The sequence below is a fragment of the Camellia sinensis genome, chromosome 3, assembly GCF_055761805.1.
Source record: "Camellia sinensis isolate YWXY chromosome 3, ASM5576180v1, whole genome shotgun sequence".
NCBI lineage: Eukaryota > Viridiplantae > Streptophyta > Magnoliopsida > Ericales > Theaceae > Camellia > Camellia sinensis.
The window spans coordinates 73,959,331-74,103,509 of NC_138963.1; the positions used below are offsets into that span (position 1 = coordinate 73,959,331).

The 144,179-nt window shown below is 35.5% G+C and overlaps 4 protein-coding genes and 1 pseudogene across 5 annotated transcripts in view; 2 read left to right on the forward strand and 3 right to left on the reverse strand.

Moving 5' to 3' along the window:
• The window catches only part of LOC114260671 (Fasciclin-like arabinogalactan family protein), a 12,280-nt gene extending 8,326 nt beyond the window's left edge, over nucleotides 1-3,954 (reverse strand). Inside the window, exon 1 of the mRNA XM_028200842.2 lies at nucleotides 3,816-3,954. The gene's annotated coding sequence lies outside the window, so the exon portion shown is untranslated. The remainder of the gene's footprint in view (nucleotides 1-3,815) is intronic.
• A 46,189-nt stretch (nucleotides 3,955-50,143) lies between these two features.
• Nucleotides 50,144-54,029, forward strand: LOC114260681 (putative glutathione S-transferase parA). The gene is made up of 2 exons (XM_028200851.2): nucleotides 50,144-50,656; nucleotides 53,663-54,029. The coding sequence occupies exons 1-2, from the start codon at nucleotides 50,315-50,317 to the stop codon at nucleotides 54,005-54,007; spliced, it is 687 nt and encodes a 228-aa protein (XP_028056652.2). The 5' UTR covers nucleotides 50,144-50,314; the 3' UTR covers nucleotides 54,008-54,029.
• An 8,256-nt stretch (nucleotides 54,030-62,285) lies between these two features.
• LOC114260672 (protein FAR-RED IMPAIRED RESPONSE 1) lies at nucleotides 62,286-72,013 on the forward strand. The gene is made up of 3 exons (XM_082920076.1): nucleotides 62,286-62,433; nucleotides 63,741-65,913; nucleotides 71,615-72,013. The coding sequence occupies exon 2, from the start codon at nucleotides 63,763-63,765 to the stop codon at nucleotides 65,791-65,793; it is 2,031 nt and encodes a 676-aa protein (XP_082776202.1). The 5' UTR covers nucleotides 62,286-62,433; nucleotides 63,741-63,762; the 3' UTR covers nucleotides 65,794-65,913; nucleotides 71,615-72,013.
• Nucleotides 72,014-85,376: 13,363 nt separating this feature from the next.
• Nucleotides 85,377-93,832, reverse strand: LOC114260674 (trans-cinnamate 4-monooxygenase). Its single transcript, XM_028200844.2, has 3 exons — nucleotides 92,761-93,832; nucleotides 91,102-91,235; nucleotides 85,377-86,108 (listed from the first exon to the last, which is right to left on the reverse strand). Exons 1-3 carry the CDS (start codon nucleotides 93,543-93,545, stop codon nucleotides 85,510-85,512), a joined length of 1,518 nt encoding a protein of 505 aa, XP_028056645.2. The 5' UTR covers nucleotides 93,546-93,832; the 3' UTR covers nucleotides 85,377-85,509.
• Nucleotides 93,833-99,486: 5,654 nt separating this feature from the next.
• LOC114279395 (trans-cinnamate 4-monooxygenase pseudogene) lies at nucleotides 99,487-100,475 on the reverse strand (annotated as a pseudogene). Its single transcript, XR_014364151.1, has one exon. The product of XR_014364151.1 is annotated as a trans-cinnamate 4-monooxygenase pseudogene (transcript).
• Between the last annotated feature and the right edge of the window lie 43,704 nt (nucleotides 100,476-144,179).

Here is a 144,179-nt window from a genome sequence, read left to right on the forward strand (position 1 = left end):
ATTCAAAGAAGAAACGAACATGTTGCTTGATTTCGGTCCAAAACTCTCATAATTTACAGCATTGAAAGGGATACCAGCATCATACATCCACCTTGCAAATCTTTGCACTGCCCGAGCTCTCATTTCTTTTTTGTAAGAATCCTTCTCATCAATTTGTGTTTGCTTCCCTTTTGCTTGGTCTCTTCAATTTTTCACCACTAATTCAGGATGGGGTGTGAAGTAAACATCCATAGGCCTGTTTCTCTTTGGTATTTTTTGATTTGGATTTGGATAAACCTTGGCTACTACTTGTCAACTTACGGCGTTGATTGACATTGATCTCAACATCTTCATTTTCCATGTCCATGTCATTGAAATCAAGCAACATGTTCATTTCTTTTTGTTGCGTCTTCTTTTTTGACATGAACTCTCTAATCTTTTCTTTTACATAAGCTGGACACTTTGGGCAAGCAGTGACATTCCTATAACCATTTGCGAGATGTTGTTTCATCCGATAAACACCTCCATTTGATACTTTACCACAAAAATTACATTCAAACTTATTTAAGTTATTGGGCTCTACCAAATGGGCATATTTCCACGCCGGATCTTTTCTATTATTTTTAGATGTCATTTTCTACACAACAAATTTAATAAATGGAAAATAATTTCAGTGTAATGTAATGTGTGATTAATTAATTATTTGTAATTTTTTTTTCCTAACAGAGAGACTCAAAACAAAGACCAACAGCAGCAAAAAAAAAAAAAAAAAAAAGAATAAAAAAAAAACAGAGAGCAATGAAGAAGAAGGGGAAGAAGGAGGAGAAGAAGAAGAGGGGGGAAAAAAAAACAGAGAGACAACAGCACCCAGCAAAGAAGAAGAGGAGGAGAAGGAGAAGGAGAAGAAGGGAAAAAAAAACACCCAGCAGCAGCAATGAAGCAGCAAAAAAAAACAGAGACAACAGCACCCAGCAAAGAAGAAGAGGAGGAGGAGAAGAAGAAGAAGAAGGGAAAAAAAAACACCCAGCAGCACAGCGAATAAGCAGCAAAAAAAAAAAAAAGTTGAATTGAAGCAACACGGCGACGAAAAAGAAGAAGAAGGCGAACCTGAAGACAAAGTTGCAGTCACCCAGCAAAGATGAAGTCGTGACAAGCCCAGAGGAAAAGAAGAGATGAAGTCGCAACGAAGTTGCAGTCACCCAACAAAGATGAAATCGCAACGAACCTCAAGCTTTCTTCGATCGATTTTAGGGCTTTCAATCGTCGATTGATTTGGGTATTGAGTTGTATGAGTTGTAATCCTATGTGGTTGGACACTTTCAAACTCATATCAGAGCCATTAGATAAGCATTAGGAGAAGAAAGAAAAAGAAAAAGAAAAAGAAAAAAAAAAAAAAAGAAAAGGCACGCTTAAGCGTCACCTCCTTTTTGCGCCTAACCCAAGGCTCAGAGAAGGCGCAAAACTCATCCATATTGCCTTGCCTTGGGTCCCTTCAGTCGCAGCCCCTGCACCTCGCTACGCCTTGCACCTAGGCGCGCCTTTCACAACACTGGTTGGCTTCCAGTTACTAACCCTAGTAGTACGGTTCTTATATAAATGAATATGTATATGTATATCAGGGTATTAAGTAGTCCAATCTATGAAGCATGGACACGCCAAAATGGAAGCCGTGGCGGTGTCGGATACGGGGACACGTACGGGACACGGCATCTGGCGTGTCCCCTTAATTTAATTAATTTTTATGCGAGGGACACGGCAGAGACACGCGTGTCCAAATCTGGACACGCCATGGGACACGGGAGAAGAGTAAATGAAAGAGAAAATGAGTACAAACCTGGTCAGCGACTTCTCAGCCTTCAATCTCGAGCCAATCGACCTCCATCCAATCCATTTCGACGATCCAGTCCACTTCAACTCAGAGCTTTCTCTCTCGCCTTCGGCTTCGCATTTGCAGAGCTCTCTCTCTCTCGCCTTCTCTCTCTCTCCCTCCCTTGCGATCGCGATCGCGATCGCTTCTGTCTCCCTCTCTCTCGCTGATCGCGATCGCGCAATCGCTGGTCTCCTCTCTCTCGCTGATCGCGATCGGTGGTCTCCCTCTCTCTCGCTTTTGCTTCTGTCTCCCTCTGTCTCTTCTGTCTCCCCCGTCTTTATCCATATAGGAGTATAATATATGTAACTATTATTTATTATAATAACTATTATTATATTATAATAACAATAACTATTATAATAACTATTATTATTATTATATATTATAACTAATAGCTATTATAATTATATATTATATAATAGTTATTATATAACATAAATATACTTATAAGATAATATATAATACATATTATAAAATAATATATACTTATTAATAAATAAATAAATAAATACATATGTAAAATAAAATAAAAAAATTAATTAGAACACATTATTTAAAAAATAAAATAAATAAATAAAATAATTAATGTGCATTAAAATAAAAATATTTATAAAAAAATTAAAAAATTTGCCGTGTCCCCTGCCGTGTCCGTGTCCCCATTTTTTAGAAATTGCCGTGTCCCGTGTCCGTGTCCGTGTCCGTGTCCGTGTCCGTGTCCGTGTCCGTATGCGTGTCCGTGTCCATGTCCATGTCCGTGCTTCATAGAGTCCAATTCACATTATACCATATTGGGTCATTATGGCCTCTTATTCAAACAGGGCCGGCATTGAGCAAAGGCGAGCAAAGTGGCCACTTAGGGCCCCTAATTTGTCTCAAAAAATGGGACCCCAGTTGGTTAAAAAACAAAATTAGAAACAAGAGACATGACTTCTAATGAACAAAAATCAATTTCAAGTAAGTGAATAAGGGGTGAAAAAAAATTACAATGAAGTTAAAATTGACGACAAATCTCAATTTCTATAAGCAAATCTAGAAATTTAAAGAACAACACATGGAATCCACTCAAGTCCTAATGAAACTCACAACAAAAAAAGGGGGTCAAATATGAGTTACATATTACAATGAAGTTAGAATACACAATGTATTTCAATTTCTATAAGAATCCCAAATTTTAACAAACGCATGGAATCCACAAAAGTTCAAATCAAATTCACAACAAATTTCGTTACCTAATTTATTTATTTTTTTTCACACACTCTCCTAAACCACTTTGCTCCCCCTTCTCTACACTCTCAGCTCACTTTTCCATCTCTTCAGCGTTAATCTTATTTCCTCCCAAGTATACAAGTACATATTATTAGTACTAATAATACTAACACATTAGCAACCAGGTAATAATACCACAACCTCATAATCAGCATCAACTTAAGAAAGAAGTCTATGCAACAACAGTGAGAACTCCTAGATAATCAGACCACAAAACCTGGTCGCCTTGCATCCAACATTGAACCAAACAAACTTTTATCAAACAGATGGTGCTCATATGTTGTAACTTATCTATCTCTACTGCACCAATTAAAACTTAGCATAATATTCGAGTAATAATTTACCAAATTGACAAATTAACAAAATCTTGATAGGGATCTAAAAAAATTAAAATTGTACAAAATTAATAATAAACCATGGCAACACATTGGTTAGCAGAGAACATCACATACCAAAACAATAGAGTGAAGAAAGGAATCAGAACTCACGGTGAGTGACTAAGCAAGAACTTGCTGACATATTCTTAAAAATGAAATCAAAGATGCAATGAGTTATTGTTTTGATTTGGAAATACAAATAGGCAAAGAGAAAGCGTTGCGTGTACAAGCCCTAACCCTAACCCTAACCCAAAAAAAATTGAAAGATAGGAAGAATAGAGTTAGAAAGAAAGAAAGAAATATGATCTAATGGAATGCTTTACCGCAAAGAATCGATGATGAACCATGCAATGATCGATCAATTGTCCTTCTTTTCATCGAAATTGCATCAAAATCGCCTTTCCAACGGTGCTCACTCTTCTCCAGATGATGGTTGTTGTGGTGGTGGTGGTGATCGGAGATGATGCTTGTGGTTGGATATACGGTTCGGCATTGCAGTCTCGCGAGCTTCAGAGTTCGCTGCCATTAAAAAAGGATGATCACCTTCATTCATTTTTTATTTATTTAAATAAATAAATTAATTACTCTAATTTTTTGATTAATTTGTTATCAAAATATTTTTAAAATTTTTCATCTTACTTTAAATTTATCTTTTCATCAAATTTAGTTAAAAACATATATTTTTAATGTTTTGTCGTTTTAATTTTCATCAAATTTTTAAAAGATTTAATAAATTTTTAATTTGATAAAAAAAATGTCTCTCAATTGATTTGATGAATGAATTAGACAGTTTTGTAAGGAATGTCCAACTGTTTTAAATTGTTTTAAACAAAATTCAACTCATTTTTATAATATCTCATTTTTTTGATAACTATGATAGAAAAATAAAATTATCTCTTTTATTGGCAAATCCAAGATTAAAAAGCCACTTCAATTTTTTATACCACGTTTTCAAACAAATTGACATTTTTTAGAAAAGGTTTGGAATTGATAAAAAATTAATAAAGAGAAGGTGAGGACTAAAGGTAAATAACAACGGATTTGTGTTACGAGAATAAATTATCTTCTACTGATATATTCAATACATTCATTGCTCATCAAAAGAGCATACATATATGGTAGGAAAGCAACACTCTTGTACTACACAACAATATCTCATTTCTCTCTTTATGCTTATCAAAAGAACACACACACACATATATATAGATAGATAACTAATCACCGACTTCACCAAGACCAAACTCCTATTCTCCATTTCTCCATCCTTTTGTTATCTTCTTCTATAAAGTAATACGTATTCAACCCCAATTGTATATCTTTTTATGGTTATCCAAATATTTCACAACACTCCTTAAATAACCATATACTAAAAATATGTCTCGTTAAAACCTTACCTAGGAAAAAAAAAACGTTTGGTGAAGGAAAAAAATACAATATTCTTGTATGTAATTTGTTTAGATTGCCTTATTAAAACCTTGCTAAGAAAAACCTAATGGGAAAAAGTCTTAGACGAAAGAAAAAGAGTACAATCTACAAATCTGCTTAAATAGATGACTCCCCCTCCATGCTGCATAATAGATATTTATGTTGACGCATCCCAATGTTATGCACCGGCTTCTTGAATGTTGCAGTCGGTAGTACTTTAGTAAATAGATCTGCTAGATTATCAATTGAGCGTATCTTTGATCTATGTGATACATGCAGCATTATCTTCATATAATATGGTTGGACTATCTTTTGTTAAAAACAATCCGCATCTTTCTTAAATATTATGGATCATGGATCCAACCCAATTACATTCTCAACTTGCTTCATGAATTGCAAGTATCTCTGAGTGATTTGAAGAAGTAATAGTCAATGTCTATTTTACTGATCGCCAAGATATAGCAATATTTTCATAGATAGAAACATATCTTGTTTGCGATCTGGCTTTATGTGAATCAAAGAGATATCCAACATCTGTATCTCCAATTAGCTGCGGCCTTGATTTGTTTGAATAAAATAAACTCATATCGGTTATTCACGAAATAACGTGATATCTGTTTTACTTCATTCCAATGGCTTCGGGTTGATATAGAAATATATCTTGCTAATAAATTGACTGCAAATGCAATATTCAGCCTGATACAATTTATAAGATACATAATAGCACTAATTGCATTGAGATATAGTACTTTAGGACCAAGAATTTCTTCACCATCTTTTGGAAGGCGAGAAAACCATTGGAGTATTTAATGGATGAACTTTTTTCATATAAAGGTGCTTCAGGACCTTTTAATTAATGAACAAGAATTCTATTTGGCAAATGTTTGATCTGCATGGCAATACAAAATTTCATTGTGCTAAGATTCAAATCTTCAACATATACTATAAGAATTGCAAATCTGGATTCCTCACTTTTGGGTTTTGAATTAAATGTTTATGGCACCGTAAATCCTTTAGGGACTTATATATATCACTATCTAGTGATCTATCAATATGCTGTAACTACATTCATTAAAAGCATATCCAAATTTTCTATGATTTCCAAACTGATGAGAAATCTAAATGCAATTACATTCATTACGGGTGAATAAGTTTTCTCATAGTTAATACTAAGTTCCTACAAGAAACCTTGCACAATAAGTTGCGTATTATATCTAACAATTTCATTTTTCTCATTGCGTTGTACCACAAATACCCACTTATATCCAACAATACCCACTTATATTTGACAGGCTATGTCCCTTTAGGGGGTTAGACTACAGGTCCAAATACTTCACGTTTTTTTAAGCAAGTTTAACTTTGCTTATATTTTTTCTTTCCACATAGGCAATTATTTCTACGTCATCATTCTTCGACGATTTGTGGTTTATTATCGTCATCATTTTTTATAATGTTTTCACCATTGCTTTCGGTAATGTTTTCACTATTACTTCTGGTAATATCGAGAGCAATTTTAAACAAAAATATGTTGTCAACAATAGTTTAATTTATATCCCAAATATTTCTTGTACGTATATAATGTATTGAGATCTCATTATTTTCAGGTACCTTTTCTACCTCAAGGGATAACTATTCAGGAGGTTCCACTTCAGGGGATAACTCTTCAGGAGATTCCTCTTCTGGAGGTTCTACTTCAAGAGGTTTATAAGTAGGAGATTTAGATAGATTTATAACAGTCTGTTTTGTGGGTCTAGCCTCTCCAGGAGCACTAAGAATATTTTGTGGTTTTAGCCTCTTCAAGAGTGCTTGGTATAGTCTCTTCTGGAGCATCTCTTTAAAAGCGCGGATATAACCTCTTCAGGAGCGCTAGATATGCTCTCTTCAGGAGTACCAATTGTTTTTTTCTTTCAAAAAATTTTGTTTTTTGCACCAACAGGTCTACCACGTTTCTGGCGTAACTTAGATACTAGCATATTGTTATTTAGGAACATCAATTCTTGCTGGAGCATAAGATGTTATTATACTTTTAGTGTCGGTGAAGTCATCTGGTAATTGATTTGCTTAATCTTGGCAAATAAATAATCCTTTGAACTTCTACTTCACGAGAATCAATGTAAGATAACATCGAATTATTTCAAGTGATTTCACGTCAAGTTTTAGGCTGCGACTTTTCTCTCCCTGATGATGGGAAGACTGCTTCATCAAAATGACAATCCACAAAGCATGTTCTAAATCCATTGCATGTTAAGGGTTCAAGATATCTAATAATAGATGGAGAATTAAAACAAACATAAACTCCAAGTTTACATTAAGAATCCATTTTGTTGTGCTAAGGGAGTGCAATAGAAACATATACAGCATAAACAAACACTTTAAATGAATAACAATTAATGGTTGACCAAATATAAGCTATAATAGTGAGTACTCATGTATACAGTTGGTCTAGCATGACCCTATGTTGAAACAAGTAATTTATTTTTCATGAGCAAAACTTAAGCCATCAACTGAAGCCATTTAATTAAAATTTAAACTACACCATTTTGAGTATGAATATAGGTAGTAGGGTGCTTAACATTAATACCAATAGGTATGCAATAATCATTAAAAGTTGCGCTACAAATAAGACTATCTAGTTAATGTAGCTATCAAAATCATGAATTAATGAATAGTCCATATTGATATGAATGAGATAGTCTAATAATTAATTTTCTCAAGCAAAGCATAGATAATCACTTGGTAAAAAAATCTTCTGGTTCTTTAATGAATGTCCCATTTGAATTTTCAATAATAAAATCCATCATTTTAGATACCAGATGTTTAGGCTAATCATGTCATAACATGAAAAGTTTTTTGGATTATAACACTTCTGGTGCATTTAGTTGAAGCACTTCTGGTGTATCATAACATTTGATTCAACTGCTTTTGTTGTCGTATAAGACAACCTATATAAATATCAAGGAACTTTCCAAGACCAGCTTCTAGTTGAAAACAATAGAAGTAATGTATAAATATTCTTCTTTACTTTTACTTATGGTTTCAATAACCAATACGACATATATCTTTAAAACTGAACATATGTCTTCTAGATTTGATAGAATATACTTCATCAATATCAAATTTGATTCTATTTGACAATTATAATATTGGCTCTTCCAAAGCTTTTAATCAATTTTGCAGAACTTAAGATTTTACATTAGCTTTTGTCAATATCAAAAAAAATTTCATTACAAAAAATTGTGGGTGTCTTTATACTGTCTACTAAATAAATATTTTACTAAACATTTTAGAATTAGTCAATACATCAATACAATCCATGTCTATAGACCACTAATTATCATTTCCAAAGCATGATCAAACAGGAAAATATAAATTTCTAAAACATAACTAAAACAAATATAATATTCAGCAATTAGTGTGAATATTTTCATCACCAATAATCTTTCTCTTTTCTTTTATCAAGGCTTGTTACCCAAAAGGAAAACACTCCAAGTAAGAAAATTTTCTATAGTAAAATATTGTTGAAGAATAGTATTTTGAGAAAATTGTTAAAAAAAAATGCATAATGATTAATAAGGATGAATAGTGAATTGTCGGGCGAAATCTTTCAAAACATGAATAGTAATTATTTATGCATAGTAATCACTCTATTTTCTAACAGATTTATTTATCATGCAATATACACCATGATAAGCAAGATGAATACATGCATACATACCTACACCATTCTTGGGAGATTTTATTATATAAACCTTTCTTCTTTTTCTTGTGATATCTCAGGATCATTTCACTTCAGGTGGAATTTCATAATATTTTTGCTCGAATGTTTCTGAACATGTACCCTACGGATTCTGTAATTTTACCTCAGTCATGTCCAAAACCATGATTTCTCCCTCGTCCAACCATGAAATGCAACTTCATTCATTTCAAGGAATGGAGCAAAGCCTGTTAGACAGGATTGATGATTTTTCAATAACAATTGCTTAGTTTATTTCGTCACAAGAAGGCATCAAATCAATTCATAGTACTTAGTAAATCGACGCTCTTTATATTGTTACTGCAAGAGTATATTATTAGCGTGAAAATTTCAACACATATTCTATAGATTGTACTCACTAACTAATTCATAATTTTACAACTTCAAGTGCAATTGATTTGGGAGGATTACGGTCTTCTGGTACTTGTATTTCTCCTTCAACAAAATAAGTGAACCTGTTATCGTGAGGTATTCAGTTTTAATTCTTCTTAGAGATGGTGGCGAATGAATATTATTGCCTTTGCGCTATCCTTCAAGGATGCTTCATTTTCATGTTTAATGGTATCTCCAAGATTCATTACCCCAAGGTGGATCTCAACATCAAAGATTCAAGATAAATAAATTTCCCAAAAATATCAAGATCTATGAATTCTAATTTTGAAGGATTTGACATATTTATGCATTCAACACAACAATCGTAATATTTTTAGTATTACGTGAATATATTAAGGAAAATATAGAATTAGCCTTATCATGAACTGCTCTAATAAAATATTTATTCATAATTTATTTATACTTACCTCAACCATTTTGTAGAAAGACCACACTAACCTTATTTGTATGTGGTTCCACTTTTCCTTCTCGTGTGGTCAGAATCTCGTGCTGATAAAACTAATAAAGAGAAAGTGAGGACCAAAGGTAAATAACAAAGAATTTGGGCTAAGAGAATAAATGATCTTCCACTAATATATTCAACACATTTGTTGCTCATCAAAAGAGCATACATATGTGGTAGGAAAGCAACACCCTTGTACCACACAATAATATCTCATTTCTCTCTTTCTGCTTATCAAAAGAACACACACACACATATATATATAGAACCAGTCACCGACTTCACCAAGATCAAACTTCTCTAGAGCTCTTCATTTCTCCATCATTCTATTATCTTTTTCTATAAAGTAATACGTATTCAATCCCAATTGCATATCTTTTTATGGTTATCCAAATATTTCACAACAGGAATAACATAATTATATCATCAAATATCATAAAAATTTATTTTTAGAGTTTTTAATTAGATCATGCTTTTATAAAATTACATGGTTTTAAGTTTTTTTTAGTGTGATGTTTAACTATTCCAAAACTAAGAAAAAAAATATAAGACTAATTTTAATCGTGCTTTATATAAATTGAGATAAAAAAATTAATATTTTTAATCACGTTTTTATATAAATTGAGATTTTTTTATATATATATTTTCAATCACGCTTTTATATAAACTGAGATTGTTTTAAATTTTTAAGTGTGATTTTTTTTCTTCAAGTGTGATCTTTAACCATTATTGTAATTGTAGAGAGAGAGAGAGAGAGAGAGAGAGAGGAAATACCTGGTGGATAAGATCTTTGGAGGTTGGTTGGGCCAAGGAACTCATGTGCATGTGTGGTAGAGAGGAAAGAGGGAGAACCCGGTGCAATTGGCAAAAAGAATCGATTAGAAATTAGGGTCAAAATTAATTTTTGTTGTAATGTCTAATTGATGACGAACTTGTTTCCTCACCAAAAATTTTTAAGTTTACGCAAAACATCATTTGTAGCAAACGTGTTCCCACAATCGAAAATATTGTCGAGTAATTATTTTTGATGATGAAATTTCGTTTTTCTCACTAAAAATAATATATGTGATGATGAAATTTTGTTTTCCTTGCCAGAAGTCATCCTTTTCTTGCCAAAAGTTTTATATTTGGTGATAGAAAGTTTCTTTTCTTCACAAAAAGAGGTATATTAGATGATGAATTTTATTTTCATCACTAGTTCTTGTCACTAAATATACTTTTTGTTGTTGCTTTTGGATGCATTATTGATCAATTTCAATATGTTGTATATTGATTTTTGCTTGTGTGAAGATATGATCATATGATTAGCTCTTGCTTTGGCTACGAATGAGAAAAAAAATGGATACATATTGCTTAGAAAATCCTTTTTTTTTATTAGCTATAGAAAAATGATTAAGTAATTTCATTTCAATTTGAGAGATTTAGAAACTATTTCCTTTTGAGTTGCTGAAGGAAAAATAAACTTATTGTGGAGAAAATAGGGGTTTTGAATGTATTTTACAGTTCTTTAGATAAAGGTAAATATTCTCAGTTATTCCATCTGTTTTCTATTTTATATTCTTCTTCTTTTTTTCCCCAGATTTTACTGGAATAACTTCATTCTTAGGTTAGAATGTTAGTATATAGTTGTTATAATAGTTGTTATAGCATTATAGCTTTAGCATTATATTATAGCTTTATCTTTTATATTTCTTAATGTAAAGTATACAGCTTTTCCTTTATGCTTTGTATACAGCTTTTCCTTTATGCTTTCGGTGCCTACAATTTGGCATTCAATGTATCATCTCCTCTCTATGAAGAGAGTGCATTCTCTTTGTAAATCAATACACAATTACAGATCAATATAGAGTTATTCATTTGCTCTCTCTCTCTCTCTCTCTCTCTCTCTCAAACTATTGTTTCATGGTATCAGAGCCCAGTTATACAACTCTGGCATTTTGATGCTTAGTCCTGTACACAATGGCATTACACCAAACAACTCGGAATCTCCTTACGATTCCAACGGCACTACGCCCGTCATCAAAAACGGCTTCACGCGCTCCCACGCACCGCCCTTGTGCTCGGCGCGTCTCTGTTTCCGTTGCCACTCTCACACACGCCTTCACGTGCCTTCAGGTCTGCTTTTTCGTGTACCGCGTCTACTACCGTGCACCCACGTGCGCCATCCCTCTACCGTGAGCTGCACCTGCGCTGTTTCGCTATTGTGCACCCGCGTACGCCATCCCTCTACCGTGAGCCACACCTACGCCGTTCCGCTGTCGTGTACCCGCATGCGCCATCCTGCTACCGTGAGCCGCGCGTGTGCCAGTTTGCTAACGTGCGCCGCTGACATCATTTTTCATTCTACTGACGTCATCTCTGCACAATACATCTTTTCTAGCTATTTTCGACCTTCCGGACTCACTGGTACACTCTGTTTTACCTAATTTTTGCTTCTACAGGTCTATTCCTATTCATTTAGCCCTATTCAACGATTATTATGGATCGTCATGATGTCTCTTATCCCATTTCTGTTATTTTGAATGGCTCCAACTATGTTCTGTAGGCCCAAGCCATGTCCTCCTTCCTTAAAGGAAAGAAGCTCTGGCGAATTATCACTGGGGATGTGACCCAACCGGTGAAAGACACTGACACTGATGAAGTTACTGCTACTACTAATGCTACATATGAAGACCAACTTAAGGAATGGGACAGTAAGAATTACCAAATCATTACCTGGTTTCGAAATACCTCTGTTACCTCTATCAGTCTTCAATTTGGTCACTTTCAGCTTGACTCTGTAACTACTACTGTAAAAGACATCTGGGATTTTTTGAAAAACGATAACAGACTACTGGTCTTGCCCATCAATATCAAATTCAGAGCCAACTTCACCGCATGCGCCAAGAATCCACTCAGTCCATTAATGACTTCCTTTCTCAAATGTACTCTGTTTGGGACCAGCTTGCTCTTTCAGAACCAACTTGACCTCACCGAGAAGATGCTAGTTTATTTACTATCTATCGTAATCAGCAAAGGTTGGTGCACTTCCTTATGGCTCTTATTTCCTCTTTTGAACCCGTACGTGCCTCTCTGCTTCATCGCCATCCATTGCCCACTCTTGAACAAGCTATTTCTGAGCTGCTATCAGAGGAGACTCGTCTCGGTACTCTCCAAACTCATCATGTGGACTCTGTTCTTGCCACGCCTCCGTACCGGCCATCATTTACCCAACAGACCACTACCTACCTCTATTGTCAAAATCGGGGCCTTCCTTCAACACATCTCCTAGTCAATTGCCCTGTCAGATCCTGCCGATACTGCAACAAACTTGGTCCTGGTCATCTGCAACAGGATTGTTTTCGCAATCCATCTCGATCATCCTCTAATAGCCACTCCTCTCGCGGTGGCTCTTCCCGGGAGAGCTTTCATCGTTCCGGGAATTAGTCTCATCACACTGTTGCTGCTTCCGGGAATCAGTCTCATTACACTGCTGCTGCTTCCGGGAATCAGTCTCATCACACTGCTGCTGCTACCTCTGAGGTTTTCTCTGAGTCGCCTGCTCCGTCTACCCCTCTCTTTTCTCAAATAGATATAGAGGCCATGTTCAAACACTTTCTCTCCCCTTCTGGTACACCTCCTCCTACTGCTTTGTCTATGATCCCAGGTAACGCTTCTTGGTATTTTGACTCTGCCTGTTGTAATCATATGACCTCCAGTTCTACTATATTTTCTTCCATCTCTTCATCTCCTCATATTCCCTCAATTCATATTGTTGATGGTTCCCTCATGTCTGTTCGTCATGTTGGTACTGTTTCCACATCTTCTTTATCTTTACCTCAAGTTTATCATATCCCTGCTCTCACCTTAAACCTTATTTCTATTGGTTAATTATGTGAACTTGGTCTAACTGTCACATTTTCTGCTACTGATTATTTGGGCAGGACCCTCAGACGAGGCAGACTATTGGGATCGGCCATAAGCATGGACGTCTCTATGAACTCATTCACCTTCATGTTCCTGACTCTCCTCAGATTGCTGCTTCTGCATCTGCTTTCTCATTATCTCCTTTTCATCTTTGGCATTGTCGCTTAGGGCATATTTCTGTTAATCGCTTAAAGTCTTTGGTTCCTAGTGGACAATTGGGTCATGTAATTCCAGATAATTTTGATTGTATACCCTGTCAACTTGCCAAACAACCTACTTTATCATTCAATAAAAGTACTTCTGTTTCCCTTGCACTTTTTGATCTTATACATTCAGATATTTGGGGCCCCTCCCCTACTACTACTATGGGGGGATCTCATTATTTTGTTGTTTTTATTAATGATTTTTCCCGATTTACTTGGCTTTTCTCATGAAAACTCGATCTGAACTTAAACACATTTATTATGGATTTGCCCAAATAGTCCACACCCAATTCTCTAAAGCCATCAAACTTTTTCGCTCTGACAATGCTATGGAATATCGGGATTCAGATTTCCTTTTCTTTCTTCAAAGTCATGGTACACTGCCTCATCGTTCCTGTGCTGGCACGTCCCAGCAAAATGGCCGTGCTGAACAGAAACATAGGCATATTCTTGACACTACTCGCGCTCTTTTTCTATCTTCTTCCTGCCCTGAAAACTTTTGGGGGGAAGCTGCCCTCACTGCTATCTACACTATCAATTGTGCTCCTACCCCTATCATCCATAATCAAACTCCCTTTGAACGTCTGCATGGCACTCCCCCTCCATACACCAATCTTCGGGTTTTTGGCTCTGCCTGCTTTGTTCTGCTTCAATCCCATAAACACACCAAACTTGAACTTCGTTCTCGTCTTTGTTGCTTTCTTGGGTATGGCATTGAACATAAAGGCTTTTGCTGTTGGGATCCTCTCTCTAAACGTCTTCGTATCTCCCGTCATGTCGTTTTTTGGGAGCACCAAATGTTTTCCTCACTATCCTCCTTTCACTTACCCGCACTTTCCACTAATGTACTGTTTACTGATCCTTCCATAGATCTCTTCTCTGATGATTTTGATACAGGTTCCTCCTTCATCGAGACACCCTTGCTCACTCCTGATCCCGTCCAGCCTGCTTTCCCTAAAGGTCCACCTCTCATTGCACCACCTCCTTCTTGTAATAACCCTCACCACTGCTTACCGATAAACACTGATTACCGTTAAACTGAACTGATTATGACTGATATAACTGAACTGATAATAATCTGCTTAACGTACTGAACTGACTGACTGAAAACCGGAACTGAATTGACTGAGTATGTATGTTAATTTGCATTCTATCTGTGGATTGATTATTTGATCTGTTTGTGTTTTATGTTTAAACCGTTAATGGAAGGCCTTATCGGCGGCCGAATCCGGAAGTGATTGAGGTTTTATGACCCTCATAATTAATGTGATTTTATGGTATAATTATCTTAAAACTGATTAGGTATGATTAAATTAGATGAAAATGAGTTAATTATATGAATTGGACTTATTTACAACCTTGCCCTTGAGTGGGCCACTACCTATACACCTTTGAGTTCATTAAATCAAATGTTTTCCTCAGCCTTCTTCCTTGCATTGCCGACCTTAGAGAGAGAGAGGAACTAGAGGAGTGAATTTCATCTCATTTGCTTGTAAATTGCTTGGTAATTGAAGGAATTGGAGTATAGGTTGCAAATTAAGCTTTCTCACCTTGTAATTGAAGCTCTAGGTAAGGATTTCAACCCCTCTTTGTTGTGTTTAAGCTTATTCATGCAAGATTCTTGAGCCTCTAGTGAATTAAGTCTAGAATTGGTTCATTGTTGTTGATATAGAGCATAACTCATGCATGCATGTTAGTGTTGTTGGAGTTTGAGTTGAGTTCATGGCAAAATATTGCATGCATGTTCACAATTATGTTCAAGTCCATGATTTCATCATGTTTTGGAAACACTTGGCTCCTTAGAGCATCAATTTGGAACTTCAAAATGATTTGAATTCATGCATGTGTGCATGTTCATATTGTTCTTGAAAAATGGTTTGAAATTGGGTTTCAATTAAACACCCTTGGGCTTTGATTTCTCAAATTGAGTTTTGAACTATGACATTCTATATGTTTACAACTGTTTTCTGAAAATTCAGCCCAAGAGGATCGGTTTTGATACATTTAAACTTGGTTTTTGGCTTGGAGGTGCAATCTGGAATTCCCAGATTTTGCACTTCCGCTCGAGCGGGGAAAAGTGGCGCTCGAGCGTGGAATCCGAGCATCCAGTATCTTTGCACTGTTTTACAGTACGCTCGAGCGGAGGATTGGGCGCTCGAGCGGAGGATTGTGTCTCAAGCTCGAGCGGGCGTCGAGCGGAGATTTCACCCATCCAGTACTTTTACAGTACGCTCGAGCAGGAAAGTTGACGCTCGAGCGTGTACCTTTGTTGCATGACCGCTCGAGCGGGGAAACCTGCGCTCGAGCGGGACTCTGTTTTTCTGCTAAATTCTGAAACTGTTTTTTGAGTACATCTTTGCATCCTCATCCCATTCTAGGCATTCCTAGGCCTAGTTTAAGACATCTTCTTGAGAATATAGATGTAGAACACACCGAGGCAAATTAGGGATTAAGTTGTTATCTTTCCCAACTGTGTGTGTTCAACCTGTTAACTGTGTAGGGCTGGCGACTGGGGAGACACGCTCTAGCATACTGTAGCCCAAACTCTGTGAGTAACGATTGTGTAAAGATATGTTCAAATGATTATCTTCTGAATACTGAACTGAACTGTTTACTGAACTGATATTGTTTACTGAATGAATGTATGTCCTATCTTCTGAACTGTATTGTGGCATCCTTAGCACCTACTGTTTACTGTTACTGTTACAGAGATCTCTGTCGGTTCCCTCGTGGGACCACTACTGTTTACTGATTGATGGCCATCATTACTGTTCGGTCTTTAAGACCTACTGTTTACTGCTATGCTAATGGATGTACCACATATAACTGAATAACTGTTCTGACTGAAAGACTGAAGTATTGTTTAATGAACTGATTTCAATACTGTAAGGACATTTCATTCTTAACCCCTTTACGCATTATGTTATTCACTGGGCTTTAGCTCACTGTTTATATATATATGTAGGTGCTCAGCCACCAGATCGGAGCTAGGAGCGTGGGTTAGACTCCAGTTTTGTCAAGCCAGCCTTTGTGCTTCACTGAGAGGTTTCGAGTTGTCATGCTATGGCTTTGAGGTGTCTTGTTTTTCCCCCGTCCGTCTCCATATTGTTTGGATTACTGTATAGACTGTTAACTGCTAACCGTACTGTTATCAAGGGATTAGGTCCCTGTACTGTGTGGCTGTAAATTTTGTATAGACTGTACTATTTGTGTATGTGAATGCATGAAAAATCTTTTTGGCATACAGACTGACACAGCTCAATGGACATTATTCATTTACCGTATTGGCTTCCGCCAGGCCCTGTACTCTGTTTTACTGTACTACCGTTCTGCAGGCCTTCGGTAATCTCGGATTACTGGCCGGTTACGGTGCTAAACCCATAGGGCCGGGTTTGGGTCGTGACACTTCTCCACCGGTTCTTTCTCCAATCGATCCTCCTACTGGTCGACCATACCGGGTAACTCAACCTCCTATCCATCTTCGTGACTATATTGTTGGATCTACTACCTTTTCTACTTATGAACCTACCTCTTATCGTGAGGCTTGTACTAATCCTCTTTGGTAGCAAGTTATGACTGATGAACTCCAGGCCTTGGACCAAACTCATACTTGGGATCTTGTTAATCTTCCTCCTGGCAAGACTGCGATTGGCTGCAAATGGGTTTACAAAATCAAGACTCATTCTGATGGCTCTATTGAATGCTACAAAGCCCGTCTTGTTGCCAAGGGTTTCAACTAGGAATATGGTATTGATTATGAGGAGACATTCTCCCATGTTGCTCGGCTTACCTCTGTTCGCAGTTTACTTGTTGTTGCTGCTGCTCGCCACTGGGGGCTCTTTCAGATAGATGTCAAAAATGTTTTCCTTAATGGTAATCTTCTTGAGGAGGTCTACATGCAACCTCCACCTGGTTCACTTTTCCACCTCATAAGGTTTGCAAACTACAGCGTGCCCTCTATGGCCTCAAGCAAGCGTGTAGGAACCCACACTTTATGTCCTCATCATGTTCATGAGCATCGGTAAGATTATGACTTGTTTAGCTTGCATGTGTGTGTTGTGACTTGTTTTGCTTTAACAAGTGAGATTCGTGCCTTGATTTGAAGCCTTGTGATTTGTCTAAGTGTAGTGTGCTTGTCTTGTTTCTCCCTTAATGCGAAACGTAGGTTACGCCTTGCTTGAGTTATACTAGCCGATGTTATTCCAATGCCGAGGTCATCCTTAGTCTAGTATTAGTATCTTGAAACCCCTTGTTGACCTCAGTCCTTGCCTTGAACGCACTAGCCGAGATGTTACCTTACACCCAAGCGATCTCGTCCTGGAGTGGTGCGACCTAGGCCGAGGTGTGGTGCATCTAGGCCAAGATGTGGCACAGCTTAGTCAAGTGTTGTCCTTCCTAGCCGAGGTCATTGTCATCTTAGTTGCCGAAGTCTTTTGTTAGCCGATGTCACTCCTTGCCGGAGTGCCACTCCGTGTAGTTTGTTAAGTATGCCTCGTTGTTAGCCGGTGTCAAAGCCTGTCAGAGAGCCCATACTGCTTTGCTTGTTGAACACCCTTCCACCATGCTTTGTCTGGCCTGTCAGCCACCTTTTCAGAATGAACCCAACCAATCGCCGCCACGTGTCTCAGCAGAGGGTTAACCCCAGAACCGGGTATAGAAAACTATCATTTGGTGTCATAACCTTGTCTTGTAGAGAGAGAAGCTCTAGGAGGAAGAAAGAGTTTTAGAGTGAGGAAGTAGATCTTCAAGCTTGATTTCTAGAGATCCAACCGTTAGATCCGCATTCTAAGGTTAGATTCTTGATCTGCTCATGGTGTTCTTTATGTTTATGTTATTGCATTGCATGATTGAAAATGATTTGTAAGCCATGCATCGTTTTGAAGCTCGATTCTAGAAAGAGAAAATGACATTCATGTGTTCTTCAAGAAAGTCTTGTTTTGATCCGAAAGCTTTTCGCCTAGACTCATGTTTTGTGTTTGTTCTTGCATGATTTTCAACTACGGGTACCCAGGTCCATGTTTTCAAACTCATAGCACGAAAATCCCAGATTTGTGATGGCGGATTATGATCAAGCATTCGTATTTTTCATGTTTTCACACTCACGTTCTTCATGCTCATCAACAGAGGGAAACCCAGAGTTTCCCGACCTCTTTCCTTGCATGTGGCCCTCGGGAACACACCTCGGCAAGGAGGTGTGGAACCTCGGCCTAGACCTGGTTGGTGCCCAGCATGTTTTCCGAAAACATTTGTGTATATGAGAGACTTGTTTGAAAGCGCATTCAATAGGCTTTGCCATGTGTTGTAGGACTTGGGCTTGTCTCGACCCCGACGTGTGAAGAAACGATGTGAGTGGTATTTTTAATAAAGCTATGTTACACTTGCTTTCATAAATCTCGTCTTGCCTTGTTTTGAAAAGTACTTGATCTAGCATGAATGACTATCCCTATTTTGTATATCAAATGCTATCTTGTTTTGATGACTCGTCTTGACAGTCCTTAGTGCTAGAGGACTCTAAACTTTCGCAGCACAGCTTGTCTTGACAGTCCTTAGTGCTAGAGGACTCTAAACTTTCGCAGCACAGCTTGTCTTGACAGTCCTTAGTGCTAGAGGACTCTAAACTTTCGCAGCACAGCTTGTCTTGACAGTCCTTAGTGCTAGAGGACTCTAAACTTTCGCAGCACAGCTTGTCTTGACAGTCCTTAGTGCTAGAGGACTCTAAACTTTCGCAGCACAGCTTGTCTTGACAGTCCTTAGTGCTAGAGGACTCTAAACTTTCGCAGCACAGCTTGTCTTGACAGTCCTTAGTGCTAGAGGACTCTAAACTTTCGCAGCACAGCTTGTCTGGAAACTCTTGTCTTGATATGTCATCACCCCTTGAAATAAGTAGATGTTATTAACATCCAAGGAACATGAAAGCCGGCAAATGAACTTGATTTCCCTCTTGATCGAAAAGTATGCTATGTATAGTTTTGAAAGAAATCTTGGATATCAATCATGCAAAACCTTTATTTCTAGTATCATTCACTGAGTATCCAAGCTCACCCTCTCTATATATATGTAGGTGATGAACAAGAAGGCATTGAGGCCTAGACGTGATTGCCGATGTGTATTGGGTGCTTTGCCGACATGTTTTGGATTTGCGTTTTGCATCGTCTTGAAGATTATGCTTCTCGGCTTATGTTTTCTTTGTTTGTTTTGGCATATGTCGGCTTGAGAAGCCTTTTGGTCAGGATGTATTTTGTGTTCCATTTTGTTCTATCTAAAATTGTAAGACTCGTAAAGATGTTTGATGTATGGCATTCCATTGGACTTATGCACGGCTCTCATGGACAACTCGGTTTATATGTATATTTTGCTTCCGCTCTTGTAAGCCCCATATTTCATACTCTGATTGTGTGTGATTTTTGTAAGACGGCCTTCGGTAACCTCGGGTTACTGGCCATCACGGCACCAAACTACTAGGGGCGGTTTGGGGGCGTGACAGATTGGTATCAGAGCACAAGATCCTTGTAGTACGTTAATCACACACCTTGAGTTCTAGAGAGCCTAGGATTTCCCTTAGAAGAAAGTTAAGATTGCATCATATTGCTTGCTACTTGACTATGTGTGCCTCGTTTTGGCTTAGACGCTCGTTACTTGCATATGTGTTATCTGTTTAGTTGTTTTAAAGTCTCATCTTGCATTCCCCCTAGCATCATGAGGAGAGGTAGACCCCCGGTTGGCCGAGATCGATCGGAAGACAGGTTGGAGAGATTGGAAAGGTTAGTCGAAGGCTTGGTTCGTGAGCAGAGGCAATCTAGGCCGCAGGATACTGGTACCACTTCTATGCATGCCGAACAGACGAATGGCCGATATGCAGCTCCACCCCCTCCGGTGCCACAAGTGCCTCCGCAGCAAGCTTTGTATGGGAACGACACGATAACTCTAATCAGAGAGTTCAAGAAGATGAAACCGCCGAGATTTCAGGGAGGCATAGAACCAATGAAAGCCGAGGCATGGGTTTTAGAGATGGAGAAGTTGTTTGAAGTTTTCCCCAGTACAGACGCTCAGAAGGTATCTCTGGCAGCATTCACGTTAGACGACGATGCTCGTAGGTGGTGGATGATGGTCCGAGAAAGCAATCCGGGTTTGACTTGGGCAAAATTTTTGGAGTTGTTCTACAACAAGCATTTCCCCCTCAGCGTCCGAGACCGAAAGACCACGGAATTTCAGAATCTGGTCCAAGGGAACAAGACGGTCGCAGAATACGATCGTGCCTTTACTGAACTGGCGAGATATGCGCCTCATATGGTTGATGACGAGTATCGAAAGGCGAGGAAGTTCGAAAGTGGGTTGCGTGGGCCGATACAAGATCGGGTCAATATGCTCAATATGCCGACGTACGCCGGAGTACTGGACAAGGCCATCCTGGCTGAAGCTAATTTAAACCGATACCAGAGTTCAAGTGAGGGTCAGAGGAAGAGACAGAATTATGATAGTCGCCGAGTTCCGTTCAATGCCAAGAAGAGAATGAGCACAGACAGTTCCAGCAACTCAAATCAGGAAGGTAACGCCAAGCCGATGTGCGCGAGTTGTGGAAAGCAACATTTCGGGGTTTGTCGTTGGGCAACGGGAGCTTGTTATGAGTGTGGCGAGATAGGCCATCGCGTGAAGGACTGCCCGAAAGCAAGGACCGATGATGGGAAGAGGAATGGAAGCACCTCGGGCTCTACACAGAAGAATAACATCGGGGGAATACAGGCGAGGCAGGGCAGAGTTTTTGCATTAGTACCAGGAGACGCCCAGAATGCCGAGGCGGTAGTGTCAGGTACCCTCTCAATTTGTTCTCAAGATGCATACGTACTGATTGATTCGGGTTCTACGCATTCATTTGTGTCCACTATATTCGCCGAGAAGTTGGATAGAGAATTAGAACCCCTTGATTATGTATTATCTGTGTCTACCCCATCTGGGAGAAATATGATTGTTACATCCATTTATAGGGCGTGTATTGCTATGATTGAGAGTGTAGAATTGTTAGTTGATTTAATGCCATTAAACATGACTCACTTCGATGTTATATTGGGAATGGACTGGTTAGCGGCGAATCATGCATCCATTAATTGTGTTACTAAGAACGTCACATTGAAGACCCCAAGTCAAGCCGAGGTCATTTTCCAGGGTAAAGGAGTTGTACCCCCACCTTACTTAATCTCATCCATGAAGGCCTACAAGTTGATCCAAAAAGGATGTAAGGGTTACTTATGCAGTATACTAAGTGATCTGAATGGAAATGTTGAGTTAGCCGACATACCCGTTGTGGAGGAATTCTCCGACGTCTTTCCGACTGAGTTGCCTGGCCACCTTGTCGATAGAGAAATAGAGTTTGCTGTGGACGTCTTGCCAGGAACACAACCTATCTCCAAAACACCCTACAGAATGGCTCCAGCTGAACTTAGAGAACTGAAATCGCAATTACAAGAATTGTTGGATAAGGGATTCGTCAGGCCGAGCACTTCACCGTGGGGAGCACCCGTTTTATTTGTTAAGAAAAAGGACGGCACCCTTCGTCTTTGCATTGACTACAGAGAACTTAATAAGGTGACCATTAAGAACAAATACCCATTGCCAAGAATCGATGATTTGCTTGATCAGCTACGAGGAGCACGAGTCTTTTCCAAGATTGACCTTAGGTCGGGCTACCACCAGTTGAAGGTTAAAGCCGAGGATATCGAGAAGACTGCTTTTCGGACAAGATATGGCCACTACGAATTTTTGGTGATGCCCTTCGGAGTAACCAATGCCCCAGCAGCATTCATGGACCTGATGAACAGAGTCTTTAAGCCGTACCTAGATGAATTTGTCATTATTTTTATCGACGACATATTGATCTATTCTGGGAGTGCGAGCGAGCACGAGAATCATCTGAGACTTGCCCTGCAGACCTTGAGAGATGAGAAGTTGTACGCCAAGTTAAGTAAATGCGAGTTTTGGCTTTCCAGCATTTCGTTTCTAGGGCATGTGATTAATGAAGACGGTATATCAGTTGACCCCAGTAAGATTGAAGCCATTGTGAATTGGCCGACGCCGACCAACGTGTCCGAGATTCGTAGTTTTCTGGGTTTGGCAGGTTATTACAGAAAGTTTGTAAAGGATTTCTCGAGGATTGCAGTGCCATTGACACAACTAACGAAGAAGGGAACAGCTTATGAATGGACCGACGAAAGAGAATCAGCTTTCCAGGAGCTGAAGGCGAGGTTGGTTACAGCACCAGTTTTGGTACTACCATCAGCTAATGAAGAATTTCAGATTTACAGCGATGCTTCACACAAAGGTTTGGGTTGCGTTTTAATGCAAAAAGGTAAAGTCATAGCGTACGCGTCTCGTCAGTTGAAGCCCAATGAAAAGAATTATCCTACCCATGATTTGGAGCTAGCTGCCGTGGTTTTTGCCTTGAAGATATGGCGTCATTACCTGTATGGAACATCTTGCCAAGTTTTCACCGATCACAAGAGTCTGAAATACTTGTTCACCCAGAAAGAATTAAATATGAGGCAGAGAAGATGGCTCGAGCTACTGAAGGATTATGACATGCAGATTCAGTACCACCCAGGTAAGGCAAATTCCGTAGCCGACGCATTGAGCAGGAAGTTAGTTGGAAGTTTGGCGTGCCTGACAGCGGTTTCGGTGGAACCAACCATTATTGAGGAAGTGAAGACCAGACAGAGGGAGGATAAATTCCTCAAGAAGGTAATTGATGAATTCGTCTCGAAGCCGAGGCCAGGTTACACAGTGGAGAATCAGGTGCTTAGGTTCGAAGAAAGATTGTGCGTGGCCGACGTACCAGAGTTAAAAAGGAAGATTTTACAAGCGGCCCATAGTTCCAAGTTTGCCATCCATCCAGGGAGCACCAAGATGTATCAGGACGTAAAGCGGACCTTTTGGTGGCCAAACATGAAAAGAGAGATAGCCGAATTTGTATCTCAGTGTCTGTGTTGTCAGCGAGTGAAGGCAGAACACCAGAGACCAGCAGGACTTCTTCAACCCTTGTCAATTCCTGAGTGGAAATGGGAGCACATCTCCATGGATTTCGTAGTGGGATTGCCGAGGACACAAAGAGGTATGGATTCCATTTGGGCTATAGTCGACAGGTTTACTAAGTCAGCTCACTTTTTGCCGGTCAAGACTACATTCAATGCCAACCGACTTGCCGAATTGTACATGAATGAGATCGTTAGGCTTCATGGTGTGCCGATGTCCATTGTGTCAGACCGAGACCCGAAGTTCGTTTCTAGATTTTGGCAGAGTCTACAAGGAGCCTTGGGAACAGAATTGAGATTTAGCACAGCCTTTCACCCCCAGACCGACGGACAGACAGAAAGGACGATTCAGACACTCGAAGACATGCTCAGACTGTGCGTGTTGGACTTCCAGGGAAGTTGGGAATCGCATTTGCCATTAGTAGAATTCGCATACAACAACAGTTATCAAGCCAGCATAGGCATGGCGCCGTATGAAGCTTTGTATGGAAGGGAGTGTAGATCGCCGATATGTTGGACTGAAATAGGAGATAAAGCCCTAATTGGCCCCGAGTTGGTTCATATGACAACTGAAAAGATCAAACTCATTCAGCAGAGGATTAAAACTGCACAGAGTCGACAGAAGTGTTATGCCGACCAAAGAAGGAGGGAGTTAGAATTTGAAATTGGGGATCATGTATTTTTGAAGGTCTCGCCGATGACAGGAGTTTCGAGATTTGGGAAGAAGGGTAAACTCGCACCCCGATATATTGGGCCGTTTGAGATTCTTGAGAAAGTTAACACCGTTGCTTACAGACTCGCTTTGCCGCCAGATTTGAGCCAAGTCCACAGTGTGTTCCATGTTTCAATGCTGAGAAAATATATCCGAGACCCACTGCATGTAATAGATTACTCCGGGGTTGTAGTTAATGAAGACTTGGGCTACGAAGAGAAACCGATGAGGATTATTGACAGACAAGTGAGACAGTTGAGAAACAAGTCGATATCGATGGTGAAAATCGAATGGGAGAAGCATTATGGCGGGGAGGCCACATGGGAAAAGGAAGAGGAGATGAAAATCCGTTACCCGGAGTTATTCGTAGGACAAGGTAACTTAAGTTTGGGGACCAAACTTCTTTAAGGAGGGTAGACTGTAGGAACCCACACTTTATGTCCTCATCATGTTCATGAGCATCGGTAAGATTATGACTTGTTTAGCTTGCATGTGTGTGTTGTGACTTGTTTTGCTTTAACAAGTGAGATTCGTGCCTTGATTTGAAGCCTTGTGATTTGTCTAAGTGTAGTGTGCTTGTCTTGTTTCTCCCTTAATGCGAAACCTAGGTTACGCCTTGCTTGAGTTATACTAGCCGATGTTATTCCAATGCCGAGGTCATCCTTAGTCTAGTATTAGTATCTTGAAACCCCTTGTTGACCTCAGTCCTTGCCTTGAACGCACTAGCCGAGATGTTACCTTACACCCAAGCGATCTCGTCCTGGAGTGGTGCGACCTAGGCCGAGGTGTGGTGCATCTAGGCCAAGATGTGGCACAGCTTAGTCAAGTGTTGTCCTTCCTAGCCGAGGTCATTGTCATCTTAGTTGCCGAAGTCTTTTGTTAGCCGATGTCACTCCTTGCCGGAGTGCCACTCCGTGTAGCTTGTTAAGTATGCCTCGTTATTAGCCGGTGTCAAAGCCTGTCAGAGAGCCCATACCGCTTTGCTTGTTGAACACCCTTCCACCATGCTTTGTCTGGCCTGTCAGCCACCTTTTCAGAATGAACCCAACCAATCGCCGCCACGTGTCTCAGCAGAGGGTTAACCCCAGAACCGGGTATAGAAAACTATCATTTGGTGTCATAACCTTGTCTTGTAGAGAGAGAAGCTCTAGGAGGAAGAAAGAGTTTTAGAGTGAGGAAGTAGATCTTCAAGCTTGATTTCTAGAGATCCAACCGTTAGATCCGCATTCTAAGGTTAGATTCTTGATCTGCTCATGGTGTTCTTTATGTTTATGTTATTGCATTGCATGATTGAAAATGATTTGTAAGCCATGCATCGTTTTGAAGCTCGATTCTAGAAAGAGAAAATGACATTCATGTGTTCTTCAAGAAAGTCTTGTTTTGATCCGAAAGCTTTTCGCCTAGACTCATGTTTTGTGTTTGTTCTTGCATGATTTTCAACTACGGGTACCCAGGTCCATGTTTTCAAACTCATAGCACGAAAATCCCAGATTTGTGATGGCGGATTATGATCAAGCATTCGTATTTTTCATGTTTTCACACTCACGTTCTTCATGCTCATCAACAGAGGGAAACCCAGAGTTTCCCGACCTCTTTCCTTGCATGTGGCCCTCGGGAACACACCTCGGCAAGGAGGTGTGGAACCTCGGCCTAGACCTGGTTGGTGCCCAGCATGTTTTCCGAAAACATTTGTGTATATGAGAGACTTGTTTGAAAGCGCATTCAATAGGCTTTGCCATGTGTTGTAGGACTTGGGCTTGTCTCGACCCCGACGTGTGAAGAAACGATGTGAGTGGTATTTTTAATAAAGCTATGTTACACTTGCTTTCATAAATCTCGTCTTGCCTTGTTTTGAAAAGTACTTGATCTAGCATGAATGACTATCCCTATTTTGTATATCAAATGCTATCTTGTTTTGATGACTCGTCTTGACAGTCCTTAGTGCTAGAGGACTCTAAACTTTCGCAGCACAGCTTGTCTTGACAGTCCTTAGTGCTAGAGGACTCTAAACTTTCGCAGCACAGCTTGTCTTGACAGTCCTTAGTGCTAGAGGACTCTAAACTTTCGCAGCACAGCTTGTCTTGACAGTCCTTAGTGCTAGAGGACTCTAAACTTTCGCAGCACAGCTTGTCTTGACAGTCCTTAGTGCTAGAGGACTCTAAACTTTCGCAGCACAGCTTGTCTGGAAACTCTTGTCTTGATATGTCATCACCCCTTGAAATAAGTAGATGTTATTAACATCCAAGGAACATGAAAGCCGGCAAATGAACTTGATTTCCCTCTTGATCGAAAAGTATGCTATGTATAGTTTTGAAAGAAATCTTGGATATCAATCATGCAAAACCTTTATTTCTAGTATCATTCACTGAGTATCCAAGCTCACCCTCTCTATATATATGTAGGTGATGAACAAGAAGGCATTGAGGCCTAGACGTGATTGCCGATGTGTATTGGGTGCTTTGCCGACATGTTTTGGATTTGCGTTTTGCATCGTCTTGAAGATTATGCTTCTCGGCTTATGTTTTCTTTGTTTGTTTTGGCATATGTCGGCTTGAGAAGCCTTTTGGTCAGGATGTATTTTGTGTTCCATTTTGTTCTATCTAAAATTGTAAGACTCGTAAAGATGTTTGATGTATGGCATTCCATTGGACTTATGCACGGCTCTCATGGACAACTCGGTTTATATGTATATTTTGCTTCCGCTCTTGTAAGCCCCATATTTCATACTCTGATTGTGTGTGATTTTTGTAAGACGGCCTTCGGTAACCTCGGGTTACTGGCCATCACGGCACCAAACTACTAGGGGCGGTTTGGGGGCGTGACAAAGCGCCTCGTGCCACCTCATAAGGTTTGCAAACTACAGCGTGCCCTCTATGGCCTCAAGCAAGCGCCCCGTGCTTGGTTTGCTAAGTTCAATTCTACCATTCATGACTTCATGTTCACCTCTAGCTCCTATGACTCTGCTCTTTTTATACGGACTACTCCTCATGGTACCACTCTTCTCCTTCTGTATGTGGATGATATGATTATCACTGGTAATGATGAAGCTGGTATTCTCCACCTTAAACGTTTTCTCCACCGTCAGTTTGAGATGAAGGACCTTGGTACTCTTAACTACTTCTTAGGCCTTGAAGTCTCTCATGATTCTACTGGTTCCTATTTGTCCAAGGCCAAATATGCATCTAATCTTCTGGCTCGTGTTGGTCTTACCGATTACAAAACTACCTCTACTCCAATTGATCTTCAGATTCGTCTCACTCCTCTCAATGGAGATCTCCTCTCTGATGCTACTCTTTATCGCCAGCTCATCGAAAGTCTTGTCTATCTCACAGTGACTCGTCTTGACATTGACTATGTTGTTTACATTGTCAGTCAGTACATGTCGGCTCCTCGCACTTCCCACTATACTGCTCTACTCCGCATCCTTCGCTACCTCAAAGGCACTCTGTTCTATGGCCTTCACTACTCTGCTTCCTTCTCTCTTGAACTACATGCCTTTTCCGATATTGATTGGACTGGGGATCCTACGGATCGGCGCTCTACCACGGGATTCTATTTCTTTTTAGGGGATTCTCTTCTTACTCGGCATAGCAAAAAACAAACCCTCACTGCCCGCTCTAGTACCGAAGCTGAATACCGAGCTCTTGCTGATACTACTCAGGAACTTCTCTGGCTTCGCTGGCTCCTTACTGATATGGGTGTTTCTTCTTCTAGTCCTATCTCTCTCTATTGTGACAATCAGAGTGCTATTCAGATTGCTCACAATGATGTTTTTCATGATCGCACCAAACATATTGAGATTGATTGTCATTTCATTCGCCAGCATGTTAACTGTGGTACTGTTCATCTTCTCCCTATTGCTTCTGCCGATCAATTTGCTGATATCTTCACTAAGGCTCATCCTCCTGGACGCTTCAGTGATCTTGTCTCCAAACTCAACTTGGTTGATGCTTTCCCTCCTTGAGTTTGCAGGGGGATGTTAGCATATAGTTGTTATAATAGCTATTATAGCATTATAGCTTCAGCATTATATTATAGCTTTATCTTTTATATTTCTTAATGTAAAGTATACAGCTTTTCCTTTATGCTTTGTATGCAGCTTTTCCTTTATGCTTTCGGTGCCTACAATTTGGCATCCAATGTATCATCGCCTCTCTATAAAGGGAGTGCATTCTCTTTGTAAATCAATACACACAATTACAGATCAATATAGAGTTATTCATTTGCTCTCTCTCTCTCTCTCTCTCTCTCTCTAAAACTATTGTTTCATAGAAGATCCATTATTAAAAACTGTCCTACATTTCTATTATAATTTGTTATGTTTCAATCTTTGCAAGATTAGCTGTATCAAAATTGTTATTTATTAAAGAGTTTGAAAATATTTCTTTCTCTCCTCAATTATGTGTTATCAATTTAGATAATGTTACATTTATCATTTTTATATGGAAAATGTTATATAAATTATATATTTTTATTTCATTTTATTACTTTTAGATACAAGTGAATGGGTCTCATGTGTATTTATTAATGTGAATCTATTGTTTTGTGTTTTTGAGTGAGAAAATGAGGTAAAAGTGACAAATGTGAGACCTGAGTGAATATCACATTTAGTGTATCATTATGTGGCATATCTATAACCATTGAATACAAGTGAAACTCATGTGAAATTGAATTTATTAATAGTTGTGAATATGTCATATAAAATTGTAGATTAAATATGATATATAAAGGGGAAAGAACAAAATGGCATATGCACCTTATAATTAAATAATAAAATAACATAATTTATTTTTTTAAGTCATAACTTTAAAAAAAATCATAACTAAACACTACATGAGACGTAACCAAAGATCTTATGACTGATAATTAAAATAATGTCATAACTAAAGAAGAAAATTGGTTATAACTAAAGAATAAAATAAAATAATTGGGGGTACATATGGTATATCCCTTTCATGAGGTATGCATAATAGAATTTCTCATATAAAGATGATAAATATAACATTACTCATCAATCTAAAAATATGCAATAGTTGTCTTTTTTTTCTTTTTTCTTTTTTCTTTTTTTTGAGGGAGGGAGGAGGGAAGAGGGTGGTTAAAAATGAATGGAACTACATATAAGTGAGAGTTGGAGAAAAAAATTACAAACACATGAGGGTGTAAGTGTATCTATGGTAAGGTGTAAGTGAAAGGCTAACTTGCACCCCTCCATATGTTGGTAGTTTTTTTTCAACTCTTGCTTGCATGTAGTTTCCTCTTAAAAATGCAATAATTCTAGCAGCACATAAATACTCTATAGACGAAGGGCAAATTACATCAGTAATCCCTACATTTTGCTCATTGTGTCATTTTGATCCATACACTTTTAATGAGCTCAATTTTGACTCTTAATTTTAGATTTTGTGTCAATTATAATATCGTTAGTGTTTTTTATAAAAAATAATTACTAAATTAGTTGAGATTAACTTACTAAGTTGACCAAGTTTATTAATTTTTCTACTAAAAACATGGCACATACCACTTATGTATGCATTTTCTATTAAAAATGTTAACATTTTTAATCAATTGGTCTAAATTAAGATAAAGTCATAAATTTAGAATCAAAATTGAGTCAATTAAAATTATCAGGATCAAAATGACACAAGGACCAAAATAGAGGAATTACCAATGTAATTTACCCTAAAATGAAGCACATATGTGAAATAAAAAAACACATACATAAGATAAAGGTAAATTCATTTGTCTCACTCATATGTGTTTAATATTTTTTTTCCCCCTGGCACTACTCAAAGAAAAGAGCAGGAAAGAACAGTTTGTAGAGCCAGTCAAAGATTTTCGTTTTAGAAGTTTCGAATATTTGTATATAAATAGTCAAATAGGATATCATATAGAATAGAGAGAGGAGGGGGTAATTCTATTTTCACATGTCATTTATTCTCTGTATACATACTTAGGGGTTGTTTGGTATTAACTATATAAGTGCACTCTTTGACTTTTTGGCTAAAAAAGTAGAGGAAAGAAAGATGTATGTTTAGGATAACTTTTTGACTTTTTTTTCAAAAAAATGTGTAATAAAATATTGTATCAACTAGCAAAATTACTTTGATACCCTTTTGAGCACTGTCCGTGCATGTCAGTGAGTGTGATGTGTTGCACTATGCGTCAGCCGCATTAGTGCACTGTGCTCCACAATTTTGATTTTTTTTTTATACCAAAAAGTGCACTATTGGAATGAGAGTGTACCAAGGGCATATATGTCTTTTTACCCTCTATTTTTTCAGACTTTTATTTCCCGAATAGTGTTAACTTTTTTGCTTTCTTTGCGATTTTTTGACTTTTTTAGGAGATGCCAAACACCTACTGAATGAATTAGTTTTTTCTTATAATTTTATCACTAAACAAAATGACCAATATGGATATTAATACACACATCAATCCTTAAAACTAAACTTACTTAGTACATATCTTTTATATGAAAATTCTCAGTACATATTTTCTTTTTAAAAAAACACATAGTGGAAAAGAATGCAAAATTACGTTAAGGAGTCAAATGCACTTTAAGACTGTTTAGAACTCTAAATTTATGTATTTTTATTTGTAATGTTCAGGTGAATGGAGGTGGACGATAAAAAAACTGGTGTTGTTGAAGGCGTTTTAGCAAGTGATTTCAGTTGTATTAAACTTGCGTTGCCTAATTTATTTTCTCAGTTGAGGTTTAGATACAAACAAAGGAGTATTAAGGTTGATGAAATATTTATAAAATATTTCCCCCTTTGCGCATCCACTACCAATGGGTTGGTCAGAGTAAATGTTTATGATCGGAGGTTAGATGGTAATGACAGTCCGCAGGCGTGATTTCTAACTTACAAAAAACATATTATTTTCTGCCCATTTTTTTACTTCTTCATTTAAAAAATGAAATGAATTAAAAGGGCTAGTATATGGGGGTCTCTCTCTTTTGTAATGATCCCTCGAAAATGTTTTTAATTGGGGGTATTTTATGACGTAATCGGTGGGACATCTCTCTTTGCAGAGTGCCAAGAATTGTTCCTCCATCTCTGCTTTTGCAAGTATTCCCCTCCAGAGTTCGTCTCTATTCTTCGAAAGACTTTTCCCCTTCGGTGAAAATTCTCCCCATTCTACGATGTCTCCCCCTTTTTATATATACTGTCGACTTGCTATTGGAGAGTGGAATTTTTCTATATTTGGATGATGTATCCTCCCATTAGTTTCAGTGAGATCAAAAAATCTGGGGTTAGAGGTTTGGATCTTCTTTGTACATTGAACCATGGCATGAAGGTGAGGGTTTCCATCTTCGTGGAGCTCCCTTGCGACAAGTATGTAGTATGGGTTAGTTGGAGAAGGGATTGAAGGAGTTCCAAGAGTTGTTCTTTTGGGTATAGGCATTGTGGGTAGGTGAGAAAAACATTCTTGGCATAGAAACGGAAAGAGGCTTGGCAAAGTATATTTGTAGTGGTGAACAATAAACTCACACCAGCCATACAAGGCCTCTCTATTAGTTAAAAAACCCAGCGTGAATGGTGTGAGTGGTGTGACTGGGGGGCACTGCATTAATATCACCAGCGCTCTCCCCTGTCGTTGATCTGGGCTGTCCATTGTTGTACCTATGGACACATGTATGGATAGGGTTAAAAGGAAGTCACACTCGGGCCCAAGTGTGAGTGGTATGAGTACTTTTGATTCCTTTTTCAGATAGTGCTATATACGTATCACTTTTCTGGTGGTTTGCGTGGTTGTAAAGTAATATTCTTGCAGAATGATAGACATAAAGCAAATGTGGGAAAATAAATGTGTTTGAATTATTTTGAATGAGGAATCTTTGTCCTTATACGCAGGCCACTTTTGCTATATATTTGGTATCAGAAAACATTTGATGACAGAGAGGAATATGCTTTTGCAGTGGGATAGCTATTGTGGTGAAGTTGTTTTCTGGTACCTTGTTTCGTCTTTCCTTTTCAGTCTTTTTTTTTTTTTGTTGATTGTTTTGGAATACAATGTTGTACTCCTTAGAAGAGTATCCTGAGAATTATGGGCAGTCTACTCAAATGTTTGTTGATCATTTTTTGACGTGGCAAATAAGACAGTGGGAAAAGAGGCGGCGGCCAGCTCCAGCGAAGTTTCTTCGTGGGTACGAGAAGTAGAGGGAAAAATTATCAAAGCTAAGGTGTTTGAATAGAAGGGTTAACAAAGGTAAGAGAATCTGTAGAATTTGTTGGATAAAATATTTGGAGTGTTTTATAAAAAATGAAAGGAAGGATGAGCAGCCAATATCGAACTCCCCTTGTGTACCGTAGGTCAAGGACACCGACGACCAATGGATATAAGCATAGTTACCGTGGTCGTATACTTTTGAAGGCGGTGTACACTTGCAGACGGTATATTTAGAATATTCCACGATATATTAAGAAGACTAAGAGGGGAGTAAGGAAGTTACAACTGTACGACGAATAATTAAGGGACGTTAAATTTGAAAATAAAGGTGTGGCGAGATTGCTTAATGGTATTGAGTTGGGTAATAAGAGATGTGACTGTCAATCAGACAAGATTGTGGTTAAGGGTATAAAATTAATTGGGAATGTTCAATTGGGACAAAATGCTAAAGACGAAGCTGTGATCCAGTGCATATTGTTTTTCGTCATTAATGATTATAGTCCATCAGATTCCATCCCCACACCTGACAAGATATTTATTGGAGTTGGCGAGGGTAATCCTGAGACCTGGATTGTTGGGCTTGACCAGTCTGACCGGTTTCGGATGCTAAAGAAAATGAGATTCAAGCTCGTTGGTGGCAAGGACGAAGAGTACGTTCGTCACAGGATAGAAGTTGTGGACCGGTTCTTCCCAGTTCATGTTTGGACGGACTATAAAAACACACTATTTGAAAATGTTGGAAGTATTCAGAAGGGGCCCATATATTTAGTGGATGCCACTGTTAGTGGAAAAGAATACAAAATTACGTTAAGGAGTCATATGTACTTTAAAACTGTTTAGTGTTATTGAAGGTGTTTCAACAAGTGATTTCAATTGTATTGAACTTGCTTTGCCTAATTTATTTTCTTAGTTGAGGTTGAGATACAAACAAAAGAGTATTAAGGTTGATAAAATATTCCTCTCTTTGCGCACGCAATGCCAATGGGTTGGTCAGAGTAAATATGTATGACAGGAGGTTAAATGGTAATAACAGTTTGCAGGCTTACTTTTTTTCCACGTGGATTGCCAGTACGAATTAGTGTATTATGAGAATGGTTATTGTTCAATTAACGACAAACAGGTGCCATGAATGGTGAAGTATCGACTTGAAAATTCTAATATTAAAAGGGAGTTTACGTATTGTAAAATGAAGGGGTATTTGAAGTATTCTACGAGTGACATGCCAGAAGATTCGCAGATGAGGGCCCCATCTATTATTATGTTATCTAAAAAATATACTAATGATAATGTTGATGTTTGGCACTATGCTCCAACTAAGGCCATTCCGATTCTGACACGGACTAGGTCTGTGGGTTTACCGGAGAGACGAAGAGATTTGTTGTTAGGAGGTTTTAGGAAAAGTGGTTCAGTTATTCACGAACGCAGAGGTTGTCTAAGTTTGTTTGAGATTGATGTACACAAAGGTGGTGATAGAACTAGTGATATTGATCCTAGTCCTTCGATTTCGGAGGTTGGTATTAGAAAAGAAGAAGTTGATCGAAGAGGATCAGTTGTTATGGATCCAACATAATTTTTTGATGTTTTACGAAATGTAATAGTGAGTATAAAAAATAATGATGTGAGTCAAGATGTAATAGTTGATGATAAGGAAAATGTAGTAAGTAAATAAAACTTTGAGTAGTTTCATAAATAAAATTAATAAAATTTTTCATTAATCATGACAGTGGTTACATTAACATCAAACTATTCAATCAATTTTGGGGACATTGCATCTAAGCAACTACTGTTCCCAGCAGTTAATATAATACAAGGAATTCCTCCTCTAATAGTGAGATCTGGTTGGAATTTAACAAATACATGGAAGTTTCTTTGGCAACCTACTAAATTCTTCATTAATTCGGTAGGGACTGTAGAGTATTTGATGTCGTCTATGACGTTGTAGACGACATCTTGATCGTAGTCCTTGAAGCTTATTCTGCCAAAGAAGTAATTGTGTCGTCCGAGACTTTTGGCCCAGGCGATTTTTCCTGTTCTTGAGGGTCTTTTGAGGTAGAGGGAGATTGGGCAGATGAGCTGCTGTTCTAGTTCCTATTATTAGAGGAGGAGGAGAGTTCTTTGTCAGTATATAAGTTGTTGATATTATTTTTGTGTATCACTAATCAATCCAGTCATCTTCCCTCCAAACGGAGAGACAACAATTTTTACATAACTTGTATTGTACAAAATTTCAACTTACAAATAAAATATTATTTTCTGCCCATTTTTTTACTTCTTCATTTAAGAAAGGAAATGAATTAAGGGGCTAGTATATAGGGGCCTCTCTCTTCTGTAATGATCTCTCGAAAATGTTTTTAATTTGGGGTATTTTGTTACGTAATCAGTGAGACATCTCTCTTTGCAAAGTGTAAAGAATTGTTTATCTGTTTCTACTTCTGCAAGTATTCCCCTCCAGAGTTCGTCTCTGTTCTTCGAGGGAGTTTTCCCCTTTAATGAAAATTCTCCCCATTCTATGATGTCGCCCCCTTTCTATATATACTGTCAACTTGCAGTTAGAGAGTGAAGTTTTTCTATATTTGGATGATATATCCTCCCGTTGGTTCCAATGAGATTGAAAAATCTTAGGTTAGAGGTTTGGATCTTCTTCGTGCATTGAACCATGGCATGAACATGAGGGTTTCCATCTTCGTGGAGCTCCCTTGCGACAAGTATGTAGTATGGCTGACAGGCTAGTTGGAGAATGGATTGGAGGAGTTCCAAGAGTTGTTCTTTTGGGTATGGGCACTGTGGGTAGGTTAGAAAAACATTCTTGTCATAAAAACGAAAGAGGCTTGGCAAGGCATTTTGTAGTGGTAAACAGTGAACTCATACCAGCTATATAAGGCCTTCCTGTTAGTTAAAAAACCCGGTGTGAATGGTGTGACTGGGGGAGCGCTGCATTAATATTACCAGCGCCCCCCCTCCCGCTGATCAGGGCCATCAATTGTTGTACTTATGGATACGTGTTTGGATGGGGTTAAAAGGAAGTCACACCCGGGCCCAGGTGTGAGTGGTGTGAGTACTTTTGATTCCTTTTTCGGATAGTGCTATACACATGTCACTTTTCTGGTGGGTTACATGGTTATAAAGTAAATATTCTTGCAGAATGATAGACATAAAGCAAATGCGGGAAAATAAATGTGTTTGAATTATTTTGTATGGGGAATCTTTGTCCTTATACGTGGGCCACTTTTGCTATATATTTGGTACCAGAAAACATTTGATCACAGAGAGGAATATGCTTTTGCAGTGGGATAGCTATTGTGGTGACGCTGTTTTCTAGTACCTTGTTTCATCATTCATTTTTAGTCTTTTTTTTTGGTTGATTGTTTTGGTATAAAATGTTGTATTCTTTAGAAGAGTATCCCGAGAATTACGGACAGTTCACTCAAATGTGTGTAGATCATTTTTTGACGTGACAGATAAGACTATAGGAAGAGAAGCGTCGGTTAGCTCCGGCGAAGTTTGTTCGTGGGTACGAGAAGTAGACGAAAAAAATATCAAAGCTAAGGTGGCTGAACAGAACAGTTAGAAGAGGTAAAAAAATCTACAGAATTTGTAGGATAAAAGATTTGGAGTGTTTTATCAAAAACGAAAGGAGGGATGAGCAGCCAGTATCGGACTCCCCTTGCGTACCGCCAGTCAAGGACACTGGTGGCCAGTGGATATAAGCATAGTTACCATGGTCGTGCACCTTTAAGGCAGCGTACATTCGCAGATGGTATATTCAGAATATTCCCCGATATATTAAGAGGACTAAGAGGGAAGTAAGGAAGTTGCAACTGTACGATGAACAATTAAGGGACGTTAAATTTGATAATAAAGGTGTGGCGAGATTGCTTAATGGTATTGAGTTAGGTAATGAGAGATGTGGCCGTCAATCAGATAAGATCGTGGTTGAGGGTATAAAATTAATTAGGAATGTTCAATTGGGACAAGATGCTAAAGACGAAGATGTGGTCCAGTACATATTGTTTTTCGTCATAAGTGATAATAGTCCATCAGATTCCCTCCCCACACTTGACAAGATATTTATTGGAGTTGGCAAATGTAATCTTGAGACCTGGATTATTGATCCTGACCAGTCCGACCGGTTTTGAATGCTAAAGAAAATGAGATTCAAGCTCGTTGGTGGCAAAGACAAAGAGTACGGTCGTCACCGGATAGAAGTTGTGGACCGGTTCTTCCCAGTTAATGTTTGGACGAACCACAAAGACACGCTGTTGGGAAATGTTGGAAGTATTCAGAAGAGGGCCATATATTTAGTGGCTGTTACTATTAGTGGAGAAGAATGCAAAATTACATTAAGGAGTCAAATGTACTTTAAAACTGTTTAGAATTATAATTTATATATTTTTATTTGTAATGTTCAGGTGAATGGAGGTAGACGATATAAGAACTGGTGTTGTTGCAGGTGTTTCAGCAAGTGATTTCAGTTGTATTGAACTTGCTTTGCCTAATTAATTTTCTCAGTTGAGGTTGAGATACAAACAAAAGAGTATTAAGGTTGATAAAATATTGGTAAAATATTCCCCTCTTGAAGCACCCAACATTAGTGATAAAGACAAAGTTGTGGTCCACCACATATTGTTTTTCGTCATAAGTGACAATAGTCCGTCAGATTCCGTCCCCACACCTGACAAGATATTTATTGGAGTTGGGGAGGGTAATCCTGAGACCTAGATTGTTGATCCTGACCAGTCCGATAAGTTTCGGATGCTAAAGAAATAAGATTCAAGCTCGTTGGTGGCAAGGACAAAGAGTACATTCGTCACGGAATAGAAGTTGTGGACCGATTCTTTCCAGTTGATGTTTAGACAGACTACAAAGATACACTGTTGGAAAATGTTGGAAGTATTCAGAAGGGTGTCATATATTTAGTGGCTGCTACTATTCAGACACTTTAGCTTTGATATTTTTGCCCTCTGCTCCTCGTACACCGGAACAAACTTCACCAGAGCTGACCACTGGCTCTCTTTCCACAGTCCTATTTGCTACGTCAAAAAGCGATCTACACACATTTGAGTGAACTGTCCATAATTCTCAGAATACTCTTCTAAGGAGTACAACATTGTATACCAAATAAATCAACAAAAAAGACAAAAAGGAAAGAAAGGATGAAACAAGGTACCAGAAAACAACATCACCACAATAGCTATCCCACTGCAAAAGCATATTTCTCTCTGCCATAAAATGTTTTATGGTACCAAATATATGGAAAAATTGGCCCGCGTGCAAGCACAAAGATTCCCCATTCAAAATAATTCATAATCATTTTCCCGCCTTGCTTTATGTCTATCATTCTGATAGCATATTACCTTTACAACCACGTAAACGACCACAAACGTGGCATGTGTATCGCACTATCCGGCAAGGGAATCAAAAGTACTCACACCACTCACACCTAGGCCCGGGTGTGACTTCCTTTTAACCCCATCCATACACGTGTCCTAAAGTATAACAATGGACTACCCAGATCAGTGGGAGGGGGGGCGCTGGTAATATTAATACAGCACCCCCTAGTAAACCCACAGACATAGTCCGTGTCAGAATCGGAATGGCCTTAGTTGGAGCACAATGCCAAACATCAACATTAACATCAGTATATTTTTTAGATAACACAATAATAGATGGGGTCCTCATCTACAAATATTTTGGTATGTCACTCGTAGAATACTTCAAATACCCCTATCATTCTACAATACGTAATCCCCCTTTTAATATTAGAATTTTCAAGTCAATACTTCACCATCCATGGCACCTGTTTGTCGTTAATTGAAAAATAACCATTCCCATAATACACCAATTTGCACTGGCAATCCACGGTGAAAATAAAGTAAGCCTGCAAACTGTCATTATCATCTAACCTCCTGTCATACACATTTACTCTGACCAACCCACTGGCGTTGGGTGCGCAAAGAGGGAAATATTTTATCAACCTTAATACTCTTTTGCTTGTATCTCAATCTCAACTGAGAAAATTAATTAGGCAAAGCAAGTTCAATACAACTGAAATCACTTGCTGAAACACCTTCAATAACACCAGTTCTTATATCGTCCACCTCCATTCACCTAAACATTACAAATAAAAATAAATTATAATTCTAAACAGTTTTAAAGTACGTTTGACTCCTTAACGTAATTTTGCATTCTTTTCCACTAACAGTAGCAACCACTAAATATATGGGGCCCTTCTGAATACTTCCAACATTTCCCAACAGTGTGTCTTTTTAGTCCGTCCAAATATCAACTGGGAAGAACCAGTCCACAACTTCTATTCCGTGACGAACGTACTCTTTGTCCTTGCCACCAAAGAGCTTGAATCTCATTTTCTTTAGCATCCGAAACCGGTTGGACTAGTCAGGATCAACAATCCAAGTCTCAGGATTACCTTCGCCAACTCCAATAAATATCTTGTTAGGTGTGGGGACGGAATCTGACAGACTATTATCATTTATGACAAAAAACAATATGTGGTGGACCACAACTTCATCTTTAGCATCTTGTCCCAATTAAACATTCCCAATTAATTTTATACCCTTAACCATGATCTTGTCTGATTGACGGTCACATCTTTTATTACCCCGCTCAATACCATTAAGCAATCTCGTCACACCTTTATTATCAAATTTAGCGTCCCTTAATTGTTCATTGTACAGTTATTACTTCCTTACTCCCCTCTTAGTCCTCTTAATATATCGGGAAATATTCTGAACATACCGCCTGTGAATGTACGCTGCCTTAAAAGGTGCACGACCATGGTAACTACACTTATATCCACTAGCCGCCAGTGTCCTTAACCGGTAGTACGCAAAGGGAGTCCGATATTGGCTGCTCATCCCTCCTTTCATTTTTGATAAAACACTCCAAATCTTTTATCCTACAAATTCTACAGATTCTCTTACCTCTGCTAAGCCTTCTATTCGGACACCTTAGCTTTGATATTTTTTCACTCTACTCCTCGTACCCACGAACAAAGTTCGCCGGAGCTGACCGTCGTTTCTCTTCCCACAGTCCTATTTGCCACGTCAAAAAACAATCTACACACATTTGAGTGAACTGCACGTAATTCTCGGGATACTCTTCTATGGAGTACAACATTGTATACCAAAAAAATCAACAACAACAAAAAAAAAAAAGACTGAAAAGGAGGGACGAAACAAGGTACCAGAAAACAACGTCACCACAATAGCTATCCCACTACAAAAGCATATTCTTCTCTGTCATCAAATGTCTTCTGCTACCAAATATATAGCAAAAGTGGCCTACGTATAAGGACGAAGATTCCCCATTCAAACTAATTCAAACACATTTATTTTTTCGCTTTTGCTTTATGTCTATCATTCTGCAAGAATATTTACTTTACAACTACGCAAACTACCAAAAAAATGACAAGTGTATAGCGCTATTGAATCAAAAGTACTCACACCACTCACACCTGGGCCTGGGTGTGCCTTTCTTTTAACCTCATCCATACACGTGTCCATAAATACAACAATAGACGGCCCAGATCAATAGGAGGGGGGGCGCTACAGCGCCCCTCTAGTCACACCACTCACACCATTCACGCTGGGTTTTTTAACTAATATGGAGGCCTTGTACGGCTGGTGTGAGTTCACTATTTACCACTACAAAATGCCTCACAAGCCTCTTTCCATTTTTATGCCAAGAATATTTTTCTCACCTACCCATAATGCCTATGTCCAAAAGAACAACTCTTGGAACTCCCTCAATCCCTTCTCCAACTAGCCTATCAGCCATACTACATACTTGTTGCAAGGGAGCTCCATGAAGATGGAAACCCTCACCTTCATGCCATGGTTCAACGCACAAAGAAGATCCAAACCTCCAACTCGAGATTTTTCGATCTCACTGGAACCAACGGGAGGATCTATCATCCAAATATAGAAAAACTCCTCTCTCCAACAGCAAGTCGACAGTATATACATGGGCAACATCGTAGAATGAGGATAATTTTCATCGAAAGAGAAAACTCCCTCGAAAAACAGAGATGAACTCTGGAGGGAAATACTTACAGAAGCAAAAACGGAGGAACAATTCTTTCCAGTCTGAAAAGCGAGATGTCCCACCAATTACGTCACAAAATACCCCAAATTAAAAATATTTTTGAGAGATCATTACAAAAAAGAGAGGCCCCCTTATACTAGCCCCTTTAATTCTTTTCCTTTCTTACGGACTATTATCACTTGTGATGAAAAGAGAGAGGCCCCCAATCTGACGGACTATTATCACTTATGACGAAAAACAATATGTGGTGGACCACAACTTCGTCTTTAACATCTTGTCTCAATTGAACATTCCCAATTAATTTGATTCCCTTAACCACGATCTTGTCTGATTGACAGTCATATTTTTTTACTTCTTCATTTAAGAAAGGAAATGAATTAAAGGGGCTAGTATATGGGGGCCTCTATATTTTGTAATGATCCCTCGAAAATGTTTTTAATTGGGGGTATTTTGTGATGTAATCGGTGGGACATCTCTCTGTGCAAAGTGCAAAGAATTGTTTTTCCATTTTTGCTTCTGCAAGTATTCCCCTCCAGAGTTCATCTCTGCTCTTCGACGGACTTTTCCCCTTCGATGAAAATTCTCCCCATTCTATGATGTCGCCCCCTTTCTGTATATACTGTCGACTTGCTGTTAGAGAGTGGAGTTTTTCTATATTTGGATGATAGATCCTCTCGTTGGTTCCAGTGAGATCGAAAAATATCGAGTTGGAGGTTTGGATCTTCTTCGTCCGTTGAACCATGGCATGAAGGTGAGAGTTTCCATCTTCGTGGAGCTCCCTTCTGACAAGTATGTAGTATGGTTGACACGCTAGTTGGAGAATGGATTAGAGGAGTTCCAAGAGTTGTTCTTTTGGGCATGGACATTGTGGGTAGGTGAGAAAAATATTTTTGGCATAGATACTAAAAGAGGCTTGGCGAGGCATTTTGTAGTGGTAAACAATAAACTCACACCAACCATATAAGGCCTCCCTATTAGTTAAAAAACTCGGTGTGAATTGTGTGAGTAGTGTGACAGGGGGGCACTGTATTAATATTACCAGCGCCCTCTCTCCCGCTGATCTGGGCCTCCATTGTTGTACTTATGGACACGTGTATGGATGGGGTTAAAAGGAAGTTACACTCGGGCCCAAGTGTGAGTGGTGTGAGTACTTTTGATTCCCTTTTTGGATAGTGCTATACACGTGTTACTTTTCTGGTGGTTTGAGTGGTTGTAAAGTAAATATTCTTGCGGAATGATACACATAAAGCAAATGCGGGAAAATAAATGTGTTTGAATTATTTTGAATGGAGAATCTTCGTCCTTATACGCGGGCCACTTTTGCTATATATTTGGTACCAGAAAACATTTGATGACAAAGGGGAATATGCTTTTGCCAGTGGGTACGAAAAACAATATGTGGTGGACCACAGCTTCGTCTTTAGCATCTTGTCCCAATTGAACATTCTCAATTAATTTTATACCCTTAACCACGATCTTATTTGATTGACGGTTACATCTCTTATTACCCAACTCAATACCATTAAGCAATCTCGCCACACCTTTATTATCAAATTTAACAGGAAAAACCGTCTAGGCCAAAAGTCTTGGACGACACAATTACTTCTCTGACAGAATAAGCTGACTTACTCTTTAATTTTTTGTTTCTTTCTTACTCCCTCCATTGATCATTGTTCACTTTACTATTCATTCATTGTTTCTCATAGATTTGACTAATATTGCTCAAATTTTCACTCCTTATCCATTGCTTTAAACATTGTTCCATTACACCCCCACCTTTATTATTGATTTGTATGATGGAGGATTTATAAAACAATCAATGTTTAGATGTAGAAAAAAAAATGACTATTAATAAAAAATTAGGCAACAAATAGATGAGTTTTTTGGTTCGGAAGTATTTTATTTTTATTGTCGCAATTATCATTCTAAAAATTAGTGCTGAAAATTTGCACCTATACGAAAACTAACTTTTGAAAACATTTCATATATTCGAAAACCAACTTAAAAAATAGTTATATGTTGAAAATTTATATTTGGTTCGAAAGTACAGAATCAAAAACTATTGTTCGATTCAGTCATTGATTGTCGAATTTGTTTTAGTGAACATTTTTAATATTCTAATTATTTTTTTTGGATTCACTTAATTTAGATACACTTAAAAAACATACAAAAATATAAAAATTCAGTACATGTTTTTTTGTATTTATTATTTTTTTTAAAAGATTTTTGGAAAATAATTTACCTTTTAAATGTATATAAATTAAATGATTCTAAAAAGTAAAAGGTTGATTAAATATGTAAAAAGTTTACTAAAAAAAAATTATAAAATTAACAAAAATATTTTTGAAAACTTAAAACTAAACAGTGTATTAGTTTTTGAAGAATAGTAGTAAAATAATACAAAAAATAATTGATTTAATTTTTATTTTTTTTTTATTTTTTTGCAAACCTTAGTAAATATGGTTGGAAAATTGCTAGAGTGTGCAAAAAATATGTCATGTGTATAAGGCAAGGTTTAGGTTTTGACTTAGGCTTAGGGGTGTGGTGGGAGTTTATGGCTTGGAATTTTTGCACACATTATATGTCTAACATTGATTGAGACTCTTTTTTTTTAAGAACTCTCACAGCTCCTTTGGATTTCAATCATTGATGGTGTGGGTCACATTCGTGAGTGGTCCCACACATATATCAAAATTAAGATCTAAAGGGGATTATGGGGGTCCTAAAAGAAAGAGATCCCAAGTATTTTTCTTATATGTTATAGGTATATTTGGAACATTTGTATGTGAAATGAGTAAAATAAAAAATAAACAAATCCATTAAATATTTGCACTGATTAATATGTTTACAGAGTATAGATATAGAATTACTCCAAAGGTGAGGTTGGTCTGAATTGTTGGGTATATCTCCTTATTGGAGTGTGGGACCCAATTAGTTTTGGAAAAAGAGTTTAATTTGATTTAGTATTAATTATAATATATTTTTATATATTATATCTAATTTGTGGAGACCCAATTCAATTTGGAAACAACTAGAGTTTTGATAAAACAAGACCAAGATTTAACAATATATAAATATTGTTTATATGTTTCCATGAGGCTGTGTTAGAAGGTTTTTTGGAAAATCAATTCGGTGGAATAGTGCTGCAGTTGCTATACTGCAGTTAATCAATCAATTCGTGGCTTTGGAATTACTTTGTGGAGCAGCAGTCAATTTGGTGGTGTAAAGGAAAATTCCAAGGTTTTTTTTTTGATTGATTTGGATTGTTATTTTTTGGTCTTCTTTAACTCTGGTTCTGAAGATTTTTCTATTTAGTGAGGTCTTTCCTCTTGTTTATTTGTGATTATTTGGAATTCACCTAAGGGTGATTTTGTGAGACCATTCGTGTCTCGTTTGTAATCGTTTGGAATCTATTTGGTTGATAGTGGAATCGGATTTCGATCCCATGGACGTACCTCACATTGAGGGAACCACGTAAAAATTCTTGTGTTGCCGTTGATTTAATTTTTCCGCATTAGTTTTTATTCCCATTAATTGATTTACTTGTGGGGAATCATAGATTTTCCCTAACAACTGGTATCAGAGTTTACGGTTTATTTGGGTCTATTTATTTATGTAAATCAATGGAGGGGAATGTGGGTCGTATGTCTAGCTTCAATGGAAGCAATTGGGTAACTTGGAAAACTAAAATGGAGGACCTATTATTTTGTAAAGATTTATATGAACCCATTGAGGGTGATTCTGGCAAACCCGAGGGTATGAAAGATGATGAATGGAATGGGCTTAATCGAAAAGCCATTGGAGTTACGTCAATGGATCGATGACAGTGTATTTCATCATGTTGCTATTGAAACTTCGGCACATGATTTATGGAAAAATTAGAGAGTCTTTATGATAGAAAATCAGCCACAAATAAAGTTTTTCTGTTTCGTAAGTTGGTTAATTTAAAATATAAAGAGGGCAGCCCTATTTCGGAACATCTGAATGAAATAAAGAGTATTGTTAACCAACTTGCTTCTATGAAAATTATTTTTGATGATGAGTTACAGGCTTTGATGCTACTTAGTTCTTTGCCCGAAAGTTAGGAGACTTTGGTTGTGACCGTTAGTAATTCAGCGCCCAATGGAGTTGTCACAATGGGCCAAGTCACTAGTACCCTGTTGAATGAAGAAACTAGAAGAACATCAGCTGGTTCCTCTCATTCGGAAGCATTCGTTGTGAGAGGCCGAAGCAAAACAAGTGGGAGGAGTAAGACTCCTCATGGTCGTGATCAAAGCCGTAACAAATCAAAAGATGGTTTTTTTTTAAAGCAAGACATTGAGTACTATTATTGCCATGAGAAAGGGCACATGAAGCGAGAATGCCAAAAGCTCAAGAACAAGGATAAAAGGCGTGACAAAAGTGTGGATAAGAAACAAGAAGACACAACGGCAGTTACTACCGATGATCTCATGGTCGTTTGTGAAGATGATTGTATCAATTTTGTAGGCCAAGAGAGCAATTGGGTGATTGATTCCAGTGCTTTTTTTCATGGGTGATTGATTCCAGTGCTTTTTTTCATGTGACTTCTTAAGTTGATTTCTTCACTACCTACACCAAAGGAGATTATGGTTCTGTTCGAATGAGTAATGAAGGTTTGTCCAAGATTATTGGCATGGGTGATGTTTGCTTGGAAACAAATTTGGGCTGCAAGTTGTTGCTTAAAGATGTGAGGCACGTTCCCGACATTCGCCTCAATTTGATCTCTACTGGGAAGCTAGATGATGAAGGCTTCAACAACAAATTTGGTGATGGAATATGGAAGCTCACAAAGGGTTCTTTGGTGGTGGCTAAATGCAAGAAGACTCATACACTTTATTCGATGCAAGGAAAAATTTGTAAAAGTATTGTCAATGCACTTGAAGATGATACTTCTACTGAATTATGGCACAAGCGGCTTGGCCATATGAGTGAAAAGGGGCTACAAGTTTTGTTCAAGAAAGAGCTTCTACCCGGTTTGAAAGGTACACATCTTAAAACTTGTGTTCATTATTTGGTGGGTAAACAACATAGAGTTTCTTTTCATAAAAATGTTGTTTGTAGAAAATAAAATGTTTTGGAGTTGATTCATTCGGATGTTTGTGGTCCTTTAAAAGTTAGAACACATAATGGTGCACTTTATTTTGTTACTTTCATTGATGATTATTCAAGGAAAGTTTGGGTTTTTCTTCTAAAAACTAAAGATCAAGTTCTAGAAGTATTTAAGCATTTTCAGGCCATGGTTGAAAGAGAAACATGGCAGAAATTGAAGTGCATTTGATCAGACAATGGTGGTGAATACATTGGGCCATTTGATGAGTATTGTCGCAGCCAAGGTATTCGGCACTAAAAGACAGTTAAGAAGACTCCTCAACAAAATGGCGCTGCCGAGAGGATGAACCGAACCATTGTGGAAAGAACAAGGTGGTTGCTTTCACAAGCTAAATTGCCAAGATCCTTTTGGGGTGAGGCAATGAAGACAGTGGTTGACGTAATCAATTTGTCTCCTTCCTATCCTTTGAATGGTGATGTTTTAGAAAGAGTTTGGACCAGTAAAGATGTATCTTATGAGCACTTGAGAGTGTTTGGTTGCCGAGCTTTTGTTCACATTCCAAAAGATGAGAGGTCCAAGCTTGATAGCAAGTCAAGACAATGTATTTTTCTTGGCTATAGGCGTGATGAATTTGGGTATAGATTGTGGGATCCGGTCGACAAGAAAATCATTCGAAGCCGTGATATTGTGTTTATTGAAGACCAAATAATTGAAGACTTTGGCAAAGGTGATCAACCGGAGCCAAAAACTAGTGATCTCATTGACATGGATCCATCTCCTTCATCTTCGGTGGATGATGAAAATGGGGGAGATGTGCAGCCACCTCTTGAAGATATAGATGGTGATGCTATTCAAAATGAAGTTGAGCCCGAAACTGAGGAAGAGCATCCAACTCAAGAACCGCTACCACAACTTGAGTTGAGGAAATCTACAAGGAACCGACAACCTTCAAGAAAGTATCCTCCCAATGAGTTTGTGTTGATTTCTGATCAAGGGGAGCCCGAGAGCTACCAAGAAGCAATTGAGAATGTAAAGAAAGGTGATTGGAAAAAGGTCATGGAAGAGGAGATGAATTCCTTACTTGAAAATCACACCTATGATTTAGTGAAGTTGTCTAAGGGGAGGAAAATTCTGAAAAATAAGTGGGTTTTCGAATTGAAGAATGATGGCAAGAATCTGAGGTACAAAGCACGTCTTGTTGTGAAAGGCTTTAGGCAAAAGAAAGGTATTGACTTTGATGAGATTTTCTCACCAATTGTGAAGATGTTTTCTATTCGGGTTGTACTTGGCATGGCTACAAGTATGAACCTTGAAGTTGAGCAACTTGATGTGAAGACCGCATTTCTTCATGGTGACCTTGAAGAAGAAATTTACATGGAGCAACCAGAAGGTTTTGTAGAGAAAGGGAAAGAAAAATTTGTTTGCAAATTGAAGAAAAGTTTGTATGATCTCAAGTAAGCTCCGCGGCAATGGTACAAAAAATTTGACTCTTTCACGATGAATAATGGTTTTTCTAAAACCACTTCGGACCATTGTGTATTTGTGAAAAATTTCCCGGATGGTAAATTTATTATTCTTTTGCTTTATGTTGATGACATGTTAATTGTGGGTCAAGATTCTACAATGATTAACAAGTTGAAGTTAGAGTTGAGTAAATCTTTTGCTATGAAAGATTTGGGACCGGCAAAGCAAATACTTGGTATGAAAATTGTTCGTGATCGCAAAGAGGGGCTGATTTGGTTGTCTCAAAAAAGCTACATTGAGAAAGTTCTTGAGAGATTCAACATGAATAAAGCAAAGCCGGTTGGTTGTCCACTTGCAAGTCACTTCAAGCTTAGTTCGAATCAATGTCCTAAAAGTGAGAAAGACAAGGAAGAGATGTTGAAAGTTCCTTATGCTTCAGCAGTTGGTTCTTTAATGTATGCCATGGTTTGTACAAGGCCGGATATTGCTTACGCCGTTGGTGTGGTGAGTCGGTTTCTCTCTAAACCGGGTAAAAAACATTGGGCAGCGGTAAAATGGATTCTAAGGTATCTTCGAGGGACTTCGAAGGTGTGTTTGTGTTTTGGAGATGGTAAACCGATGCTTGATGGGTTCACAGATTCTGACACGGCCGGTGATATTGATTCTAGGAAATCTATTTCGGGGTATTTGATGACTTTTGCAGGGGGAGCTGTGGCATGGCAATCTAAATTACAAAAATGTGTTGCTCTCTCAACTACCGAAACTGAATTTATTGCCATTACAGAAGCTTGCAAAGAAGAGTTATGGTTAAAGAAATTTTTGCAAGAATTGAGTTTGAAGCAAGAAAAGTATGTGTTTTATTGTGATAGTCAAAGTGCTATTCACTTGAGTAAAAATTCTATTTTTCATTCGAAATCGAAACACCTTGATGTGAGATACCATTGGATTCGTGATGTGTTAGATTCGAAATTGTTGCAACTCGAAAAGGTTCACACGGATGATAATATTTCGGATATGCTGACTAAGACTTTGTCGAGGGATAAACATTTTAAGTGTCGAACTTTGGCAGGTATGGTTGATATCTCCACCTAAGTCGGTAGGAGGAGAATTGTTGGATATATCTCCTTATTGGAGTGTGGGACCCAATTGGTTTTGGAAAAAGAGTTTAATTTGGTTTAGTATTAATTATAATATATTTTTATATATTATATCTAATTTGTGGAGACCCAATTCAATTTGATAACAACTAGAGTTTTGATAAAACAAAACCAAGATTTAACAATATATAAATATTGTTTATATGTTTCCATGAGGCTGTGTCAGAAGGTTTTTTAATTTGGTGGAATAGTGTTGTCGTTGCTATACTGTAGTTAATCAACCAATTTGTGGCTTTGGAATTACTTTGTGGAGCAGCAGTCAATTTGGTGGTGTAAAGGAAAATTCCAAGGTTTTTTTTTTTGTTTGATTTGGATTGTTATTTTTGGGTCTTCTTTAACTCTGGTTCTGAAGATTTTTGTTCATCTATTTGGTGAGATCTTTCCTCTTGTTTATTTGTGATTATTTGAAATTCACCTAAGAGTGGTTTTGTGAGACCATTCGTGTCTCGTTTGTAATCGTTTGGAATCTATTTGGTTGATAGTGGAATCAAATTTCGATCCTGTGGATGTACCTCACATTGAGGGAATCACGTAAAAATTCTTGTGTTATCGTTAATTTAATTTTTTCGTATTAATTTTTATTCCCATTAATTAATTTATTTATGGAGAATCATTGATTTTCCTAACATGAATAAAAAAATAGGAAAAAAACGTGACATTTTCATCATATTTTGCATAGAATACTAAAGAAGGTAAGAGAATGTGTTTTCGCTACCCGAGACTACTTCTCAAGTCTTTTCTGACGGCCCGCCTCTTCTCATTTCTTGTCCGACAAGGCTACTACTAATCTTGGATAAATATTTGCAACTATCCCTAATTTGGAAATTCGACTTATAATCTACTTTGAATCATATTATTTTTTAATTTTTTATACATATTTTATAAAAAATTCAAAAATTCAAAAATTTAACTTTGAACTAATTTTTCAAAACAATATAATATATTCAGGATTTGTATAATATGGTCATGATCAGACAATTTGTTAGGTGGTTTTTGATAACTTAAATTTAGGCCAAGTTTGGGAACTTGTAAAAAAGTTAAAAAGTCAAAAAGTTACTCAAAAAGTTAAAAAGTTAACACTATTCACCAAAAGTCAATAATTATGGCTGCACAACTCCCAATTCGAATTTTTCCCTACAAATCAATTTTTACAATTTTTTATTACGCATTTTTTCATAAAAAGTCAAACAGTTAACCCAAACATCCATATTTTCAACCTCAAATAATTTATCTTAAAATTAACAATAAAATTTTATTTTTTTATTATTACTAGTGAACACGTATTATAAGTCCTTTTTACTTCAAAACATTTTGTGTTAGGTGGGACAAGTTGTATGGAGATTGCATATTTATTATATAAAAATAAATAAATAAATAAAAATTGTGGGGCCACTTTTTTATTGATGATGGGCACTTATTATTTTTTTGTTTTGTTTTGTTTTGCTTTTTTACTTTTTTTTTTTTTTTTTTTTTTTTATATCAAACAATGCTACAGTGATAGTGAGTTATGATTTAAGTGTGAAGTTGTGCGTTACGTTTTGAAAAGAAAAATTTGTTTGGTTATAAATTTTTAAAAAAGTTTTGAATTTTGAAAAAAGTTTTGAATTGTATTTTAGAGATGTTTGAGAAGTCAAAAATTGGTTTTTTTTTTTTGTTGCTAAAATCTATAAAAAGACAAAATAGACTAAAATAATCAATAAGATAAAATATCACATTAAACTCATAATCATTTCATTTTTTTTTCTTACAAACATCATATTTAATTACAAAAAATTCAACCATATTTCCAAACACAAATATTTAACCTACTAAAATAATAAAAAACTAAAATAAGCTATTGAAATAGCCAACTTTCCAAACGAGGACTATATCCTATTGCAAGAATGTTCAAGTCGCAAGGAATGACATCAACGTTGTGGATAATTCTATATAAATAAAATTCAAGTCTGCCATTACTCCTCACAAATATACAACAAGAATTAAGCTTTTGATTTTGTTCTCACAAACAACAACGTTAATTAATTATCGACTCAAATCGAAATGGAAGAGGCCAACAACAACAACAACAATAATGTCGTTCTGTTGAATTTCTGGCCAAGCTCTTATGGGATGAGAGTGAAAATCGCCTTGGCAGAGAAAGGGATCGAGTACGAGGCCAAGGAAGAGGAGAACTTGTGGGGGGACAAGAGTCCTCTGCTTCTGGAGATGAACCCGGTTTACAAGACCGTCCCGGTTTTGATTCACAACGGCAAATCCATATGTGAATCCCTCGTCATCGTTCAATACATTGATGACACATGGCATGGAAGTTCCCCTTTGCTTCCCTCCGACCCCTATGAGCGTTCGCAAGCCAGGTTTTGGGCTGATTACATCTGCAAGAAGGTTCTTAAATTAATCTCTTTCTTCCCTCTCCTTGTGTGTATGTATTAGGAAAAATCTAGACACGACAAATTTTAGTTGTTATTTTTTTTTTAAATTAAAAACTGAAATTGCCCCATACTTGAACTTGCATGCTTTTGATGATAAGCAGGCGGTGTGAATAGGTTTTTTTGAATCTCATTCAGTTTGTTTGGTTTGAGTTTTTTTGAATTAAGTTTTTTAAAAATTGAGACTCTGTTTGGTAAACAATTCAAATTATAGTTTCACTTATTGATTTGAGTGTGTTGTTTGTTTTGAACTTTTAAATCATAATTCTACACCCATTTCTTAAAACTCAATTCAAAACATAATCATTACTTTTCAAAACTCATAACCAAACACATAATTCAAAACTCTTTTCAAAATTCAATTCAAATCAATATTTTAATTTTTTAAATATTTTAAAAATATCTTAATTTTGTTAAGATTTTAAATATTTTAATATTTAAATATGTTACGATTTTTTTAATTTTTTGAATATTTTTAAATATTTTAATTTCAAAATATTACAATTTTAATTTTTAAAATTTTTAAATATTTTATAAAAATAAATTCAAACTCTATTTTATAAAAATATTTTTAAATATTTTATTTTTTTTGTTATGTATTTGGTTATGATTTGACTGTAGAGTTGTGAAAGTAGTATGGAGTTCGAGTTATATGTTTGGTTATGAGTTTTATAAATAATTTGTTAATTGAGTTTTGTTTTATGTATTTGGTTACGATTTGAGTGTAGAGTTGGTTTTAAATTTAAAATATTAACATTTTAAATTATTTAATTTTTTTTAATATTTAAATTATTTAAATTTTTACGATTTAAATTTTTTGAATATTTATTTAAATTTTTTACTTATTAAATTTTTTAGATTATTTAAATTATTTAAATATTTATGATTTAAATTTCTTGAATATTTATTTTGAAAAAAAATTATTTCCTTCGTAGTATTTTCAATTAAAAAATTGATTAATGTTATTTTCTGTTAATAATAAATTTTTTGATTGATTTTAAAAAGAGTTTGGTTTTGAGTGTTGATCAAAATTTCCAATAGTGTGAAAGTAGTGTGTTTTGTCATAAGTTATAACAATTTGAATTAAGTTTTGAAAACTCTTTCCAAAACTTATAACAAAACAAATTTTCTTACTTCACATGTCAAATTAAACTTTCAAAACTTAATTCCACACTCAATTCAACATTTTATTCAAAAACCATAACCAAAAAAATTTTGTACACTCAAATCATAATTCTACAACTCACAAACTCAAAATACAACTCATACTCTCAAATCATATTTACAAAACTCTACCAAACACAACCTGAGTTTTTTGGTTTTCGTATTCTTTTATTTTTAGTGAATATTTTTTAAATTTTAAACGTTTTTTTTAAAAAAAATTTAGATGCACCTTAGTTAGATGTATCTAAAAAGTAAAAAATTTGTGAAAAAATATTTTAAAAAATTAATAAATACAAAAAATGTACCGAATTCTTGTATTTTTTTTTTTATATTTTTGGTATTTAGTGAATTTTTAAAAGATTTTTTTTACAATTTTTTTACTTTTTAGGTGTATTTATGTTAGGTGTGTCTAAAAAGTAAAAAAATTGCTTAAAATATTAAAAAAAATTCAATAAAAACAAAAAAACAAAAAAAAATAAGAAAGTAAAATTTTCTGAAAAGTATTTTCTGAAATATGAAAACAAGCAAGCTGATTAATATTTAATTTTGACTGTGACAATAAGTAAAATTAGTTAAAAAAAATATGAAAAGAACTTGAGATGTTTAAAACATTATGTTCAACCACCTAGTACTCAACTTATGCCACTTCATTATGAACGGATTTAAAAAAAAAAAAAAATGAAAAACAGAAGAAGCATTGCCCATAATGACAAATTATACTGATTGTCTCTATATTTTTTTTCTATATTTTTTCCCTTATATTATTTTAGTTCTCATAATTTTAATTGGCTCAATTTTGATCATTAAGTTAAATTTTGTGTTAATTTAATTTAATTAATAAAACTGTTAAGGTTTTTGAGGAAAATAGTCACTGAGTTAGTTGAAATTAACCCACTAACTTAATCAAGTTTACAATTTTGTTTATAAAAGTATGACATGTGTCACTCATGCACATTTTTCATAAAAAAAATGCTAATTGTTGAACTAATTAGACCAAATTAAGATAAAATAAAATAAAATAAAAAATGTACGAGCACATTCTAGTGATTGACTAATAAATCTATTTAGCGTGACTGCCATTCCGGCAAGATGTTACATGTCTTTTGGATAATTTGGCCTCTCCAACTCTTAAATTTCCTAAATTTGTAAGAGGTTTGTTTCTATTCCACGATTAGTCACTAATAAGCCTAAAAATTTTCCTTAGCCACACCAAATGCACACTTAAATGTATTCAAACGCAACGTGTGAGTCTTAAGGATATCAACCATCTCTGCAAGGTTGTTGAGATGATTTAACTCACTTTTGCTCTTGACCCCCATGTTAGCAATGTAAACTTCCATTGTCTAGCCGAGTAAAAGAGTAAATATCTTGGTAATCATTCTTTGGAAGGTTGCTCTTGTGTTCTTTAGACCAAAGGGTATAACCTTAACAAAGCAATCCCCATAAGTTGAGGTACATTGTTTTCTCTATAAATTATGTCCATTAAATATTTTTATAACACTGGAGGAGTAACTTGGGCGTCAAAAGACCCCGGCCATTCAATGGCTAGGGATGTTTTGTCTTTTACACGGTGATTACGTGGTAATTTTAATCATCTTTTTCGTTGGATTTTTCCATTAAAAAAAATGTTAATTGTTGAACTAATTGGACCAAATTGAGATAATATATAAAATTCAGAGTCAAAATTGAACTAATTGAAATTACAGAGAGCAAAATAATATAAGAATTATCTGTGTAAATTGCAGATTATACAAACATGTGTACTTACTTTTAACATGTTGGGTGGGTGCAAATGCAGCTATACAACATTGCTTACAAGGTATGGAAGGTAAAAGGGGAAGAGCAAGAAGCATTTAAGAAGGAATTCATGGAATGCTTGAAGACTTTGGAAGGAGAACTTGGAGACGAGCATTATTTTGGGGGAGACACCTTTGGATATGTGGATGTGGTTCTTGTTTCCCTTTCTCCCTGGTTTTATACCATTGAAACTTTTGCCAATTTCTGTATAGAAACCGAGTCCCCTAAGATTGTTTTGTGGGTTAAGAGGTGTATGGAGAGAGAAAGTGTCTCCAAGTCTCTTCCTGATCCTCAACAGATCTATGGATTTGCCTTGGAATATAAGCAGAAGTTTGGCATTGAATAAGCACTATTGTTGGACTATGGCATTTGTTAAAACTTTGATGTGTTATTGATTGATTGATGTGTTACAAGATTGTTGTGTTTCTGTATTGTATGTGATACATTCAAAGAGGAATGAACTCTCTCTTTATAGAGAGAAGAATGGTTACATTGGATACCAAAGTGCTCCACTATCACCGAAAACAAAAAAGGAAAGCATAAACCTATACAATTAATAATTATACTAAAGCTAAAGATTCAATTAACAATTTAACAATTATATTAACAGCCCCCCTCAAACTCAAGGAGGATAGGTACTAGCCAACTTGAGTTTGGAGAGAGTAACAAAACAGAAAAATAAGCTGACAATTAAAAATGGGATAGGAGACACTGTATGGTCGTGTCGGACCGTTGTAGCAGACAGTTTACGGGGTCATGTTGGACCGTTGTAGCAGACACTGTGTGGTCGTGTCAGACCGATGTAGAAGACAGTTTATGGGGTCATGTCGGACCGATGTAGAAGCTGACCGGAATCAATGTCGGGACAGTTTATGGGGTCATGTCGGACCGATGTAGCAGGACAGTTTACGGGGTCATGTCGGACCGTTGTAGCAGCTGACCGGAATCAATGTCGGGACAGTTTATGGGGTCATGTCGGACCGTTGTAGAAGACAGTTTATGGGGTCATGTCGGACCGGTGTAGAAGACAGTTTATGGGGTCATGTCGGACCGTTGTAGAAGACAGTTTACGAGGTCATGTCGGACCGATGTAGCAGCTGACCGGAATCAATGTCAGGACAGTTTATGGGGTCATGTCGGACCGTTGTAGAAGACAGTTTATGGGGTCATGTCGGACCGGTGTAGAAGACAGTTTATGGGGTCATGTCGGACCGTTGTAGAAGACAGTTTACGAGGTCATGTCGGACCGATGTAGAAGATTGTGGTGGTGCACCAAGGGGGCGACTTAGGGAGTGCGCCATGAGGTGGCTTGAACATGATACTGTGTATAACCCCCCCTCAAACTCAAATAGGTGTGAAGATAGAAACCTATTTGAGGTTGAAACAAAGGATTTGATAAAGCTGACTGGTGTAGAAGACACTGTATGAGTGTGTAGATAGGCTGCCCAAAAAATATACATGTAGATATATATCGAGCCCTCAAAAGTCGTGCCCTCAAAAGGCGTGCCCACTTTATCAAAAGATGTGCCATGAAAAGGCGTGCCAGTTTGTCGGGCGTCAAGAGGCGCGCGATGCGCGTGGCTGCCTCGGCTATTTAACTACGACGGAGCTTGAGGCCGAGGCAGAGGCAAAAAACCTGCGAAATCCTCTGAAAAACTCTTCGTTGTGTTGAGAGAGAGAGTCTGTAACACTCTGTTGCGAGAGATATTCTGTAACACTCTGTTGCCAATCCTCTGAAAAACTCTTCGTTGTGCTGAGAGAGAGAGTCTGCAACACTCTGTTGCGAGAGATATTCTGTAACACTCTGTTGCCCAGAAAATGGCCTCTTCGTCCCGCCCTCTGCTTACTCTCTTTCCCGACCTCAACGAGTCCACAAGAGAGATAACTGGTGCGGTGTCCCGTGAACCTCAACCAAACACCACTGGGTTTGCTCCGTTGAACTTTCCGATGCAGTCGGTGGAGCAAAAAATGGCAGTGCAAACGGATGTGGAGGCTAATCAGTATACTTTGAAGGCATGTGTGGAGTCCATGACGGCGGTCACAAACTTGTCGCACCGGCTGCAGAGTAGGACAAATGAGGTGCAGCAGTTAAACTCCCAGCTGGCTCTGCTCCAACGCATGTATAAGGATGCGCGAGCAGAGATAAGCGTGCTAAGGGCAGAAAACAAGGAGCTGAAGCGGAAGGCCACCGTGATGTTCCGATTTGGAGGGCCGCCATATGCTGCAGTGGAGGAGCAGAGTGGAGTGATCGTGCCCAGTGGAGTGGGAAACACGGAGGCAACACCGTCAAGGGCCGCCCAGGACGGAGGCAAGAAGAAGAGACCGGCGGTAGAGTAGAGAAGGGATGTCGGTGTGTGGCCGTCTGCAGAAAAGAAAACAAATCTGTTGTTGTGGTGATGGTGTTTGTTTTTTTTTGTTTTTTTTTTTTTTGTTTTGTTTTGTTTTGTTTTTTTTTGTTTTTTTTGTGTTTTTTTTTGTTTTTTTTTGTTTTTTTTTTTGTTTTGTGAACCCCCACATGAATAAAAGAGTGTGTGTGGATTTTTGCTGTTGTTGTTGTGGTTTTTTTTTTTTTTTGACAAAGAAGAGTAAAATAAATAAATAAATAAATAAATAAATAAAGAAAAAGAAATAAATAAATAAAAAAGAAAAGAAAAGAAGAGAAGCACCTAGTGAAAATATATAAAAAAAAAAGTGTAGTGAGTATTTAAATGATAAAAAAGATAACAGAAATTAAAAATTAAAGGGGTTGGAGACAAGTTGGGTGGTGTGGTGGGTAAAGCGTGAAGTGAAAGATGAAAGTGGATGATGATAAAAAAAAAAAAGGTGTCTGGGGAGGTGCTCCTCTATATATATATATATATATAATCAACAAAAGAGTAGAGTGGGGATTGATTAGCCGTTGGAGTCCAGTTGGTGGTCTGTGGATGTCAATATAAAAATAAAAAGAAAGAAAAAGAGAGGGTTTAAAGTGAGAGATAGAAAATATATATATATATATATATATATATTTTTTTTATCTGTGTATATTCAGCCCAGATATTCTCCTCCGTCCACGCACACCGAGAGAGAGAGAGAAAGAGCTTGGTGAGTGTATTGCAAAGAGAGAGAGAGAGAGAGAGAGAGCATTCGGGTAGAAAGAGAGCATTAGCTCCTTAGATCATGTTCTCCCTCTCAAGGTGTCATGTCCATGGGATAGCTCCCCAACAACCTCAAGAAAGAGGTGAACTCCTGAACCTCCGCAAGCGCGATGTGGAGTCGGTGGCGGAGGAGGAAATCGTAGTTCCGGTGGATGCTTCTGCCGAGAGAGTTCTCTACCGGCAAGACGGCTCTGTCGGCGATCCAGAGCTCGACGGCTTGGAATGCGACTTCGAACTGGTCGCAAGGGATGGCTTCGCAGTTCGGATAGGCTTTGCCGGCAGCGGCTTCGCTGTAAGTGCCGGGGACGCCTTGGTAGGCGACTCGGAGCTGATTGCCGTGAATCGGCGCCGGAGATAGGTCGGCGATGGTGAGCGCCTTCGGAAGGTGATCGATAGGGACGAGATCTAGGGTTTTGTGGCCCTTGACGGCGGTGATGTCGGAGGCTAAAGAGAGGGGAAGCATGTGAGAGGAGTGCTTGTATTCTACTGGTCAAGAATTTCTGAGGAGTGCTTCCGAAGCTACCGTTGCCGACTCGGGTGACGCTGATGGGTGGGTCTGTGAATTGAGTGAGTGATGATCATGGTAGTGTGTTTCAGTGAGGTGCCGAGAGGGAGAGGGAGGTTTGAATTGGTTGAGATCCGGCGGACGGTCAAGGCAAGGTTACCGCCCGCCGGAAGGCGAAGAACACCAAGATCTTTAACCTATAGCTCTGATACCATGTTAAAACTTTGATGTGTTATTGATTGATTGATGTGTTACAAGATTGTTGTGTTTCTGTATTGTATGTGATACATTCAAAGAGGAATGAACTCTCTCTTTATAGAGAGAAGAATGGTTACATTGGATACCAAAGTGCTCCACTATCACCGAAAGCAAAAAAGGAAAGCATAAACCTATACAATTAATAATTATACTAAAGCTAAAGATTCAATTAACAATTATATTAACAGCATTGAAGTGACTATGTATGGAAAGATAAAAACAGAGCTCGGAGTGATCTTCGTTATATTTTGTTTTGTTTTTTATTTGCATGCCATTTGACTCTTTATACGGAAATAAAATGGGGGAATTTACAAATCAGTGATAAGACCAAAAAAATTATAAAGCACTGATATGCAATTTATTTTTTTGTCATACGCTGAAATGCAATTTGCTCAATAAAATAGTACTGGGAATTAAATGGTCCCATGTTCATTGTTGTAATAAAACAAACCTTTTGGGTTTGGTATTCACTTAAAAAAATCAGATTTTTTCTTTCTTTTTCTTTTTTTTTTTGTTGTTGTTGTTGTTGTCTTTAGTATTTTTTTTTTAATTTGTGATAAAAATTTTTACTTTTCCAATCCATCTAATTTGGAAAGATCTATAAAGAAAATAAATAAATAACCGACTTCTTTTGGATTTTTTTTTATCTTTAGTGATTTTTTTTTTCTTCAATTTTTTGTTTTATTTTTACTTTTCTAGTTGGTTTAATAGATTTGAATCTAAAACTATAAAGTTTTTAATTTTTTTAAAAATAAGAGTTAACCAAAGATTAAATAAAATCAACAAAAAAAAAAAAGAAGAGGAATTTACCAAATTTTATTCTTAGTTTTTTTTTTTTTAAGGATATATAACTTTTTTCACTAAAATCTTGAATGAATTGATGGTATATTCCTTAGGTAGCATTTGGTAACGTTTATTGTCATGGCCTAATCTCGCCCCTAAGGATTAAGGTTATAACCGACCAATAACCATGAGATTATTTATGGTCTCAAACATATTCAGACATATTAAAGGGGGCCAAAACAGAAGCAGATTTATAAAAAATAAAATTTGTCCAATGAGCGTTGCTTACGTGGCATAGTAAAATCATTCCAAAAGCATTTCATAATGACTCACACATATATACGAAATTATCATCTTATACATCTAGGAACTTTCAGCTACGCAATCAGCCAAATAAAAACTTATGTACATAGGTGATCCAATGCTTCACTAAAATAGCAAAAGAGTAACCAAAGAACAAAATGACAAAAACAAAGTCTCGTGCGTGAGACATTCGGGCCGACTCCTCAAAAACTTGACTTCCTCTCATAATCTTCATCAAGGCTGGGTTAGGACGACTCTTTGCTCACTTACATACACATGAATGAGAGTGGGCGAAAGCCTAGTGAATAATATCAAATAAGAAAGTTACATGAATGAAAATTCGTTAATAAACATATCAAACGGACTTAGGCCCATTCATGTTTTTATCTGATACATCAACGGCCTTAGGCCCAAATTTATCAAACGGTCTAGGGCCTAATTCATTCTTATCATATGGTCTTAGGCCCAATTTGCTCATATCAAACGGCCTTTAGTCCAATCATTTGTGTTAAATGACCTTTTGGCCCAATCATTTCTATCAAACAACCTTTGGCTCAATCATTCATGTCAAATGGCCTTTGGCCCAATCATTTTTATCAATCGGCCTTTGCCCCCAATCATTTCTATCGAACAGCCTTTGGCCCAATCATTCATGTCAAACAGCCTTTGGCCCAATCATTTCTATCAAACGGGCTTTGGCCCAATCATTTGTATGACAAATAACCAATTCAATTTAATAACTCTGTAGAACTCATGCATAAGTGAGCATTTGGAAGTAGCATACTTCAATACATTCTTATTAGATATTACTCACAGTGTTTTGCCGGTGGATTTGCCCTTGCGCTCAACCCTACACGATTCATAATACATTGGGTCACAAGCGATTCGATCCGTTTTTAATTTGTTTATTTCTTTTAGGCATCTTTCTTATCTCTTTAGTTCATTTAGAATGTTCAATGTATGCTTAAGAGTGTTTAGAAATGAAAGAGAACGAAAAATGAAACATAAAAGAACTTTCAAAAATTCTGGAATAAGAAGCCCCGCTCGAGCGCAAGTTTTGCGGCTCGAGTGGACCCCTTGGATCTGCAAAAGTACTGGTTACCCCATTTTTACGCTCGAGTGTGACCCTGATCGCTCGAGCTAGGAGTCAAAACATGTGAGTAGCCGTTCGAGCTCAACTCATCTCACTCGAGCGGACATCTCTGTCTGCAAAACTTCTGGTTGCTTGCATTCTCTGCTCGAGCGGTAACTCTTTCGCTTGAGTGTAGAGGTCGAATTCTGGAATTTCCAGCAAACTGTTTGAGCTTCAAATTTGCATTCCAATTGAAATAGCTTGCATGTTATGACCCATAATTCACTTGTACATCTTTTAACATGATACGAATACTAAAATTACAACATTATGAAGCTCAATTCCTATGAATTAATTACATGCATACTCAATTTATACCAGACTTATTTCCAATACTTCAAATTCATGCAACCAAAACTTATACTTCCATGAATTGTGCTTGCATGTGGAATATATCTTCCATTCTCAACTTAAGTGATGCAAAAGATGATCAAAAGCATGAATCTTAATCAAAATTCAACATGGATCATATGTTTCATGTTCAAATACACAAATTCATGGCAATCTTTTACATGCATGTTTATAATGACTTTAAATTCATCAAATTCAACTTAATTATTGTTTTTGATTACTATTTAACTTTGAAGTCACAAAATTACAAACTCAAACTTATGAAGTTATGCTCAATTACTCACCTAGGAGCTTCAACCTTTACAATTTTAGCTAGTTCTAGAGCCTAGCCTTCCAAAACTTGAGTTCTCTTGCAAATCTTCAAGAATGGCTCCTTTCTCTCTCTAAATTCGGTTCACCCTCTCTCTAGAGTGTAGAATTTGATTTGAGCTCAAAAATATGAACTTAAGCATACTTAGCTCATTTATATAGGCTTTGGCGTAGCCAATTTCACTTTCTGATGCCTCTACAACCTTCTATTTAAATTCTGTAGTAGAAAATCAAACAGATTTTCCCACGGTGAATAGATAGAAATTCAAACACACACACATAATCATATAAGTGGCACTCAAAATCATATTAAACACATAACTACAATCATAATTACGATTAATTAACATAACATGGGACAAGGTTATTACATTTACGTTTTTGGTTTATGTTTACAAAAAAATTATAAACTGATTTTTGTTTATTTTTAGAAAAATATAAATTGTAAGTGCGTTTGATTTGAACAAAATATTTGAAAATTTTTCAAAACATAAACTAAAAAATATATTTGTTTAGGCTTAAAATATTTATATTTATTTTTTATTATTTATGACAATAAAATTATATACATTATAATTGAAAACAATTAATTAAAAAATAATTGAAAAAAAAATTATTAGTCAAATTTTTAAATTTTTATTTAAAAATCAACTCATTTTTTGAGTTTATATATTTTTTTTAAATTTATAAACTGAGACAACCATTTAGAGTGTGTTTGGTAACGTTTACGTTTTCAGTTTATATTTACAAAAATTTTATAAATTAATTTTTGTTTATTTTTTGTTTATTTTTAGAAAAACATAAACTACAAACGCGTTTGGTAATTGACAAAATGTTTAAAAAAATTTAAAAATATAAAAAATAGTGAAAAATGACAAGTGGTGGCGGAAGGCGATGGTAGAAAGTGGTGACAGTGGATGGTGGGTAGCTGGTGGTGGCGGGTGGGTGGCGGTGGTGGGTGGGTGGGTGACGGTGGCGGGTGGTGGGTGGTAGCGAGTGGGTAGTGGTGGTGGTGGTGGTGGTGGTGGGTGGCAGATGGCGGGTGGTGGTGGGTGGGTGGGTAGGTGACGGTGGCAGGTGCTAGCGAGTGGGTGATGGTGGTGGCGGGTGGTGGGTGAGGGATGGTGGGTGGTGAGTGGTGGCGGGTGGGTGGTGGGTAGTGGTGGCAGGTGGGTGGCGGATGGCGGGTAGTGGGGGTGGTGGGTGGATGGGTGACGGTGGCGGGTGGTAGGTGGTAGCGAGTGGGTGGTGGTGGTGGTGGTGGTGGCAAGTGGGTGGTGGGTGATGGTGGTAGTGGGTGGTGGGTGGTGGGTGGATGGCTGGTAGTGGCAGGTGGGTGGCGAGTAGTGGTGGCAAGTAGGTGGCGGGTGGTGGTGGTGGTGGTGGTGGCGGGCAGTGGATGGTAGTGGCAGGTGGTGGGTGGTGGCTGGTAGATGGCAGGTGGGTTGCTGGCAGGTAGTGGTGGCGGGTGGTGGTGGTAGGTGGCTGGTGAGTGGTGGTGGCGGAAGATGGTAGTAGAAAATGGTGGCGGGTGGTGGCTAGTGTTGGGTGGTAAAAAAAAAAAAACTGAAAATTCAAAACGGAAACACATTTTTTGTGTTTTCATTTTTTGGCCAAATTTATAAACTGACACCACTGATTTATAAATCAAAAATTTTACCAAACAAGTTTTTATTTGAGTTTTTAAAATTTTTATAAATATAAACAGAAAACTGAAAACGTAAGTGTTACTAAACGGCGCCTTATAAATTAAAAAATTTCCAAACAAATTTTTAAATCAATTTTTTAAATTAAAAACGAAATAGTTATCAAGTCAAACTATCTACTTTTACAATAAAATGTACAATCGTTTTAAACAATACCGCTACATCCCCAAATTTATGTCCACCCAAGTCTTTACATTCCGAAACCCAAAACTCAAACGGAGACCTCTCTCTTAGCAATCTCTCGCTCGCGAACGTCTATCGCAGTCCGGCGTTTCTCCCTCTCCGACGGTATGTGTTTTCTCTCTCTCTCTCTCTCTCTCTCTCAATGTATCCCTACTTTCCATTTCCCATTTCGTCTCTTGTTTTTCAATGTGGGTATGATTTGAGCCTATATTGCTGAAATTCATGTTTGATTGGTTTTAAAGTTGGGAGTTTTTGCAATTTATATTGATATAGAATGAAATGGGAATTCCTCTGTATATTTTTATATCTTGTTTAAACAGTTTTTTTAACATACAGAATTCAAGCAGTTTGTTTAATAGTTCCTTTCTGCTTGAAGCAGTTTTATTTCTTGTGAAATATACAGAATTCCTCTATAAATTAACAAGAAGTAGGGTTTGACCCTTTTGACAAATTAAACCCGAGTTTTTAATTTTGTCACTTTAAATCCCAGACTTTTGATTTGTTTAAACTATTTGCTCTGGTGATTTTACTAAACAAAAGAAGTGAATGGTTTAGATTGAAAGCAAATAAAAAGCTTGGGATTTAAATTGATAAAATTAAATAACTGAGGGTTTATTTTGTTACATGCCTCAAGCCCTATTTTTTATTTTTTCCCCTTCTGTATTTGTCCCTTATTTATTTTTATTTTTTTGGTATCCAAGAAAGATATCAACAACCATAACAAATGATAGAAATTCCTCTGTATATTATTCATGTTTGATAACAATTTGTTACAGTTAGTTTGTTTAGGTGAGGTCTTAGGCCTCTTTTGGGAATTAGCTATTTTAGTAAATTTTTGGCTTTTTGGTTAAAATATGAGGTAAAAAAAACTAGAATGTTTGGGGTGACTTTTTAGTTTTTTACGAAAAGATGTATAAAAAGTAGAGAGAAAAGAGAATCTTTGACTTTTTGGTATAGGTTATAGGCTTTTTGACTTTTTTAATAACTTTTTGACTAAAATGTTAACTTGCCAAACGAGGCATAATTATTCAAATCTGCTTCATCTTTTTGTTGTCTCAAATTGTCCAACACAAGAACATGGGCACATCTCCAGTTATAATGCCTAAGACCACATGCTTCAAGTCGAGGCTCATGGACAAGTCATTTTCCAAAACATAAGTTCAAGTTCAACCTAAACAAATTGCTGTTAGTTGTTTTGAAATGGCTGCCTACCATCTTTCTTGTTACTATCCATTGGCTTGTCTTTTATGCCTTCAATACCCGCAAACAGAACCAGCACTAAGTCAGCCACCTCCACTACTGCATAATCTAACCTGGTGCAAATTATGAATAAAATCGTTAACAGAATAGTGCAGCCTCCATTATAAGTAGTCTACATTTTTATTCATTTGAATTTCTTGTTTATGTTTTAGTTTCAAGCTTGAAAGAGCAACAATGGACATTGATTCAAACAATCCTTCATTAAATGAGAGTGAAGAAGTTGAAGAACCTCAGAAGGGAATGTGTTTTAGCTCAAAGCAAGAAGTGTACGATTTTTATGCAAAATATGCGAAACACGTTGGATTTGCTATAGCTTATAGAACACAAAATGTTGGAGATGATGGGGAAGTAAAATACTTTGGAATTGAATGTACTCGGACGAGAAAGAGAACAAAAAAATCAGAAGTAAACTCTTTAAAGCCATCTTTGTCAACAAAAATTGATTGCAAAGCAAGGGTACGAGCAAGTTTACGAAAGGATGGAAGATATATGTTAACAACAGTTATGCTTGAGCATACCCATGACTTGACTCCAACTGACTCACGACATTTTGCAATGAATAAGAGATTTCTTACTCTTGCGAAGAGAAGACTAGAAATTAACGATGAAGTAGGGATTGGAGTGGCTGAGAATTTGCATTCTATAGTTGTTGAAGCAGGGGGATATGAGGCATTAACATTTGATGAGCGAGATGCAAGGAATCACATTGAGAGTGCTAGAAAATTAAGGCTTGGGGTAGGAGATGGCGAATCACTTCGAGATTATTTTCAGAGGATGCAACAACAAAATTCGAACTTCTATTATGTGATTGACTTTGATGAAGATTGTCGCATTCGAAACTTGTTTTGGGCGGATGCAAGGAGTAGGGCGACTTATGAAGCATTTGGGGATGTTGTTTCATTCGATACAACCTATCTCACGAACAAATATGACATGCCGTTTGCTCCGTTTATAGGAGTTAATCACCATGGACAATTAATTTTGCTTGGTTGTGGGTTGTTATGTAATGAGAGCACTGAAACATTTGTTTGGCTATTTAGATCATGGTTAAGTTGTATGTCAGACGCTCCTCCAAAAGCTATAATAACTGACCAGTGCAGAGCTATGCAAAATGCCATAGAGATTGTCTTTCCAAAGGCTCAACATCGATGGTGCTTATGGCATATAATGAAGAAAATTCCGGAGAAATTGAGAGGATATTCCCAATATGAACACATAAAGTTAGCTTTGGAAAATGCAGTTTATGACTCTTTTACAAAAGCTGAATTTGATAAAGAATGGCAAGCGATGATTTCAAAGTTCAATCTTTATGATAATGAGTGGTTGGGGGCATTATATGGTGAGCGACATCGGTGGGTTCCTGTCTATGTTAAAGACATTTTTTGGGCTGGCATGTCAATTGCACAACGAAATGAGAGTATGAGTGCATTTTTTGATGGATATGTGAACTCAAAGACTACTTTAAAGCAATTTGTTGAGCTGTATGACAATGCTTTGAGAAGTAAGGTAGAGAAAGAGAAGAAAGCTGACTTTAAATCTCGACACAAATTGTATGATTGCCTCACGATATATGGTTTCGAGAAACAATTTCGGGCAACCTACACTAATGCAAAATTTAAAGAATTTCAAGGAGAATTGAAGCGACTAATTTACTGTAATCCCCTTCTTGTCAAAGAGGAGGGATCAATTTCTACGTATCATGTCAAGGAATTTGTTGTAGTTGATGAGAAGTTGAAGCCCATGGAGTTTGTTGTCTATTATAATTCAACTGAATGTGAGGTCCAATGTATGTGTCGGTTGTTTGAGTTTAGGGGCATTATGTGTGGCCACTCACTTTGTGTGCTTATTGCAAGGTGCATAAATGAGGTTCCAGATAAATACATTATGCCAAGATGGAGAAAGGATTTGGAAAGAGGGTACACATTTGTTAGAACCACATACACTAACTTTGGGGTTGGTTTCAATGCAAAGTTTCATGATAAGATGCAGAAGTTATTGAATGAAATTGTAGAACTTGCTTCCAACGATGAAGGTAAACAGAAAGTTATTGAACTTGGGTTGGCGGAAATAAAGGCTAGAGTGAGAAAAGATGAATCAGGTTGTGGGAGTAATGTATCACCTTCTACTAGTAATGTACCACCTTTTGATACTTCCCCAAAAAGTCCGATTGGCGGTTGTACTACAAAAACAAGCATGTCTAGCTAGGTGCTTAGTTCTTTGGTTGCTTGCCAAAGAGGTTGTCCATGTACCAAATGAAAGGTTAGCAAAGTGGATCAAATAGTGAATCGGTTGAAGGCAAAGAATAAAAAGCATACAAAAGCAGAGGTAAATATTCTTTTTCTTTTTTCTGTGTAAATCTAAGCATTTCATGAAGTTGAATAATTGATCAATTTGTGTTACTATAGTTGGCTTGTATACTTTGGTTTGTATACTTTGGCTTGGATGATTTGATTTGGTTAGTATAATTTTGGCTTGGATGATTTGGCTTGGATGTTTTTTTGGATCCAAATGAGTCATGTTTTTGTAATAATTTGGGTTTGTGATTTGTGCTGCTTGAGGTGTCTTGATGATCTTCGGATTTGTCTGAAACATATATGTTCTGTTGGGTCTATTTGAGATGGGTTTGTTATTGTGCTTTTATTATTCAACAATCTGAGTTATGGTTGTTTGTACTGACAAGTAGTATATCGATGTTTGGCTTTTGGAGCTTTTGTATATCTCTGGTTTTGGTTCTATATAAGGCCAGTATGTGTCATGACCAAATAAATCCTTGTCTTCTTTGTATATGGTTGCTTATTACATGAGAATGAATGCTCCTACTCGCTGCATGCTTAATCTTTCAGCATTACTTGATTTAAAATTTGTTTTTTTCTCAAAAATAACTCACCACACTGAGAACCTAATGGAACAAGACCAAGAAAAGAAACCATATTGGATCCTTCAGTTCAGTAAACAATTTTGGTAGAGTTTGGATAACACCAAAAAAAGGAAAGAAAGGAAATAAAAGGAAAGAGGAAAAAATGCAGTTTCGTTTTGTAGTATAGTTGAAGGTTCAAAATTCAAAAAAGGTGTAGTATTTGTTTAGTCTTGCGTTCATTCAAGCTGGATAGACATCAAAACAAATTAGAAAGAACCCTGGCCACCACCTATAATTTGAAATGAAGTATATAACAAAACAAAAGAAAATATTAAAAAAATAGGTCACATGATTTTCTCTCTAGTGAAACCTAGGACAATAAAAAGATGAAATATGACTAACAATTTTATCCAACTGAATATGACACCTGGTGATAAAACCCATCAACTTAAGCAAAAACTATTGCAAAACATATAGTTGAAACATGATCCATGCTACAACATAGTTATACAAGCAAGACATATTCATCAACTTCCATCTTAATTAGCAATCCTAACTTGCAAATACATTATACATTTTCATAAGTAACCCTAAACCAATTACAATCAAGAGGAAGAACCCATATTTCATTAACGTAATGTCTGTTTCCAGTTTGTGCAGGTTCATCATCACAAGTTGATGTTGTTCACCAATAGTTTCCATATTGTCCATTTGCACTTCTTCTTGTAACTGTCTTGCAATTCCATCTCCTTTGCTTTGTGAATTTGTAGGCACACACCATGCAATGAAACAACAAGCATCACAAGAGTAAAATAAGTTGTTTTTGTTTCGATCAGTTTGAGAAACCCGAATAGTTGCTCTTTTACGACATTTATCACAATTCTTGTTACAATATGTCAACTGATCTGAGCTACTACTGTTAACACTTGAAGTTGACATCTACATATGTAAATAATAAATCTCACTAACAGAAACAAAACCAACCCAAGATGCTAGAACAAGTGAGAAGAGCAATGTCAAGATCTGTCTAATTTTACACTCACAAGATCAGGCTATAATCCCAATATAGTTTAATGTCTTGGCGCGTTGGATTTAGGAGAGCCTCGTGTAGTTTAATATACACGGTTACTTATTTTGTGAAGAGCTCTGTTTCTAACTACTTAATTCAAATTAAATGGAGTTCCTGATATTCTCAAGTAGTTATTCATGTTCCAAAAGCTTATCAATTGATTTGTTGGACCAGAACAGATTGTTCAGAGGATGTGTGCCCAAATTAGTTTTTAATAGCTGAAGTGACCACAAAGCTAGGGATGTGGTTTGGAGCTTTTTCCTTGCAAGAAGCAAGAAAAAAATTAGTTCTGTTTTCTGATCGACATTTGGTGCCCAAATTGCTTATATTTGCTCAATTTTTCAATCAAGAAAGATCCTAGATAATGGTGTTTGGTTACTTCTTGGAAAGAGTCCTATATATGAAGTCTAGACACTTCAAAATCGACGTCGTAGCGGTGTCGGACACGGGGACACATGCCTTTTCTTTATTTTTTTGGTGTGGGACACTTCGGGGACACGACGAGGAGGAGAGACCTAATTTCAAAATCAGAAGAAAAAAAACAGAGGGGAAAATTGAACCTGTTCATCTAGCGAAGTCCGAAGTCGATCTCCATCTCCATTGAGCTCAATCTCAATCGATCTCCATCGTGGTAAGTCTCTCGTCTTTGGGCATCTCACCTCTTCTCTCTCTCTCTCTCTCTCTTCTCTACCTCTCGTCTTCTCACCTCTCGTCAGTCTCCCTTCTCTCTCTATGTCTCTCGTCTTCTCATCTCTCGTTCTTTCTTTCTTTATTTTTTTTTCTTCTGATTATTGCTCTACCCTCTCTCTGTCTCTCTCTGTAGTCTTCTTTTGGGACTCATCTCTCTTCTATTTATTTATTTATTTTATTATACTCTAGGATCTGTCTCTTTTTATTTTATTTTATTTTATTTTCTGATTATACTCTATGTCTGACTCTCTCTCTTCTTTATTTCTTTATTTTTTTTTGTTGATTATACTCTATTTCTATATAATAAATAAATATATATTGTTTATTTTTATTTATTTATTTTTTCTTTATATATTTATATATTGTAGAATAAATTTTATTCTTTTTGGATTTTCATAAATAAAATTAATTTATAATGGTTATAATGGTTATAATTTATAGGAAATATGTGTTGAATTTGAGAAAGTAGTGGCAGAAGAAGAGTTTGGTAACATAATATTAATCTACATTGCAAATACATGTATATATATATTTTTTTAAAAAAATTTGCTGCGTCTTCTATTGTGTCCGTGTCTCAATTTTTTTGAAATCACCGTGTCCTGTATCCGTGTTCGTGTTTATGCTTCATAGGTTGCCATCAAAGAAATAAGCAAAAGCAATTTGCCTAATAATTGTTTTCAAATATTAAAAAAAAAAAAAAAAGATTTTATAGTAAGCATATGCATGTACTCATATACTCTTCCATTGCCACAAATCACTTGGAGCATTGCGAATTCTCAGTTTTAAAACTCAGTTCAGCTCACCATTTTATCCGTTCAAACACAAAGCCTAGTACTGCAAACAAACACTCAAAACAAGAAAATGGCTGAACCTGAGGTGCTCTGTCTATTAACCAACTTTGCACTCTTCCTTCAGAGATTATGAAACCAGAAGATATGGATGCAATCAACAATCCCCAATTTTTAACCAAAACTATCTATGACCTAAAATTTTTCATGTTCAATAATCACCAATTTTTAATTTATAAATTGAAAAGCCCCAATTTTTTTTATATATTTAAAACCCTAATAGAATGAATGTTAGAAATTAGGAAGTAATAGTTATGATTCTCAAACAGAAATTGAAGCCTAATTCAAAACCCTAGTTTCAATTACATAGATTTGAAGTAATTCAAGTGTATGCTCCACCTCACAAAACCAGAATGAACAAATGCAAAAAGCTTCAATGTGAGATTGAAATATGCGATGTCGGGGGTTACTTGAGATCGTCGACGAAGAGGAGAGGAGGGTTCGATCGCTGCCGAAGACGAGAGGAGGGTGAGGAGCATATGTGTCAGCAGTCTTGAGAGAGAGAGAGAGAGAGAGAGAGAGAGAGAGACCCATCATTTGTTTACCATTTGAGAGGAAAGAGAGGAGCGTGGTTTGGATTTGGGTTCAAATTGTGCCAGCTCATTCAAGGGAGTCGAGGGTGTTTTTGTGTGGATGAAGTATTTTTGTTACACAGATTGGAACTTATGTTTACATTTTTGTCAAGAGAAATGTTATGGTACACACTTTTGAGGTGTGTACCATATGCACCCTAAAAAATTATGTAACATTTACCACAAAAGTACGCAACATAAACTACAAAAAAACATCACAGGGTGTGTATGGACATGAAAAATTCTAGACTTGATGATGATGATGAAATCCAATGAAGAAGGTAATCGGAACCGCCACATGTTCACCATCTACAAGATAAAACACCCCCCGCTGTTGAACAGCCGGGGGTACTCCGTCACCCAAGTTAGTCCTCCAATATTATAAAAATATTTAATGGACAAATTTGATAGAAAATAATAGCGTACCTCAACCCATGGGGTATGGTTTATTTATAATAATCTAGTGCCTTACCTAACAAGTAGTCTGAGTGCTCCAGGAGTCTTTTTTTAAACAATCTCCGGTTGTTTAGGACTTTTATGTAAATGCAATCTCATTTCATGATGAGTTCTACTCCATATATAATACTGTTGTAGTGTTTGATTAGGATTTGCCAACTGCCACATAGGTAATAATCCATAACTACGTCACGTGGTAGTGTTGGGACCACATAGTTCTTGTGGAGATTTTTATTTCTTCTCAAGGTGCATATGGTACACACTTTTTGAGGGGTGTGCACCGCAACATTTCCCTTTTGTTGCGTTTCCCTTGTAGACTTTTTTGGAGAGCTTTATTTTGGAGAGGGTTTATAGCCTTTTATGCATGGTGTACAAAGGTTCCATCCCTCTTGGCTGTTTTTGAATAAAATTTTTATTTACAAAAAAAAAAAAACTACTACAAAACTTTTTTTGCCCCAAAAAATATTGAAAAACTAAAGAATATTTTATGTCAAATAAAAATCATTGTGATATTTTCATTGAGTTGAGTGTATTGTTCTTGATAAAATTAAACAAAATTCAATTTAGTTAGTAATTGTAATATAAAATAAAACATAGGTCTGTGTAATTAGTGAATTGAGAATTTTAACTATTACTTAATGTAGATGAAACAATGAATAGTTAGCATTGATTTATTTAGAGAAAATATTTATTTTAATACTTGTTTTGTACAAATTTTGGTTGAGACTTGAGATTGACCAATAATTCTATTTGCTTAATTTATAAAATGGTTTAGTTGTGATATGTTTGTGTGCAGTCTCATTAAAATTTAATTTTCTTCAAATGTATTTTTAATTGTAAATTTTGTTATGATAAATATTTAAAGCCCCTGAGCCTGAGATATATTCTTGGGTCTGCTCCTGTTTTCAAGTATACAATGTTCTATACATAATGGGAAATTCTATGGTATACACTCCCTTTGAGTGTATACCATATGCACCTTTGGTTACGACGTTTATGTCTTTGGTTATGACTAACTGTGTTGTTAGTTATGACACATTGTGATGATGGTTATGACATTATTTTGGTTATGATTCAAGAGTTGTTTAGTTATAACTTATACCTTATGTGATGTTTGATTATAACAATTTTTTTTTTTAGTTACGACTCCCATAATATTGACTTATGCCATTTATGGTAATCAAACTCACAAATGGCATAATTTGCATATGGTAGACATCCTTAGCATTTCCCATACATAATATATCGATAAGATTCAATCAATTAGCATTTTTGTTCCCATATGCATGAAAGTTTAAATCTTCTGTTCTATAATTCTGATCAATCATGCCTTACACTTGTCTTGCTAGAATTATGACATCGAGGGTTGAAATTTTGTTGGTGCAAACCAAAATGTCACTAACCATTTCTAAATATAGAGATTTACTGCAGTTCTGCATTCCCACTTGCCAAAAAATTGTTTTTTCAAAAAACAAATGAAAAAAATTTGAAGTTCATGTGATCATGTTCTAACATCTTATTTTCGTTATTTCAGAGTAATAAAGTAAAATGAAGAAGTACGGTTTGCAACTTAGGGTTCAGCCATCCCAGCAAAAGAAGCAGCCAGCAAGACCTCCCCTCCCACCTCCTCTTGGTTTCTGTGATGAGGATGAAGATGATGTTAAGAAAGAGATTTCTCGCCAGGCCAGCAAGAACAAGGCTCTCAAGGATGTGAGCTGTGTAGAAAGAGATATCTATTTTCTGTCTGATTTCTCCTTTTTTTTTTCCTCCCTAAATGGAATATTTTTTTTTTATTCCTTTGACTAGATTGAGGAGCAGCATAAGAAAGCCTTGGAAGAGGACCCTTCCATGTTTGGTTATGATGGAGTATATGATGAAATGAAAGAGAAAGTGGTGCATCCTTTGGCGCATGTTCGCCGGGAGAAAAAGCTAATCTTACATTATTTGCTTCTTATAAGCACATTTCATAAGCATACTGCATTTGTACTTCTCTTAAGTTTTTTGGGTGAATTTACTTCTCATAAGTTAAACTAAATATTTGGTTTATATTTTGGAATTTAGACCACACAAACTTGGGAATCGATTTTGAATAATTAAATCATAATCGGTTTAAAAAGTATGCTGAAGTTAATAATCGGATTAAGTGACTTTATGTTAATGCATGAATAGACCTTAATTCAATTTTTTTTTTTCCCTTTTTATTTCCTAAGTTCATCTTTTTCTTTTCCAACCAAAGTCGGGAGATGACATGATGAATCACTACTCTATTTAGTTGGTAACAATTTGTCAAGTTATAATAAAATTTGATGTGAGGCATATTAAATTTGATGCCTATGTGTAACCTTAGTACCATTGCAATGACAGACCTACTCCAAATTTGATGTCTCCACTCTGCATTTGTCCCAATTATTTCAGGCTGGCTGCGTGGATCCATTTCCTCTAGTTGGGTCTATTCAGTCATATCTTCAGTCAAGTTATAGATATACTTGTGATAGATATACATGTCATTTTTTATCACTTTTAACCCAAGCAATCATTCCTCTATTTCCTTTAGCACCCTGCATATGGATCAAATCACTCCTACCTTTAGTGTTAATTAGTCTATGATGCACATGGCCATATGGCCCATACCATCTCTCTCTCCCTCTCTCTCTCTCTCCCTCTCTCTCACACACACACACACCCACAAAAGGGCAAAGTCTGTACGAAAACTATAAGTAGTCAGAAAGGCTCAACACAAAAAATTGAGTTCTCCTATAAAATCTACAAGCAAAAGAGGATTAGAAAAGAAAAAGCTTTTACACCGTTGTTGAAAAGTATGCAACAAACACATTGAGCCTATGTATCCCCAAATCTGTGTCTTCAAATGTTCATCTATTCTTTTCTCTTCACAAGCAACCACATGACACATAACGGTGCCACTCAAGATTTTCTTTTCCTCTTCTATCTATAACCACTACCCCAACACGTTAGAAACTTCAAAATGTGTTGCAGGAATCACCCAGCAGGCCTAAAACATCGAGAAAATAAATTTCATAGTTCTTGGTAACCTCACGATGATGCAACAAGTGGTGCACTTGTCCTCCACCCTGTCTTCAATTGATGTCTGTTCTAACTTCTTCCTAATGGCTTCATTCTTTATATTATATATTCTTGTAACACAGTTCGTCCATTTTAATATTCTCATTTCCATACACTCATTTTGTTAGCATGTGTTTTCTTAACCGCCCAACATTGAATAGCAGGTCTTAGAGTAGTCCTACATTTTTTTCCCTTCAACTTAACAAAAGACCTATATTCACACAACACTCTTAATGCACTCCTATATTTCATGTATCCCGCCCAAAATCTATAGGCTTAAGAAGCACAAACACTTCTAAGAAGGTAGCATGTCGTATCCGACTCTGTGTTGGACACTGACACAACATTCGTCGGATACACTTTGATACACATAAAATACATTACAAGTTTGAATAAAATAATTTAGAATTCAAAGATAAAACAAAAACATGTAAAATTTTACCTATTCTCCTCCTTTAGACTTCAAAAATTATGTACTTTGACTAAAATATTAATATATATATATATGTATATATATAATATATAAAATTATATATCTTGCATGTGTTACTTCATGATTTGCTCTTTGTTAATTTCATTCTTAGTTCTTTTTTCGTTCTTGGGTGTAAATTTTATTTATTTATTTATTTTTTATGTTGGTAATAAGTTCATGCAGAAACTATTATATGTTTACAGTCTAGTACTTAGTGTTCAAATATACTAGGATCTACTTATCCTCTGTGTTCGCATTTTTTTTTTTTAATGCAGGTTAAGTTCCAGATTGGGTTCCATTTGTTAATCAATTATATGTCCATCAAATCAATCTTGGAGAAATCAAGTTTTCGAATATGTACCGGTTCCCTTCTTTTATAATTAAAACCTTATCAGCTGACCAAGCCAATTTGATGCAGGCCATAAGATCAAGAAAAAGTAAAATTAAAGTGGCAATAAAGGTTGGAAATTGCTTGGTTTCAAGTTGCACTTACTGGGCATCAATTGGAACCATGTATAATTAAGTTTTTAGATGAGTCATATTTTACAATTATTTAGGTTGTGTTTAAACCTTGTTTGTTTTTTACATGTTTTCTAGTGCTTTGTAAGTTTGGGATACTTTGGTAATTTCAGGAATTTCTGAGCATGGCTACCCATGGGTTGAGTTATGTATTTGGGGTTTTTATTTATTGGTCTTATTTGGTTTTAAAAGTTAAAAGTCTAGTTTCCTATTTAGGAATCCTAATCCTAGTTGGTGTAGGAAGTTTCCAAAATCTGTATAAGCTAATGTAATGTCTCTAATTCAATAGAGTTCAGCTTAAAGAATTTATTCAGAGCTTTTAAAGCTCCCTCGGAATTGTTCATGGGTATTATTCAGTGCTGAGGACTCCTCCAGATTTGGTCCCTTTTTCCAATTTGATTCAGCTCTAACCCTACACCATTCCATACACTATTAGAAGTCCTAAATTTCCCACCATTTATTAAATTAAACAACAAAAGCCAACAAATTTCATCCTTTAAATACCACACGCACTGTCCTACAGAAATTTGGTATTAGAGCTTAAGTTTTCGGCACTATGTTCTCATAAAGTAGGTGGTCTTTTGTACTACAACATTTCATGGTAGGTTGTGCTAGAGAATTTTGGAGAAGAGACCACATCTCATGCACTATAAGAGAGAAGTTTCAGACTTTAAAGGAAGTGGTCATCGTATAGCTAAGAAGCATAGACACAGATACGGACATGGATGCGGATATGGGACATGGCGATTTCAAAAAAATGGGGACAGGGACACGGCAATAAAATATGTTTTCATGGTTTGACCATTTTGACAAATTAAACCTTAAGTTTTTAATTTTATCAATTTAAACCCCAAACTTTTTATTGGTTTTCAATATAAACCATTTATCTATTTCCGTTAAGTAAAATCAATCGAAAAATTAGTATTTAAGTCATTAAACTCAATGAAAAATGATATTTTAGATATTTTATTTATACTTACATTGAGTTTAATAACTAGAATACTCTAACAAAAATAGGCAAATGGTTTAGATTGAAAGCAAATCAAAAGATTGGGGTTAAATTGACAAAATTTAAAATAGGGTTTATTTTGTTACAAAACTCAACCCTAGGCTTTTTGTTTTTTTGGTAATTATCCCTTAATTAAATAAGGAGACACGCCATGTGGTGTGTCCCACACATGTCCTCGAAGTATCCACATGTCTCCGAAGTGTCTGTGTGTCCGACACAGATAGGGCACTTGTTTTGAAGTGTTGATGCTTTATAGTCATATAGTGTTCTTTAATTGTCTTTCTTTGATTGAGGAATTTCGATTGGCATGATTGGAAATTGGAAGGATGATCGGAAAGTGAGATTTGTTGAGTTGAAACTTGTAGGTTTGGCACAAATATGTTGGTAATTTGTATGGTATTGTAGGAGATATAAGAAGATTGGAATTGCCATCATTAAGCACATAGTAAGAGATGAAATCTAAGCTTTGTGAAAAGCACATGGTTTCAAATAATCATGAAAATTCATGAGAACAATTTGTTAATTCAAGACATAGAAGAATATTGTTTGCTGAGTATGGGCAAAGATTTAAGGTGTCTAAAACTCGAAGCAAATTTGTGCAAGAACCCCCCTCCCCCGCCAAACATGCACTGGATTTAGAGCTAGTTTGAGGTTTATAATCGACACAACAGCCACTCTACTCTGTTGTGTGGGGCATGCACAAGAAGTCACACTAAAGCTGAATATTGTTGTTGAAGAAAAAAAATCCTACACAATTAAAGTTACGACTTACAAATGAAGTACGAAATCTACCTAAGGCGAAAGATGACCATATTATATTGAAGGAGAGAAGGCTCCCCATGTTGTTCTTGAAGAAGGCTAGAGTTGAAACCAAAGCATCCAATGATCCTTATGTTAATAACCAACAAAACTAAAGAATCAATTGCTGGTATTGGAGCCAATATCAGTTGTTTGAGTTCTATAATTTAGCCAAGAGAGTTATCTAATGAACCTCCTCCCATGCATAGCATCCAACAAGCAACAACCCTTGTAGAAGGGTTGCAATTAGCTAACTCTTCTGCAGATTCTATAGATTCAAGCAAGCTTGGCAGACCAAAAAAACTACTGGATCTTGATATTTTTAAGATGCCCAAATTGCGAAGGAAGCTACTAAAGTGGAAGAAATTATAGAAATGGCACCAAATAATCTTCCTTCAATTGGGAAATTTCAAAACGAGCTTCAAAAACATAATTATTGTTCATAGTGCCTATAACAGGCCCCAAACCTTGTGCTTTTATTCTAAAACCCATACCCATTTGTGACTCTAATACAAACCTTTAAAACTCATGTTCTTATTACTTTGTCAACCACAAAACCCAACTAAATCCAACCCCCCAACCAACTTTTTGTGCTAATGAACATTAATTTTGGGCTCACTATTAGTAGGAGAGTGTTCACTGCACTTGTCTTACAATTTAATCAAAATTTCTTAAACAGGAAAGCAAATCTGACCAGTGGGTGATCACTCTCATGTGAGATAAATGGTGATATTGTCCATTATGTGTTAAGAGTATTTATTACCGTTCTAATATTTTTCTTCTTGGGTGACCACTCTGATGTAAGATAGATGGTGATATAGTCCATTATGTGTTAAGGATATTTAGTACCGACTACCTCTATATATATATTTTTTTCCCTTTTTGACATGAGTGTGCATGCAAGTGTGGAAAAGAAGCAAGCTGTGAGTTTCTTTATTTTTTTATTGACCTTCCCTTAGTATTATCAAGAAAAAAATAAAAATAAAAATTGACCAGCCCTTGATTTTCTGTTGCAGCTGAAGTATATTCAAGCTCTGATTGAGAAAGCAAAAAATTGTGAGTGAGAACATGAGGTAATATATGAGAGAAAACTTGCTAAAGAGAGAAGCAAAGATGACCGCCTCTTTGCAGACAAGGGCAAGTTTGTCACTAGTGCTTACAAAAAGAAACTTGCAGATCATGCTCAGTGGATGGAGGAAGAATGTCAGTGTCAACTTCAAGAAGAGAGAGGATGTATGTATAGCTTTTTGTTTGGTCTTTCTGTGATCTAACTTGCAGTTATTTTGCTGATTAACACGAAACATGATCTTTTGCATGTTTTCATACCTGGTTGAGTATGTTATCCTGTGGTAAATTTAATTTTGTTTAGATCTGTTTATGTACGGATTGGTTATCTAGTATTTATCAGTTGGTCTTTTTTTCTCTTGGTACTTGTCTTTGGTGTCTGACATGTACTGTGTTATTGCTTAGCAACATTACATGAACATGTGAGAGTAAGGAATACATTTTTTATTGGAAATTTGATTATCTGGGCTGAACGTTTCAATACTGGATGAAATTCTAAGTACTTGAGCTTGCTGCTTGTAATGGAAGTTTTTCCATGAATTGAAGGTTCTAGAGTCATTGGAGTCAATAACTTCATTTGTTTTTTATGACACTAAATTTGGAGAAAGGAAGATTCAAACTGCAAATTTGGGTTGCTTTCACAAAGGTTTAAATATCATTTTAGAGCAATGATATGTTAATAATGTGTGTTTGGAACTTAGAATGGACTTCACTATTTGTCCACTGGGTTGAGAAGTAGAAAATTTTACATTTTACCTGGTGTAACAGGTTTTGGCTGAACTTGTTTTCTATTATTACTACAAAAGAACACACTTTCTCGATTTGAAATTGTGTACTTTTAGATTGGCATATTATATATAGGGCAAAATTTACTTTACACCTTGTGGTTTAACGCTGGAGCACTTTACTTTCTTATGGTTCAAATATAAGCACAATACTCCCATATGGTTTTGGATTATATTGCAACTCTAACTCTGTTAATGGCAAATACGAAATGACCTTAATACCCTTTGACTTTTGCCTTAGTTTTGATTCTTTTATTTTATTTCTATTTTATTATATATATAATTTCTAAATTAAACAATTTCCATGAGGAAAAAAAAAATCAATTAAATAAAAAATTAACCCTAATTAATTCAATTAAAAACAAAATAAAAAAAATCAATTAAATAAAAAAAAACCCTAATTAATTCAATTAAAAACAAAATTAATTCAATTAAATCACCTAATTTTAATTTAATTGTATTTTACACAAACTGGTATATATATACATACAAACATACACAATATATAGTATATATAACAGCAAATTGCATGAGGATGATGAATCATTTGATGAATCTGAAGAACCAATAGTGGGTGGTCTTCATAGGTTCTGCAGATTCAATAGTTGGTTATCAAGAACTTGCGAAATCGTTCCTAACTGGAGGAGGACCGTGGCAATGATCGGGAAAGGGAAAGAGGCAGTGGCGGTGGTTTGAGATGCAGTGATGTAGATCTGGGGTGGCAGGAGGGACATGAATGATGAGATGGGAGGGAAGGGGAGAGGGTGTCATAGGAGATGGTTGAGAGAAGGATGGGGCGGCAGGAGTGGCTTGGAGAGGATGAAGAAGGAGACAATGAAGATGGGTTTCCAAGTGATTGAAGAAGAGACAATGAAGATGAAGGGCACAATTGTCATTTAACATTTCATTTTATATTTGATTTTATTTTTCTTCATTGGCAACTCATTATTTTGGCACGTATGGAACACTTTCCGTCATTTTGGACAGACTAAATAACGGTAAGGGGGTAAAGTGTAAAATAGTCCCACAAGGAGGCTTATTGATGATTTTTAAATGATAGGCAGGTAAAGTGCTTTAGAGTCAAACCACTGGGGGTTAAAATGAATTTTGCCCTTAAATAAATTCAAGTAGCACGTACACACCTTAGGGTAAAGTCTTTTGCTCATGCTGAGCATGGTTCTGATGTGTTCACTAATTCAAAATATATGAAAGTTAGAACAGGGTGCTGGGGTTTCTTCCCCTTGTTCTAACCTTATAGATATCATGCCTCCTTTTTCATTAATGTCAAGAAAAGGGCGTACCCAGTGCACAAAACTCTCGCTTAAGCGGGATTTGGAGAAGGGTTGATATACACAGCCCTACCCTGCAAGCAGAGAGGCTGTTTCTGAGGGATAGCTTTACCGCTACACCAGGTCCGCCCTTCTAATGTTAGAAAATAGTTACCCCTAATAATTAATTTAAAATTGTATGAAAATATAGATGTGAATAGTTTGGTTTTTACAAGTATTTCCATGGTGGAACAAGATACAAATGTTTTTTTATGTCTTCAAAATTATAGTAAATTGCAATTTGCCTTTTCCATTTCCATGCTGAATTTGTTCTGTCTTGTAAGTCTTCTGCTCTGGATCTTCACACACACACACACACAAACACAAACACACACACACACACGTGTTCATCATATATGTAGGTTCCCCCGTTTGTTGCTTTAATATGTCTGTTTATGAACCAATATCAATTTCAAGAAATTTATTAGGATGCTATGGAGGTGATGGTCTTGAGATTTACAATTCCAGTTTCAACAGAATACTATAAAGATTATTGATTTTGTGTCATATGCAGTTATCATTGATGGTCAATGATGGAGTTTGTTATTCTCTTTTCAAGTTGAAATGTTAACAAAGCAACGTAGCTGAAAACAGTCTCCGATGCTTGTTAAATTATTACCAATGTAGAATGAAATGGGGGGAAAAAACTAAATAAAGTGAGAGAGAAAGAGAGGGGGTGGCTTATTTTGTGTGAAGGTATTACTATTTTCTTGGAAGATCTTTAGGATTCTTGTTCCTATACAGTTGTCTTGGTCACTTCTATGTGACTTCTGCAGACATGGAGGTTTTCATTTAGGCTATGTTTGTTTCAACGTAAATTATTTTACACAAAATATATTTTTCTTGTAAATTGATTTTACACAGAATTTTTTTTGTTTGTTTTTGTTTTTGTTTTGTGTTGTTTGGTTGACACTTGAAATAAAAATATTTTATTGTCCAATAGATAAATTTTGATTCAATAAAGTGACATTTATGACTTTTTAGTTTGCTAAGATATTTATTTGAAAAGACTAAATATGTCGAAAAAGTAGTAAGTGAGAGTTAACTTTGTAAAAATTGGCTTATGAAGTTATTAAAGGTAAGCTATGATGCACGGATACTTCAAAAAGGGAGACGTATCCGTATCGGATACTTATCGGATACCGATACTCTTTGGATACTCGCGGATACGTATAAAATACTTCTTAAAAGTATCGGATACTTCTTAATTAATTTTTTATTAATTTTAAAGTATTGAATACTTAATTTTGAAGTATCGGATACTCGAAGTTACATATTACTTATAATATTTTGTTTAGTTCTTCGATAAGAGGAATATAGTAAGAGTTAAAATAATAGAATTTGTCAAATTGATATATCCTTATTGTCTCTCTCGCTTTCTGACTCTCTCACGTTTCTTGTCTTTGCTCTCATTCTTTTTTTGGTGTTGGCATGTAAGGATGATTTTTAATTTGCATTTGCTTTTGTTTTTAGTTTTGGATGTTTTATGAATGTTTGAAGACTTTTAAGTTAATAGGAATCTTTCTATTTATTTATTAATTTACTTTAAGTTTTATTTTCATACATATTACATTATTAAAATTATAAAAATATTTTTTTTTACAAACGTATTCCTGTCGTACCTGTATCATACTTTTTCAAATTTTGATGCATCGCCATATCCATATCCGTATCCGTATCCGTGCTTCCTAGGTTATCATTGATGACTTAAAAAAGTATATTTGCTGAAATTTTTATTAATAATGGTTTTTTGGCTTTAACTAAGGTCCTGTGATATTCATTGATGAAGGGGAACAAGTTGAAGCTATTGATCTTGAAGACTCTTAGTTTTATAAGAATCTTTCTTTTTTATCAAGTTGTCTTTTGTTATAGGTTTTATTTTTATGTATACTGCATGATTAAAAATTGTAAAAATAATATTTTTACGAATGTATCCCTGCCGTACCTGTATCCTAATTTTTCAAATTTTTCCGTATCGCCGTATCCATATCGTATCGTGTCCGTATCCCGTATCTGTATCCGTTCTTCCTAGAAGGTAAGTCATTTTTGGAAAAATAATGCAAAATATTAAAATATTTTACATCAAAATAAATGGAGCTTTAGTCCACATAATTCCCTTCAAAGTTCTTGGTCATCTTCGTGAGAGAAACTAAGTTCTCCTGGTAATCTCAGTATTTAAAATCAATAGCAAGTGAGAGCAAGGATTGGTTCCTTGAATAAACTCTTTTCATATAGATTTAGGCATGTACACCCATCTATGGCTCGGTGTTGAGGGTTGTGTTCATGTGGACTTTTGGTCGTGGCCTGATATCGGGGATAGCGGATTTGAAGAGTTTCAAGGAAAGATCGGAAAAGACGGACTGAAAACGAAACTGCTCATGAATTTGAGTAGGTGGGATCTTTGTTTGGGTATTGTGTACTAGTAAACTTGATTTGTTAGCTAGTGGATTGAGTGGAATTTTTCCCTTCACAGTTTGAAGTGTTTTTTACTTTCTAATTTTCTATCTTCTATGTGTGTGATAGTAGTTATATTACACTATGGATGAATTCTGGATTCCCCTACTCATTGAAAGTATTTTTTTTTTTTTTGAATCAGCGAAGAAACAAGATTTTATTGATGAAAACAACATACAAACCATATGAGTTTACATCAATAAAGGGAAGGAAAGTGTAAAGAGCATTAAAGTAACACTACATGATCCCGACTAGGTTGACACTGAGAAGCATACCTAATCATATGCTAGCACAAGCCTCAAAGGTTGGTGAGAAGCCAACGAACCAAAAAAAAAAAAAAAAGAAGAAGAAGATAAACACCAAACAAAACAAACAATAAACAAAAACCAAGGCCGACATGCCCAAAACAAACAATGCTAAAAAACCAGCTCATTCAAAGCAATCAATGCACCCCCAGATGTGGAGCAAACAATTCAATCCGGAGCAATCTATGTAATCAGAGCAGCCTTTAGGGACAAGAGCATCCTTTAGCAATCTATAACCTAATGCACCTTCTAACCTGCAAAATACCAGCAGCCACAACCACTAGTCACGCCCAAACTGTAACCCTTACCCTGAATTCCTTCATATACATAATGAGAGATCATGCCTGCAATAAGGAATACTGCTCCTGGATGCCGTTGCCGTCCTCAACTCTGGTTTGACGCTCAACCCGGTGCTTGATTAAGTCAACCAACTCTCCCCAATCTGGCTGTACATTTTGAAATACATATGTGTTCCTTAAACCCCATACTGACCAGATAACTGCGAACGGAATTACTTCCCACAACACCTTCTTCGCTTTATTGTATTTCCAGCTTTGCCACCATTCCACAAAGCTTGGACTGACCCTGGAACCACCCAAGTCATTCCCCACCATTGAAGAGTTTCAGTCCATACCCTTCATACCTTCGAGCACCATAACAGGACATGCTCCGCTGATTTAGCCTCAGTGCCGCAGAATCTGCAAAACCCATCCCCCTGATTAGAGATGATCCCCATTCTTAATAATGAATCTGCTAACTTGATTCTCCTACACCAAGCTACCCATTCGAAGACCTTCACTTTTGGGTGGGCTACATTAACCCAAACAAATTTTAATGCTTTCACCCTTGATCTCACTGATGCTTCAAAACCTTTATAAAGCGTTTTAACAGAGAATGAACCCGTGGCCTCCAGCTTCCACAAAATCTCATCAGGTTCAGCCAATCTTGTGACCACTTCTGCATCAAGTAGCAGCTGAATTCTAGAAACCTCCTCTTCCTCCCACACAAACAATGTCCTTATAAAGACTAACTTCCAGGAAATCACTCCATTTACTACTTCCATAAAATCTGCCACAACTCTATCCTTATTGATACTCAAAAAAGTATAACCTAGGAAAGAGTATCCGTAAAGCTTCACCACCTCTTACCCACCTATCCTTCCAGAATGCCAATGTATACCCATCACCCAATTTGTAGTAAATATTTCCCTAAAAACAAAGAACATAAGCACACTATTTCCCTCCATAGCCCTGAACGTGACCTCATTATTGGTAAATGAGGTAGCCAACACTTTTCCTATATACCATAGATTTCGCATATCAATTCCCTCCACATTCGCTCCTTCTCCCCACCAAACCTCCACCACCATGTTAAAAGTAACGAATCATTCATCTCACAAACCCCCAAGTTCCTTCTCCATAGTTACTTTCTCCCATTTTACCAAATGAAGCTTCTTAACCAACTCACCATCACCCCATAAATATCTGCTTTGAATCTTGTCAATTTCTTTCTCCGCCGAAACAGGTAATCAGAAAAGTGAAAGGTAATAGATTCGTAAACTTTGCAATCCTTCCCGCGAATGATAGAAATTTCCTCTTCCATGGTACAAGTTTTTTTTGGAACTTATCGAGCACCGGCTTCTATGTTGATTTCAGTCTTGGATTCGCGCCAAGTGGTAACCCAAGATAATTCATGGGGAGTGATAGAGTTTTACACCTCAATGCAGAAGCTAACTCTCAACGCATATTATCATCAACCCCTACCCCGCTTACTTTGCTCTTATGAAAATTAATTTTAAGATCAGACATTAGTTCAACGCATCTCAATACCCTTTTAACATTCATCAGCTCCGACCTACATTACATGGACTCTTCAGAATCTTGATAAACTCATATTTTTGCACAATCTTGTTAAACTCTAGCTAAATCTCCAAGTTCTCCTTCAAGATCTTAATTTCTTTCTCTAATGAGAGCTCACTCTCCCTCTAAAATCTATTCTTAGATTTTTGCACTCAAATGAAGAAGAATGAGCTTAAAACACATATATATAGTTAGGATTAGCTTAATACATTACTTAGAACATTAGACTTATTAAACACAACTTAATTAATCAAACTGAATCAGATTTTAATCAAACTTTCCAAATGATTCTTAAAATTCCAATTAGTCTATTCATGTAGCTAATTTCGGTTTCTGATATTATTTTAAGTCATCAATTTTAAATTCTGAATAGAAATCATAACAGATAGTTTTCAAATCAAACAGATATACACAAATTAATCATAAGCCACGTACCACAATTAAAAATTAACACATAATTAAATAAATGTAATTATGATATGCATGTTGGGGTTGTCACAAGTTCAGTCCACTCGCTTCAACCTCTACAACCTCCTCACTTAGTCTTTGGTATTCTCGTTTGAGTTGTGTATCTTTTAACTGTTTACGTTCCTTAGTTTCAAGTAGTCAGTTAGGGTCAATCAAAAATGATGATGTCAATTGTTTAGCTTGTCAACTAGTCAAACAACCTGCATTGCTATTTCATAATAGTGATTTCGTTTTCTCTACTCCTTTTGATCGCATTTATTCTCCACTCCATGATTTGTTATATTTGTTGATGATTTCACTCATTATACTTGGCTCTATCTCTTGCATAGTCGATCTGAGTTAGCACAAATTTACTACAATTTTGCTAGTATGGTTCAAACTCAGTCTTGTTCTGTCAGAATATTCCGCTATGATAATGCCAAAACTCATACTTAGGGTTTGGTTGATATTCTTGATGACAAAACCACAGTTGGATGCAAGTGTGTCTATAAAATTAAAACTCGCTTTAATAGATCTATTGAGCAATATTAAGCTCATCATGTTGCTAAGGGCCTTACATAGGAGTATGGTGTTGGCTATGAGGAGAAATTTGCTCCTATTGCACATCTTACTTTGGTTTGTAGTCTTCTTGTTGTAGTTGTCATTCACAAGTGGCGATTGTCAAAAATGCATTTATTAATGATAATCTTACAGAAGGTCTACATGCAACCTCTTCCAAGGTATGCCCATCGACCACATCAAGTCTATAAGCTTCGACGTGCTCAAGTCTATAAGCTTCGACGTGCTCTGTATAGTCCCAAACACCTTGAGCATGGCAAGTCCTTATGATTATATTCTTTTTGTTTGCAAGACTGAGCATGGTACCATTCTTCTATTTTAGGTGGATGATATAACTATTTACTGGGACTGCTGCTAGAATTTCCAGTTTTAGACAGTCTCTCAGCAATAAATTTGTGTTGGTGTATATTGTATATTCTACAACATTTTAGATCATGAAAATGGCCCCAAAGAAGGACACAACTCTCCTACTATGCCTTGACCCCAACATCTATTGATAGTGGGTGCTCTTTGTCTTTGGGTGCTATGTACTTAGCAGCAAATTTCTCCAACTTCCATCATAATCCTTATAATCACATACACACACAAACCCAAATAGAACAAAAACCTTATTCCAAACTTGTGAATTATCCTTACAGATCTATAGATTTACAGTCCAGTAGTGAAATTGAAACCACATTACCCCAAGTTTTTGCCAAAACCACAAGCAAAAACGAAGAAGATGAAATTTAAAATGATCTTGGTTTCATCACAATAGTTGAATGCTTCAAAATGTGCAAGCTGAACTGCCCTCCCTTCTCAGCAGTATCAATCTTCGACTGTCCAGGAGGCGGCAACATCTCAAAATTCTGCACCAACCGCCCCAAAGTAATACCCAGAATCGGCAGAGCAAGTATAATCCCAGGGCAGCTCCTCCTACCAACACCGAATGGAAGGTACCGGAAGTCATTTCCATTGGCCTCAACCTTAGCCTCCTCTTCCAAGAACCTCTCGGGCCTAAACTCTTCTGGTTTCTTCCAGCTTTCTGGGTTGTTGGCGAGCCACCACGCGTTAACCAAGATTTTGCTCTCGGCCGGGATGTCATAGCTGCCCAGCTTGGCATCATGGAGGTTCATGTGAGGGACTAGGAGAGGGATTGCCATGCGGAGGCGGAGAGTCTCTTTGACTACGGCTTGGAGGTATGGCAGCTTGTAGGTGTCCGGCTCGGTGATTTGGGTGCCAGGACCGAGCACGGCATCGAGTTCTTGCCGGAGCTTTTTCTGGACTTGTGGGTGGTTGACGAGTTCTGCAATGCCCCATTCTATGGACCATAGTGTCGTTTCAATTGCTGTATCATGCAAGACATTTTGGCACATTAGTCTTGTAAGAAAAATGCTAAACATAGAGATTTTTTATACAAAAATGTCATACATAATGATGTAACAATGGCATTTATACAATTATAATTTATGATGATGTTTTTTTAATTTCCAATTAATGGTTTTAAATGAGCCATATCATTCCTCTTGAATAAAAGTGATAAACTAAAATAATTCAATTAGTTCACGATAGTAAATTAGTTCGTTAATAAAAATAAATCTTTTCTAATATTATACATCGTTTTTTTTATCAATCTTTTTATTATTAGATATAAAAATAATGATTCTCATTTGTATTAATGTAGGTTTATTATCTTTGTGCCTAGTTATTAAAAAAAAAAAAAAATAGTCAAATGTGTAACATTTTCCTAAATTTGTTGGATAGTTAGGTGAGTTGGTTGACAACCCACTTTCAATGAATTCTTTTGGGTCCATTTTCAGTGATTAATTCGACAATCCTTTTTACCTAATCTAATTTGTTGACATATATGATGTGCCCACCAACCAACCATACTTTTTCGGCTTCAACTCATATTCACCCAGTTCAAAAAATATAAAATAAAATCATATTCATTCATTTTTTAAATTATGTTTTTAAAATTTTTATATTTTAAATTTTTTACATAATTCAACACTATAAACATATTAAAACAATGAAACAAAGAATTCTTAGACAGATGATATGATCCTTAATCCCTATTATCTCCACGATTTTATTCAACATAAATGTTTCTTTTCATTCACAACTACACAATCAAAATATTTTATTAAAAATAAACTTTTTTGATTATAAATGCATGGGACAATGAGACAAATGCTATTTTTCTAATGTAAAAAAATTCATTGATACTCCAATAGTGTATAGAGAAGAGTGAATATTAAAGCAGTGTTTAAATCTTAAACGTGTGAGTATGATTTTAAATAATGATAATAATGGACAATATCAATTGATACATTGGCAATTGTTCTTTTGGTTCACCGTTGGATCCCACCAATACAATCCCCTATAGTTTTCGTTACTAAGATAACTTCCTTTTTTTTTATTGAATAATAACTAACCTATCGCCTGTGCACGGAATAATTATAAATATTTATATTTATTTTAAATTTTTTTAATATGTAAATTATGTTTTTTATGATTTTCTATAAAAATAATTTAACAATCTTATCACTAACTACACAAAGCAGAGATATTACCATAAGCGTACTGGAGAAAAAAATATGAATATATTCAAAACATTTTGTGCTCATGCTTATATTGCAAAGTAGAACCGATCATAAGATTCCACAATAGAGCATGTCTGAAATAAACCGATCATAAGATTCGACAATAGAGCATGTCTGAAATAAAACATATGTTTCACCACTGAGTGGGTAAGCCACAAATAAAGCACCGATGGACTCAACAATCACAACCAAAACCAAAGAAAATAGAAAAATAAAAGAAAAGCTAGGACCTCAGACCCAAGATCTGTGACAGATCTGGTGGAGGAGGTTGTAACGGCTTCAGCATGATTCAGTGGAGGGAGTTGCAAATCTTAGTCCTAGCAAGCTAAGAAGGCGATGGATCTGATAGAGCTGGATGAGAAGAATCGTGGAGGCAACAGAGAGCACGATCTGGCAGTTCAGGTGAGGCCCTGGCTGAGGAAGTCAAGAAGGAGGGAAAAGTAGATGTAGAGTAAAGATTCCACCATGAGAGGAAAGCACCTCACATGGAAAGAGAAGATGAGAAGACTAGACTACCAAAGTTTATTGATCCAAACGGGACAAGGAAAATGGAAGAGAAAGAGGGGTAGAAGGGAGGAGAGAGGCGGCCGGATGCCGAAGCCCCCCTCCCCCACCCTGAGCGGTGCCTTTAAGAGTAATCCTAGAAGAAGGAGAGAGAGCGGCTCTCCATTTTAGAGAGAGAAAGAGATTAGATATTATCTAATCCTAATATAATAATGATCCTAATTTTTAATTACTAACCTTTTTCATGGGAGAATGGGAAATATATCCTTATAAGAAGCAACATCACATGATCACATATCTAATTTAAGTTAATTCTTAATACCTCCCAAAATGAATATTTGACAAATAAAGGGGGAAAAAACAAATATAAGTTACAAAAAAATTGTAACAATGACCCTTTTTTAATTATAACTCCCTATAACAAGTGTTTTGGGTACTACCGCATGATATTTTCAATCAATAAAAAATTTTATGTGTATAAAATTTGATCACAGAGTCATATAACTTTTATGGCATAAAGTAAGACTTATGTGAGAGAATTATAGTCTATTATATGATTAAATTAATATTTAAAAAGAAATTAAATTTTTAGAATCGTATTAAATTATAACATCATATAGTTTCGTTAACTTGTAAAACAGGACAATCAAATGACATGACTCAATTGTAAACAGTTTGTTAGAGAAAGACACCCCAACCCCAACTACGCTCATCATCCACCTTATTTATATGCTTCAAATTCAATCCTAAGTTGAACAGTTTGACAATTTTTTTTTTTTTTTGATAACGCAGGTATTCCCAACCCTCTAGTTTTTCGGGAACAGTTTGACAAATTGACATGAAATTTTTAGAATTTCATCCTCATTTCATCATCCTAAGTCGGGAAGGGCAATATAGTCACATGATAATAAAGGGGTCGTTTGGAAACACTCACAAGAAGCTAATTTTTTATTTAAAAAATCACTGTATCAAATTCAATCCTAATTTTTTGATTTAAAATTTTTTTGTCATTAACTTAAAAAAATTAAGGTAACGTTTGGTAGAGTTTTATAAATGTGATTTGAGAGTATGAATTGTATTTTGAGTTTGTGTGTTGTGGAATTATGATTTGAGTGTAAAAAATTTGTTTGGTAAAGAGTTTTAAAAATAGTTTTGAAAAGAGTTTTAATTTGAATGAGAAATTGTTGATGTGACATTTGATATGTTATACAAAAATTTATAACTCATAACTAAACATACAACTCAAAATTATTTTAAAGTACATAAAAAATTTTAAAAATTTCAGAAAATGTTTTTTTCGACTATATAAATCAATTGCAAAAAAAAAAAAAAAAAAAAAATTCACTATTCCGGTCAACCGACCGGACGTCCCGTCAGGCAAAATTTTCAAAAAAAAAAAAAAAAACGCGTCTATCAAAACAGAAAATCGCAGGTGTTCTGTGCAGAGTTTTAAAATTATCATTTGAGAATACTAACCAAACACCATACTTGATTCAAGGTGTGAAATCATGATTTGAATTCAAAAAAAACAGAACCTAAATTTATCAATTTTTTCACTTACAAAAATGTAATTTTTTTTATTAACTTTTTAAATTCATCAGCTTTTCTAGTTCTTAAAAGTCAAATCCCCACTAAGACCTCAGTTCAATAAATAAATAACTTTTTATTCTTTTTAATTAAAAAACTATATCCATCCCTACCAAATCACCATGTGGCAATGATAATTTCGTAAATGAAACCTATTTTTATGATTATTGTGTTTTAAAATAAAAAGTTCATATATGAACCACGTCATTTTATATAAATCTTTTATTTACATATTTTTTTTATTTTTTATTTTTTTTACCAACAATCTTGGACCTATCTTAAAAGAATAAACTTTGAATACACATAATCACTTACCAACCACGTGCATCAGCTAAGCTAGGGCACATCACTAACAAGATTATTCAAAACGCCTAAATTCACAATTCAAATTAGAAACATTTGACAACTGAACAAATCGTGTAAATTTATGATAAAAATTTTAGAAACATATCCAACACGTTTCACAATTATAAGAAGAGTTATAAATGATAGTGGCCAACTTGGCCACGAGTTATTAAATGGCTCTTTATATTTCCCGTGAAAAAATAAATGACCTAAGCTTTTTTTTTGGGGAGGTGCCTTCAATAGTTGTGATTTTAAGTTCTTTATAGAAAGGAGCTTTTTGCCGGCGGAAAAGGGCAAAACCACAAGCCCAAAAGGTAATAAAAACAAAAAAAATTGCATTTCAGGAGATAATTTTATTTTTATGATGAGACAAGTCTCTCGTATGTATAATACAAGTTTTTGTTATGTTTTCTTTATAGAAAGTTGCTTTTTGCCGGCCGAAAAGGGCAAAACCACAAGTCTAAAAGTCAATCAAAAACAAAAAAATTTAGAAAAAATTGCATTTCAGGAGATAATTTTATTTTTATGATGATACAAGTCTCTCGTATGTATAATATAAGTTTTTCTTATATTTAGTTTAAGATCTCGTTTGAAAACAGACTATTTTAATAATTTTTTAATTTTTTATAAAAAAATATGCAGAAAAGTAGAGAGGTGATGTGACTAGTTTTAGTTAATTTTTTGACTAAAATAGTCACTCCCCAAATGAGGCCTAAGTCTTTTTTGTGTGTCAAATTTACATTGGGAAAAAAAAATCACCTATAGTGCAATTATTTTAGAAAAATGTTATGGATCTCATACTCATATAAAAAATTTGGTAAAATTTTTAATAAATCATTTAAAATCTCTAGCATAACCTATTATTTTAACACAATCCTACTTATTTGCCATTTTCTAAAAAACTACATCCAAAATGCGGCCGACTTAGTATAGCTTGTTTAGTGCAGATTATTTGAAGTTAAAAATTGATTATCACAAAAATAAAAGTCAAAGGCACCCTTAGCTTCTAGATTATGAGTTTTTTTTTTTTCAACTTATTTAAATTATTTTTACCTAATAAATTATAAATATAATCCAAAATAAATAAATAAAATTTATAACAATTTAAATAAGTTGTACCAAACAGCCAAGGTGAAAGGTGCGACTTAACAAAACCCAACAAAATCATTTCGTCCAACAAATAAAATGCATTTTAAAAAATAAATAGAATAGAATAGAATATAGAGAAAGATGAAAGCATAGATAAAATTAAGGGAAACAAAACAATAATGTAAATAGTGGGGGACAAAAAGTTATTACCAGCAACGTTGATGTTCTCAACAATGTAAAGAACGTTGTCTTCATTGATCTCTCCCTTGTGTTGAGCATCCAGAATATGATCTATTGCACATTTCAGACTATTGTTGTCCATGCTCTTTGTGCTTGCTAGGTTCCTGGGATTTTCAAATAAATAAATACCATTTAAAAAAAAAAAAAAAAAAAAAAAAAAGTAACAACTATATGTCAAAGAGCATAGTTGTTAGAGCCATCTTTCACTAAAAGGCTCATGTCAAAGATTGGTTTATTAACACAATAAGGAGCATATAAAGCCTCTATTAGCTTCCAAATTTATCACCTAAAAAAAGCACATCCTTGGTAAGAGGAGCATCTGTTATTCTCAAAATTTTATTTTTAATTTCAATAAACTCCTTATTCTATGATGTAATTAATAAATTTGAAATGCAAGCCCTCTGTTTAACAACATTTTTAAATTAAAAAAAAAAAAAAAAGTAGTGACAATCCTAAAAAATATTAAAACGTTCCACATCAAATTTTATGATATATATATATATATATAAAGTTGGAGATGTTAAAAAAAAAAAAAAGGTTTGATCCTTATAACAAAACAAATAATTTTTAATTTTATTTATTTGTTTTGTTTATTTTTGTTAAACAAAATTGACAAAAAAAAAAAAATTTAATCATTAGTATATATAAAATGTTTAAAATATATTTTTTCATTAACTTTTATTACTAAAATATCTATTTTTAATCAATTTTACTTAACAAAAATAGACAAATAGTTCAAATTAAAAAAAAAAAGTTCAAGATTTAAATTAACAAAATAAAAAAAACTTCAGATTTATTTTGTTTAAATTTCTGAGATTTTTTGTAATTTGGCCCCCAAAAAATTTAAAAATTAAAAAAAAGGATAAATTATATTGACGCCTTTTGAGGTTTGATCTAATTACTATTCACCCCTGATGTTTTGAAAATTATATTTCCACTCCTGTGGTTAATAGTCTGAGAGCATCTCCAACGGTAGTAGGCATTTTACCTATCTAAATATTATTATAAAGTATATATTTTATTTTGCCTATTATGTTTTTACTCCAACCATGCTCTTTATTTTAGCTATTTATCCAAATACTATTAATTTTATAGAATTTCACGTCAACAACAAAGATGGAGGGAAATGATCCTAATGATTAAATACATTTTGCCTAGCGTTGAAGGCTAGCTACATGTAGCTAGTGAATATGAGTTGAGCCAAAATGCCTAATCATATGCCTAGTGCATTGGAATTGAAAAAAGTGAATCACACTAGGCATTTTAACTAACAAGTATTATATGCCTAGTGCATTGGAGATGCTCTTATTTCACAAACCCCTGCTTATATAAAAGGTAACATCTCCTAGTAAAAAAATAGAAAAAATTACATTAAAAAAACGTAAAGGAAAAGGGGAAAAAAAAAGAAAGTGAAACAAAGCAAAAAAAAATAGAGTGCATGAGTTCAATATTTTCATTTCATCTAAATAATTACAATAACAGAAAAATTAGTGTAATTTCTCAAACGTAGGGTGATATGTATTAAATCAAAATATCAGGGGGTGTAAGTGTAATTTACCTAAAAAAAAAATTACGAAAGCTTGCATACAGAGAAGAGTGAAAAAGGCAAAAATAGCAGGAGAGACATACTTCCTTTGATTGACAAAATAGTCCTTGAAGAGCTGCAACCTCGTGTCCTTGACCTCCTTACAGATGTTCAAATAGCCTCTCAAAAAGGGCCTCAGAATGGGGATAAAATCGCCGTAGTTATACTCAAAGCTCTGCGCCAACCTACTCCTCTCTCCGTTCAACGCCTTCAGCTTCACAAACAACGCGTCCTCCTCGCTCTCAAACCTCCTATCGAACATAATCCTGTACATGTTGTTGTACATCATCAGCTGCAACCGCCTCCTCAGCACCACCCCATTGCTCGCCGCTTCCGGGTTCTTCTTCATGTCTTCCACCACCCGACCCGCCTCTTCCTCCCACCCGAACCGGTACTGCTGAACCACCTTGTTCGTAAAAAATGGAACTGTCATGATTCTCCTCATCTTCCTCCAGTGCTCACCGTACACTGTGAACACCATATCCTGACCCTTACCCGTGAATATATCGAACACCACGTTCCGGGTTCGGGACCCGAACTCGACCCCTTGGGTATGGAGCACCTCTTTGGCCAGGTCCGGGGAGGACACTACTACTAGGTTGCGTTGGCCCATTCGAAGCATGAATATTTGCCCGAATTTCTTGGCCAAGTCGGTTAAATTGCGGTGGTTCAAGTCATCTCCGACTTGGAGCCAGTTTCCGAATACGGGTACGGGTATGGGTCCGGGTGGGAGTTTAAAGCGTTTGCCTCGTAATTTAGAGATAGTGATGGCAAGGACGACGGCGATGAAGAGGGCTATGAGAGTCTTCTCTAGGAGAAGAAGATCCATTGTTTTTTGGAGGGGGGGCGTAAGTTAGCTGAAATGTGGTGGTGCTGGAGGGGCGTATGATAGAGAGAGATTTTGAAGAGTGTGGGTGGTGATGTAGGGGGATTTATAGGTGCTGGATTAATGGGGCCGGCGTTTTAGGGGGACGTTTAGGTGGGGGGAGTTTTGAGGGGTAGGAGAGAGAGAGAGAGAGAGAGAGGGGTGAGGGGAGTAGGTGAGCAAGGGGGTTGGTGAGGCAAAACATGGTCATAATTTCATTGGTTATTATTGTGTGTTTGAGGGCAAACCCCACTAGTACTACTACTATCTGACTGTCAAATAGGGACATGTTTTAATGTGTAATGATGTAAATTTATATAAAATTATATAAATTTTTTTATAAATTAAATATAAATTCGTATGATCACATAAATCTTCATAAATTTATATTTAATTTATATATTTTTATGATATCATTTATATAAATTTGTAAAAGTTTATATAATTTTATAGAGTTGCATACGATAGTTATTGCCTGCTGAATTTTTTTTTTAATATGTAACTGCCACGTCATGAAAGGAAAGGTTTCATCTTTTAACAGTACTTTCCATTTGGGCGCTGTCGGACTCCCACCTCATGAAAACAAAAGTTGATCATTTTCCCATGTGAAAAATTAAGAAAATTATTGGATGCTAAGAAATTTTTAATTAATGAGAAATTGCATCTCACATTAAATAGATTATCTTTTATTTTTTAAGAAAAATTATTTATAAATCTTATTTAAAAAATTTATTTAATGTGAAATTCTATCAATATTCTTTTAGAATTTGAAATCATATGTGTTCTATAAGGTCCTATGAGTAGGAGTCTAAAAATGCCCCGCAGCCTAGGATGGGTTCGGCCCGGCCCGATTAGACCCAGGCCCGAGCCTAGGCTAAGACTTTGGACTTGGGTTTGGGCCGTCATTTTGAAACCCAACCCATTGGCTCACTTCTGACCCACTCAAAGGCTGGTCTGAGTTTCGGCCAACCCAAGGCCCTGTGTCATTTTTAGTGAAAAACAATAAAATTTTGGTGGAAAAAACAAAAAAAATGTTTAGGCCTGCTCAAACCTGGCCCAAGCCTGAGCCGAGGCTTAAGCCCATCGGTCTTGCCCCGCGGCCCACCTAAGGCTTGAATACCCCTTGGGCCTAATTTTCTAGTCCCGTGGATTGGCCCGAATTTTGGCGGGAATCCACGAGGGCCAATATGGGCCAGCCTGAGCTCGAGCCCGGGCTTAGGCCCGAATAGGGCGGGCCAAATTTAGTCCCCTACCTATTAGTTGTAAATGAATGATATTAGTGCACTATTATACTCCTAATTTGTTTTCATATTGTATTTTATTTTCTCATTCATCATATCACGTTTGGGAAGGCTTTTAGGAAAGACAAGTTTATAGGCAACGATTGTGTGAGTTTTTTGTCACCTTGATCGCAGGATTCTAGTGTATTTTCAAAATGTTGCTTAAATGGATGTGAATATGGTCGATGATATGATAATGTTTAAGGGTTGTGTGTTAATTCCTTCGAGAATTAAGATTACATGTGAAGCCCCTGAAAATTTGTATTCTCTTTAAAAGCCCTAATGTTTGAATTATTTTCTTAAAGCCCCTTAGTTCCTTGAATTATTTCGAATCTTGTCGGTTAGTTTTTTTATTTTTTTTTATTTTATCAAAACAGGAAATCCTAGCCAAATTAGATTCCTTAGCCCAATGTAATTTAATTCTATATAAGTGAGATTCCAATACACGAATTTAATTCCAAATCTTCACTTCTTTTATTAAATTCAAGAATACCCCAAAACTAGTACAAGTATTTTTATACTATAGGTACCATCAATCAAATTGAGATATATATATATATATATATACACACATTGGGAGATGTGTCCCTAGTACCTAAATTGAATAAAAAATAAGCCCCATCACCCTTCCCAATGGCCGGCCACCCTATGTAAGTGTGAGGAGCCTATTTTCAAGAATTGTAATCATGGTCTTTTAGAAACCCTAACACCCAGTACCTCTAAACCTAGGGTTTTGTTTCCAATACTAGTTTCATTTCAACTATGGACCAACTAGATATTGCCTAATCCCATGATTAAGCTCCCTAATCACTCTCATTCCATTAGACTCCAAGTAAATCCTAACTTTTCCATCCAATTCCAACTAGTGGGCTTTTGTGTCTTTTTATACCAAAATTTGCCTATAAATATCACCACTCCCTAGCATGGAAAACACAAACAACACACTTACACACACATTCGGCCTAGAAGAGAAGAAGGAGAGCAAGAGAAAAGTCTTGAGAGGGAGAGGAAGGTAAAGGAGAGCCATCTTGTTCAATGCTTAGCAAGTAAGCCACAACACAACCTTCTCTTTCATTTTCCTTTTTCAAATACATGTTCTTAAGGGTTTTAAATAATGTTTTTAGATGTGTTATTGATGAGTTACTTGTGTTAAAAATGATAAGAGTTAAGCCTTGATTCTACATCTCTTGTATTTTCCCTCATTTCGATACAAAACTATCTTTTTCATACCAATCTCTCAAACTTTCCAAAGACACACCTTCAAGCAAATATTTTGAGTTTAATATATATTAGTTAGCATGTTTTCATCACAAAAGAAATGAAAATTTTCCCCTAGTGGATCTCTTTTCTCACAAATCTTCTTGTTTTGGGTATTGTGCCTTAAAATCTATTTTCGCAGTCAAATTTCAAAATTTCTAGAAAAATGTAGAAATTTTTTCTGGAACTCTATTTTATGTCAAAATCTTCCTTAAGGAGTTAGCTTTCAACTAAAATTGGTTTTATGGAAAAACAGTGAGCGGTTTGCAAAAAAATCAAATTTTTGTAACGGTCGACGAATTTGGACAACGCTGGAGTGTTTTCTAAATAACTTAAAATCTAGAAAAGCTATCCCATTTCCGAAATATGTTCTGGAAACTAGATTAAATTCTCTATGAACCATAGGAAGGCCGAGTCCGGTAAAAATTCTAAAATAGCCCTTTTCATTCTAATCCTTATGTGATATTGAATTTGGAAATTCTGTTGTGCATGGATGTTTTATGCCCCTGTGTTCATGACAATGCTTATTAGCTTATGATCATATCTTGGCATGATATTATATGTGTTATGGTTATATTCTTTACCTTCTTCATCTTAATGTTGCATGCTATTATCTTGTTAAGTTGGTCTAACATTGATTTAAAATATTTAACTCAACGGAAAACTTAATTGGGATGGTATTGGGTTTTCGATCACTTGAGTAATAAAAAGATGATAATGTGTGATGTATGGATTGTTGGGATGCGTTCCCTATTTGGAAGTTAAAGTCTTGCGCAAGTGACTTTCGGAACCCTTGAACGGAGCGGTTGTATTCGGACTCTAGGTGGTTTGGTGTAAGGAGGGATTTGGGCAAGGCCCATTATTACTGTCTCTTTTAAGGCCCTGCGGTTGGCGCTACGCGGTATATAATCGTTGGTAAGCATCTGGAATTAGTTCTGCAACAAAACAACAAAAGAGGGGGCATATCGAATAATCTGCGTCCGATTCTTGTGATTGGGAGGACGAAATCTCTTTGGGAGATTTCTAGTTTACTAACACCTAACCTTGTAACCCTTTATTTATTTATTTATTTAAGTATCATGCTTTACTACTTGATGTTATATTTGTGATTATGTATTGGACTGGAGAAAAAGGAACGGGGTGTGTGTGTGTTTACTGGGCCTTCAAAGCTCACGGCGTATCATGCCAGGTGCCGAAGAGGAGTTTATAGCTGAAGACGACGAGCCTGAAACCTTCGAAGACTTTTGGCTATCTTAGGAAAGTTAGAAATTTCCTTTAGATATTTTGTAAGACTCATATGAAGATGTAAATTTTCTTTTTGGGATGTAATGTAACAGAACAAGCTTTTCAAACTAAGGATATTTGTGGTTGTTATGTACTTATGTTCTAATATTTATATGTATGAACCTTAACGTTGCTTATGAGACCTTGTGTCAATACTTTTTAAGATCTGTCAAAAGGGTAGTGCGCTGCCTAAGAAAGCCGGACTTAGAGGGGAGGCTAATTTGACTCATTCGACGATCTGGGATCTTACTTGGTTATTGACCATAGGACTCATTAGTGACTTCTCCTTGACTGCAACCAATAGTGTAGTTTTGGGACGTCACATTACAAAACTCACCTAGAGCCTTCAAATACTCATATTTTTGCACAATCTTGATAAACTCTAGCTAATTCTCCAAGTTCTCACTTTCTCTCTCTAAAATGTATTCTCAAATTTTTGCACTCAAGTGAAGAAGAATGAGCTCAAGATTGAGTTTAAAACACATGTACAACTAGGATTAGCTTAATATATTAATTAGAACATTAAGCTAATTAAACATAACTTAATTAATCAAATTGAATCAAATTTTAATCAAACTTTCCAAATGATTCTAAAAATTGCAATTAGTCTATTCATGTAGCTAGTTTTGGTTTCTGATATCATTTAAGCCATCAATGTCGAATTCTGAATAGAAATCGTAACAGATAATTTTGAAAATCAGACAGATATACACAAATTAATCACAAGGCACATACCACAATTAAAAATTAACACATAATTAAATTAATGTAATTATGATATGCGTGTTGGGGTCGTTACAAGTTCAGTCCTGTCGCTTCAACCTCTACAAATTCCTCACTTAGTCTTTGGTATTCTCGTTTGAGTCGTGTATCATTTGATTGTTTATGTTCCTTAGTTTCAAGTGGTCAGTTAAGGTCAATCAAAAGTGATGATGCCAATTGTTTAGCTTGTTAACTTGTCAAACAACCTGCATTGCTATTTAATAATAGTGATTTCGTTTTCTCTACTCCTTTTGATCGTATTTATTCTCTACTCCCATGATTTGTTATATTTGTTGATGATTTCACTAATTAGACTTGGCTCTGTCTCTTGTGTAATCAATTTGAGTTAACACAGATTTACTACAATTTTGCTAGTATGGTTCAAACTAGTCTTGTTCTGTCAAAATATTCTGCTATGATAATGCCAAAACTCATACTTAGGGTTTGGTTGATACTTCTGATGACAAAATTGTAGTTGGATGCAAGTGTGTCTATAAAATTAAAACTCGCTTTAATAGATCTATTGAGCAATATAAAGCTCATCATGTTGCTAAGGGCCTTACATAGGAGTATGGTGTTGACTGTAAGGAGAAATTTGCTCCCATTGCACATCTTACTTTGGTTTGTAGTCTTCTTGTTGTAGCTGTCATTCACAAGTGGCAATTGTATCAAGTGGATGCCAAAAATGCATTTATTAATGATAATAGAAGAAGTCTACATACAATCTCTTTCAAGGTATGCCCATTGACCACATCACGTCTATAAGCTTCGACGTGCTCTGTATGGTCCCAGACACCTTGAGCATGGCAAGTCCATGTGATTATATTCTTTTTGTTTGCAAGACCGAGCATGGTACCATTCTTATATTTTTGGTGGATGATATAACTATTTACTGGAACTGCTGGTAGAATTTCTAGTTTTAGACAGTTTCTCAGCAACAAATTTGTGTTAGTGTATATTGTATATTCTACAACATTTTAGATCATGAAAGTGGCTCCAAAGAGGGACACAACTCTCCTACTATGCCTTGACCCCGACATCTATTGATAGTGGGTGCTCTTTGTCTTTGGGTGCTAAGTAATTGGCAGCAAATTTCGAGCAAGGATCCTCAAGAGTTTTTTTTTCCTAAAGTTTCTTAGAGTGGTGTGTTATATGGTTGAGATTTAATGACAAGTCACATCAATTTTTTAGCATTAAATCTCGCCCATACAATATACCACTTTAGAAAACTTTAGGAAAAAAAAATTCTAAAGGATCCTTGGTGGCAAATTTCTCCAACTTCCATCATAATCCTTTTAATCACATACACACACAAACCCAAATAGAACAAAAAACTTATTCCAAACTTACGAATTATTCTTTCAGATCCATAGATTTACAGTACATCAGTGAAATTGAAATCACATTACCCCAAGTTTTTGCCAAAACTACAAGCAAAAACGAAGGAATAATGCTAGGTATCATGAAAAAAATATCATGAAGATGATCATGAAATATTCTTCACCTTTGAATTACACATATAATAAAATACTACATACTAATTAAAGGGTGCAAAATATTTATGATGCATTTCATGATATGTTTTTCATGATTCCTAATATTATTCAAAACGAAGAAGATGAAATTTAAAACGATCTCGGTTTCATCACAATAGTTGAATGCTTCAAAATGTGCATGCTGAACTGCCCTCCCTTCTCAGCAGTATCAATCTTCGACTGTCCACGAGGCAGCAACAGCTCAAAATTCTGCACCAACCGCCCCAAAGTAATACCCAGAATCGGCAGAGCAAGTATCATCCCTAGGCAGGCAGCTCCTCCTACCAACACCGAACGGAAGGTACCGGAAGTCATTTCCATTGACCTCAACCTTAGCCTCCTCTTCCAAGAGCCTCTCGGGCCTAAACTCTTCTGGTTTCTTCCGGCTTTCTGGTTGTTGGCGAGCCACCACGCGTTAACCAAGATTTTGCTCTCGGCCGGGATGTCATAGCTGCCCAGCTTGGCATCGTGGAGGTTCATGTGAGGGACTAGGAGAGGGATTGCCATGCGGAGGCGGAGAGTCTCTTTGACTACGGCTTGGAGGTATGGGAGCTTGTTGTGAGTGTCCGGCTCGGTGATTTGGGTGCCGGGGCCGAGCATGGCATCGAGTTCTTGCCGGAGCTTTTTCTGGATTTGTGGATGGTTGACGAGTTCTGCAATGCCCCATTCTATGGACCACAGTGTTGTTTCAATTGCTGTTTCATGGAAGACATTTTGGCACATTAGTCTTGTAAGAAAAATGCAAAACATGGAGATTTTTTATACGAAAATATCACACAGAATGATGTAACAATGACATTTATGCAATTATAATTTATGATGATGTTTTTTTAATTTCTAATTAATGGTTTTAAATGAGCCATATCATTCTAATAAAACACTCTTCTTGAATAAAAATGATTAACTAAAATAGTTCAATAAGTTCAAAATAGTAAATTAGCTGGTTAATAAAAATAAATCTTTTGTAATATTATACTCGTTTTTTTATCAATATTTTTATATAATGAGTCTCATTTGTATTAATGTAGGTTTATTATCTTTGTGCCTAGTTATTAAAAAAAAAACATAGTCAAATGTGTGACATTTTCCTAAATTTGTTGGATAGTTAGGTGACTTGGTTGAAAATCCACTTTCAATGATTTTCCATTTTAAATGATTAATTCCACAATGCTTTTTACCTAATCTAATTTGTTGACATATATGATGTTGTGCCGACCAACCAACCATAATTTTTCGGTTTCAATTCATATTCACTCAGTTCAAAAAAAAAATAAAAATAAAATAAAATCATATTCACTCATTTTTTAAATTATATTTTTAAGATTTTTATATTTTAAAATTTTCACATAATTTAACGACCATAAATATATTAAAACAATGAAACAAAGAATTCTTAGACAGTAGGGGTAAGCAGCGGATATACCGATCCACCAAAACTGATCGAACCAAACTGATCCGATCCACCGCATTTTAGACGGATGCGTGATGACGAGCGGACGGTTGTAGATTGATTTTCTCCAATCCGCCAATTTGGCAGACGGATGGCGGATTTGAGATTCCTTTGGCCGCAACCGAACCGCCAAACCGTAAGCACTCCTATTAATTTATAAAACTTTGTATTTTCAATTTGTTTAAATATTTTGTTTGTATTTTCAATTGAAAAAGAGTTTAAATATTTTGTTGAAAAAAAGTTTTCAACTTGAATATATTTTTTGAATTGAAAAAAATAAACGTATTATTTATCTATATTTTTTAGTTTTAAATCTAACTCTAAAAATAGAAAATATGATATATACTGGTTAGTTTTTGTTTTCAAAACATATATAGATGTAACAATACAGAGACATATAATCTCTACTATTGCTTTGTAACCACAGATTGTAATACTATATGTGGATGAATCATGCTGTGATTGTAATATGTGGATGAGGCATGTAGTGATTGTAATATTCTAAAGTTTCAAACTTTCTTTCTTTGGATGAGATATACAGTGATTGTAATATTTTTTTAAGTTATTGACTGTAATACTTTTTTTTTTTTTTTTTGAGGAAGTGCATAAGTTGAATTATGTTGAAAATTTATAAAATTTTAAAAAGTCAAACCGATTCGCATCCATTCGTCAAACCGTGAATCCACTCAATCCACATCCGTCGGATTGGCGGACGGATGCGGATTCATTTTTTTCAGTCCGTTAATTTAACAGACAGATGGCGGATTAGAGGTTCCGTAACCACAACCAACCCGCGTCCACCCCTATTAGAGAGATGATATGATGCTTAACCCCTATTATCTCCGCGATCTTATTCAAAATAAATGTCTCTTTTTATTCTGTCATTCACAACTACACAATGAAAATATTTTATTAAAAATAAACTTTTCTGATTATAGATATATGGGACCAGTGGCGGAGCCCCATGGTGCCTATGGTGGTCACGTGTCCCATGGAATTTTTTTTTTTTTTTTACATATATATATATATAAATAAAATCTTAAACAAAACTAATATTTAGAATAAAATGTCAAAGACATTTTTAAATTTATGAAAATAATAATGATTGTTTTATTAAAAATGTAGTGACTACAACAAATTATATTTTTATGTATGAAAATTTTGTGAAAAAATCTCAATATAAAGGTAATATCTATTATTATTGATATGTAAATATAATTAATCTCACCATATATATGTAAAAATTATTAGAGTGTTAGTTATATTTGCATGTGGAGTTCACCCTTCATATGTTACTTTACTATTGGTTGGTGATAGATCATATATCAACAATGACGTGATATCACTATTATATGAAATTTTTACTCAAATTTTGTAAAAATTTGATTTATCTTACCATTATATAATTTATTTTACGACTTAAATATATGACATTTTTACATTGTCTATGATACACTAGTTACATGCAATACTTTCTTTTCGATCTTACTCAAAATTAATTGTAAAATTTTATGTGAAAATACTTTTGTAACAATTTATTTACTAAGTATTTGTATTTAATATTAATTCAAAAATTATTATTATTTTCTTATTATTGATTATGAAAAAAAATTAAAATTATAATTAATAAATATCCCTCCTGATTTAGTTTCATGACTCCGTCACTGCATGGGACAATGAGACAAATGCCATTTTTCCAAAGTAAAAAAATTCAATGGACACTAAAAGTGTTTGGAGAAGAGTGAATATTAAAGCAGTGTTTAAATCTTAAATGCGTGAAATGCGTGTGGAGTATGATTCCAAATAATGATAATAATGGACAATATCAATTAATACATCGGTAATTATTATTTTGGTTCACCGTTGGATCTCACCAATACAATCTCCTATAGTTTTCGTTACTAAGGTTTTTTTTTTTTTTTTTTAGTCATGCTAGGATTAATTTATTTGGGATCTATAATATTTTCTTTTTTTATTTATTGAATAAAAATATTGATTGGCCAAAATCCCGTTACATAACGGTATATAGTATATCTAACAATCAATATTTAACCTGACTATGAAGAAAAATAAAATTGACAGAATTGTAAAAAGTGAAAAAAAAAGGGTTGTATTTTATTCATTTTTATTTTTTGGCTATAAATTTATATATAAATCTAAGGTTTAAATACCACCGCGTCAGTGAAATTCAACTTTCTTAGACTTTATTCACCCAAAAAAAAAAAACTTTCTTAGACTCCAAATTGCAAATTAATACTTGCCTACTAATCGGTTCAGGCCATAGTGCAAAACAAAGGCAAATAATAATTAAAAAAAATAAACACTGGTTGAATTAGCCTATTAACACACTCTTTTGACATGAAAAAGAAGGGAAAATAAAATTAATTACTTGCAAATTGCAATGTTTAAATATTTCTCCATCTATAAAGAAAAGAAAGAGTTGAATACATCCTAATATAGTAATTTTGTTTTTTGTTTTTTTGTTTTTTTTTATTAGAAGAAAATCCATTAAAGAAAGCTAAATCAGCACTTACAGAGACCATATCCAAAAACAGAGTTTACACCAAACAAAGCAAAAACAGTACAATAAGCATTGTAGACACTTAAATTTTCACGTGTTGATCACCATCTGATTAATCAAGGCAAATAAATTTTCTTGATTAATCAAAATTAAGATGGTTAAAATTTTCAAATGGAAGTGGGTCCAACTAAATTTTTTTTTAATTATTTTTTTAATTAATTTTTTTTCAATTATAATGTGTTATCCCATTATCATAAATAGTAAAAATAAATATAAATATTTTTGGCCTGAAAAAATATATTTTTTAATTTTTGTTTTTAAATTTTTAAAAATATTTTATTCAAACTAAACGCGTTTATAATTTATATTTTTCTAAAAATAAATAAAAATCAGTTTATAAAATTTTTATAAACATAAACAAAAAAAAGTAAACATTACCAAATACTACCTTGACAACTGAACAAATCCTGTAAATTTATGATAAAAATTTTAGCAACACATCCAACACATTTCATAATAATAAGAAGAGTCATAAATGATAGTGGCCAACTTGGCCACGATTTAATTAAATGGCTCTTTATATTTCCCGTGAAAAAAATAACACCCGTGCTACCGACGCCCAGCTGGGGTACTCCCAGTGACCCCCAGTGACAGGTGGCACACTGTCAGTGAAAAAAAAAAAAAAAAAACTATTTTTTGATCAATCACCAATAACCCCAGCACTCCCACTGGGAATCTAAGTCATTTTTCAAAAAATAAATGACCTAGCAAAAGCTGTAGGTTTTTTTTGGGGAGGTGTCTTCAGTAGTTGTGATTTTAAGTTCTTTATAGAAAGTTGCTTTTTGCCGGCCGAAAAGGGCAAAAGCACAAGCCCAAAAGTTAATCAAAAAAAGAAAAAAAGAAAAAGAAAAAATTGCATTTCAGGAGAAGAATAGAGAAATAATTTTATTTTATGATGATACAAATTTCCTGTCTGCATAATACAAGTTTTTCTTATGTTTGGTTTAAATCTTTCTTGTGTGTCAGATTCTCTCTCTCTCTCACACACACACACACACACACACACACACACACACAAAATAAAAAAAAAAAAAAAAAAAATCACCTATAGAGCAATTATTTTGACACAGTCCTACTTATTTACCACTTTCCTAAAAAACTACATCCAAAACGAGGCCGACTTACTATCTAGAGATTGGGCTTGTTTGATGCAAATTATTTTAAGTTAAAAATTGATAATCATAAAAGTAAATATAAGTGTGGAGACATATTTTTTGGATAGTCCACGTGGCTGAGGTTGTTAGCCGAGGTCTACGTGAGCAGATCATGTTTGTCGAGATATTTGGGGCACTGTCGAGGTATTCTGCGACAATACCGGAATCCGAGATAAGTGGATAAGGGACAAGAGTCCTAGAATGAGAGAAGACTTCAGTTTGGGTAAAGATAAGACTCTTAGATGGTTTATCCTAATCCTACTGGGAGTCCAAGATTAGCAGTAATCCTAAGTCCATTAGAGCTAGGCTTCTATTGGGACTAGGATTGAGTTCGCTATAAAAGAGAGGCACCCTCATGAGTCTAAGATACGCAATTTATATTCTGAATAGTGAGTTTAGCACTATTGATTATCTTTGAGAGATATACTGACTTGATCGTCGGAGTGGCCCTCGGGTGGACGAACCATCGCCAGAATCTTCTCTTTCTGTTGCAGGTCAGACAAGTGTCATCTATTCTGCCAGTGCTCTCCAGCTGAATACTGAGTTGGCAGTGTGGTCGGAAAATCACTCACACAATTTGGCGCTGTCTGTGGGACAGAAAGGGGAATAGATGGCCAACGACGGACAGAAAGAGAAGGATGGGGACGACACTCCTACCGAGAGTGAGAAACATATTGACCTTGATGTTGAAGAAGACAACTACAACAAAGAGACTCGTGATAAGAATCACGGAGGAAAGGATGTCGGCCAGGAGAGCGGCGTACCGAAGAAATCGAACCGGAGCAGGTATTATAACGAGGATGACCTCCAGGTATGGAAAGATAGATGCCTGCGGAGGGACGACGAGATAAAGAGAATGATGGACAAATTAGCGGACTTGCAAATGGTCGTCAATTCCATGATGCAAAACAACGTCATGCAGCCACCGTTCCCGCTACGAGATACGCCGATTCCAACGGCCAAGAAAGGTGCCCAGAAAGGGGGGCAGAAAACGGTTCCTACAGTCCCTCAGCATGGCGGGACTAAGGGACATTCTCACCAGTCTTCGCAGGAGGTCGGGAATGGAGAATCCCAGAAGGCACGTCGAGCAAAAGAAGCCTGCACCAAAGAACATCGGGCTGTTCAGGGGAAGGAACTCTGTCTCGACACGACCAATAGAGGGAGGTCCAAAAGGACTCACGATGACACTAGAAGTAATGCCTCAAAGAGGCTGAAATCCGGAGATAGCCGAGCCCTTGGACGAGCTAAAGAGGATCTAGGAGATCAACTACAGAGGAAGCAACAAGATACCGAAGTAACCTCCCCGGTCAAACTGAGAACGCTGTTCTCGGAAGAATTAGACAAAGTTGAGGTCCCGAAGAGATTCAGTATGCCGAGGTTCCAAATATACGATGGGCAGTCGGATCCCAACTTTCACGTCGGATTATACCTGAACACGATGGCGTTATACACTGGAAACGAGCCGTTGCTCTGCAAAGTGTTCCCCTCATCATTCGGGGAAATTGCATCGGACTGGTTTCACAAGTTGCCGAAAGGAATTGTGAAAACCTGGGAAGGCCTGGCCGAGATGTTTGTGGCCAGGTTCGTGACAAACAAACTACAGCCTACGGCAAGGATGAAACAAACTACAGCCTACGGCAACTTGTGAAACCGTAGGGCCTATGCCAAAAGGTATTATGGTTCGTGACAAACAAACTACAGCCTACGGCAAGGATGAAAGCCGTAGGGCCTATGCCAAAAGGTATTATGAGGTATTCAACCGAATACCAGGATGCAACCAAGGGTGGCGGTTATGTCATTTAAAAATGGCTTGAAGGATGACTGCCTGCTTCGAAAATCACTGGCAAAGACATTGTCGAAAAGCATGGAGGAGCTGATGGCTAGAATAGAAAAGTATGCCAGAGCCGAGGAAGGCACGTCGGGGACAAAGGCGTCCAAACAAGAGAAGAGAAATGGTTCGCCGAAGCAAAGCCGAGATAATATTAGACACAAGAAGACAAGAGCCTAGCCCAAGTGAGCAAATCCCAAAATCCAAATCTGGAATCCCAGATCCCAGAAGACAACATATCGACTTAGATGATTAAGTCTGAGAAGAGAAAAGCCTGGCCTAAGTTAAAGAATTTTTTTTCCCACAAAGGAGTATGTGGAAGCCGTGCATGGGGCAGATCCCCTGCCCATAGAGCAATATCAAGGTCAAAGCCACGTGTTTAATGAGAACCTATGTGGAACTTAAGTTCACATTAGGGGGCAAAGGACTGAAGAGTGATGCTTGGGAGTTGGAATTTCACAAGCCGAGATGATGTTTAACACTTGTTGAAACTTGAGAAAAGTTTACAAGTTGAAGTTAAACTGAGATGATGTTTAACACTTGTTGAAACATAAGAAAAGTTTACAAGTTGAAGTTAAACCGAGATGATGTTTAACACTTGTTGAAATTCTAAGAAAATTTACAAGTTGAAGTTAAACCGAGATGATGTTTAACACTTGTTGAAATTCTAAGAAAATTTACAAGTTGAAGTTAAACCGAGATGATGTTTAATGCTTGTTGAAACTTGAGAAAAGTTTACAAGTTGAAGTTAAACCGAGATGATGTTTAACACTTGTTGAAACTTGAGAAAAGTTAATAAGTTGAAGTTAAACCGAGATGATGTTTAACACTTGTTGAAATTCTGAGAGAATTTACAAGTTGAAGTTAAACCGAGATGATGTTTAACATTTGTTGAAACTTGAGAAAAGTTTACAAGTTGAAGTTAAATCGAGATCATGTTTAACATTTGTTGAAACTTGAGAAAAGTTTACAAGTTGAAATTAAACCGAGATCATGTTTAACACTTGTTGAAACTTGAGAAAAGTTTATAAGTTGAAGTTAAACCGAGATGATGTTTAACACTTGTTGAAACTTGAGAAAAGTTTACAAGTTAAAGTTAAACCGAGATGATGTTTAACACTTGTTGAAACTTAAGAAAAGTTTACAAGTTGAAGTTAAATCGAGATGATGTTTAACATTTGTTGAAATTCTGAGAGAATTTACAAGTTAAAGTTAAACCGAGATGATGTTTAACACTTGTTGAAACTTGAGAAAAGTTTACAAGTTGAAGTTAAACCGAGATGATATTTAACACTTGTTGAAACTTGAGAAAAGTTTACAAGTTGAAGTTAAACCGAGATGATGTTGAACACTTGTTGAAATTTTGAGAGAATTTACAAATTGAAGTTAAACCGAGATGATGTTTAACACTTGTTGAAACTTGAGAAAAGTTTACAAGTTGAAGTTAAACCGAGATCATGTTTAACACTTGTTGAAACTTGAGAAAAGTTTATAAGTTGAAGTTAAACCGAGATGATGTTTAACACTTGTTGAAATTCTGAGAGAATTTACAAGTTGAAGTTAAACCGGGATGATGTTTAACACTTGTTGAAACTTGAGAAAAGTTTACAAGTTGAAGTTAAACCGAGATGATGTTTAACAGTTGTTGAAACTTGAGAAAAGTTTACAAGTTGAAATTAAGCCGAGATCATGTTTAACATTTGTTGAAACTTGAGAAAAGTTTATAAGTTGAAGTTAAACCGAGATGATGTTTAATACTTGTTGAAATTTTGAGAGAATTTACAAGTTGAAGTTAAATTGAGATGATGTTTAACACTTGTTGAAATTCTGAGAGAATTTACAAGTTGAAGTTAAACCGAGATTATGTTTAACATTTGTTGAAATTCTGAGAGAATTTACAAGTTAAAGTTAAATCGAGAAAGAAGATTGATTTAACACTTGTTGAAATTTTGAGAAAATTTACAAGTTGAAGTTAAAATCCAAGGTTATAGAAGTATCTATACACGTGCCGAGGTGACTATGTTACCAAGACTTGGAAGATAATAGAAGACAGAAATCTTAAAGAAGTAAAAGCAACACTTGTGAAAATATTTGTTACAATGTTTTCAAGGGCTAAATCGAGACCGAGATAAGCAAGGTTGGAAGTTTTGTCCGAGGTATGTTAACCTGGGGAGATTGCATAGTTAAGGTGTATGTTGGAGACATGCAAATTGTATTCTAAGTATGGAATCATACAAGGCATTAAGAAAAGGGTAAACATTCAAAACACTTGAAAGAAGAAGTTAAAAAATGCATTAAGATATGGAAAGAAGGCACTTTGGCCTGACATTGAAGAATAAATTGTTTGAGTAACAAAAAAAATACAAGGTACAAAGATAGTACATGTTCAGTACATGGTGAAATTCAAGATACAGGTTAAATGATCAAAAGACATGAACGAGTAAAACAATGAAGCCGAAGTAAAGTTCGCTGGGATCAAACGGTGGCCGTAAGCAAGGAAGTGCAGCAGAAGCCTCGCCAGAGGGGAGAGTGAAACTAGTTGCAGAAAGCTTCGCAAAAGCAGCAATAGAGGATTTGAAAGAGAAAGTTTAAAGAAAAACGAAGATGCAGAAGTGAAAAGACGGAGAGAGTGAAGAGATTTTGATCAAATACGCAGATGCAAGGCGACTTAATGAAGCGAATCAGACACGGCTCAGTAGAGGAAAGATACGCGGTAGAAACGTTTGAAAAATTGTACGTACCAGCTCATACGCATGAAGAAAACTCTTGAAGTTTTTGATTTAATGAAACAAATACCTCGGCTAGAAGGACAGTTTCGACTGAGAAACTTGAACGAATTTGGTTGTTGGTTCCAAAGCATTGATGAAAGCAGACTATAGGTTTGGGTCATATTGAGCCGACGAGTTCTGACTTCGGCAATAAATGATGAAGCAAGCTTAGCAGACGTGCTAGATGAAAGAGATAATATAGGTTCCATTACCTTAGTTTGCCGAGGTAATAGAACCTAGGAGGCAGTTGTGGGGACATATTTTTTGGGTAGTCCACATAACCGAGGTTGTTAGCCGAGGTGCTACGTGGGCAGATCATGTTTGCCGAGATATTTGGGGCACTGTCGAGGTATTCTACGACAATACCGGAATCCGAGATAAGTGGATAAGGGACAAGAGTCCTAGAATGGGAGAAGACCTCAATTTGAATAAAGATAAGACTCTTAGAGGTTTTATCCTAATCCTACTGGGAGTCCAAGATTAGCAGTAATCCTAAGTCCGTTAGAGCTAGGCTTCTATTGGAACTTGGATTGAGTTTGCTATAAAAGAGAGGCACCTCCATGGGTCTAAGGTACGCAATTTATATTCTGAATAGTGAGTTTAGCACTATTGATTATCTTTGAGAGATATACTGACTTGATCGTCGGAGTGTCCCCGGGTGGACGAACCACCGCCAGAATCTTCTCTTTCTATTGCAGGTCAGACAAGTGTCATCTATTCTGTCAGTGCTCTCTAGCTGAATACTGAGTTGGCAGTGTAGTCGGAAAATCACTCACACAATAAGCTATCACTTACTATCTCTTAAGTTCTAGATAATGAGAATTTTTTTTCAACTTATTTAAATTATTTTTACCTAATAAATTATAAATATAAGCTAAAATAAATAAATGAAATTTATAAACAATTTTAAAAAGTTGTATCAAACAGCCTAACCGTTTATATGAAAGGTGCAACTTAACAAAACCCAACAAAATCATTTTGTCCAACAAATAAAATACATTTTAAAAAATAAATAAATAGAATAGAATATAGAGAAAGAAGAAAGCATAGATAAAAAAAAAGGGAAACAAAACAATAATGTAAATAGTGGGGGGAAAAAGTTATGACCAGCAACGTTAATGTTATCAATAATGTAAAGAACGTTGTCTTCATTGATCTCTCCCTTGTGTTGAGCATTCAGAACATGATCTATTGCACATTTCAGACTATATTTGTCCATGCTGTTTGTGCTTGCTTGGTTCCTGTGATTTTCAAATAAATAAATAACATTAAAAAAAAAACTAACAACTATCACTACAACAAAAACATATTTTAGCGACACCATTCTAGTGGCATGTTCTTAAACAATGTCACAAAAAAAATATTTGGTGGCATTTTTTAGTAAAATGTCATAGAGCCACAAACATACAAGGCTCTAGTGGTATTTCAATTAAAAAAAGTGTCACTTCACTACAACAAAAATATCACTACAACAAATTTACTCTTTAGTGACACTATACTAATGGCATGTTTTAGAAAATGCCACAAAAATAAAAATTGGCATTAAATGTTTTAGAAAAATGCCACAAAACTACAAACATATAAGGCTCTAGTGGCATTTCAATAAAGAAATGTCACATCAATTTTATGGCATTTTATAAAATAATGATACAAAAAATTATGTTCGTGACATTACCAACAGATGCCACTAAACTTTAGTAGCAATGGCATTTTTTAAAAAAATGTCAGGACACTACGTAGGTGCAAATTACTTTTTATGGCACTTAGGTGAAAAGTGTTATAAACAAATATTTTATAGCATTTTGAGAAATGCCATTAAGCCAAAAACTTTCCAAGCTTATAATGACATTTTTGAAAAAACAAAAAATGCCAATATATTTTCTAAAATTTTAAAATGCAGTAAATGATTAAAAATAAATAAATTAAACTCAATATACACTATAGGAAAAGGCACATTTGGCGACTAAATTTTCTGACCAAAAAAAATTTAGTCCCTGAAAGTATAGCTTTCAGCGACCAAAACAGCATTAGTAGCCAAAGGTAAAGTTTTTTGGCGACTAAACAATTTGAGTAGCCAAAAGTTTACAATTGACAACTAAAACTAAGTTTGCTCGTTGATTATATGGGTTTTAGTGATTAAATTTTTTTTAATAGGCTAAAGTAAAGCTTTTTGGCGACTAAAAAAATTTAGTAGCCAAAAGTCTACAATTGGCAACTAAAATTAGTTTGGTTGCTGATTATATGGGTTTTACGGACTAAAAAAATTTTAGTAGCCAAAAGTAAAGCTTTTTGGTGACTAAAAAAATTTTAGTAGCTAAAAGTCTACAATTGGCGACTAAAAAATAAGTTTAGTTGCCAAAAGTGGTCATTTTTAGCGCGGGAGAACTAAAATCCTAAGGCGGGAATTAAATTTTTTGGCGACCAAAATTTTGATAGCTGAAAGTGCATCTTCGGCGACCAAATCCGATTTTGATCAGCAAAAGTTAAGTTTTTTAGCAACTGAAAAATAATTAGTAGCGAAAAGTATAGAATTGGAGACTAAAAAATATTTTTAGTCGCCAAAAGTGACATTTTTTTTATTTTGCTAGTAAATAGTTTATTTAAAATAAATTATGTTCAATAAAATAATTTTTTTTATACATATGCTTTTATATTAATATGGATGTTTATTTTGCTAGTAAAAGTATATGTATAAACATAATTATTTTATTGAACATAATTTATTTTAAATAAACTATTTACTAGCAAAATAAAAAAAGACCACTTTTGGTGATTAAAAATATTTTGTTAGTTGCCAATTCTATGCTTTTGGCTGCTAATTGTTTTTTAGTTGCTAAAAAACTTAACTTTTGCCGACCAAATTCGAATTTGGTCGCCGAAGATGCACTTTCAACTACCAAAATTTTGGTCGCCAAAAAATTTAATTCCCGCCTTAAGATTTTAGTTCTCCCGCGCTAAAAATGATTACTTTTGGCGACTAAACTTATTTTTTGGTCGCCAATTATAGACTTTTGGCTATTAAAATTTTTTTAGTCACCAAAAAGCTTTACTTTTGGCTACTAAAATTTTTTTAGTCAGTAAAACCCATATAATCAGCGACCAAACTTATTTTTAGTCGCCAATTATAGACTTTTGGCTATTAAATTTTTTTAGTCGCCAAAAAGCTTTACTTTGGACTACTAAAAAATTTTTAGTCACTAAAACCCATATAATTAGCGACCAACTTAGTTTTAGTCTCCGATTGTAAACTTTTGGCTACTAAAATTGTTTAGTCGCCAAAAGGCTTTACTTTTGGCTACTAATGCTGTTTTGGTCGCTGAAAGCTATACTTTCAGTGATCAAATTTTTTTTGTCAGGAAATTTAGTCGCCGAATGTGCTTTTTCCTGTAGTGTATATTGAGTTTAATTTATTTATTTTTAATCATTTATTGCATTTTAAAATTTTTAAAAATATATTGGCATTTTTTGTTTTTTTAAAAATGCCATTATAAGCTTGGAAAGTTTTTGGCTTAGTGGCATTTCTCAAAATGCTATAAAATATTTGTTTATGACACTTTCCACCTAAGTGCCATAAAAAGTAATTTGCACCTACCTAGTGTCCTGATATTTTTTTAAAAATGTCATTACTACTAAAGTTTAGTGGCATCTGTTGGTAAATGTCACGAACATAATTTTTTGTGTCATTATTTTATAAAATGCCATAAAATTGATGTGACATTTCTTTATTGAAATGCCACTAGAGCCTTATATGTTTGTGGTTCTGTGGCATTTTTCTAAAACATTTAATGCCAATTTTTATTTTTGTGGTATTTTCTAAAAACATGCCACTAGTGTAGTGTCACTAAAGTGTAAATTTGTTGTAGTGACATTTTTGTTGTAGTAAAGTGACACTTTTTTTAATTGAAATGCCACTAGAGCCTTGTATGTTTGTGGCTCTATGACATTTTTCTAAAAAATGCCACCAAATATTCTTTTTGTGACATTTTTTAAGAACATGCCACTAGTATGGTGTCACTAAAATGTATTTTTGTTGTAGTGGAGATTGTGAATAGTGTGGGTGGTGATGTACGGGGATTTATAGGTGCTGGATTAAGGGAACCGGCGTTTAAGGGGGGCCGTTAGGTGTGGGGAGTTGGGGGGTTTGACGGCGTTAGATTTGACGGCAATTTTTGAGGGTAGGAGAGAGATAGAGAGGGGTCGAGGGGAGCAGGTGAGCAATGGGGTTGGCAAGGCAAAACTATGTTTGAGGGAAGACCCCACCATTACTGCTACCTTTTTTTTTTTTTATTATTCAAATGAAATGAAGCACCATTACTACTACTATTTGACAGTCAAATAGGGATATGTTTCAATGTATAATACACATTGTATGTAATTTTATATAAAATTATATAAATTTTTACGAATTTATATAAATGATTTTATAAAAATGTATAAATTGAATATAAATTTTTAAAAATTTCTTTAATTATGTGAATTTATATTTAATTTACATATTTATATAATATCACTTATATAAATTTATAAAAATTTACATAATTTTATAGAGTTACATACTATGTGTAATGTATACTGAATTTGTTTTTAATATGTAACTGCCACGTCATGAAAGGAAAGGTTTCGGTTGCGCTTGGTAGAACTTTCTAAATATGATTTGAGAGTAGGAGTTGTATTTTAAGTTTATGAGTTTTGAAATTATGATTTGAGTGTAAAAAATTTGTTTGGTGAAAGAATTTTGAAAAGAGTTTTGAATTGAGTAGAGAATTTTTGATGTCACATATGATATTTGATATAAAAATTTACAACTCATAACCAAATACACAACTCAAAATTATATTAAAGCTCATAAAAAATTCAAAAAATATTTTTTCCAAATATATAAAAATTAATGTGTCAAAAATTTTTTTTTTACTGTTCTGGTCAACCGGCCGGACGACCGGTGGGACGTCCGGTTAGCCCAATTTTTCTCGCCTAAGACAGAGTTTTCAAAATTGAATGTAAAATTAACTTTGGAAAACTGTAAACAAACATGAAACTCAAATAAAGGAGTAGAATTAACTTTGGAAAAGCGTTCCAAACACAACCGAAGGCTTTTAACAATATTTTCCATTTGGCTGATGTCGAACTCTCACCTCATGACAACAAAAGTTGATCATTTTCCCATGTGAAAAATTAAGAAAATTATTAGATGCTAAGGTATTTTTAATTAATGAGAAATTACATCTCACATTAAATAGATTATCTTTTATTTTTTAAGAGAAATTATTTATATATCATATTTGAAAGACTTATTTAATGTGAGTGCTATGAATATTCTTTTATAAGTTGAAATCCTATGTGTTCCATAAGGTTCTATGAGTAGGAGTGTAAAAATGACTCGCAGCCCGTGGACGGCCCAAAACCCACCCGCGGCTTGGGATGGGCCAAGCCTGGTTAGGCTCGAGCCCAGCCTTAACCCTTGGGCCTGGACCGTCATTTTGAAACCCGGCTCGGCTCGTGGGCCGGCCCATCGACCTGCTCTCAACCCACTCAAAGCTCGGGCGAGGCTTAGTGTCATTTTTAGTGAAAATAATAAAATTTTGATGGAAAAAATAAAAAAAAATGTTCCAGCCCGCCCAAGGCCTGAATATCCCTAGGCCTAGGCTTGGGCTTGGGCCTAATTTTCTGGCCCGTGGGCTGGCCTAGGCTGGGCTAACTCAAATTTTGGAAGGAGCCTGCTAGGCCTGACATGGGCTAGCCTGAGCCCGGGCCCGGGCTAGGGCCAAGGCCAAATTTACACCCGTATCTATGAGTTGTAAATGAATGATATTAGTGTGCTATTATACTCCTAATTTATTTTCATATTGTATCTTATTTTCTCATTCATTATATCATATTTGGGAAGGTTTTTAAGAAAGACAAGTCTGCAGGCAACGGCCGTGCGAGTTTTCTTTTGCCTTGATCGCAGGATTCCAGTGCATTTTCAAAATGTTGCTTAAATGGATGTAGATATGGTCGATGATATGATGAAGTTTAAGGGTTGTGTGTTCATTCCTTCAACAAATTTTGACTATCGGTTGAGGGGAAAATGTTTTTTTTTTTTTTTTTTGAAGTGTGTTGTTGTTTGTTGAAGTGTGGATTGTTCATCTTTAATAGGGCATTGACAATCTATTACACTCATTGATAGACACACTTTAGCCAATGTTCTAATTAAATGTGTGTATTTGACATTGTGATGGTTGATGCGTTTTGATATGTTCGATGTATGGGGTGGTGTGTATGAGTTCAAAGGTTGGGTTGGAGGTATTTGGTTTTGGTTATTAGTTAGATGTCGAATGTGAACCACGTCATAGGATAGTAATTGTACATTAGGACCTGGATGATTGTGTTACGATGCATGTTGCATTTAGTGTGTAACATGCATGTAGTAGATGACATTTGTGTATTTGTTCGGTTATATATGTGTCTGAATGTGTATCGTGTCTTTGTTGTAATCAGTATTTACATACATGTCACAGTACGTTACGCAAAATTATTGGGGATTTGGGTTGTAATTGAATATGGATTAAATCTCATCGCTCGATGTTGAAGTTACGCTGGGTTGGGGGTGATGGTGGTTTAATACATGGGTTGGGTCGGGATGTTACATGTTACATTTAGGAGGCTACATTATTCATAATTCAATGGTGGAGTATTGGAATGTTACGTTGGGTTTGGGATGCGAAGCATATGGGAATATCACGGTGGGTTTGGGATGTTACATTTTACATTTACGTTTGGTTTGGGATGAGAAGCATATGAGAATGTCACGTTGGGTTTAGAATGCTACATGTTACATTTATGTTTTGAATTTCAAATTTCCAACCATATAGATATGATCACAATCTATGGTAAAATTGGATTTTCCGTATATGGTATTGCCATTAATTAGATTATTTTGAATTTCAAATTTCTAACCATATAGATATGATCACAATCTATAGTATCATTGGATTTTTCATATATGGTGTTAGCATTAATTAGGTTATTAATTAATTAATATTGTGGGTAGATGTGTCAGCAAGAAAACCACAGAACTTATTAGGTTATAAGTTTTTTCATAGGACCATATCTTATATAACTTTTCCAAATAAAACTTATAAATATTTTTTAATTAGGTAATAAAGATGAGTTAGATATATTATCGTTTGTACATTTTTTTACAAAAATTATTTATGGCAATTTTCGTAACTATTAATGCCACGTGGCAGTGAAAAATGAAAGGTCAAAGATTTTATGGAACTCACGGCCAAGATCAAGAAGATGGTGGCATAGATTAACCAAGCCATTGGATTAATTAATTAATTAATTTAGATTTGCTCAGATTAGATGGATAGGTATTAATTGTTCCTAAAATTGAGGAAGTGATTGAGGCTTTTTCCTTTTTTGGTCTCTTATCTAGTTGATAAGTGATGAGGCTTATAAGATTTGAAGATCTTCTATATCAGTTACAAATCTACAAAGGTAGAACTGTTCTTTTTTCTTTTCTTTTTTTTTTTTTTTTTGGACACGCGACAGCTTGTGGAGATATGAAGGATCAACATAGACTACAATCAAGTAGTTAATTTTCAAGCAAGACAAGATTGGTTTGTTGAGTTCCTTGAGGATAAACATACACAATCAAGAAGAGGATTCTATGTAACAACCAAGGACTCTGTCCCTCAAATCAAGCAAAATAAAATCAAATTCAAGTCTAGAGAGACACGTGGCGACCTGTTAGAGCTCAATAGACCAAATCAAAGTGATAAGGATATGCTTTAGCCTTTGAAAATCAAAATTGTTCCTACTCTTAGGGAATGGAGATTAGCATCAATGACACATGTCACCAGGATAGGATGCCGCGTTCTTGGTAGTTGAGTAGAAATGGGGGTTTCTCCAACACTATATAAGGGGTTCTAAGTGCAACATTCAAGGGGTCTCCAACGAAACACTGAACTAAGAATTCTCAATATATGTCTTTCAATTCATTTTAGTTTCATAAAATTCTTTATCTTAGCTTCATAGCTTGATTATCTGAATTTAGCTTCATATCTCTTTTATCATAGCTTCATAACTTAGTTCCTTTAGTTTCATAACTTAGTCATTTTAGATTATCAATTGTACTTCATTCTCAATCAATGCAAGTCACAAGTTTAGTCTAATTTTCTTTGGCACCTATAAATTTGTTGAAAGTCCTTTTCATTGGGTAAGATCCGAACCAATGGTGGCTCCTCTTAGCCATAAACAGTCATTTGTCTGTGTTAGAAGTCAGAAATATTCAACAATTCCTACACCTTGAACTAGGTTTACAAGTTTTGGTAAACTTGCATTTAATCAACAACTTTTTTTTTTTCACAGCTGCAGAACTTCTTGAGTGATAACAGGAATTTCTGAGGAGTACAAAAAATTATTATTTTTTAAAAAATTGCTCAGTGATTCGTTTAGAAAACCATGTACAAATTATCGCACAATGTTTCAGAACTACTAAATAATTTATCTAAAATATTAGATATTTTAAGAGTATCATATAGCTTTGTTTGCCTTCTATTTATGATAGATGAAAACTCAGAACATAGTAAAAAAAATTTTCCTTCTCTCTCAACTACCTATTAAAATGAGGGGGGACATACGTGTATGTCTCAATTGATGAATTTATTATCTAATAGGTCCTGTGATAATTGGCAGCGTTTTTCATCAAATGCTAAAAAAAAAAGTCACTAATTGTTAGTTTTCAGCAATAGTTTGAAAAATTATTCACATAAAATGTCATTAATTATAAGTTTTAGTGACAGTTTAAACAAATCTGCATTGAAAAAACGTTACTAATTGTAAGTTTTTACCAATAGGTTCACAAAATCTTCACTAAAAATCTTTTTTAGCAATGATTTTGATAGGATCAACTTTTAGCGACAAAGGTAAGTATACTTTTTGACTTTTTACGAAAAGATGTGCAAAAAATAAAAGAGATAATGTGACTTAAAAAAGATAAAAACATAAAAAAAAAAAAAGTGTGCCGATATAGGGGATGTCAAATAGTGCCTTAATAGGAACGAAGTCCAACTATTAGGACCAGCTGGTAATTTATCCTAAAATGAATCAACATTTTCATATGTAAAATTTTTCATTATAACATGATATTTCGAAACTACTAAATAATTATTCTTAACATATAGATTAGGAGAAAACAATTAATTAATACTAACATTGATACCATTTAGGGGTGTAAAAACGGCCCGAGAGCCGTAGGCGGCCTGAGGTGGGCCTGACTCGGTTAGGCCCAGGCCCAAGCCCAGCCCAAGACCTTGGGCCTAGGCTTGGGCCTTCCATTTGAAGCCCGAAAAAAAATACATAATTGCACACTTTTTTAGTTATAAGTTCATAATTAAAAAAACATAAGTCATGCATAATTAAATTTAAATACCACCATACATGAAACATAACCATACATCTCATTAATCTTAACTAAAATACTTTAGTATAATTTTGCTTTTATTTTTTATCCCTAATAAATAATCTACATAGATAATGTATTTATCATTCATTTTTTTAAGGAAAAAAAAAAAAAAGGCTCGCCCAAGCTCGGCCCAGTCCCGCGGGCTTGGCCCTAGCCCCTATTCTGAGTGGGTCTAGGCCCCATTTTTCGCCTCATGGGCCGGCCCAACCAGACCCGCCAAAAAAAAGGAAGCCCGTGAGGCCCGCTTGGGTCGGGCCAAGCCCGGGCCTGAATGGGCTAGGTCGGGCCATAATTACACCCCTACCATTAGTCAATTATAAATTACCAAGCGGACATAATATATTTCATTATACAAATGTAATGGTAAATCTTATCTATCTCATTTAATATAAATTACAAACACATCTCTTAAAGTTTTATAGGTGGTAGAGTTACAATAATTTGTGATTCAAAAATGAGATTACACATTTTGTAGCAAGGTTACACATTTTTTGTGTTAAAAAAAAAAATTAGATAAGAAAATACGTAACATTACTACAAAAATCTGTAACATTACCACAAAATGTATAACATTATTTTTGAATCACAAATTATCAGAACTTTATCAAAAAAAATATTACTTAATATTTACCAAAGAAATGTGTAATATATATCCCAAAAAAAATACAACAAGATGCATATGGTACATACCTTTTGAAGAGTGTGTACCATAGCATTTTCCTAAAAATTATTGTTCCAAAATGCAAGTGAAGCTGCGAAGGGTGGATTCATCTCATCTCACAGTGTTTGAGAGTAAAATGAGATTGGAGCTTCTTCAAGTCTACCAAACAAATAAGATTGTTACGCCTTTCCCACTTGATTGTTGGTCAAGAGAGCGTTCCGATGCTCAAATTAATTCTGATAAGCAAATAAGAAAGGAATAATATTTGAATGACAATTGTTGTGTGCTTTGAGTGTTACCTCTCCCTCCTATTTATTCTCTTCTCTAGTATTTCTTGGTACTAAAGCGACAATCCGTCATCCATAAGACGTCTTGTTGTCTGTAATCTTGTCAGACGACGATGTTCTAACACTTGTCATTTCATTTAATCTAATCGATTTCGGTGTGCTTCTTTAGCTGATGTAGTTGGTCAGCCATGGTGGTCTTTCCTTCCCAACTGTCTTCTATACGCGCCTCTCCTCTCATTGGGTCCAAAAAGGAGTAGAGGTTTAGGCTTTTGGTCCTAGACCTATCCATTGGTCCCAGCTATTTGGGTTAGCTCAATCTTAAAATTTGTACTCTTCGGATTTAGTCTAGTGGTTATGTAACATTATTTTATAGTGTGAGATTGCAAGTTCAATTCTTATAAAATGAGTTTGATACTCGTATTTATTTCTCTCGGGGTTTATGTAATTGTTGTATTTATTTCTCTCGGGTATATGTAAATGTTAATTTCTTTCCATGTTTCCATGTTCGTGTTTAGTAAATGTTAGGGATGTTCAAAAAAGCCGATAGAACCAGAAACCCGATTCAATTCAGGTCAAACCACCAGTTTGATCTAAATTTTATTAGTTTTGAAAATAGTGAAACCGTTTGTAAATCAAAACACAAAACATGCAGCGGAATAAAATGTTTAGATCATACCTTATTTGATCTAAAGCCTCGTGGATAAATCACGTGCTTCCTGAATCTAGTCAATCAACCCAGCAGTGAAGTGATATTACAATATTGAATATCACCCACACAAACCACAGTGCAAAATGGCTTTGATCGTTATTTTGGGAGAGAGTCAGTATCTTGAAAAAGAAAAACAAACATACGTTGTTTCTCTCTTGGTTAACCATAACCATATATCAGATATATAATATATTTATCTCATTTATCCATTTGTTAAATGAGATAATATCTGATATCTATATCATCTATCCATATCATGATATGATAGATATATATCCTGAGTGGCTATCCAAATAGGTTTGAATTCAAATTCAAAACCCATTTGGATGAGGTTCAAAAGGTTCTAAGGGTCATGCCACATGGGCGCCCAATTTCTAACATCTCCCACTCGGACATGAGTTGGCATGACACTGCCACGTCTCAATCTCAATCTCCCAAAAAATAAACAATCTCATACTAGCCACTGCACCGTGCGACTGCTGAGAACACCTGCATGTGGGAGCTCTATACTAGAAACTCAAAATGAGCCAGCATAGAGACATCAACCCAAAAAGAAAAGAAATAGTGTCTCATATACCCCAGACCCATCTAATTACACCAGTCCAAAAAACATCTCTAATCCCTCAAAAAGAGCATGTTTGACCCTCTCAATTCTTGCAATATATTCACACTCAATTCGCCTCTCATACAGAGCGATGTGAGTTGCCGGCAGTGAATATACAACAGTGGTGTAATACTAGATGATCTTCCCTTTGCACTCATGCCATTTAGTTTAGGATTGACCGCTTTCCCAGTGATGTCCCTTAAGGCCGAATCATGCATGACCGCAGGCAACATACCAAAGTAGCAGAACATCAACCCCTTACCTTATGACATAGTCAAAAGTCACAAAAGGGTACATAAATGAAAGTCATATCAATAATGACACGTAAGACTCACACGGTGAGGAAGCAGGGATCCATTCTCTCACCTCATTACTCGGTCGCCAAGCACATATAGTATGAATACATGCTACGGTGGAGTAACTCTTCCATAAAGAGTGACGTCATACTCGATACACCGTACAGATATTAGTCTAGTCGCTTTCTAGCGCTTAACCCGAATTCTTTATTTGCTCGCCTTCTAGGCGCCAAATGAGATCTCGTATCTGGCCAATCATAACAGGCACAACATGGAAAGTGGGTACTAACATCCATGTTTGGTCTTTAACACGACCTCATCTTGGTTATAACCAAGGCGACATTCATAGTGGATGATTTAAGCCTCTCTTGGCTCCGAATAAAAATAAACCACCAGTCTCATCCTTGCTCGCTCCCAAGCGCCAAGGGCGATTGCTCGTGTGAGTGAGCCAATCTTGCCTGCTGACATCATCATCTGCTAATCATTATGACACAAACCATAATAGTGTCAACATCCCATCATCTCAAAATAAGTGATCGATTTTAAAAAAAATTGACCACAACTTGCGCAATTATAGATTCCAAACATAAGCCTTATCAGCACCTCTTGCGATAAGTATATACAACGGAATCCACCATGTGCGCCTCACATGAAATGATTTAAGATCACTACCTCTTGCGCAATAACCTCTCTAAAGATATTTTTGGTGACCAATTTACGTTCATTCTTAATGCGCCCAACTAGCGCATATGCGCCCAACTAGTGCATTGAATTTTACAAGGAGCAAATTAATATGCTTCTAATAAAGCATTTTATCCACAGTCTAATGAGCAAGGTCAATGTCTAAATAACTCAGTTGACCATTTACCAAAGATAACACTTATCATGCCGAATACGCCCACATAGCGTACTTTAGGCTCCCACAACAAAGAAAATCAAGGAATATAGGTCATCTGTTTCTCCCAAAGACAATCTGAGGATTCACTCAATAGCTAAGGCTCTGGCTTTTACCGATAGGTAAGTCAATGGGTTTGCAATTTTGCATCTAGAATCGTTCTAGGATATTCCTTATGTAAGTCATCGAAGACAAAACATGAATTCTCCCAAAGCAATCCCTAAGGATCGTACATCCGAGTATATAAATTACATCACCCATGTCCATCATATCTAAAATAGAGGACTGCCCACCCTAGGTGGTGACAACCTTATAAATTCCTGGCTCATAATGACTAAGTAAGGAAAAACTTCTTTTGGACCATTGATCATGCCTCAGTGGTCTTCATCGATCATCGTTGGCCTGTCATGGCTTGACGAAATCTAAGAACCACTATTTGGATAACTGTTTTAGGTTGTAAAAGATTTATTAGAGCTAGCAACCTTTTTGCGCTCCTAACTTTTCACCATAAAAGCAGAAGGTAAATCCCTACGGATCTACTTATCCAATTCTCTAACGAGAATGTTGGGTCACAATGTCCACAAATCAATGTTCCGAACTTATGTCAATCCTAGCCTAAGTCAAAATAACCTCACTCCCCAGGAGGAAGTCTTCTCATGGTCTACACTTTCCTCAATGGTGCAACTTTTCGGTATCTAGCGAGCCTTATGCCTCAACAATGACTATCCAAATTGCGCATAATAGTTTTGCGTCATAATGGAAAGTCAACCAATTATAAAAAATGGTTAATCCTCAAAGACTTTGTCTTAAACTGCGCAACATGGATCCACTTTCTAAAAATAGGGGACTAGAGCCTTAAGCATTATCCTAGGTTCTTTATCATCTTGCGGAGCAATCATGAATGTTTCCCTCTCAATCACCCAGTGATGACGTGGAAAATTTTCACATTTGCTACCACGCAACTAAGAATGTAGAGTATTCTGTTCTAATGGAGTAATCCATTAGTAGGCACATCGCTCCCACTGTCCCTAGGATATTAGAAATTTCTTTCCATTCTCAACTAGGCTACATAGAGCGCTATGCTTGGAATTCTCCATCTTATAGAGTTCCAAAAACTCTATTCACGTCACCTTTACTAATAAAACTTTATGTGACTTAGTTACACTACCACAAAGCTGCTTACCTATACGCACATGACCCGGAGGGTTTGCATGACCGCATACAATAATGCGCCACACGACCCTTTGTGTTTACAAGACAGCATACAATAATGCGCTATAGAACCCTAGGTCTTAACTTCACAATCTTATGAGAAGTAACATAAAGATAAGCTGCTTAACGGTTATAGATCGCCCATAGATGGCTCTCCACTAACCCACTACTCAAAAATGGAGTGTAAAAACTGATATGGAGGGCACTTAGTTAGGGATATAGGCAACAAACTAGTGCAATTTCCAATTGGGAAACATTTTGCGCCATTATCCACCTAACATTAACAATATTTAATTCATTATTCTCTACTACACCATTGTGTTGTTGAGTACTAGGAATAATCAATTTTCTAAGCATCCATCTCTCTTCACAGAGTTTTCTAAAAATAACTCAAATAGATACTCGCCACCTTGGTCAAAACTAAAAGCATGAATGTTGTTATCTAATTGATCTCAACCTCATATGTGCAATGTCAAAAATCATCTCAAAACTTTTGACTTATGGGAGATCAAATAGTCTTGACTCAGATGCGTATCGTAATCTATAAATGTGTCGAGATTGAGGCTTAGCTATCATACCCTCACACATATCTAGTCACAAATATCATAGTGGACTAAATGCGCCAAAACAAATGACCTTCTACGGCTTTCCTACTTACTTGTGCGCACCCATTGCGAACAAAGTTACACATTCACATAAGAGCAGGATGTCATAAGCGAGTGGGCCCGAGAAGGCCTACTCAAACCCTCGTGTCATCATCTCATTAATGTGATTAAGTATAATAAGCCACTGGTTTATGACCAATGTCATAAACTAATTCCAATCATCTTAATGTGTGAGTTCTCGAAGACAAGTTTTAAAGGTTTAGGCCCAACTAGGTAATGACTCACGACTAAGTCATATTCACTAGATCATAAAAAAGGATGTCATGGAGATATCAACTGCGCCTAAGTCGTAAATTTAACTAGTAAGTGCTAATCCCCTGCACCTTCAAGTCAATTTTATTCTCCATACACTTTAATACATCTAGTTGAAAGATGACGATACTCCTCTTACCATATCTATTTCTCGCTTCATAGTTACTTACAATTAATTCTACTATCCACAAGAAGGAGAGAATAAGCTATCAACTATGACAGCTCCTGAAGTAACTTAAGCGCGAATTAGGCTAAATAGTCTAATTCAACACAATGCTCTTGCTCTCACGAGCCATGCGTCAAATTCTTAGAGTCATAACAACCTTGTCAGCCTTGACCTTTTCATTACTATGCTGCAACGTTTGCGCTTAGTGGTAAATGTTATTCAAAACGTTAGCCTAGTAAAGGAATCACACAAAGAAGCACCTCATCCATGTCTTACACTTAAGTGTGGAAACAAAGTGTCCAGACTTAGACAAGTTAGCAATGCTAATAGATTTTGCAGCCACTTGGCGCTAATCTTTTCACTTAGTGTTAATAGATTTTGTTGCTACTAAGCGCTAATCTTTTAATCTTCAAGTGATATTTCAACGCACACTATTATAGTGCATGAAATTTTGCTCCATCCAACTCCCAATAATTGGGTAGAGAGCAAAACACTGCTCGTACTGGCTACTCGTCTTACACTTAATGACTAATTTATTTAAGCTCGCATTTCTTGGATGACGTGACTCTTGAATGTTACTTCATCCAATGATGTAACATTATTTACAAGTCAAATTACAAAGTCAATCCGTGCAGCTCATTAGTCAAGATCATATACAGATCTATTGAGGGCTTACTAATTTCATAACTCCAAAACTCGCCAACCAAAACTATGTAGCGTGCCGCTAACTATAGCGCACACATTAGTTTTTATTGTGCCAAACAAGGCAACAAAACCACGGCGACTTTGAGTCATGTTTCCTTACTTTGGCTCAATTAAGGTTTGACCTAAAGTCTCCAAGACTTTTGCTCATCTAAAGAATGGGATTAGTTTGTTCACATTTGAACATCTCTACTAAGTCTAGGTCAACCAAATTAACTTCCATAAGCTAAATCAATTTAGAGAGAAATTCGCATTGGGATTAATTTGATTAGCATAATATAATTTTGCCGCAAAAATCTAAATTAAATAGTGACAATATTACACAAGTCGCAAGATCGAAAATCCGCTATGCTCGTAATCATCTCTTGCGCCACAAGTGACAATTATCCAAAATTTAGTTTAATTTATGCGCAAAATATTGGTTTTCGGGAGTTAATCTACAAAGATTTCTCTCAACCGAATAACCTCCCACTGACTATGGCATATACAAAGCATGATAAATTCCATACAATAGCATTTTAATGTAAATCTACAAATAACTCATGCTATATTTATTTAATAATGGAATTCTAATAAATAAATAAATAATCATGCTCTTCTAATTACAACATATTACAAACCCAAAAAAAAAAAATATGCTGTATTCAATATTCAGATTATGCCATAATTAAAGTGTACATCATTTTGGAATTTTCTGGAATTTTTCTGAAATATTCTGGAATTTTAAATAACTAATAAACACACATAAAATTAGAAATAAAAAATCCAGAAACTGATAAATTGAGACAATATTACCAGTAGATAGTAAAACATTTCAGAAGTCCACAATAAAAATTTCAACCCCAAAAAATTAATCATGCAACACCAGATGCATTTTAAAGCAAAAAAAAATGCATTATTAACACAGGAAAAATATTTTATATTTTCGTAAAATTTTCAAAATTTTACAGAATGTAGAAAAATTAATTCTGAGTCTAAGGGTACCAACCATGCTTAAAACAAAGCTATAACGAATAAATTATGGCCAATTAACGCAATTCAGAATTAAAAAACAAACAAACAGAGCCTTAGAGCCAAGCCAGGCGGGAAAAACGGCTCGGCTCGGCTCGGCGCCGCTCAGCGCAACTCGGCGCGAGTCGGCTTAAGGGGCGGCTCGGCGCGGCTCGGAGCGCGGCTCGGCGCTCGGCTCCAGCACGCGGCGCGCGTGCAAGGCGCGGACGGCGTGCGCGTGGACAGCGCCGCTAACGCGCGCGTGATGGCGCGTGCAGGCGCGTCTGCAGGGGCGTCTGGCGCGTGAGGGCGCGTGGAAGCGCGTGGGCGCGCGTGGCTGCGGCGTGGTGGTGCGTGAATGCCACGCGCCTCCTTCCAGGGTACTGACTGGTCCGATTTTTGTACTGCCGGATTCCTTTTTTCAAAATAAAACCGTTTATGGTATGAAAAAAAGACATTAATGAATATAAAAAAAATATTTATGCTCTTAATCTAATCAAAGTAGATTTTTTTTCTTTACAGACATTCATGTATATAATGTAAACATACACATGTAAAAATATACACATGATTAATGGAAACACGAAAATATCCATCAAAGGCTCTGATACCAATGTAAATCAAAACACAAAACATGCAGCGGAATAAAATGTTTAGATCATACCTTGTTTGATCTAAAGCCTCGTGGATAAATCACGTTCTTCCTGAATCTAGTCAATCAACCCAGCAATGAAGTGATATTACAATATTGAATATCACCCACACAAACCACAGTGCGAAATGGCTTTGATCGTTATTTTGGGAGAGAGTCAGTATCTTGAAAAAGAAAAACAAACATACGTTGTTTCTCTCTTGGTTAACCATAACCATATATCAGATATATAATATATTTATCTCATTTATCCATTTGTTAAATGAGATAATATCTGATATCTATATCATCTATCCATATCATGATATGATAGATATATATCCTGAGTGACTATCCAAATAGGTTTGAATTCAAATTCAAAACCCATTTGGATGAGGTTCAAAAGGTTCTAAGGGTCATGCCACATGGGCGCCCAATTTCTAACACCGTTCAAATCGGTTTGTTTGTTATTTTCTTACAAGATTTAAATTGTGAATTAATAAACTTTAACCAACTTAACCAAATTAATTATTGTTAGTTGGTTTACTAACATAAAATATATATTATATTTATTATTATATAAAAATTTTGGAACCGTTAAGTGAACCAAACCAAGTTGGTTTTTATGGTTTAATTCCTCAGGTTTAATGGTTCGGTTACAATTTATTTTTTATGAAATTGTAAGAACCAATTTGATTCTTTATTTACTTTAAAACCGGACCAATCTAATCTATATACACCTCCAATAATTGCTGCCTTTCCACTATTGTTCCTTACTAATTAAAAAAACCAAAAAAAAAAAAAAAAAAAAATTACAGGTCAAGCTGTTTATTGCTCTACTAGCATACCATTATGTAATATCTTTATGATTTTTATTTTCTACACATGTTGCATCTTTTCTAATAAGTGTTGCTATTAGCCCTCCATGAATTATTTTGGACTTCTCAATTTTTAGCTCTTTTTTTTCTTACAATAATAATCTCAAATAAAATTACTAAAAAAAACATCATTAATTTTGGGACACCTCATCTCACAATTAAACCTACACACCACTACATCATGAATTAGGATTTATGAGAGCACTCACCTCCATCACCACCCATTCATCTTTCCCAAATCTCACCTTCAAAACTTATTCACCCTCAAAACCTTGAAAACCCTTTGGCGGCAATATTCTGGTGATAACGGTAGCAACTATATAATTACCCACACTTCTCCAGCAATGCTAATGAGTGGAAGCTTTTTCTGCAACCACAACTCCATAAGACAAAAGGAGTTCAACAATAAAAGTTTAGAGGATGTTCATAGCTTTGATGATGTTCTTAGCTTAAAGGAGATTGGCCTTGTAAGGGTAAGTTTTTTTTAAAAAAATGGCAAAAATAATAAAATTTGTTCGTCATTTTTTTGAAACTAAACTCCCGAACATACGACCGACATTCGGGAACACAAGCCCGAATATTGTTTACTTGTTCGGGAACTGGTAACCGAATATTAATCACTGAAGAAAATGATAAGGTGGCAGAGAGAGAGAGAGAGAGAGCAAAGACAATAATTACACTTGGCTCTTCTTCTTCTTCCTGGGTTTTGTTAGGGATTTTGGAAGAGAGGTTGTTTTGGAGTGTGAGGGATGTGCATTCAATTGAATGGATGTAATGTTTTCACAAGGATAATTTTGGTATTATTTAGAGGGAGAAAAGAAATTTTAAGGGTTTCAAAATTTATAAGTGAGGGGTCCAAAAATGGGGAGTCCAAAATAATAAATAGGGTGCTAATAACACCACTCTTTCTAATATTTATGTTAGATGTAATTTCGTATACAAGGATTAATGCATAAAAAACTAGTTGTTCAAAAAAATGGATATGAATATACAAAAATTCATAAATACATGTATATGTGGGACATATTTTCTAAGTAAGAAGAAGTGTGTCTTGATATTGGGGTGTTTGGGAAGAAAAATTTTAGCCCATTTTAAGCTAAAATTTACAAAAAGACAAAATAAGTTAAAATAACTAATACGACAAAATGTTACATCAAATTCATAATTATTTCACTTTTTCTCTCACATCCAACTACAAAAAAAATTCAATCATCTTCCCAAATACAAAAATTTTAGCCTATTAAAATAATCAAAAATTAAAATAGCAACTTTCCAAACACCAACATTATATTGTTGGATTTATTTTCTAGTGTGACCCAATAGCCTATATATATCTACATGTTTTAATTTATTTGGACTCCACAATTAGATAAAGCAAATATTTGAGATAAAATTCAGTAATTAGAATTTTAATATAATTACTCTTCTAAGATAAGAAGGAAACCTTGATGGATAGGAATTCTTCTAATAGAGTTTATCTAGCCCTCTTCTCTTCTCTATATAAGGATGGGTGACTCCCCTTTCATATCATGAGTATTTTTCCATCACTCTAAGTTTTATAGTCATCCTAATTAAGAGAGGCAGAGAGAAGAAGGTGAGCCAAGAATTAAAGGTTCACCTATTAGGGGTATTTTCTCAACTTCTCTAATTCAATGGCTGACAAAGGTACGCTCGTTTTATTCTTGAGTTGTATTGAATTCAAGATCCTGTAAGGTTTAATTCCACATTATTATTATGGTTACATGTATTATTAGTACTTACATATGGTATCAGAGCTTTCGTTTTGTGAATCAATACACCTTGGAATAATAATACATTTATTATACTGTTTTTAATAAACGGTACCTTCGTTTTATTATCTGTATTGACTTTAAAATATTATCTCAATTTGTTTGAATTGGTCGAACGTGTAATACACCTTTTGATTTTGTTATGCCATTAACATGCTGTTCATATCCCTTTACAATAAGTAATATGCATGCTTCGGTTTATTGCATGCTTTGGTTTATTATTTTATAATCATTATAATATTAGTGAAGAATATTACTTCCTCCTGTATGTCATAGAATTGAATGATTATAAAATTATTATTTAAATAGACGGTTGGGGCATAGATTAAAAGCAATTTGTTGAATCATTCGGTCTATTAAAGAATTATGATTTTACCTCATCTGATTGTATCCATTTATTGTCTATTATTGTTGATATTTATATATTTTCATGATTTAAATTTGATATCATGATATAATTTTATGACATTGAATATTAAATATTGAAGTGGTTAATTCATTTAGGTGTAATTCTTGTTGACCATTATATATATATATATATATATTCATGTTTGTCAGAGTTATTATTATTATTATTATCATATTGGTAATTGCAATCACATAAAAGAAATTCTAGAAATCATAAATAGTGATTTCATTAAAATAGTGATTGAATTAATGATAATTAAATAACTCAAATTTATGAATAGAGAATATTGTTGGTTAGTTCCGTATTCATAAGGTTTACTAATTTAGTAGCTGCCAAAGTGGTCTAGATTTGTAAAACTTATGAATATAGAACTACATAAAAGAATTGTTAAAATGATAACATTAAGGTCGATAATATTCTCAATTGCAGTTATAATTAGGAGATTGAGACTAGCCCAAAGGAGAGTCACTTTCAAATAATTATGAATTGGGTAGGGTAATTTATGTAATTTGACATATTAGAATTGAATATTCAAAGGTAACATGACTAACTAAAAAGTTACATAAATTACTTTAGATCTATATAAGTGATTCTTGACGAGTGGACAATAGATACACCTAAGTTTTGCCCAAAGGAAAGACTTACGTGATATCAATAGTTCATCATTATAATTCTCAAAGCTTTAATATGTATATTGTTTATGCTTATTTTCGCGTTACTTATGAGACCTTGTCTTAATACCTCTTAAGATCTGTCAAAAATATAGCTTGCTATCTAAGGTGGTTGGACTTAGAAGGGAGGCTATATTGACTCCTCCAACCTTCCTGGAATCTTACTTGGTTATTGACCAAAGGACTCTTTATCGACGTTACCCTAACGCTTAAAGTAAAATTTGGGGCGTCACATGTTCTATCTTATTGCATTGGAATACTTAAAGGTTGTTGAAGATTAACAAACCACTTGTTGGCATTATTATAGTTGAATTGATAACAATGCAATATAATAGCCACCAAGGAGTTTAGGATCACATCCTCAATATGGCTGACAAAGTTGCAAAGCTTAAAACTTTAGGGATGCAAGTTGATAAAACTTTCCTCGTGCAGTTTATTCTCATCTCACTTCCATCACAATTTGGCGCATTCATAATTCACTATAACACCAATAAAGATAAGTGGAGTTTGAATGAGCTGACTAATATGTGTGTTCAAGAGGAAGTGAAGTTGAGGGAGGAAGGACGTCACTGCATTGGCTATAACTCATGGAGCTATAAAGAAAAAGAAGGGTAAGTTTGTAAAATCAAAGAAAAATCCATCCAAGAAAAAGAATAAACCTGGGGAAGAAAATCAGGCTCAGAATGGTTTCACTGTCAAGTGCTACTTTTGTGGCAAGAAGGGACATGTGATGAAAGACTGCAGCAAGCAAAAGGCTTGGCTTGAAAAGAAATGTAAGAAATTTTCTTTTGTTTGTTATGAATCAAATCTTGCTGAAGTACCTTCCAATACTTAGTGGATTGACTCTGGGCCACGACCCACATTACAAATGACATGTAGGGATACCTCTCAACCAGGAAACCGAAGAAAAGTGAAAGATTTGTCTATATGGAGAACCGTCTTAAACCTGAAGTCGTAGGTGTAGGAACCTACCAACTGATCTTAGAGATGGGTTATCAGATGGATCTAGAAGACACTTTTTATGTTTTTTCAATTTCTAGGAATTTTGTTTTGTTATCCAAATTAGATCGTGTTGGATATTCAGTTTTTTTTAGATGTGGAAAACCCAATTTAATGTTTAATTCAGTTAGTTCTGGTAATTTATGTGATGATTTATATAAAATTACCTTAAATCATGAGTTTGCACAATCATTAGTAACTCTGCATTCGAATATTGGTTTAAAACATGGTCTAATTAATGAAAAATCCTCAATCTTGTGGCATAGACAGTTAGGCCATATCTCTAGAAATAGAATTGAAAAAAATTGGTGAAGAATGGGATTTTGGAAAACCTAGACTTCACTGATTTTGAGATATATGTGGATTGAATTAAAGGAAAGCAAACCAAACACACTAAGAAAGGTGCCACAAGAAGTAATGAGCTTTTTAAGATAATTCATACAGATATTTGTGGACCATTCAACATCCCATGTCTTAGTGGTGAAAAATATTTCATCACATTTATAGATGATTTCTCACGTTATGGATATGTGTATCTAATTCATGAAAAGTCTTCGGCTATTGACATTCTTGAGGTGTACATAACTGAAGTCGAGAGACAATTAGATAGAAAGGTTAAAATAGTGAGATCAGATAGGGGTGGTTAATATTATGGTAAATATGATGAGTTAGGCCAAAATCCTGGCCCATTTGCCAAATTCTTAGAAAAGAAAGGCATTCGTGCTCAATATAAAATGCCTGGTACACCACAGCAGAATGAAGTTGCTGAAAGCCGTAATTGTACACTTAAAGATATGGTTAGGAATATGTTAAGTTACTTAATTGTATCCATTTCACTGTGGGGTGAAGCTTTAAAGACTGCAATGCATATCTTAAATAGGGTTCCCAGTAAGGCGGTTCCAACAACTCCTTTTGAATTATGGACTGGTAGGAAACCTAGTTTGAGACAGTTACATATTTGGGGTTGTCCAATAGAGGCAAGAATCTTTAACCCACAAGAGAAAAAATTGGACTCAAGAACAATATCTGGATATTTCATTGGTTATCCAGACAACTCTAAAGGGTACAAATTTTATTGTCCTAACCACAGTACGAGGATAGTGGAGACTAGTAGTGCGAGATTCCTAGAGAATGGTGAAATTAGTGGGAGTGAGAAAACACGAGTGGTGAATTTCAAAGAAATTAGGGTGGATGTGCTAACATTTGACCCTTATCGAAAAATTGTTGTTCCTCAAACTATTCCACAGGCTGAGGGAAACGAACAACATAATGAAAATCCTTCACCACCTCATGTTTCACCACTTCATGAAGATACCACCATTGAAAATATTGTGGAGCCACCACAACCGGCAGTTCTGAGAAGATCTTAGAGGGAAAGAATGCCTGACATTCCAGATGATTACATAGTGTATTTACAAGGAATCTGATTTTGATATTGGGATTAACAAAGATCCAGCTCATTTTCACAAGCCATAAATAGTGATGATTCTACTAAATAGATCAATGTTATAAATGAAGAGTTAAAAATCCATGGAACAGAATAATGTTTGGGATCTCGTCAAATTGCCTAATAATTGTAAAAAGGTCAAGTGTAAATGGGTCTTCAAGACCAAGCGTGATGCAAAAGGCAACATTGAACTATTTAAAACCAGACTTGTTGCCAAGAGTTTTACTAAAAAAAAAAGACATAGACTATACAGAGACCTTCTCTCTAGTATCTAAGAAGGACTCGCTTAGAATCATCCTAGCATTGGTAGCTTATTACAACTTAGAGTTGTATCAAATAGATGTGAAGATTACTTTTCTAAATGAGAATTTGGATGAAGAAATTTATATGGAGTAGCCAGAAGGATTTGCAAAGAAAGGTAAAGAACATTTAGCTTACAAATTAAAGAAATCCATATATGGCCTTAAACAAGCTTCCAGGCAATGGTATTTAAGGTTTAATGATACCATTACTTCATTCGGATTTAAGGAAAATGCAGTTGATCAATGCATATATTTGAAGGTTAGTGGGAGAAAGTTCATTATTTTGGTGCTATATGTGGATGACATTTTGTTAGCTAGTAATGACCTTGGCTTATTGCATGAAACCAAGGAATATCTTTCCAAGAACTTTAAAATAGTCGATATGGGTAAGGCAAACTATGTTATTGGCATAGAGATCTTTAGGGATCGATCTCGAGGATTGCTAGGATTATCTCAGAAAGGATATATTGATCGTGTTTTGGAGAGATTCAATATGTAGTTTTGTTCTGCCGGTGATGCACCCATCATGAAGGGTGATAAATTAAGTGAAAACAGTGTCCAAGGAATGACTTGGAAAGAAAAAAAATGAAGGACATTCCATAAACTTTGAGACTATAAATCATGCTTTATGGTTGCGAAATTTCATCTTAGGACTTGGTGTTGTTGACTCAATTACCAGGCCGTTGAAAATATATTGTGACAATACCACAGCAGTTTTCTTCTCTAAGAATGGAAAATACTCCAGTGGTTCCAAACACATGGAAGTAAAGTACTTAGTTGTTAGAGAAAGAGTCTAGAAACAACAAGTGTTAATTGAAAATTTGAGCACCTCTCTTATGATTGCTGATCCAGTTACAAAGGGATTGCCACCAAAGACATACAAAAAGCATGTTATCAGGATGGGTCTTTTAAGCAACCCTTGATGTGTATGGTTAATCGTGAGTGCTTATTTTTATTTGACACTATTTGCGCAATAATAATTTTGTTTCTATTTTTCCTGTTTCTAAAAGTGTATGTACACATTAATTTAAATATTGATAAACATGAAATGTCTTAACAAGACAAATTAAAGGGCCTTTCAGGCAAATAATTACATATTCTAGTAATAGACTGGGTTGGTGAAGGTTATCGATGGTGTAGTACGTAGAAGGAAATATGACATAAATGTTATATAACTGCTATGACTCACATTGGTGATCTGAAGTAATCACAGTATTATAGTTTCTAATATATATGAACTTATTGGCTATTTTTAAAATTTGTGATCACGTGTCAAAGTTTTTAGTGTGGAATCCAATGAGTCAAAAATTTTATAAATTGCATATGTTTTGGAAAAACTTATAATTGCATCATAATCGGCTTTGTAACACCTCGAAAATTGGGCAGGGTATATCTATTTATGCAACAAAACCCACCTGATAGAAAAACACATATATATAGCTGACTATTCCATACATCCATTTCCATTAAATCCCAAATGCCAAATACATGATGTTCACATCTCAATGCCCCAGTTCCAATCCCAAGCATGCATTTTACAACAAGTATAAAATCGAACCCAAACAGATAATAAGTGCCCTACAGGCTTACATATTTATCCAAGAATATTCTTGGTTACACAAAATGGAGTTTCAACTCAACGCAAATACAACTCTGGGCTTACATTCAACAAATAACAATAAAACAAAAATGAAGCCTCAGCTCCGAGTCCTCTCAAGTCACTGCCTTGGCGAAGGCATATCACCTGTATCTAAAATGGTTTCCCTTATATGCTAAACCACAGCTCAGTAGAGATATACTACACAACATATGGACCATGACAAGACTAAAGAGGAGTATGCTCATGCCATGCTCGTGATAAAACAATTTATCTCTCTTTTTATAAAGAATGCAATGCTAAGATGCAACAACAGATATAAAAACCATTTCCATTTTAAACCATATCTGTTACATTAATAGAGGCTCTATGAATCTCTAGGTGAGTGTCTACAAGTAGGCCCTAATGCACTATCACTGTCATTTTTACCAGTAAACTGGAAGACTCGACACCTAACCGCGCGGTTCTACCCTGTACCCAGATTCACCAAGTATTCATCTTTTCGCAAACAAATACATTTCCGAACATTTCTCAAAAATAGATACATTTCCAATTAAATGAATGTAATGCAATGTCCAATGCAACAAATGAGGAATGTGGTTCAATTTACCTAAGTCTCATGCATTTCTACAACAATCATGGCTATCCTCCACCGATAGCCCAAAATAGATATTTTTAAACAGATATTTAAACAATTAAATTTCAAAAATTCTGATAAATACAATCTATTCCACATCTCATCCAATATGAACAACTACACTAGTTTTCATATCACAATCACGTCTGGTAACCTCTCAAGGTCCATTTCTAACCGTGTCGGTTTTATTCCAACAGATACATTAAGCAAAATAATACCGTTAATGCCTAGGAAAACATAATTTTCTTTCCAAACTCATTCTCCAAGCATTATTCAACTATGACATCCTATTTTGATCAAAAGTCCCAAAAGTTAAATATAATTCCTTTATTTTCTTTAAAAATGCTCTTTTGGTCGCAAACCGGTAAAAATTTCAAAACCGATCGAGTCGAAGTCCGTTTTTGTTCAAATTTAAAACATAGCTCTTTCATAACCTTACAAACATATTCCAAGTTTACACTTTTGTAATTTGGGCATCAACTCTTTATTTTTTTCAAAATTTCCCTTTTAAGCAAATAAATCACAAAATTTTCAAAAATTCTAATTAAATTTTATACAACTCTAAGCTCCATATAATCAAGTAACAGTACATAAAGAAGTGTAGGAAAAATCCCTACCTCAAGCCAAGAAGTTTTCAAATTTTTCGGCAACAGAAATTAAATTTTTTTTGGAGCCAAATGACGCATTTTCCGCCCTCTACGTTTTGATCCAAAGCACTAGGGGTCAAAAATGACTTACACTAGATCAAACACAAGAAAAATCAACTTGGAATCCCTTTTCTCTTCTTTTCCACGCAAGAGTTCCAAGAACTCCCAAAAGTTTGACAAAAATCTATTTGGTCACTTTTTATAGATATTTTCTAAACAAATATCTAACTAAACAAATATTTAACCATATATATATATACACCTAGATATATATATATATATATATACCTATATATATCAATTCAAAAATACATTTCAACATCTTTAATGACAAAAATAAATATAATATTTTTTCACCACAAAATATATTTCGTTTAATGGTACATACTATAAATATTCACAACTCTTTTATGGTAATCAAATAATAATAATTAAACCGCAACAATATTACATTGTTACTAACGGGTTACGATTCAATCAATTTGGTCCAAAATGAATGGAGTTAAATAATTTAAAATAAATCTCCAACTGAGATTAAAGTATAAATTCAATTTGATTCAGCTTGTTACAGGCTTAATGGGCCAAGTGGGAGAATGTTGGATTTATTTTCTAGTGTGACCCAATAGCCTACATATATCTACATGCTTTAATTTATTTGGACTCTATAATTAGATAAAGCCAATATTTGAGATAAAGTTCAGTAATTAAAATTTTAATATAATTACTCTTCCAAGATAAGAAGGAAGCCTTGATGGATAGGAGTTCTTCTGATAGAGTTTATCTGGCCCTCTTCTCTTCTCTATATAAGGATGGGTGACTCCTCTTTCATATTATGAGTATTTTTCCATCACTTTAAGTTTATCACTCTAAGTTTTATAGTCATTCTAATTAAGAGAGACATAGAGAAAGTAAGTTAAGAATTAAAGGTTCAACTATTAGGGGTATTTTCTCAACTTCTCTAATTCAATGGCTGACAAATGTATGTTCGTTTTATTCTTGAATTGTATTGAATTCAAAATCCTGTAAGGTTTAATTCATATTATTATTATGATTACATATATTATTAATACTTACAGATATATCCTTGTATAGAGCTGTCCAGTGCCACAATATAACTCATTGGGATAAAAACGGATGTCAAACCAAATTCAAGTGTGATTTCTAAGTTAAGCAAATATAGTATAATAGGGAACTCCTTTAAGTTGAATAACGACTGAATATGGAGAAGTTATATGAGGTTGAATCCAATCTAATTAGTAAAAGAGTCTAAAAATAATTACTAGACAACTATATTTTGAAGGGAAGCAGAAAAAAAAAAAAAAAAACAAAGAAAAGAGAAAGAAAAGACATCACATTATTCTTATATAAAGGCTACACCCTGCCCTAGAGTTTGGGTTCAGCGAAAAGAGTTGGCTCAAAAATACTTTCAACCCGGGTTCGACTCTCTATCGCCTCTTCATGTCGTTGCTTCAAACAATATCTTAGTTTAGAATTGGGATTTGACCGAGCTTGTGCCACCCTTTTTTTACTTGCAAAAAAAAAAAACTATACCCTATGAGTTGAGTTATGAGTTTATAGCTTTTAGTATTAGAATTTTTAAGTATTCTTGGGTTTTGGAAAGTATTGACTTTAATATGGGAGTCCTCTTTAATTAATGATACAATCAAATAGGTACTAACCTTAATTTGTTGGTGTAATATATTGATTCGTCTCAAACGTCAAGGATCATTTCTCAGACTTCAAGAGAAGTTTCTCTCAATAAATAATGTGGTCTAGATTTTTCCACACACAATATATATATCGGCATTGATAAAGAGTTCTAAGTATAGAGCTCTAAATGGAGCTTTATACAGTTGGTAGTGAAAAAAAAAAAAAAAAAATCATATGGAAAAAAAGATAAATTAAAACTCTTTTAGAGCTTTTCTTTAAAACATTTTCCTATATATGTATACAGTCTCTAAGCACTCTTGCTCCCAAGTCATTCGATAAACAATGCTATTGCGTTGTCACATTCGTTCCAATTCCCTCTCTTACTTTATAAATTAGCTATTTAGGGTGTGAGTTGTGTCATATATATCACTAAATAGATTCTAATTTTTTTTTTATTATTTCCTGCATGGAAGTACACAATAAATATCGCATGTATTTATAAAATTATAAGTAATCATACATAGAAAGGTGGATAGAAGTGGATAGATGATTTGGATTCTTATAAATCTACATATTGGAGGTACAAAAACAAGGGAAATTCATCTTGTTACAAATATTATTTTCCAATGAGAAATTCGAAATTTCTCTAAGGTAAATTATTCTGATGGTTCCTATAATTTACACGATATGTCAATTTGGTTATTATTATTTTAATTTGCTCAATTTTTTCCCTTAATTTAACGGATTGTGTCATATTGGTTCAATAAATAACGGTCGTTAAGTTTGGTGGACGAAAACTCAAATGATATGTCAATTTGGTCCATGTAGTTTGCACAATGTGTCAATTTAGTTTTTGTCAAAATCGAACAAATTAAAATTATAAGGACCAAATTGACACATCGCTTGAGTATATGACGATTTTCCATCCACCAAACCTAGCGGCCATTATTTATTAGACCAATATGACACATTCTGTTAAATTAAGAAACAAAATCGAGTAAATTAAAATAATAGGAACCAAATTGACACATCGTATTATCTACAGGGATTATTTACATGGGTATTATCTACGGGGATTATTTACATGGGCAGTGTTTGGAAAGATGAATTTTTGGTTTTTTTTTTTTTGGTTTTTTTTCCACTAAAAGACAAATTGGTTACAAAACCAAAAAAAGCAAATTCAAACAAAATATCACATCAAACCTCATAATCATTTCACTTTTTCTCTCATAAACATCACATTCAATTACAAAAAAATCCAACTATCTTCTCAAATACAAAAAAAAAAAATTCTCAAATAATATCCTATAACTAAAAAAACCTACAAAAAAACCCACTTCCCAAACACCCACATAATTTACCCATTTATCTATATACAAGTGAAGGCTTACTAAAGTATTGGCATAATGTAACATTTTATCTTTTTAGCCTATTTATAGAGAGGAGATGAGGACTTGAATCCAAAATTTTCCATCTTTTTAGCCTATTTTATCTTTCGGTGGTATTTGGAAAGTCTTGAACTTGGCATTTTTTTTTTTTTTTCACAAAAAGACAAATTTTTTGCAAAACTAAAAAAAGACACATCCAAACAAAATATCACATCCAACCCCATAATCATTTCACTTTTTCTCTCACAAACATCATATCCAACCACAAAAAAAACTCAACTATCTTTCCAAACACAAAAAAAAATTTCTCCAATAATATCTTACAACTAAAAAAATCTACATAAAAACTCACTTCCCAAACACCCACATATATTTAGGGAGATCATATGATGTGCATTTTCTAAGGGGTTCATATCATATGCATTCTATTATAACGTGGCATAATTTTATTATAAAATTTCACAATATCAATAATAAAATGTGTAATTTCATTATAAATTGATGTAATAAAAAATGTTATAACCAAATTACAAACTTTTGTAACATGAATTACAAAATTTTGTTACACTAGTTTGTAACGAGATTAAACATTTTATGGTTAATATAAAAAAAATTATATAATAAAATTACATTAATTTATGATAAAATGTACCTAATATGAACCCTTAAAAAGATACACACCATAGGCTTTCTTGTATAATTTTATCATTGCGACACACAAAATATATACTTTCAAATTAAAATTATATTATATATTTTATAAATTTAATAAGTGGTCACATTATCATATGGTAGGCTTGTATCTCCATGCTGACATGTCCTGGACTTCTGTACCTATAAACCTAAATTTAATTGGTTACATTTCATGATTGCGCCTCATCGTTGAGTTTTTTTTTTTTTTTTTTTTGATACAACGGAAGATTATGATTGAGTTCATTGCCCCCATCTTATATATTTGCAAGGCAAATGTTAACAAATTTAGGTATCAGCGCTGCTACGTAGCTCGAAATCAAGCTGGTCCGAAATGACTCGAATTAAAAAATGACGTCATTTTTTTTTTCCTCCTTTTTACTCTAAAACAGAGAGGGGAGAGAAAAAGAGAGAAGAGACAGAGATACAACAACAACACATTATCATCAACAACAACCAATAGAGATACAACAACAACAGAGGGAGGAAGAGAGAATCTGAATTGAAGAATCTGAATTTTAGAAATTGTAGAATATGAATTTTTTTTTCAACACATCATCATACACAGATTTTGGGCAGTTTTTTTTTTCCCCTCTTATATCTCTGAAACAAAGGGAGGAAGAGAGATAAGAGAGAAGAAGAGAAAAAGAAAGAGAAAGAGAGAGAGAAATTGAAGAATTTGAATTTTAGAAATTGTAGAATTTGAATTTTTTTTTCAACACATCATCATACATAGATTTTGGGCAATTTTTTTTCCCCTCTTATATCTTTGAAACAAAGGGAGGAAGAGAGATAAGAGAGAAGAAGAGAAAAAGAAAGAAAGAGAGAGAGAGAAAAGAGAGGAAGAGGAAAGAGAGAGAAGAGGGAACAGATCTGTGTTCGACCGGACTGGTTGTGGCTGGGCGGTGGAGAAGAATCGGAGATCTTGGCCGAGCGGTGGAGAAGAATCGGAGATCGGAGGCGGCGATTAATGGTTGTGATTTGATGATGGCGGCGACGATCGAGCCATTCGGCAAATGAGAGACGAGTTCGACCTCTCTCTATTCCCTCTTCCCCTCTCTTCTCTCTCTTTCTTTTTCTCTTCTTCTCTCTTCTCTCTCTTCCTTCCTCTATTTTAGAGATATAAGAGGGGGAGAAAAAAAAAACTGTCCAAAACGACATTGTTTTGGACAGGCGAACCATTCGGGGCAATGGAATTTCGAGCTACGAAGGATTATTCTTTAGGTATTATTACAAACTTATAAAAAGGAAAAGCTATGGTGTCACGTATGTTTTAGGATGCATATCATCTTATTACAAATTATCGTAATATGATTACAAATTTTATAATATTAATTACAAAATATATAATTTTATCACAAAATAAAATAAAATGATTAAATATTTTATTAATTTAAAATTATAAAAAAAATAAATTAGAAATTTTAAGTTTATTGACCCAACAACATATATATAATAGTATAAATAGAAATCTAATAGATATAGATTTCATACCATAATCATGAAATTAAAATAGTAATAATGTTATTACATGTTTTGAAATTACAAAATTTAAAAAAATAATATTGACAATGATTAAAAGGATATAAAAATTTACGTAATTTATGTAAGATCTTGGACTAATCACAAAATCACATGTGTATTTTAAGTGATATAAAATTCAAAAAATATAAGAAAATTTGATTGAGATTTTCAATGTTTGCTTATATAATATAAATATAAATAAAATATATTTGTACATAAAATAATTTAATTGAGTTAGCCCACAAACTTATTTTTTGGCTCATTTTCTAATTGAACCATTTTAGTGTTTAAAACCTAACCTTTTGGTGTAGATGATATGACTTGTTTTTCAGTACCAACCTAATTAGGATTGTTTAATTTCGTTTTGAAGTTTTGTATACTCACCATTCCTTTATTGATGTTTGTCTCAATACTCTCTTTGTATATTAGTGTGGGGATATATTTTCTGAGTACCAACACGTGGCATGGTGACGCCGACGTGTCAACCGACGTGCCACGTATCGTGGTAGTTATGCCGAGGTTATCTTGGCTAGGCCGAGATTATCTCCGAAGATATCGGAATCCGAGATAATCGGATAAGGGACAAGAGTCCTAGAGAAAAGAGAAGACTTTTGCTAAGATAAGGATAAAGCTCTTAGGGAGTTTATCTTTATCTCTTGAGGAATCCAAAGTAAGTACGAAATTGGAGTCCATAGAAGTCAGGCTTCTAGTAGGACTTGGATTGAGTAAACTATAAAAGAGAGGCACCCCTATGGGTCTAAGGTACGCAGTTTTATACACAAGCTTGTGAGTTTAGCACTTGATTATCTTTGAGAGATATACTGACTTGATCGTCGGAGTGCCCCCGGGTGGAAGAGCCACCGCCGGAGCCTTTTTCTTTTTGTTACAGGTTTGTTGAAGCCATCTATTCTGCCGGTGCTCTCCAGCTGATTACTAGGCGGGCAGTGTGGTTAGAAAATTACCCACACAATTTGGCGCCGTTTATGGGAATCTTAGAAGAATAGATGGCCAGTGACGGATAGAGGGAAAACATTGGGGGCGACACTCCTGCTAGGAGTGGCAGACCAATTGATCTTGACGTTGAAGGAGACAACCACAGTACAGAAAATCATGACCAGGGCCACGGAGAGAAAGACATCGGCCAGGAGGGCGGTACTTCGAAGCGAATAGACCAAAGCAAGTATTATAACGAAGATAACCTTCAGGTATGGAGGGATAGATGCCTACGGAGAGATGAGGAAGTAAAAGACTTGGCAAACAAGTTGGCAGACCTACAGTCAATGGTCAACTTCATGATGCAAAACAATGTTATGCAGCCATCATACCCGCTACAAGATACGCCGATGCCAGCAATTAATACCCAGAAGGGAGGAAGGAAAGCAATCCCCGAAGCCCCTCAGCACACCAGGAGTGGAAGGCACTCTCACCGACCTTCCAGGGAAGTCGGACGAGAGGAGCCGAGGCAAGAAGAGTCCCGAAGGACACATCGCATGAAGGATCCAGGGCCCAAAGAACATCGGCATGTTCAAGGGCAAGCACTCTGCTTTGGCACAACCCATGGAGAAAGATCGAAAAGGGCCCACCACGAGGCCGAAAGTAGTGTGCCAAAAAGATTGAAGTCCAGAGATAGCCGAGCTCCAGGTAGGAGTAAGGAAGACTTGAGGGATTACCTCAAAAGGAGGCAGCAGGATGTTAAAGCCGAGGTGACATTCCCAGTTAAGCCGAGAACACCGTTCTCGGTGGAACTGGACAAATTTGAAGCACCAAAGAGATTCAGTATGCCGAGGTTCCAAATTTATGATGGTAAGTCAGATCCAACTTTCATGTTGGACTATCCCTGAACTCAATGGCATTATACAGTGGGAACGAGCCGTTGCTCTGCAAAGTATTTCCTTCATCCTTTGGGGAAATTGCATCCGATTGGTTCCATAAACTACCAAAGGGAAGCGCAAAGACATGGGTAGGCCTAGTCGAGATGTTTGTGGCCAGGTTTGTAACGAACAAACTACAGCCCTTGAGGGTTGACGCCCTGATGGCTTTAAGAATCACCAAGGAAGAAGGCCTTAGGGCCTACGTGAAGAGGTACTACGAGGTGTTCAATCGAATACCCGAATGCAACCAAGAAGTGGCGGTCGTGTCTTTCAATAACGGCCTGAAAGATGACTGCCCACTACGGAAGTCTTTGGCAAAAATATTGCCAAAAAGCATGGAGGAACTCATGGCGAGAATCGAGAAGTACGCCAGAGCCGAGGAAGATACGTCGGGAAACAAAGAGATGAAGCAGGAGAAGGGAAACGGCTAGCCGAAGCGAGGCCGAGGTACCAACGGGCCGACCAAACAAGAAATAGAATTGAAGGGTAAACAGGCAGTGATGACGGCGTTCCGAATCCCTATCCATAAACTCCTGGACCAAATACGAAATCAACCTTATTTCAGGGCACCGGCAAGAGCACCAGGGGAATTTATGGGAAGAAACGTTGGTAGGCGTTGTGCTTACCACAATGAAGAAGGACACCCAACTTAGGGTTGCAGAGCCTTAAAAGCACACT

What these genes read in the sequence shown, in the direction of transcription:
- LOC114260681 (XM_028200851.2), top strand. Translation starts at nt 50,315, where the DNA reads ATGGAAGAGGCCAACAACAACAACAACAATAATGTCGTTCTGTTGAAT. An exon ending in CTGATTACATCTGCAAGAAG is followed by an intron (nt 50,657 to 53,662) that starts GTTCTTAAATTA and finishes GTGCAAATGCAG; the next exon opens with CTATACAACATTGCTTACAA.
- LOC114260672 (XM_082920076.1), top strand. Translation starts at nt 63,763, where the DNA reads ATGGACATTGATTCAAACAATCCTTCATTAAATGAGAGTGAAGAAGTT.
- LOC114260674 (XM_028200844.2), bottom strand. Translation starts at nt 93,545, where the DNA reads ATGGATCTTCTTCTCCTAGAGAAGACTCTCATAGCCCTCTTCATCGCC. An exon ending in TATTTTGTCAATCAAAGGAA is followed by an intron (nt 91,236 to 92,760) that starts GTATGTCTCTCC and finishes TGAAAATCCCAG; the next exon opens with GAACCTAGCAAGCACAAAGA. An exon ending in TGAGAACATCAACGTTGCTG is followed by an intron (nt 86,109 to 91,101) that starts GTAATAACTTTT and finishes TGCATGATACAG; the next exon opens with CAATTGAAACGACACTATGG.